The sequence below is a fragment of the Lissotriton vulgaris genome, chromosome 2_1, assembly GCF_964263255.1.
Source record: "Lissotriton vulgaris chromosome 2_1, aLisVul1.2, whole genome shotgun sequence".
Lineage (NCBI taxonomy): Eukaryota > Metazoa > Chordata > Amphibia > Caudata > Salamandridae > Lissotriton > Lissotriton vulgaris.
In genome coordinates, this window is record NC_141687.1 from 980,165,574 (window position 1) to 980,278,539 (window position 112,966).

Consider the following 112,966-nt stretch of genomic DNA (forward strand, 5'->3'; position numbering starts at 1 on the left):
TCTCAAGACCCATAAAGTAGTCCAGCCCAGCCTTCCACGCAGACAGGGGGGGGGGCCCTCACAGATTTCCAGGCCCGAGCCAAGTCACGCTTAGCAACCACCAGGCCCAGGAGCAACAGATGACGTTTATATATGTTGCCCCCAACCCCTTCCATGATGTGCAGCAGGCCTAGCCGGTGGGTTCGAGGAAGATCCCAGCCCAGGACCTCAGCCAGGCAATTCCATACGCCCCTCCAGAATCCAGCCAGGCGACCACACGACCACACCGTATGCAACAGGGAGCCAGGCACTTCCCCACAGCGCAGGCACTCCGATGACGCAATCAAACCAGCCTTCCACAGTCGTTCACGTGTGTAATAGGCACGATGCAGGTATTTGAATTGTATCAGGCGGAGCCGAACCGCGATAGCCGTGCCGCGCGGGGACTCCAGTGCCTCCCTCCAGTCGTCCTCATCCAAGGCGCCCACGTCTACCTCCCAGGCTTCCCGAAGGGAGCTGAGAGTGGATGAGCAGTGAGTAACAAGGGACTGATAGATCCTAGAGACCTTCTTGTCTCCCAAGTCTCCCATAAACACTTTCGCCTCAATTGGGCTGAACTCCGGCAGGGAGTCGAGGCCGGCAATACTTGGGGCGAGGGCATGTCTCAGCTGTAAGTAACGGAAGAACTGGGACTGAGGCATCTGGAACTCCACTCGGAGTTCCTCGAAGGACTTGAGGGTTGCGCCTGACATGACCTGGCCCAGTTGTGTAATTCCAATAGCCTCCCAACCCTCGAACCCGGCCAGGGCCGCCAGTTCTGGGAGCAAACCGTTGTGCCACAGCGGCGTTTCAGCCGTTAATTTGCCCCACCAACCCATGCGGCGCAAAGACTGCCGCCACACTGCAAAGACCACTTTTGTCACCGACGGCAACCCACGGCGTATACGGGCCGAGTAGAGAACGGTATGGAGCGTACGGTCACCCATGAGATGTCTTTCCAGGGCATAGGCCGGGTCACTCCTGTCCCCGTACCACCATTCATTGAGGACAAGAAGATGTGACGCCTGGTAATAGGAGAGGAGGTCGGATGTGGCCAAACCACCACAGTAGGTGGACAGAAAGCACGTCCTCAGGGCCACCCTGGCTGCTCCGCCATCCCACAGGAAGCGGCTCAGCACAGAGTTCACCTGACGGAACCACTCCATGCCAATAGGGTGCGGGAAATGTTGAAGTTGGTACAACAGTCTCGGCAGCGCCACCATCTTAAAGATGGCCGACCTCCCAAAGATTGTAAGTGGCATTCTGGACCACGTTTTAACATCAGCCTGGACCCGTTCCCACACCGGCAAGACACTGCGTGTCCAGGCCACGGCTCGCGAAGTCGAGAGGAAAACACCCAAATATTTCAGGCCGTCCGTCGCCACGCGCAGGTCGGCGGCCCAAGGGTCGGCAACCACTCCGCCACGTAAAACCCACAGGGTCGACTTAGACAAGTTAAGGCGGAGCCCTGAGACTTCGCCAAACCCCCGCATGATCTCCAAAACTCGAGGGCCCGAGCGCCGCAGGTCGGTAAGGAACAGGAGGACGTCGTCTGCGTAAAGTGCAATTCTATCCGTAAGGGTATCGTTCCAGACAAAGCCACGCAGATGGGCATCTAGTCGTATCCGCGACGCCAGGGGCTCCATGGCCAGGGCAAACAGATAGGGGGACAGCGGGCAGCCCTGCCGAGTACCACGGCCGATTTGGAAGCGCCCTGAGACCGCACCGGCTACACGGACCGACGCTGTAACATTGGTATATAGGAGACGGACATAGGACAAGAAAACAGGCCCTAGATTGAGGCGGGCCAACAAGGTGAACAGATATGCCCAACTCACCGAGTCAAAGGCCCGGTCCATGTCCGCGAGGAGGAGTGCGGCCTGTTCATCCCTAGCACCCATGGCGTCAATCGCTGCCTGCGCCCGCCGGATATTATGTCGGGTGGCCCTGTGCGGCATGAACCCGGCCTGGTCAGGGTGGACCAGGTCGGCGATGTGGGGCAGAAGGCGGTTCGCCAGGGCTTTCGCCAAGATCTTGGCCTCGATATTGAGGAGGGAGATTGGCCTGTAAGAGTCGTGGCGGTCCGGCGCCCTGCCAGGCTTCAAAAAGACCACAATCTCAGCATGACGCCAGTCAGGTGGCAGCTCGCCTCTAGACCGCGCTGCCTCTAGGGCATTGCGAAAGTGGGGTCCCAGCTGGACATGAAACTTTTTATAAAATTCGGCAGGATAACCGCTAGGGCCGGGCGCCTTCCCAGTATTCAATTGGCCAAGGGCCTCCCCAAGTTCCTCGGACGTAAGCGGGGCCTCTAAGGCCGTCTTAGTCTCCTCCGGGACTGCCTGCGGGAGTAGGTCATCCAAGTATGAGGCAATCTCGCCCTCCACCAGTGGGTCACGAGGAGCGTACTGTGCCTCGTAGTAGCGGGCAAAGCTAGCCGCCAACCGATCCGGGTCGGTCATAACTGAGCCATCCTCCGCCGTAAGGCCGGGTAGCTCAAGGGGCTGGAAAGTCGCCTGGCAAAGCCTATGTAGCATGGTGCAGGACTTATCGCCCCACTGATACACCCTGCTGCGCGTGGCGAGCCACGCCTGCCGGGCCTCCTCGTACAGGACCGAAGAATAAGCCTGCTGGGCCTGCAGGAGCTATCGCACGACGCCCTCGTCACCCCCAAGTCGACCACGCTGCTCCAGCTCCTCCACGCGGGCCGCGGCAGTCACAATGGCCTCCCGACGCTCCCGCCGAGCGGCCGCACACCAAGCTATGTCAATGCCCCGGATCGTGGGCTTCAGCGCCTCCCACACAACAATGGCATCGACACCCCCCACCAAGTTCTCGCGCCAGAAGTGATCGATTTCTTCGCGTAGGTGCGCCACATACTCCGGCCGCTGCAACTGCCAGGCGGACATACGCCAGCGAAAGGGTTGTCGTTTAGAGGGGAGGGTCAAGGTGGCTAGGACAGGGGAGTGATCTGAGAGGCCCCTAGGGAGTATCGTGGCGTCCCTGACACGGTTCAATCAGGCACCCGGTACAAACAAATAATCGAGCCTCGAGAATGACCCATGCACCGCCGATACATACGTGAAGGCCTGCACTGCGGGATGACAATGCCGCCACACATCGATCCAGCCCAGACTGCGCACCGTCGCACACAACCAGGTGGGGGCAGCCGCGGGGGGGGGTCAGACACCACACGCGCTCGCCGCTGGCGGTCCAGGCCCACATCCATGACTTCATTCCAATCACCCCCCACCACAGTCAGGACCTCGGGGATTTCGTCCCACAACGCAAACAGCCGCTCAGACAGTGCCCATTGCAGGGGGGGAGGGGCGTAAACACTTCCAAAGACCACCGGCTCGGAACCTAGTAGGCCCTTAACAAAGACAAACCTGCCCTGAGGGTCGATCCATTGCTTCTCATGAACATAGGCCACCCTACGATGTATCAATATGGCCACCCCCCGTGATCCCCTCGTAAAGCCAGCATGATAGACCTGGTGATAACCGAACCTCTGGAGGCTAAGGGCCTTGGAGCCCAGCATGTGCGTTTCCTGAAGCAGGAGGACATCCACCATCTCCCTCTTCCCCCATCGCAGCACAGCCCCACGCTTGATCTTATCCAGGATACCCCGCACATTCCATGTCACCACCCGCAGGGTCTTCGAAGGAGACACAATCGCAGCATCAGCCATTGTCAATATACAGTCCGACATCTGGCCCACCCTCCCACCCAGGTGCAACCCGCAAATCGACAAGAATCACAGCCCCCGACATGTGTGGACCCACCCCCCCAGCCCGCAAACTCAGCGCCCCCTTCCCAACCCAGAACCCCCCCAACAAGTGCAACACCAAAACGCCCCCCCACACCCCACACCCACCACCCCAATACCTCAGAAAACATTGAAGTATCTGTCGCGGCATGGAGAGACCCGGGCCCAAAACAGAGGACCCAGGGCCCGCCATACCAATGGATCCCCACAACTCCACCATGACACACACTCACCACCCCCCCAACAACACTCACATCCGTGAGGGTCTGAGGCCCACATATGGTACCCTCCGAGCCACACTGCGTCCCCATGGCAATAACTGAAGTCTTCACATGGGAACCGGCTGGCACATCAAGGACAAAATGAAACAGTCTCACCAGCCAAAGCAGAGCAAGTCAGTATGCAGCATACAAAGTGCGTGTAGGTCCAACCATGTTCAGCTGCCCGCATCGGAGTGTTCAGAGTCCCTGGCACCACCCGATTGCGATGCACAGGCGGAAGCCGATCTTTTCTTGGAGCGAGACCTCCGATGGCGGCCCTTCTTGGTCTGGCGATCCGTCCGCTCCGGCGACGATCCCTGAGACCTGCCCGGGTCCAGCCCCGGCTGGGCATGGGGCCGGAGTCGCACCGCCTCATCGGTCCAGCGGAACACCTCCTCAGGCGAGTCGAAGAAATGGGTCCGAGACTGATATATTACTCGCAGGCGAGCCGGATACAGGAGCGAGTATTGGAGCTTGAGGCCCCGAAGCTTAGCCTTAGCGTCCGTGAAGGATTGCCTCTGCTGTTGCACCATCTTCGTGTAGTCCGGGAAAATCATGATGGTATGATTCTCGAAGGCGAGGGAGCCCTTGTTCCTCGCCTCCCGCAGGATAACATCCCGGTCATGATAGTTCAGCAGGCGAGCGATAACTGGCCGCGGCGCTCACCCTCCGGTGGCCGCTGGGTCAGAGCCCTGTGGGCCCTCTCAATCACGAAGCACGTAGACAGTGCCCCTTCGGGGAGCCAGCTCTCCAGCCACCCGGTCAGGAACCGCTCCATGTTGTCCTTCTCGCACCGCTCTGGAAATCCAATGAAGCGGAGGTTGTTGCGCCGCGCGCACCCTTCTGCATCCTCCACGCGGGCCGCCAGTGTCTTTTGGACGCTCTCCACCTCCGCTAGGCGCCTCTTCAGGCCACTAATGTCCGCCTCAGTCTCCGTGATACGGGTCTCGGCCCCAGCGATCCGCTCCACCGCGTTGCGAAGGTCCTGGCGCAGGAGCGTGACATCCGCCCCAACCGCTCCAATCTTGGCATCGAGCATGTCTCGGGATTGGGTGATGGCCACTAGGATAGCTGCATTGTCCGGTCCGGGGCCGCCGCTGCCACCGGCCGCCCCGGCGCCACCACTCGGCCCGGTGAATTTATCGATGGGGCCATGTTTAGGCGGGCCACCTCCTCTGTCCCTGGTCATGGCAAGCGCTGGGCAGGGCGGACACCACCTTCGGACCTTCGGGCACTGTCACAAATCCTGAGCGGGGCGGCCCAGATGAGGCCCCAGGGAGGGATGCGGGCCGGCCGCCGCGATCGGATGTCGCGAAAATCGAGGTCCCGGCGTCACCCCGGCAGAACAGGCCGCACCCACACTCGTCCCCACAAGCAGCCGTCCAGGGTATAACAGGAAGAATCTGCGGGTCCGCAGTCTGTGGGCAGCCGTATCCAGCGGGTCGAGCCAGGGGAGGCGGATCGGATGTCCCTACCGGCCACTAGTCCATCCCCGGCCGCCTCCGGGCACAAGGAACCCCGTCTCCAGACTGTCGCAGGGCCACGCCTCACCGCCAACGCTCGTTGGTCGTTCAGGGGGTGAGCCGATGGGTAGGAGCTGTTGGCACCGTCCCGACTTCCAGGCGATCGCGGTCGAAGAGATGAGCCAAGGGCGGCGTAGCGGATGCCACCCGCACCCGCCAGGTCACAGCTGCCACCAGGCGTCGCGAAACTCGAGGACCCCGGTCTCCGGCCGGCCACCAGGCCGCGCTCCGCCGCCGCCTCCCTTCGATCACAGGAAGGGAGGAATTGCAGGATCAGCACACCAGAGTAGACAGGAGACTTCACCAGATCGAAAGCAATCACTGGGCACCAACAGTGGGCTCGGGGGTCAGGATAAATGATCGAATTAAGTCCGGGCCGGCGGGAGCTCTACAAGGCTGCGACCGCCATCTTCGCCCGCCAAGCCACGCCCCCTGTCCCCTGCCATTTTAACATCTCGGCTTAGGGAGGCAGGTGTCACTGGCCCGGCCCTGAATCTCCTCAACTCCTTTCTCCTTGATAGGGAACAGAGAGTGATGCTCGGCAACCACCTCTCCCCAGCAAAGTCTTTGCAATGTGGGGTGCCACAGGGGTCGGCATTAAGTCCGACCCTGTTCAACATCTACGTGGCCCCCCTTGCTAGGCTAATAAGATCGCAGGGGATGGAGGTGGTATCATACGCCGATGACACCCAGATCATGGTCTCACTCACTCAGTCCTCTGTCATAACATCTGCCTTTAGCTTCAGGTCCTGTATGCAACACGTTGCAGATTGGATGGTTACCAACTCCCTGAAGCTAAATGGCGACAAGACTGAGGTCTTGATCTTTGGGAAGGACCAAGATATCTGGTCGAGTGAGTGGTGGCCCACCTCTCTTGGCACTTGCCCCACTCCCTCTCAATCTGCCAGAAACCTGGGTGTAATGTTCGATACTTCACTCTCGATGTCCTTACAGGTGAATCGGACTGTCTCGACCTGCTGGGGCGTGATCAGGACGCTCAATAGAATTCGCAGCTATCTGTCTCTTCAAGCACGCAAGCAGATTGCAGTCGCCCTTGTTGGTTCCAGGTTGGACTATTGCAACTCTCTCTACATGGAATCCAACAAGGGCCTCATACATCGACTGCAAATCGTGCAGAACGCTGCTGCACGCTTTGTCCTGGATCTTCCCAGGTCCTCTTCTGCTACTGCTGCGAGGAGAGACCTCCATTGGCTGCCTATTCAGCACAGAATTTATTTCAAAATTCTGTGTCTGACCTATAGAGCACTCGAGGATGGATCTAAAGGCGCTATCAGCTCCCTGCTTACCCGCTACCACCCCACAAGGTGTTTGCGCTCTTCGGGACTATTCCAACTTGTTGTCCCGCGTTTTAAGCTCACCAGATGGGGAGCCAGGGCTTTTTCAGTCGTTGCTCCACAACTCTGGAACACCCTGCCGATGGAGATGAAGACCTTACCCTCTCTAGCGCTGTTTAAAAAGGCCCTAAAAACGTGGTGCTTTTCTAGAGCCTACACAGATTGAGCTGCAGGGGCTTTGTTATGAGCTGGATTTGAATTAGGCGCCTTGACGCCCATTGGGCTATGTTTGCGCATGATAAGACCCCTTTTATTATTATTATTATTATGTGAGAGGTTCTCTATGGAGCAGGATGCAGGAAACGAACACAATGCAGGGTTTAATTGTAACGTTATTAATTAATTTATGTAAATGTAACACCTACTGTATCAAACTCGTCGGAGGTGAAGTGCACATTTTAACTTATTTAATGGTTACTTCTATTTGCGAGATGTCCTCGCCTAGTTCAGCACCCACATTTCACCCCTGTATCGTCTATATATGCACTCTCGGTGGTTCACTCCCGCCTACAATTTATAACCTGAACCCTGGAACATTTTTGGCGAACAAAAATGTGCTTTGCTTACTTCTATTGTAGAGTACTGGCGCATAAGTTTTCGAGGGACAGGAATCTATTCGCAGACAGATCCCTTGTGCTTGTTTTTTACCCATATGTGGAAATTGTCCCTTTAAAAAAGAAGTTGGCTTTTGAGAATATTTCCATCCCCTTTAGTGTCCTTACTTTTGCACCTCAGTAAGTGAAAGAATACTGGGGCATATTTCCAAGGGGGTTTATCTCCACTTTTTTGGCTTTAAAAGCCAAGAAAGCAGAGATAAAATTATCTCCCTATTACCTAGTGTCGCTAACACCAGTTAGCGACAGCTAGTAGGAGATAGCGACTATCTTGGGCCCCGCTTTGCATGTCAGTGAAATTTATCACTAATGACATGCAAAGTGGGCGTGCCAAGATGTTAACGACTGGAAACAGTCGCTAACATCGCTATCTCCTATTACCAAGTTTTGGAGATATTCGCGCTAAGCGCGAATATCTCCAAAAGGTAACACCTGCCCCTGAGCAGTTCTTAGCCATGTTATCCAATGCTAGTTGGATAACATGGCTAAGAGCATTAGCTCGGTAATGCATGAATATCGCTGACTTTTCAGCGATATTCATGCATTTTGGCCGATTTTTATCGCTTAGGAGATAAACCTTGATAATAGCAAGGTTCCTAAACGATAAAAATCGCCACAGCTTAGCGTTAAAAACATTGCCGCTAAGCCAACATAGCGATAATTATCGCTAGTTGTTGGTAATATGCCTCACTGCCTTTAAATTATTTGTACTTAAAATAAAAGGATTGTGCATTAACATATTTCAAAATATAGATTTGATAGACATACACGCAGTCTGATATACAGCTGCCGCTATGTATACCTTAGAAATAGCTGCATTCAGTTGTTATTCAATGATAAGATAACCATGTTTTAAAATAAACAATTTGCCTTGTGAAACTTACCCTGCAACATAGATTTTACAGAAAAGCTGGGTTAAAATCCACATACGGTAGGAGGCTAAAATCGTGCTCCCACACTCATAAACAATAGCTTGTCTAGTTCGTGAACCAAAGTATATACAAGGCTAGAACAAGTAACAGGTAGACAAGGCGGTTGGCTACACCGGCGTTGAAGAGTTAGCAGTGCTCAATTTGAGGCGGTGTTTGCTGGTGGGGACCACCGGCGCTCATTTGTGTGGACCTGCACTTATTTCTCCTCATCAGACTTTTCCCAAAAGCAAATGATGGGAAAACACACAAAGCGAAAGGAAGGAATAAGAGAAAGAGGGAAACCTGTCACAAAGGGAGAAAGCAGGAATGAACGAGAGTTAAATAAAGGGGCAGGGAGAAAGCAGGAATGAACAAGAGTTAAGGGGGCAGGGAGTGTCTGGTGGTGGATTAGAGAAACATGAGTTGGATTAAGGACTACGCAGCCTTGGTATTCGACAAGCCCACGTCCAATACCACAGGCCGAGGGCTTCTGAGCAGAGCTTTTGGGCACGGGTACTCTTTATTTTACAAACCAAGCACTGAAAGGAGGTAATGGTGTGTGTTTTGCCTGTAGTGCCGGCTTCAAAATCTGAGAGTTCATAGGCATGGATAGAGCTGTTATTAATGCAAAAGGTACAGAGGCCTATTGGACTCCTGCTATTGCTCTCTTTTACTACCCAATCTATGCAGGGGTGTAGCAATAGCCCACACAGCCCTCGTGGTGCGGGAGGGCCCTGATCTCCAGTGGGCCCCCTCCAGCACTGTGCTCTGGGGGAGGGCCCGAGGCCTAGAAGCCCCTGCCGGGGTCCGGAGCGTGGGGTGGCCTCCCATGTACTTTGCAGGGGGGCCCCCTCAAGTTCAGTTACACCACTGAATCTATGTGTGGGGGGCGGCTCCATTTCCCTTACTTGCATGAGGGCCAATGGTACCCTTGCTTCACCATTGTAGCCCCAAGGAAGGAAGGTGGGCTGTTACAGCTGATCCACAAACACTGTCCCCCTTGGTTCAACCATCCAGAGTCTGCTCTAAGGCTGAGATTCCCAAGACTACATAGGACTCAAATGTAAGGAAGAGCTTCAGGGAAGGATGTGAGAGGAAGGAGGAGGGCTGAAGGGAGGCGTGGTGGGAATTTATGGTGCACCTGGAGAAGTGAAGCAGCAGCTGCAGGAGGAAAGGGGGAGGGAAAGGGGGGCGAGAGTTACAAGTGAAGGGACACCCGCTTCAGGAGTGAGGAGGAGAGGGAGACAGTTATGCTGTGAGAGGTGAAGAGAGAGGAGGGAGCAGCAGGCGGGGTCGGACTGGCATGTAGAGCAAACTGGTATGGACAGAAGGCAATGGAGTGCACACATGGGGCCACTGATATATATGTGTTACATGCAGGCTCAATATTGCTTCATATTCAGGGCCGGACTGGGAACCAAAACCGGCCCTGGCAAAGTGTTCTGCCGGCCACTCACACCCCCGGGGGGTTGGGGGTGCGATCGCGCTCTTTGCCAGGGCCGGTTTTCGGCTGATTTTGTTACAGGGCCGCGGCCCCCAGAGGCCCAAAACCGGCCCACACCCTTGCGGCGCTCCAGGGGATTGCCCGGTGCCCGCAATGGCCAGTCCGGGCCTGTTCATATTGCTTCAAACAGTCGCTGCTTTACTGCAAAAAGAAATTGGACAAATCAACGTGTGGCAAAGTGCAGTGTCTATTCTTTGCCCTAATCCCCTTCCCACAGCACATTAATCAGCTGTCAGTGGGGCTCACAGAGGCCTAAACTGACAGGACAGCGTGTGGGCTGTTTTTTTGGCCGTTAGTTGGAATGGTTTTTGGTCTGATGGGCCGGGGTTTATGGTCTGGCTTGACGGGAACGGCTGTTGCCAGATAATTATGTGAGCACTACTAGAGGGGGACTTTGGTAACATGTTGGAAGCCAGGAGAACATATCTTGAGTGGGCAGAAGTGGAGAGTTTATATAAAAAAAGTGCCTACTCTCCATGCAGCTGTGAACAGTTTATCTATCCAGCTGCATAATCTTGGACTTTCAGGAGCACACACGTGTCATTGTAATGCCAGTAAAGTGTCTTAGATAACTAGATCATTTTTGTTATTTTTCACGGGCAGCAGCACAGATGAGGGGGCGGGGACAGTCATTTTCCCAAAAGGATTTTTAGGTCAGGCTTATCAGTACAACTGTCACCAACATTAGTGTACAGTTCTTTGCTTCCACACAAATATATATCCATTCCCATGCTATTTACTTGTAATGCTTCACATTGCTATACAACATCCCTTTAAAGCCAGACCAATTGGCATTGCAATGCTTGTTACTGTTGAATTCCCTGATAGGAACACAAACATTGCACGTGGGAAGCACAAATGCATGCAGTCTCAAATACCTTTTAAAATCCTATATTGCATGGCTCTGCTCGATTTGTGGGTCACTTTTCAGCCATCTGATCTGCTTATGGGGGCTGCTTATTGTGGAGCCAGAGAATATTTTCTGTCTCAGTCTGACCCTGGCTGTATGTGGGGAGAGGAATGGAGAGCATCATGGGGAGATATGACATGGGAGAAATTAAAGTAAAGGTGGAGAGTTGAAAGGAGAGCAACAAGGGAATGAATAAAAAAGGTGGCCATGAGCTGCATTCGGAACAAAAGAGGGGGAGCATTTGGGGGAGATGAGAAGAGAGTTAAATACTGGATGTGGAGGGGTGAAGATAAACTATATGGAAGACGAGAACCTACTGTAGTTGGATTGGAGCAGGGACATCCACAGTGGCATAAAAAAACTTGAGGGCCCCCCTAGCAAAATACATGGAGAGGGCCCCGCCCCAGACCATGTCTCAAGCCAGGGGCCCGTCGTCCATCCACAGTGCCAGATAGGGCCCCCTTAAACTCGCTGCCCCCCCTCCCCCCCCCCCCCCCCCACACACACACACACACGCTGCAGGAGCTGCGGTGACTATTGTTACACCACTGGACATCAACAGAGGAGAAAGAACAAGGAGAAACAGGTTTGCATTTAGACAGGTGAAGAAGAACTGTAGAGATGATGGGAAAGAGGCACAGAGCAGCAGGTGGGAGAGAGCAGGAAGAAAGAAGTTGCAGGTGGAGAGATGAGAGGGAGAGCATTGGGTGGGAGCAAGGACCACACTTTCATAATGCAATGGCTTTAGGGTCACTCCTAAAGATGGGTCAAACTACCATTAAAGACACAAAATGGAGTTGAATACATTTTCTAGGAAGCACTCCAGATGCTAAAATTGTATGTTTTATGGGGTACAGACAATCCTGCGCTCTTCTGGGGAACAGTTATTATCATTTTATGTTTCTAAAGTTGGCACTGCAGTGAAGCAGTGCGGCGACGCTCCTCCCCCAAAGTGGAGGAGCCGCCAATGAGATAGAGAGTTGGGAGAGAGGGAGTTAAGTTGGGGGTGTCGAGTTTAGGGTATGTTGAAAGCTACAGGAAGAGAAGTGGGGATAGCTGCAGGGGAAGGGACAGGTGAAGAGGTGCATGGGGAGAAGAGGCTAGGGTGAACCATGGAGAAGAAAGGCACTGTGGGAAGGGAGACCTAGAGATGGTGAGTAGAGAAGCAGAGTTGCAGGAAAAGAAGTCACTTGGAGAAGGAACCGCTACAGGAGAATAGGTGAGGGGGAATGCAGAGGGAGTGACAGAAAGAAGGATGTGGTGCATAAGTAGAGGTGAAGGGAGAGCTGGAGGAGGAGAGGTGACCAAAACAGGCTGTAAAAGAGAGGAATTATGTGGAGCTGTGGAGAGTTGACCGGGAGAAGGGATGTTGAGCAGAACTGGTCAGGGATAGGACGGTGATCAGGAGAAGTGAGAGGAAGGACAACCTGTTGTAGGAGAAGAGGTCTAATAAAGAAAGGGGAGCTTCGAGCAAAGATTTAAGAGGAAGAGGTGCAGGACTGAGGCAAGTAGGGGCATGGAAAGTTACAGCTGATTTGATGGATTAAGGAAACGCTACCTGGTGATTCAGGGAGGGATGAGCCATGGTGGGTGACAGAGAAGGGAGAGATGCAGGAAGAGAGATGCATAAGAGATGTCAGTGCCGCAGGAACCAGGGTGAAGAGAAGCCTTCATGTGGCAGAAAAGGAGCAGAGATAAAGAGGAAAAGTTGCAAATGGTGAGTTCAGAGTAAAGAGAGATAGACACTTGGCAGCGATTAGGTGTTGTAAGTTTTGACAACCGTATGAGGTGACCCTACTGGTGAGACGAGTAAAATTGGAGGCCTAAAGAGTGCTACAGAGTAGCATGGCATGTGTTTCACTAACATGTGTTTGGAGGTGTTTCTATCTGGGGTATGGTGCAAAGTCCTCGAGGACATTGTTGGAGGAGACATTAATATGAGCTATATTAGAAGGGCCTACTATGAGAGGTATTGGTTTTGCCACCATAGGACCTTTCAGGAGGTGCAGGCAAATTCTAAGTTGAGTAAGGGCTGGTGACATCAGATTATCCTCTCAGGCAAGCAAACGTTATCACCACACCCTTCCTATCCAAGAGGGAAGGCACTGGAATCTCACTCTAACTATGTCAGAAGGATGGGCAGATGTCACAAGGGAGAGACTGAAGAGAAGGAAGCCTCTTAGGGGACTGGTACTTTTAAACTATGTGATACATCTCCAGAATTAACTCTGCCTGGTAAAAATCCCCTAGTCCATCTGGAAGTTTGCCTAAAAGTGGGAAGGCATCTGGGGTCAGCCCCTAGCGCCCGCAACCATGACTTGACTGGCAGTTGCTATTTTTTTTTTGGGCCATCCACCACAACACACACAGATAGGATCAGGACTAGGAGTTTGTTAAGGTCGCTCCTCTATACATTCAGTGAGGAATGAAAGATTCATCCCCTTCCAGTGGACTCAGGTCTCGCTCTGGCCACCCACAATAATGGCAATCTATTCCTTAGACCCAAGAAGTCATCCAACCTCCTGGAGGCACAGGATATATGGTAGTCTAGGAAGTCTGGCTTGGTCAATAGCAGGCATCCTTCTCATCCTGTCACTCTACTCCCTTGTGGATGGAGGGAGGCATTAGCAAATTTGTCCATTCAATGGCCTCTACCACACACTTTTGCAACAAACAAGTCACACTCTTGTAAACAGCTGATGTCCGCAATCGCAAAAGCTGACACCATTCGACACTCTCCATAGGACACGTTTGTTTGTTTTTATTTTCATATTTATAAAACCATAATTTACAAAATACAGAGATTTACAAAACTGGGGACTGGCGGCGGCAGTGGTGGAACAGGACCCTTCTTCAGGCTGCTGGTGTCTATTTAAAACTACAAAAAACTTGCATTTATTGTAGACAACAAACGTGAAAAACGTAAAAACAATGAAGATTATTTAGCTGATGCATTTTATTATTAGAATTATTAATAACTAGTTTTTTTTACAAGTGGTGAGGAAGTGAGACACGGTTATGAGGTATTGAGCAAACAACAACTCCTCCACAATGTATGTCTTGTCTTAGATGGTGGGAAAGTGTGGCAAGTCTTGACCATACAATGTGTTACGGCATGTGGAATCCTGGAGTGGCCACCTCTACAAGCACATTCTTCCTTCACTCTCCTTGAGCTTCAGAGACCTGGGCGTTCATTTGGGGCTCTATCTTGGTGCCACTGCTCCAGCAGAAGAACAATCGGAGGCATGTATACAATACAAAACAGGCGAGAAAAATCGTTCCACACTCATCGGTTTCCCAGATTCCTCAAAGTTTATTTTGTGGGGGGAGGGGATCACTTCTTCCCCTACATTTTGTTTCAGAAATGTGTAAAAATTGCACTTTGTATGTTTATTAAATAGGCCCCCTGCTGGTGAGAGGGTGAGGTCAGTCTGCTCATCCTTTGATAGCTCCAGCTTCTGTGAGGGATGCAGGAGCATATGCTGAGGCGCCGAGGCAAGCGGCTGCTTCGCAGAATCCAGGCAGGCCTGCGGGTCCTGGGGACCCTGCACGTCCGTTCTCGCCGGGCGCACCCGGTGGGCCGCGCTCTCCATCCTTGCCATCTGTGCTGTAGCCAGGGACGCCTGGAAGACCTGGCGAGGAAGCAAGAGTGGGAGATGTTAAAATTGATGTTTTTAGTCACTCTCACTGTTCTAGAGATTGGCATAACGCTTGAGTCACGTGTACAATCCCTCTCCAGCCTATTATGGCTGGCCTGGTGTTCTTTCACCCAGATTTACTGGGTATGGGAACACAGGGGCAGATTTACAAGCCCCTTGCGACACATTTACGCCACTGTTGCGTCATTTCTGTGACGCAGCGGTGGCGTAAATCATGCGCCATGTTGCGCCATATTCACAACGTGATGCATCTAGGGAGATGCATCATATTGTAAAGTCCTACGCCACATGAAACCTGTGTCAGGTTTCATGTGGGCGTTCCGACGCAGGGTGGGCATTTCCTCGCAGGTACGCCTCTTAAAAGTGGCGCAGTGAAATCTACAAGATTTCACTGAGTCACTTTTACAGCCATGCTGCATCAAAACCCTGCGCCTGCTTGAAGCATGCGTAAGGAGTGACGCAGCATGTTAGGTATAGGGCGCCTCCGAGCCTTGCTGGAACCGCGTTGTGCCTGTGACGCGACTCCAGCAATGCACCGCCTTTACGCCGGGGGATGTGACATTCATCTGCCCGTCCCTGCACCACAGCACGCCGCTTTGTAAATGTGGCGCATCAGTGGTGGCGCACGGGTGGTTTTGCGTGTTGCAAGTGTTCTGGCGCATCCCTGCTGATTTGCAGAGATGTGCCAGACCTTGTAAATCTGCCCCATTGAGTCTAACTTTCCCTGCCAGAAAAATCAGCCAGTAAAATCACTTGATAATTTGGCTGTAACAGAAACCAAGCCTCTGTCTCCATACTCCCCTAACCTTTTTGTAGAGCAAAGGGGAGCATGTAATCCTTCCCATGAGGGGGCTTATTTCCTGTTCCCTCCCCTACCCTCTCTACACTGCTGACTCTACTCGTGAGGGGCATTTGTGTCCAAGCTCACATTACTCTGCGTGAAAAGGATGTTCTATGGATGTGGCTGAGGGTGTTCCCACACAACATTCATGGAACCTAACACATTCCCAGATTCAGAACTTTTCGTTAAGCTGGAAGTGGTCAAAACCCTTCATCTCCCCAGGGGAGGCATAGGAGTGGCACAACGAGGAAAAATAATTTTATTTCACCTAATTTTCTTCTTTCTATGCATGCTGCAATCTGCAGCAAACTTTGAAAGAGGAAAATGTCATCAATTATTGTTTTTGTGCAGGAAGTAGTTCCTTTCTGCACAAATACAATCACCCCCCGAGCACAGGCACTCTTGCAATATGATGCAAGGGTGCCTGCACTGACTCATGGCTGCCAATATTGCGCCAGCACAGGGGAAAGCAAAAGATGCGTTGTATTGTTGTTAATATGACATAACCTTGTGCTTTTAAAATGACGCAGCTTGGCACAGGAAAATGGCTTGCAGCGCCAAGCTATGTCATTTGTTTATAAATGAGGCCCACTGTGTGGAATGCCACCTCTTACAATCAGGTTCACACAGTTATGCCCCTCTTTTAGGGATTACCTCAGAATTGAACAGTACTGGTTGGATGTTACCACACTGTGATGTTAAGCTTACGTTAGGAGTTTGCGCCTCACAAGTACCTTGCAACTCATAAAAAGGGCTTCAATATATTCCACATCTGTTTCTCTTTAATGACTCAGGCAATCTCTACTGTTAAATACACTTTTGTTACACTTAAGCACCTTATGATTACATTTAAAGCATTCAATTTTAAATGTGTCATATCCCCCTAACATTTTCGAACAAGCATTATAATTATTGCATGGTGAGGCTGAAGGAAATGGGCCTGGTTTTCAGTTTAATGTACCAGAGTAATAGGAATCTTAACTGTGTGTCATATGCCAGGTCTCTGCCACCATAAACATCCATCCACGCAACAGGTATCATCGCTCCCTACATCCCATTAACCAGAGACCAGCCTGCCTAGTGCACACATTGAAACATGGAAACGCCACTGTTATGCACTGAAGTTGCATTTTCCTTCAGGTGCACAGCACTCCCCCTGCATATGTGGTTAGCACAGCTACCAGACAAGAAAACATTCTGAGGATGAATAATGATTTTATCAATGAGTTTCATTTCTAATTATTGTATGTAAATGCACCTGATTTGGATATTCTGAAAATCTTCCAAGGACCTGGGCCTACATGGGCTGTCTCTGCTTTAAAATGCCAGTTTCACCGTCATGGACAGTGTATATATGGAATGGTATCCTGCGTTTCTTGGCTGTGGGCAGGCTTGTTGGAAGGTGTATAGAAACGTCACGGTGGATAAGGAGCGCCCTTGTCCTCTTGTTTACCCATTCCTCTGCCTACTACAACGCCACAGACTACTTCGTCTTCCAATCTGTCATATCTCTTACACTATAAACGTTGTGACTTTTGTTGGAAACCACAGTCTTCTTTACAATTATATAATGCTTCCTGCCGAAACCATAAGTGCACAAAAGATCCTATTAGTTTAGCGGCCTATTTATGGGGAAGTCACACAGTGCAGCGCAGCAGGTCACCTTGCTGCGCTGCGTAACAGGGAAAGGCCAGAAATGTGCCGTATTTAACGCAATACGATGATTTCCTGTCCTTTCCCTTATGCTGGCATCCTTTTTGCTGCCTGGTGCCAACTCAGGGACCCTTGCACCATGGTGCAAGGGTGACTGCACTTCATGCAGGATTTTGTTTTTTGCAGGAAAGGGTACCTTCCTGCACAAAAACAATCTTGGGAGTCATTTTCCTCTTTCCATGTGCACTGAAGAATTCAGCACACATAGAAAGAGGAAGAAACGATGAGAAATAGATATTTCTTCCCAATATGCCATACCTTGGACAGTTTAAGATTTTTGGCACATTCTTAGGTTTGCAAGTTCTTGTAAATCTGGGAATGCGTTAAAACCCTAGAGAGTTGCGTGCGAACACCCACGCAATGCTCATGGAATGTCTTCCCAGGGCAGAGTAACGTAACGCAGAAATTTGCCCTGCGTTATGTTACTCCAGATTTGTGGCAAAACTTTGCGTAGCTTCAAAAATCTGTTTTAAGGTTTGCGGCGCTCTTGCACCACGATGCATGGAGCAAAAGCAATGCAAATGGAAATGACCTTTTTTTTCAATAGGCACAAACACTCACAACCTACAACAATATAGTTTCTTTGCAAACTCCATTAAGCAGTCATAATCATACAAAAACAAACCACAATACATATACTACACCCAATGAGGTATCAGCTAAGAAATCACACGACCATGCCTAGGCCTGGCAATCAAGCAGTGAGCAGTGAGCAGAAAAGAGTATGTGTATTTGCACTTTAGGTAGGTATTGTGTGTGACTTTTAAACACAAGGTATGCCCTTGCACAAAAAAAGGCACGCAAAAAAAATCAGCAAATCATGTTTCACTCTAATAGAGTAATATCTAGAACTTTTCATAACTTTTTTCAAAATGTTGCCAACAAAACTTCGCAGTTTAAAATACCCAAACCGCTCTAGACCCACAAAGAGAATTTCACTTTGATCAATTTAATCTGGGAAAACTAGAGAAAAATATTGCTCGTATATCAGCATGTTATAGGGTTCAAATCTCAAATCATAGGTGCTTCCATTGCTTATGGGTAAGTTCCCTAAAACGTCAAGTCTTTAAACCATGTACCGTACCATTGGATCAAACAAGCAGCTGGCTTACTGAACCCTTGGACGTCAAAGAATGAGCTCTACACATAGGGCCTAATTAGGATGTTGGTTGGAGGCATTCCACCCAACATGTAGGTTTAAAGTCCAACTGCCGTATTAGGATGACGGCGGTCGGAGTTAAAACCTGCGGGGGGATTCTGACGTGGTTCCGCTAGGCTCAAGGAGCCCATGGGTTCATTGGAAAGTCTGCATAATCCCTTAATGATGGTGGCTTTGCCATTGGGATTATGATGTTGGTTACGAACAACCATTCCTTGTCGGCCTTTCCAACATGGAAAGGCTGTCGTAAAGCGACATTGGGCCCCCTTGCCCCCTGGCCCTCCACATTTGGGCCTGCCACATGGTGCAGGGATGTTCCAAAACATACATTTTTCAATAGAAGCTTGTGCTGCTGGGCTTTTCCGCCCACCGAAGAAGCTTCCATTGTGAAATGGATGTTTGAAACCATCCTATGGGCTGTCGCATCACAATAGTGTGGTCGGAATCACCGACCTAAGGTCGGGCGGTTGCTTTCCGCAATGGTGTCAACATAGTAGTAAGGCAGTTGATCTAAAGTAGCACCTTCAACTGAGAACAAAGCAAATAATTATTTCCTAGAGTTATAGGTGAATCTCCACGAAATAATAAAACTCAGCTCAAAACTAAACCTCCTAAAAGTAGTCTTAAAACTTTCAAAAGTCATAACCAAGAAGTATACCCTCCAACTAAAGAAGAAGCTCACTTAAGAAAGTACGAGGAGCAGATGTGGCAGGGAGTTCTCAATCTGAAAAACATAAGCTCTTAAATTAAGGAGCAGTGCCTGTAGAGAGACTGCATGCTCTAAACAAGAACTCTTTCTTGTACATAAGGAGCAGCTCCCATTCAGGTCTCCAAAGCTCAAAATAATGACCTCTAAATGTGTGGTGAAGGGGAGACTCCCAATGCTTAATTTGAGCCAGTGATTGCAGGTGGGGCCCACCAACACTCATTTTTGGGTACCGGGGACACATTTTTCATCTTCTGACTTCAACAAGAACAGAAGAGAGATAACGAGGAAACTAAATAAGAGCGAGGCAGGTGAATGCACTGGAAAAATTAGGGTTAGCTCAGGCATAAGACAAGGCTGTGTGCTGGCCCCCTTGCTTTTTTCCCTTTTTATAAATTCTATGGAGTCTGAACTGAAGAGGGTACAGGCTGACTCCCAGCAGGTTGGTGGCTTCCCTGTGCCAGTCCTGCTTTATGCCGACAACACGGTTTTACTTTCGCGCACCCCTAATGGGCTCCAAAAATTAATGAATTATTTTTATGACTTCATCAAGGGGAGAAAACTGAAAATTAACAACTCCAAGACTTACATTATGGCCTGTGGTAAACGGATGAAACTTTCCAAGCCGTTTCATTTTAATGATCATAAAATCGAGGTGGTGGACAGATTTTGTTACCTTGGTGTAACATTTAATAACAGAGGGACTTGGGCATCTGAGATTTCAAACGTGAACGCTAGGATGGGCAAAAGCTCCTCCGGAGTCTTTCGCTTTGCATCTAAGCTTGGTAGTCACCGTATACCAGACATGTTAAACATCTATAGGCATAGATGTGTATCTATTGCTCTATATGGTTCTGGCATTGTTAGCACAGGGATCTACATGTCACTGAGAATTGGTTCCTTAAAAGACTCCTTTGTTTACCCTCCTCGGCATCCGATGAACTGTGCCATAGCGAGGTGGGTATGAACCATCTTACAGACCTAATGGGAATGAGACCTTTAATGGTCTGGAGGTCAATATGGGTTAAAGACGAGACTGATTTCACCAGGCGGATTATTCTAGATTGTCTCAATTTGGATAACGCTCACAAGATTCCCTGGTTAAATTACGTTTCATCTTCCTTTAGTGAAATCTTTAACCTGGACATTGTTAATGACCCCCTTAGTGCTGTTATCATACCAAAAAAAGAACTCAAAAATGTTTATATTGGGACTAAATCTAATCTACTCAGGGGTAAATGCAGCCTCATGTCAACTCATGTATTTTATTATTCTAATATGCTGGAAGACAGGGGCATGCCTATGTACCTTAAAACTATTACCAAGCAATCGCACCAGTTTGTTCTCACGAGGTTGAGACTTGGTATTGTACATAATCTAGTGGCTTTTCCAGTGATGAAAATTCGTAGCCAATCTCCCTGCCCCTGTGATGGCCTATCTAGGCAAAGCACTTTGCACTTTATGCTTATTTGCCCTCTCTATATGCACCTTCGTCGTTATTATCTCAGACCCATTTTTAAGAAATATTGTGTGTATACTACAGCCCAAGCACTGAAACTGTTATTTGCACTTGACACCATAGATATCTGTTTTTTTACTGCTACCTTTTTACTTAAAGCTGTTTCACATAGGAAAACCCTGATGTTTTAATCTTTTTAAATTCTATCTTGATGAGCTGTTTTCCCCACTGAAATGTTGTAGCCTGTGTTTTGTATATTGTATTCTTTTGTGATTGTTTTTAATAATCGAATAAAGCTTTGAAATTTAATTTAATTTAATTTAATTAAATAAGAGAAAGGCAGAATAACAGTCACAAAGACACAAAGCAGGGATGAAAACCACGTGTAAGAGTGAGGTAAAGAGCAAGGAATGTATATTAGTGGATAGAGTCCTGACGTGATTTAATACTAGACAGCCTTAGTTTTCGGCAACCCCTACATTCTGCAGCACCGGTGGTGGGTTTCTGAGAAAAACATTGGTGTCCCCATACTTGTTCATTTACAAATTAAGCAATGGATGCTCCAATTGAAAACTCTCGATCTGTAAATTGAAAAGGTATCCTTGAACTAGAGGAGCAGCTGCTCTAATGGACTCACAAGCATAAAAAGGAACTACCTTTCAGCTAACATGGCAGCTGCATAGAAAGCTCTCAATGTCAAAAACAAACAACAAACCTCAGCTCAGAGAGAACTCTCAAGCTATGAACTTGGGGGCATAATATGTACAAGGGGATTGCACCACCGGAACATCACTCTTACTGACGATTCGGTAGCACAATGTCCTGCTCGACATTTACAAAGTGGCGTTAAGCCACTTTTTGTGGCTTAATGCTGCTTTGTAAATATGGTATCATTTCACGTAGGTATGTGCGCGAAAGGGGCATGCAATGGGTGTTGATGTGAAAGTTCCAGAACAACACCCATTGCTTTTTGGCGGTGCCCCAGATTTACAAGGATCTGCAAATCTGTGGCAGTGCCAAAAACTGCAAAAGCAGGTGTAGATTGGCGTAGTGAGAAATACATTTATTTGACCTAAGTTTTGCTTTTTGTATGTTTGCTGCACACATAGAATGAGCAATACACCATTCATATTTGCTTTTGTGCATTAAGTTGTCCCTTCTTGCACAAAAACAATCATTAACCCCTTCGCTGCGGCGGGAATTCCACTGCAGCGCTAAGGGGGCGGGGGGTCGAGCGGCGCTCGCATGCTCGTGACGGAGCGGCTCCGTCACGACCGCCGCGGTTGAGCTGTGCTCGTGACGGAGCGGTTCCGTCACGAACACGCCCACTCAATGGAACGCTCAGCTCAGGTGCGAAATTCGCGCCACGCAGGCGAGCCGAGCGGGCCATGACGGAACCGCTCCATCAGGAGCACAGCTCAACCGAGGCTCATGACGGAGCGGCTCCGTCATGAGCATAGAACGGGTTAAACAATGGCGATTTGCTACTTCTACATGTGCTGCAGCAGCACACATAGAAGTAGCAAATCACCATTTTTTGATTGGGACACCTTCCTGCACATAAACAATCATCCCTGCAATTCAGGCACCCTTGTACTATAGCGCATAGGTGTCTGTGTTGCCACTAGGTAGATATTGTATTCTTGAAAATACGGTGCATCCCTGCATTTTGGAAATGGCACAGTGGGGTGCTGCAAAATGTTCTACAGCATCGTGCTGCGCTATTTCCTTCTGGCTCAGAATCATGAAATCTGCCCTAGTCTAAATCAGGAACTCCAACTGAGAACTTCCAGACTCAAAGAAAGAAGCTATGGCCTTGAACCGAGGCACAGCACACTCTAGCAATTCTTCCATCCAAGAATCTACCTTTTACCTCAAGAAACTATTCCCACAAACATCTCTCGGATGTACAACCAAGGACTTACCATTAACACACAGTATTTAGTCTGTCAGGAACTTCTGACTCTTCTGTCTCTTTAGGCAGATGTAGCACTTTAATTATGTTTAGCTGATCAATTATGGTGCTATGATCACCAAGTGGGGTCTGGCAATGGCTATACAAGAGGTCTCAAAGCCAGTTAACAAAATCTGGAATGGATGATCAATTTCTTGTAACAAAATTAACGTTCAGTTTTCACATTTTGCCAGTGATGGACATTATTTGGCATGTGCACACAAATGTAAAATGGACACACACATGCAGAATCACTAATTACAACCATAGTATACAAGCATCGATCTTAAAAAATGGGAAAAGTTTACAAATATTTAAAAATTTGTCTAAATCTCCATTGAACAAAAATATCATGCTTCGAACTTGGACTTGATGTCTGCATATGCCATTCAAGGAGTGTTTTACGAGCCTAGGAAGAGCAGATGTATGTTTAACCAGGAATCAACCAGTATGAAGGACTTGGGTTGGGTAAAGGAGGTCTTTTTTACACAGCGGACACTAGAAGCGAAAAACCTGGAGCTAAGGAAGTCTAGTGTAAGTAGATTTATCATCTTGAAAGCTATGCAATCCAGAGAACCATATCTTTTAGGGCTATCAAGCTCTTGCGATCGCTTTGTACTGACTAGGTTCCGTTTTGACCTCTTTCACCTTTTTCTCACCCACCCAAGTGGACGGGTCAGAGCGTGTCACTGTGTGGCTGCAACAGTATGTCTCTGTTAGACCTGGCATCATTGGTGTGAATCTCCCTTCCATTTTTATGGAATGCCTCCTCTGTTTTGATGTGTTTTTGCTGGTTTTATGCTTTAGCAGTGTGCCACTGCTAATCAGTGCCACAGTGCAAGTGCTCCGTATGCTAAGTTGATGTACTAATTGGTTATTCCATGATTGGGTTATTTGATTTATCTGTCAGCCCCTAGTACAGTGCACCATGTGTGCCAAGGGCTTGTAAATCAACTGCTGCTGGAGGGCTTGCAGCACTGGTTGTGCCACCCACAGAAGCGGCTTGTAATCTGTGTCTCAGGCCTGCCATTGCAAGGCCTGTGTGCAGTCTGGTACTGCCATGTCGACTTGGCATGTGCACCCACTTGCCAGTCCCTAAACCTTCCCTCTGGTAGGCCCAAGGGCAGGGTGCAGTGTAAGTATAATGTAGGACATGCTCTGATGTGCGTAGCATGTCCTAATAGTGAATTACAGCCATTTTCGTTTTTCACTATTGAAGGCTACCTGTTCTCATAGGCCAGAATGAACAGTTAGATTATTACATTCTTATAATCCTAACTGACCCAGGGAACATGGTAGAAATTTGAATTTAGTATGCTTGAACTCAGAATAATAAAATACAGCTTTTAGTAAAGTTGGTTTTAATATTCTGTGTTTGAAAATACCACTTTTAAAAAGTAGGTATTTTCTTGCCTAACTATCCAGGCCTGCCTCTGCTGGGCTGTGTATTCCTTTTCTGGGTTTGTGAGTGACAGGGCTGGGGGATTCCCGGAGACAGGCTGGGGCAGCCCCGTGGAGAATAGAGAAATCTGCATCTAGATGGGAGGGAGGAGTTGCACCTCGGACCTGAATAGGGTTGGGCCTTCCCTCTACAATGATGGCTCCAACTCCTGTGGCTTGTCTGATGTCTTTGCCATGCACTGTGAAAGGAGAGGAGGAATCATGTCAGCAGAGTGCTCCAGAGCTGTATCTTCCCTCACCTGTGCTGGCTCCACCTCCTGTGGGGTGGCTGATGTCTCTGCCCTGCACAGTGAAAGGAAGAAGAGAGTCATGTAAACAAAGTGCTCAGGAAATGGTTTGGACTAGGCAGAGGCCTCTCTGCCTGCAGAGAACAAAGGATTTTGGGGTATAAATATTGGGGCCCTGATCCCAAGAAATTATATCACTTCTGGACAAGAAACCTTTCTGCCTAGGAGAAGAACCAAGGAAGCTGCAGGAGTTGTACTGCCCCTCTGCCAGTGTGCTGTTTGCTGGGTTGGCCTGCAGTGGTTGCTTTATTACCAAGGGAAAGGAGAAGGAACTTTGTAAGGACTTTCATCTAACGAATATTCTCCAAGGGCTTGAACTGTGCTTGCCTCCTGCTGAAGTCTCAGAGACAAAAGACTTCACCTCCAGCTCCCTCCTGAATTTCCTTGCTGGGAATTCTGACTCCATACACTTGCGTGTGTTCATCGAAGTTGCCTGCTGTCGCATCACCGGAGAAGCGTGACGCCATCGTGAGAGTCACCATCACATCACCTGAGAAGCATGTTGAAGGGCCTGTCACGGCTCCAAAGTACAGAGTCGTCGCAAGGCTGCCAGGGCGTCATCGCCATCGCATCGCTGCATCAACGACGCCATCTTTTTTTGCATCTCAACCGGATCATCGCATCGCATCAAGGTGCCATCTTGCGCACCGCAACGGGCCCGCAGGCCGAGAATATATGCATCACCTCCTCACCGGTAAGGATCACGACGCATCCCAAACTCTGCGCAAGCATTGAGGCACGATGCATTATCTCCCCCGGATCACGGAAGTAACGCATCTCCCCATTTGCGAACCTGTTGTTTACTTTGTGTTACGCATCCAGGTACTCTGTTGAGAACTTTGCCGCATTTACCATCAACTTGAACTAAGCAACTTTAATCATCTTTTAAGTAATCTTAAGTGTAGTACTGAAGATTGTTGTCATTTGTGGTCTTGTGTTTAAGTCTATATAAAGAATACTTATTTTTATAAAACTGTGTTGTGTCCATCTGTAGTGTTTTCACTGTATTGCTGTGAATATTCACAAATGCTTAACACACTGCCTCTGGGCTAATCCTGTCTGCTCGTGCCAAGCTACCAAGGGGTGAGCAGAGGTTATCAAGGAGCGTAATCGCCTTATCCTGACTTAGAAGTAAGGGTTCCTATTTGGACAAGAGTGAACACCTTTGCCAACTAGAGACCCCCAGAGCTAACAGTCTCCACAGAACATGCTCCACTTTTTAATGTTTTGCACTTATTATGAGCTGCGGAGAAAGACTTATATCATCCCTGTCTTAAAAAAGGCATACTTTAGGCCAGTGCCTTCACCTTTTTATTAATGCTCTCAGGTAATACTGTATTTTATGTTCTTAGCATTTTAAAGTCCGCTGTTAAGCTTTGATCTAGCTGTGAGCTAGAGTTGCGGACCTGCAGGCCCTACTTTAGGCCATGGGTTAATTCCCTTTCTATTTCCAGAGTCTCTGCCTGGATTTCGCACTATGGTGTATGTTAGCATATTCAAACATTCAGAGATACTTTTAGAATCTACACATGCTGCTATCGACATATGGAACTCACTGAAAGCTGATTCTTGAAAGTTCGACATTAAAGATCTACCTTCATATTACAGGGATACAGATTGATTGCAGTTTACCAATTGGACCCCTCTCTTTTCACTGGATTCTTTTTCTTTGAGATTGGAACCCTGACTACATTTTGAACCTCTCTTGAACCAAGATTGATTATAGTTTTCCGATTGGACCACCTCACTGAACTATTTTCCTTAGAGATGGGGACCCTGACGACAGTTTGATTCACTATTGGATCAAGAATACATTAGATCCTTGAGTTCCGGTTCACATCAACTGTTTATGCGAATTTGGTTACAACGCATCCAATTTTACATGTGTTTGTTCTATTAGAGGGGTGATTACCTTGAGAAGCCCTGACAAAGTTTTCAATGAGAACGAAACGCGTTGGTTGAATCTTTGTTTTTAAACTTTTCTACAATACCTGATAATAAAATGACTTTTTTCAAAATTCTACATTGACTTGTTGGACTCTCTTTAATCCTGCGCACCCCGTTTAATTATTAGCTGTGATTAACAGTTTAGGGCTTATTATGGCTGGATGTGATCTTGGTATTCCTTTTTATTCTGGATTCAGTTTTATGCATCTTTTTAATCCTTATTAAATATTAAGTAAATAAGCATTTTTTATTATTCATGTAAGTAGTATTAGATGTGGCAGACGTTTTATTGACATGATTTCTTGTATATATATTGCTTACTTGGCTTTTATGGTTTTTTGCAATAGCCAAATAAAGTTGCTTTTGTTGTTGCCTTAAGATGCCATAATGCACGTTCTCACATAGTTTGACTTGCACGATGAAGAACTGTTTCAAATGCCTTTGAGAACAACAGTTTGGAGAATTTGTCCCTGTTCCATATTTCTCCTCTTCTGCTTGCCTGAGTTTTTTTTTAAAGTGCAGCCTCGGCTGCTTGACCTTCAGTAAGTCCTCTTATCCAGGTTACAGCAGTTGGCATTGCCACCAAGGATCCCATCCAATATTAGTTGTGCTGGGCTGGCAATATGGCCCTCTTCCTATTAGCCTCGGACTTTCTCACTTTCTTGCTGATTTAACCTTCAAATAATCTTTTTAGCAGTGTGCAGAGATCAGGAAAAATGCATTTCTGTATGATCAGTGCTACGGTAGGGGTGTCATTGTCTTGTGACCGAAATATTGACCTAAAAAATTTGGAGTCTTGGTATCTACTACCACTATATTGCCAAGGCAAGTAGATGTGGAGTTAAGAACGGTAAATCTGCACTTCCACGTATATGGTTACCTTTACAATACAGACAGTGGTAGTCAATATTATAAATGGAATCTTTTTGTAGGTCATTTCGATCACAATATTTTTACATACAATATCTTTTTTAACTAGTGATTTCATCTGCTATTGCCAATGCTCTGGTCAGTGTTTTCAGTCGAATAGAACTGGAAACTCAGGGGCATATTAGCAAGGATCTCCTTAAATTTATTGCCATTTTAGGGCCAGGAAACTGCCGCTAAAACGGCGATAATGGGCTTGCTAATACGCATTATAGAATTCCAATAGAAGTCCAGGTTAGATGTGCAGGACATCTAACCTGGGCTCTTACTGAAATTCTATAACGCATATTAGCAAGCCCATTATCGCTGTTTTAGCGGCAGTTTCATGTCGCTAAAACGGCGATAATTTTAACAAGGTTCTTGCTAATATACCCCTCAATTCCCTAACGTCGATATACTTTCTGATGCATCTGTTAAATATTTATGTTTAGTGTCTTTGCTTTATATAGTGAAATGTAATTCTGCACTTCCATGGCTGTTTCGGCAAGTCTAATAAAGTGCCAACTCAACACATATATGTTTTGTTAATCGTGAGCTATTGTGTTAAACTTTCCAGTTGCTCTGAAATATTTCTAGAACATGTCATAGAGATCTGAGTAGAAACCACATCTGTGGAAGTCTGTCTGTATGACTTAATTAATTCCCATATAATTAACATTTAAAAAATATATGCCTGAGTTACTGTTTGTAACGATGTAAGCAGAAGCCCTTACACTACATAGTGCCTGTGGCTAAGCACTCGTCAGGGCATTTGCTGGAAGGATAAGCAATCATATCTGAATATTTAATGTTATTGATCCTATCCATCTGTCCAATGAGTCATATCCATTATAGGATCATAGCCGAACCCCGTGCTCCGCCCACCGATCCCATACAGTCCCTTCCATCTTTGAAATTTGCCCTTCTTGGGCATTGTACATCCGAGTTTATTGCTTATCTTACCCTGGATTCCAGGTGGTCCTGGCATACCCTGGTGCCCATGACCAGGATTCCCTCTGTCGCCTTTCTCGCCTCTTTTGCCTGCAAATAAAAAGAAAACATGAAATTAAACTGCATTAAATGAAAGATGGTTGCACCCTGAACGCTCGAGAAATATCCCAGATACTTTGGTACAATGACAGAAGCTCTTTCTCCCTTTGGCATCCTGCGTATTTCCCAAATTACAGTCCCCATTAGAGATGAACAGACCACCCAACTCCTCCATTAATGACTGTTTTATTGGCCTGACAGGCCTCCAAAGAATCCCTCAAATGTGTGATAGGTCAGGTGCAAGCATTACCTATATATTTTAAATCATATAAGTTAATAAATCCATTATAGTGCTTTTAAATCAAAACACTTTGGGTCCGATTCACAACGAAAAACTTAGACCAAACGTCTAAGTTTATGACTTTGGTAATTCCCAAAGAGCATTTACGAGTATTATCTTTATGTCCACAATCGAGGTGGATCTCTGCCCCAGTACAGACATAAAGACAGCACTTAGTAAATGCCCTTTGTGAATTCCCAAAGTCATTAACCTAGACGTTTGGTCTAAGTTTACCTTTGTGAATTGGGCCCTATTAGTGCAAATCTATTCAGTGACCATTTGCTGGTCCATTAACATCAACAAAAGTCCACCATTCTCCAAATTCTCCACAAGCCCCAGTCATTGCACTATAAACGTTTCAGGCACTTCTGGACCCCTGCAGGTAACACTGGACCTTCCTTCATTCCAATGATAATTAACCATTTGAATGTAGCTGGAAACTCTGACTCCTGCACTGGTTTGAAGGTTGGTGGGTTTCTAACCTTCACTGCATCACCAGCCTCACAGAGCTCAAGACGTACTTCCCATAACTCACATACCTCGCGGAAAAGGTTGGTTCACTTGAATCCTAGCTACACAGAATTGAGATATACAGGACACTTACCCTTCGGGCCTGTGTTGCCAATCTGGCCACCAGAACCAAAGATGCCAGGAACGCCACGTGCACCAGGATGTCCATGAGGTCCTTGTCCTCCCGGTGATCCAGGGGGTCCAGGTGGACCTGGGGGTCCCATAATGCCCGCTCCACCGAGGGCTGCTCTCTGCGCACTCACTGCCACCTCAGCCAACTTTTCTGCAATGTGAGAAGTAAATATTGACACATAGAGTTCTCGACACAGCAGGACCGCCTCTAGACACTACATTAGACATAAAGGTTGTGAGAGAGAACGTTGGGGGTTTAGAGAGGGCTAGGTAGGGCTGTGCAGCATATCACAAACATAACCCTATTGAAGAAATGGTCAAATAGAATACCATATAAATGCCCTGTGGTGACGTCAGACGTGTATGTTCTTGAAAGATGAGTAAGTGAATTTCTGAGTTCTGAGTTATAGTTTGACGGGCGAGTTACTTCAGCACAACTGTTACGGATATCCTGTCCGCCTTCTTACAAGTGCATTATAACTCATGGCACTTGTAAGAAGGCAGGTGTGATATGCGTCATGTTGGTCATGGAGTAACCCGCCCGCCAAGCTCTAAATCAGTCCCTAAGTGCCTTTATGACACTTGTAAGTCACAGGATCTAGGGCTGGATGTAGGTAACTTGGAAATACCGATTCCTAAATACCGAATTTTAATGATTCGGTGTTTAGGAATCGGTATTTCAGATGTAGGTAAGAATTCGGTAAACAATACAGAATTCTTAATATTCGTTATTACAGAATAGGTAATTGAGATTCGGTAATAACGAATACCTACCCGAATACCTACCCATTAATTCCTATGGGCCTGGAGATATTCTGTATTACCGATTCGTATTACCAAATCGGTAATACCGGGTGGTATTTCAAGGGTGCCAGGGTGTCCAAAGGACACCCTGTTGCACCCCTGAAATGTGCATGTGTGCACATGTGGCACATATGCATGCCCAAAGGGCATGGATGTGTGCCACATGGCACATTTCAAAAAGCAAAAAAGTGATTTTTGAAAGGAAATTGCTATTTACCACGACTTGGAGTTGGTGGTAAATAGCGATTCCTTAAGGCTGAAGTGCACTGTTTTATGTGCTATCTACATTGCATTTAAGGAATCGGTATTACCGGTTCCTTAAATGCAAGGCCATAAGCAATCCTAAATACCGGTCGGTAACGGTGAAATTTAACGAATTTCACTGTAAGCGACCGGTATTGGGCCACCTACATATAATTTACACATGTGCACAAAGACCTGTCCCATCCGAGCTTGATCAAATGTAAAACTTTTCAGTTGATGCAGTATTAACATTTACAGCGTTTTGAAGTACAAGCCTGTGGAAGTAAGCGCTTTACATATACTATGTTTTTGTTATCACCATTTAATTTTTGCAATTACTTTGTGTCCTGGGGAACCATGTAGTCTGCACCCTTCCTGTCTATGGTCGCTGTCAGCCCACAAATGCAGGTAGCTATCATAACATTGCACAAGGCCCCACAGGACTGATGGATGAGGAAGAGAAGAGAAATCTGTCCTGCTGAGGTGGCAGCTTTAGAGACAACATATTATTTTTCAATGATTTATTTGCATAACGTTTCTAAGCTTATGCCCAATATGGCGGACGCACCTTGAAAGTGCTCCACACTCCGGCCCCTTAATCCAAGAACATCCTAATGCCTGCATTGTCATCATACACCCCAGCCACGGTCGAAATGGGCTGCCTGGAGCTGCTCGGAGCCATGCTGACCAGTGGCCCCGGACAGCGGCAATCTGAGCTTTAGATCACTTTCTCTATGCCTGGCGGTCTCGTGGCGGTCCCTACGGCCGGGCGTTTCAGTCGGGCATGGGGGCCTTTTGGGGCCTAGGCCCAAGCACACGCAGGTCGCCCTGAGCCCACCTGATCCGCATCGTGGGACCTGGAGGGTCTGTATTTGTCAATTAAAGGGAGAATGATCAATGGATCAACGGACACTAACTATCACTTAAGCAAGTGAAAGGTCCAGTCGCAGCGTGTGCCCGTATAAGGTACTAGTAGCTCAAAGAAGGGGGTTGCTGCACTGTTCCTCAAAAGGGGGAAAGATTAGGAGAAGCTGACGTGACCTAAGGTGTGGGTAGTACACCTTTGGGCATCCATTTAGTTGGATGTATTTTCCTCACACACCCAAAAGGGTGTCATGCTTCATCATTGGCGGTTGCTACTCGTCGGGGGGGCGGTGCAATCCCCAACGGGCTCACCTCTAGGAGGGGCTCTTTAGCGGAGATCTTTTGTATCCAACAGCCCTATGGTGAAGTGAGGGTATGTGGGCAGAGTATCAGATGGACTCGGTGTAGTGATTAAAATGCAGTAGGGGATGCCGGAAACAACTTTATTCTGGGGGTCCCCCTACTACAATTAAAACCAGTGGAGAAAGGCAAATTGCTAGGGGTAACCAAGTTAGGTAAAGTAATCCTAGAGAGGCCTTAGAAAACAATGGGTCAACATGTTTCTCGCATTCGGTTAATCACCTGCGATTCATCAGGACCTTTAAAAGTGAAGTGCAAAAGAACTCTTAACATGCGAGTGTCATGTATGTGGTGTAGGTGTATTTTACCTTGGTGGAAAGTCCTATGCCTAAATAATGAGACAAAACAGAACATTATAAATAATATTTTTCTCATCAAAAGCATGAACTGGGTCAGCGTCAGCATGTAAAGAACAGTGAGGCATGCTCCATGTGGTGTTGGGGGGGGGAGTACCCAACCTAAACATGCCAGGTGGAAACAGCGTGCAGTGCAAGGATCACACACTCACACTGTGTTGGTGAATGAAAAGCATTCATATAAAAACCAGTGTTTAAAAGCAGCAGTATTATCTAAAAACACCATCCATTTTATGCAGTGTCAATATATGTCAAAAATATATGTATAACATCATATTATCATCCAGGAGGTAAAACAAGCATATGCAGACTGGTGGCTCACCTAAGGGTCAAGGTCTAAGAGCCACATGAATGCTCGGCGGGTCAGTTCTACGAGGGCAAGCCTTCAGGTGTGGCTGTAATATACAAGGGATGTTAAATAAGGGACCCCAAAATAACGAGGTCAAGTACTGGCTAACAAGGACTGGGTGGACCCTGGTAATCTTATGTAGATCCGCCTTACCTTACTCGTCCCATGACCGCGTGGGTGCACCTACCCATCTCCGCCGAGTTCGGATAGATGGGTAGGTATGGCGGTGTTTGTTATTAAAGGGAACCGGCGGGGAGGAGCCTCGTCACTGGCGCCCTTCCGTGTAGGTCACATGACCGAGGTCGTTTCTATAGCGGCCATGACAGAAAAGTAAAATTAATATAGCGGTATAAGTGGATCTTTGTTAAGTGCAACAGCTAGATAGCGGGCAGGTGTTTAACGAGCGGATGCCCATTTTATTCGAATCGCGCACGGTGTGCGGCTTCGCGGAGTGTCTGGCCATGCATATGATTTTGAAATGGCTCGATCACTGGAGTGAGCCGATTTAAATTTAGCCACTAACCGTTCCGTAATGTTGGAGATTGACAAGCCTATCCCAGGATTGTAAAATATTGTATTTTATGTGCAAAAACAATACGATCCTTGGGAAAGGTCGCGTGATGAATTATATGTACGGGTCGGCCATGTTGGGTAGGGAAGAGGCTCTGGATGAAACACAGCCGATGAGGGGCTTTCACGTAAAGACCACGGGTATGTGAGTTGTATCACTGCTGGGGCATGTGTCAATATTAATAGTTTACATTTATTGTCATCCATTTGTTCACAGTGTGCCTGGTCATATACTATTTTAAACATATGAACAACAAAAGAATCAACACCCAACTAGGCATAATTGGGTCATCATCCGTCACCTGTAGAACAGTTACCACTCATACGCCCCACAACAACCCACGAGGAGTTCTTTGAATGGGTGAATACACTGAACCCCTTCTTACACTTTACGATGTCCTCTTCACCTAAGGAAATTGCCTTCCTTGATCTTACTATCAAATTGGATGATGGTTCTCTCAGTACATCCCTGTATAGAAAACCCACAGATCGTAACAGTTTACTTCACTACACAAGTCACCATCCGAAGGCACTGCGCTCAAACTTACCATTCGGACAATTTCTCCGGATAAGGCGCAATTGCAGCGATGTGACTGATTACAAGAAGGAATCCTCAATACTGTCTAGGAACCTCATGGACAGAGGCTATCCTAAAAGCGATGTTTACAAAGCCAGAAAACGGGCTCGGAATAACAACCGAGAAGCTCTACTAGAGAGACGGGAGAGCGCACCGATAGAGGACCAACCAATGACCTGTGTTACCACCTTTACCCCACAGTCCAATAAAATCAAACAGACCATTAAACGTCATTGGGGTATCCTCAATACAGGTGACCTGGATATGGAGCAGCCTAGGTTTGCTTTCAGGAGATCACAGAACCTGAAGGATATTCTGATTAGTACCAGGCCAAAGAAAGTCAGAAAAGAGACACAACAGACCCTTTGGCAGCTACCTCCTGTCAGGGGCCACTACCCTTGTGGTTCCTGCGGTGTCTGTAAATACACCTCAATAGTGAAAACCATCAAACTTTCAGAGACCTTCAATTGGGAACTCAGGCAACACACTAATTGCAATACTTCACATTGCGTTTACCTACTGACTTGCCCATGCAACTTGCAATACATTGGGATGACCACCCGCCCCATTAAAACCCACATCATTGAGCACCGCAGCAATTTTCGCTGTAAGAAAACAAATACAAAAATGTGCAAACACTATGTGGAATGCAACCATAATGAAGAGTCCCTCAATTGGGTTATCTTGGAATCCAGCCCAAACTCCCCAAAGAATGCACTTTTTAGGAAGGAGCAGAGATGGGTCCATCGCTTATCTTCTGACAGCCATGGCTTGAATAAAGATATCCCCTGGCATTCGCTATAAGTCATTCTTTATCAATGGTCCCATACTGATATTGCCTTACCTTTAAATTAATTTAGTTAGGCTCGGAGTACACACATCAGGGACACTCTCTGTGCACTTGACCTGATACATTCACTTGATCTTTGATGGCATCTGGTTGTATACATTATACAACCAGCATGAGTGGTAACTGTTCTACAGGTGACGGATGATGACCCAATTATGCCTAGTTGGGTGTTGATTCTTTTGTTGTTCATATGTTTAAAATAGTATATGACCAGGCACACTGTGAACAAATGGATGACAATAAATGTAAACTATTAATATTGACACATGCCCCGGCAGTGATACAACTCACATACCCGTGGTCTTTACGTGAAAGCCCCTCATCGGCTGTGTTTCATCCAGAGCCTCTTCCCTACCCAACATGGCCGACCCGTACATATAATTCATCACGCGACCTTTCCCAAGGATCGTATTGTTTTTGCACATAAAATACAATATTTTACAATCCTGGGATAGGCTTGTCAATCTCCAACATTACGGAACGGTTAGTGGCTAAATTTAAATCGGCTCACTCCAGTGATCGAGCCATTTCAAAATCATATGCATGGCCAGACACTCCGCGAAGCCGCACACCGTGCGCGATTCGAATAAAATGGGCATCCGCTCGTTAAACACCTGCCCGCTATCTAGCTGTTGCACTTAACAAAGATCCACTTATACCGCTATATTAATTTTACCTTTCTGTCATGGCCGCTATAGAAACGACCTCGGTCATGTGACCTACACGGAAGGGCGCCAGTGACGAGGCTCCTCCCCGCCGGTTCCCTTTAATAACAAACACCGCCATACCTACCCATCTATCCGAACTCGGCGGAGATGGGTAGGTGCACCCACGCGGTCACGGGACGAGTAAGGTAAGGCGGATCTACATAAGATTACCAGGGTCCACCCAGTCCTTGTTAGCCAGTACTTGACCTCGTTATTTTGGGGTCCCTTATTTAACATCCCTTGTATATTACAGCCACACCTGAAGGCTTGCCCTCGTAGAACTGACCCGCCGAGCATTCATGTGGCTCTTAGACCTTGACCCTTAGGTGAGCCACCAGTCTGCATATGCTTGTTTTACCTCCTGGATGATAATATGATGTTATACATATATTTTTGACATATATTGACACTGCATAAAATGGATGGTGTTTTTAGATAATACTGCTGCTTTTAAACACTGGTTTTTATAAAAATGCTTTTCATTCACCAACACAGTGTGAGTGTGTGATCCTTGCACTGCACGCTGTTTCCACCTGGCATGTTTAGGTTGGGTACTCCCCCCCCCAACACCACATGGAGCATGCCTCACTGTTCTTTACATGCTGACGCTGACCCAGTTCATGCTTTTGATGAGAAAAATATTATTTATAATGTTCTGTTTTGTCTCATTATTTAGGCATAGGACTTTCCACCAAGGTAAAATACACCTACACCACATACATGACACTCGCATGTTAAGAGTTCTTTTGCACTTCACTTTTAAAGGTCCTGATGAATCGCAGATGATTAACCGAATGCGAGAAACATGTTGACCCATTGTTTTCTAAGGCCTCTCTAGGATTACTTTACCTAACTTGGTTACCCCTAGCAATTTGCCTTTCTCCACTGGTTTTAATTGTAGTAGGGGGACCCCCAGAATAAAGTTGTTTCCGGCATCCCCTACTGCATTTTAATCACTACACCGAGTCCATCTGATACTCTGCCCACATACCCTCACTTCACCATAGGGCTGTTGGATACAAAAGATCTCCGCTAAAGAGCCCCTCCTAGAGGTGAGCCCGTTGGGGATTGCACCGCCCCCCCGACGAGGAGCAACCGCCAATGATGAAGCATGACACCCTTTTGGGTGTGTGAGGCAAATACATCCAACTAAATGGATGCCCAAAGGTGTACTACCCACACCTTAGGTCACGTCAGCTTCTCCTAATCTTTCTCCCTTTTGAGGAACAGTGCAGCAACCCCCTTCTTTGAGCTACCTGGAGGGTCTGCCCAATCACCTTCGCTGGCCTGCGCCGCAAACGCTGCCCTGCCGCTTGCACCGAACCTTGGGCCTATCCTCTGGCCTGCTGGGAGAATTGCGGGAGGGGACGTGAGAGGGGGTGCCGTCGGGCTCAGTGGCCATGTCGGCCCAGGCCTGCGCCTGTTGCCGCGCTCAACTGCGGACACTACTTGGGGGGCTGCTGAGGAGACCGGAGGAGAAGACACCCTCAGGCTTGGGGGCTGTGTCGGGTCCAGGCCCACCTTGGCTGCAGTACCTACCTGCCAATTCCCTAATATTGGGTATCCTGCATGGGACTTCAGGGACGTTGGTGAACTACTGGGCCTGGACTTGTCAGCAAACTTGGCCCCACCCTTGCGCCTAGTGGGAACATCATCGGGCTCTTGCCTGCATGCTGCGTTGGAGCTCTGTGTTCTGCCATAGATCTCATTTCCCTCACACAATCACTTCCTCCCCAACACCCCCCCTCTGCTTGCATCACACCTCAGGCCCTTCCTAACACATCTGAAAGGCGACATAGCTGGGAGCTGTACTGCTGGGCCTGGGAATCGAATCGGGCCCAGGCTTGTCTTCCTAATGAGCTATGGACTTGGTGTGCTGGTTGCACTTGGTCGCTGCCACGCTGCTTGGGTAGACCTGAATGACCAGGGATGTATGGCTGCAGGCTCCACCTTCCATTGAACCCCTGCCGTTTGCCTTGCTTCCCCATCTCTCACCTGGTGCGCCACTGGGTGTAGGCCCACAGCCTATATGCAAGCCCCAGCGAACCCAGGAGACCACTGTAGACTGGGATACCTCCACACAGAGCCACCTGTGAAAGAATCCGCTCCTGCGCAGAGGTATCATCTTAACCTACATGCCCGCCGCTGCTACAAAAGAGAGGGTCTTGCTTGGGCCCTGACTCCTCCCGACTACTGGCCGTTCTCTATTTTTTGCAAACAGCGTTTTGGAACACTCCTAAGAGATGGGTTGACAGTGTGGAACCTCTGCCTCAACTTCCTCGCAGCCAGACAGCCTGACCACACATCTGAAGCAGGGAAAACATGCACCAGACGCACAGTTCTCATTGGTGTTGGACACCAAGTTATATTCTGTGTTAAATGCTGTGGAGAGACTGGACACCTCTTTAGACCAGACCAGAACATCGCTCGAAAACCGTATTGACAAAATTACAGTGGACTTCACTCTGCTGCACGATGACTACCACAAGCTTGCAGACAAAGTGTGGGATATGGAACTCACTCTTGCAGAAGACCACCCTACTGTCACAGACACAGCTGTCATGGTACACGACCTGAGCGAACAGGTCAACCTTCTAGAACGTCACGCTGAGGACGTGGAAGAGGGATCCCGCAAGAATAATGTCCGCGTCATTGGTCTGGCTGAGGGCGTGGAGGGATGCGACACAGTGGAATGCACCGAGAAGAGGCTGCGTGCCCTGCTCACGCCAGGCTCTCTTTCTCGATTTTTTACAGTTGAGACGTGCACCATGTCCCTGAAAGGCGTCCTCCGCCTGACTTGAGGCCCTGGCCTTTACTTTTTTGCCTCCTTAACTACAAGGATCCTGACGCAGTCCTACTTGAGGTTCGCAGGCTTGGAGGAGTGCGGGTTGACAATGCTGCTGTTCTCTTTTTCTCCAACTTCGCAATGGTATTACAGAAGAAGCAGGCGCCTTTCTTAAAGTAATAAGATGCCAGCATGAGCTGGATATCCTGTACTCTCTTCACTTTACGGCCCACCTTAGAGTCACCGCTGATGGAGCTACACACTTTTTTGACAGGGCGGAGGAGGCCTGGTCCTGGCTGGAGTCCGTCACTCGACCCAGGGCATCCCTGAGGCACGGGGAAGGTGCACTGCCTACACATCCTCACTCAGATACCCGTGGGAGAAGACGTCAACGCGCCTGACCCCACTCGGCCTGCTCAGTCTCGTGCAGTACCGAACTTGGAGCAGGTGATCCAGGAACGTAGCGAGGCCTTTCAGGCTGCTTCCACGCTGAGTATCCAAGAGTCGGATCGGGACTTGGAAGCCACTCCTGACCTCCCACTCATGCAATGACAGCTCCACTGTGGCTTTGCACCTCAGAGAGGAGTCTGGACCACCCCCAGATGTCATGCCTCGAATGGCAGATGAACTGTTCTAAATACATTGACTCTATCATATACTGTGCATGGCAATGTTACACTCTATATGCCTCCGACACCCTAGAATAACTCAATAGCCGGCCTTAGCTGACCATTCACTATAGCGCTCCATAGGGCTACATGGCATCCTGGCACAATTCTCCTGCTATATCTATGTACCTGGCACATCATCTCATGAGTGCATTACTACATCACGTAGGGGCCGGCAGTGCAGGAGAAATCCAACATCTCCAGTGCTCCCAACGTTTCACACTGCCACTCTACCTGATCAAATCAGTCGATCTGTTGTAGTGGGTCATTTTTCCCACAGTTTGGGTGGATACATGTTGTCCCTCTGCCCAACCGTTATCACATGTTTTGCCTCCCCCTTCCTTCTCCATTCACGATTACACTCTTCTCTCTCCTCCTCCACAGTCTCCGACTATAGCTCATTGCTGCCCATGCCAAAGCGATACTCATATCAGCAGGTGCGACCTCCTGCCTGCTTCTCCTGTTCACCATAGCCCCCCCAGGTGCGGGCCATGCATGGATCCATGTACACCCCCTTAGAGAATGTTGTCCATTAACATCGTCTCTGAGAACCTGAGGGAGATGCACATTCCTTCTCGTCGGTATGATACGTAGGCCTATCTCAAGCAAAAGTCAATATACATAGCTTTACTGCAGGAAATGCACCTCATTTTGTCGGAGACACATAGTCTCCACCATAGGTGGCATGGGCAGGTACCTGCCACAGATTATTCAGCACATGCCAAAGAGGTGCTAATTTGGGTGAGGCCAGGCACCCCATTACAGGTTGACGAATCTCTGACAGACAATGATGAGTGATACGTCATTGCATGTGGCAACCAGGACGGATGCCCCTGATTGCGATCAGGCCTCATACTGCCAGTCCCTATCAGCTATTTTAGCATGCTGGAGCTCCCTACCTTGGATTATAAGTGGAGATTTTAATGTGGTGCTTGACACATCTATAGACAGTTCCTTCCTTCTCCCTCCCATACAACTGCAATGTCCAATGCTCAATCAGTAAGGGACTGCCTCTTTCACTGACACCTAACAGATATCTGGCGTGCACAACATCCGGCGACCAAGCTTTATTCATTTTCCTCCCACCTGCACAACCTACACATCTGCATTGACCGCTTTGTGGAATCCGCTGGCTGCTTCCTGGTTGTTACCATGCTGACTATGGGGATGCACACAACCAGACCACAACCCTCATCTAATCCAATTTAGGTGGCCAGGTGCTGACCAAACCATGTGCTTGTGGCGCTTTCAGCAAGCAGCCATGGAGGTCTCAGTCTACCATGCAATCATTGGTGAAGCCATAAGCACATACTTTGACGTTAACAAGGGCATGGGCTCCGAATGGGATTCGGGCCCTTGCATGGGCCTGACTTGGGGCATTCGCAAGCAGCTGGACAAGGAAGTGTCACAAATTGAACGCTCGCTCCTCCAGTTGGAGACCGCTGCTGTGGCTGACTCCTTTGGAAACCAGTCCTTGGCAGAGGCAAGGCACAAACATGCTGAACTCCTGGAAATGTTACGCTGCCTGATCTACGCTGCCCGCTCTGCCCGCACTCATTCTTCTGCGGACTGAGCTGGTCGCCTACTGGAGTAGCTAATTAGGCAGGAGCGAGCACAACAGCCAGTCCTCATGCTGCGCTCGAGTACTGGACACCAACTCTACACCCAGTCAGACATACATGCTGAGTTTATTGGACACTACAAAACACTATACAGTTTGCGCAAAGTGCCAGACTTGCGCAATTTGGAAGAGTTTCTCTCTCCCCTTCCCTTACCTGCTATCACTCCATAACAACGGGATGAACTAGACAAACCGGTCACCCTCCTTGAAGTACAAATGGCCGTTAAATTGTTGGCCACGGGGAAAGCTCACCGCCCAGATAGCCTGCCCGCCAAATAGTATAAGGCATGCACCGCGGGCCCGGCGGTGCATCTACTGGCCCTCAATGAGACCTTGCAAGAGATGTCTAAGCTACCGTCATCATTACACGAATCCCTCTTGGGTCTCCTTACCAAAACCAGACTGTGACCCAGAACAACTGGGCTCCTACCCTGGCACTTCTCAACATCGATTATAAAATATTAGCGAAAATATTAGCGGAGCGGCTGGCTCCTCTGGTCCCCACATTGGTGCCTGCTGACCAAAATAGGTTTCCCATCTCACACTACGTCGCTTAACCTGCGCTGCTTTTTTCGAGTGGCCAGATACGCTCTAAAGCAGAGGCCACACTCCGGGTACTTGCTCTTAGACTTGGAGAAAGCATTTGATACCCTGGAAAGGGACTATCTATTTGCTGTGCTGGCCAGGTGTGGTCTGGGCCCTCTCTATCTCTGCCTGGTTAAACTCCTATACACCCTACCCACAGCAAGAGTAAAAACAAGACCCTATATGTCCAGTCCAGTGCCCATCGGGCACGGTACCAGACATGGCTGCCCTCTGTCGCCGCTCCTGTTTTCATTGGCCATGGAACCATTAGCAGCGACTATCCGGCTTGAGGGAGCAGAATGGGAATACCTCTGGGGACGCAATTTCGCTTTACGCAGATGACCTTTTACTGTATGTCAAGGAAGTTGGGCCCCTCGAGATGCAATGAAAACAGGCTCACAGAATTTGCGTCGTTGTCTGATCTCAAGGTCCACTGGGCCAATCATGCTTGTATCCCTTCGATCCATCCACTGTAGACTCAGGGCTATCCGTCGCTGGTCAGCAAGTCTGCTGGCAACCAGCTAGTTTCAGCTATCTTGTTATCAGGATATGCCACCGAACTGATGACCTACTAGACTCCAACGTTACACGTGCAGCCTCTGCCCTACGATCGCTAAATTCATTTTGGTGCACCCTACCCTTGACAGTAATAGGTCATATTGCCTTGATGAAAATGGTGGTTCTGCCCAGGTTATTATATTCCTTTTCTAATTTACTGATCTATATCTGCCCCCCAGTGTTTTGCTCTTTTGAGAGCATGATGCACAAGTTCATATGTAACAGCTCTCACTGCTGGGTTGCACTATCCAAGTTGTACCTACCAGTAGACCAGGGAGGTCTTGCAGTGCCTCACATAGAACACTACTACTTAGCGGCACAGCTCCAGTGAGTCACCAGATGGATGCTCAGGCAGCACACACAAGACATGACCTTGCACCACCAGGCCTTGGCGGGCCCATCCATTCTCCGATTATTTCACCCAGGAAGCCGGGACAAGACCAAAAAGCAATTAATGCTGGTGCTTTAGGCACACTTTATTTCTTACTAAAGACTGTATCCCCTACTCTGCACACCTAGAGGCCAAAGCTACGTCACAAGGGCGGACCTCCCAGCCTGGGAAACAGCGGTATTACAAACATTTGATGGACCTTTACAGAGACAGACGGCTGATACCCTTCATGACCCTAGTGTCAGATGACAGACTGCCTCCCAGGCAGTTCCTGTTCCATGCCTCCCTACTTGCGGAGTTGAGGAAGCGTTGGGGCGATATTGCATAGGAACCGGCACTACATTACACTATTCAATACATTCAGACCAGGGCACAGGGAGGCGGCTTATTAAATGGTTCACTGACTCATTGTACACACACAGCACATCATCTACTTTCACTTAAAAATCACTGGGACATCACCCTGCAAAACTCCAGTACTGACGGAGAATGGGCGGCCATCCTGCAGTGACCATTTCACATACCCAGAAACGCATGGTTCCGCCTCAGACAAGTTCATATAATTCACAGGGCATACCTTACACCGGAGAACATTAATAGGTACTTTCGACGCACCGATGCTCAGTGCCCTTGTTGCCAACTGGTGAATGCAGACTTGATTCATGCTGTGGGGCTGCCCTGCTCTGGTCGCTTACTAGCGCACAGTCACCACCCATCTCACAGCTTGTACTAAGCGTACAGTGGCAAACACCTGGGAGACTTGCATCCTGGACCTGTACCGCAGATCAAAACAAATAAAGCATGGTCGCGCTTTATAGATCTGGGCCTGATCACTGCCAAACGTCTGATCACCAGGCATAGGAAAAACGCAATATCCCCTCCTTGGGGAGCATGGCACCACTCCTTCTTTAACTGGGCACAAACAGAGAGTGTGGCACTGCGACGGGAATAAGTTTTGGGCTTACGCCAAATCCCATTGGCGTCGGCCTGTGATGCCATGCTCATGGACTTACTAAAAACTCCGCCAGGAGCCCTGCTCCCCCGTTCCGGACATGCAGGCTGCGCCAGACCCAATCGAGGCTGACAACACTTAGATAGCAACTACTAACACTCATAACTGGTGTGATCACCAGCGCCCCTCACACTTACATTCCTATCACTCGATATTACACTCATTCCTCAATTGGGTGGGTTGCTAACCGCCACAATTCTAGAAGGAGGCACAAACTGAGATTGAATAGCTTGGGCATACAATTCAATACACTTGGAGAATCTACGTCCCCGGTTAACCCGCCCCAGCCCCACCCAAATGCGCAATTGAGTTACTTTGAGGCCACTAAGATACGTAGGCTTGCCCGGTCAATGCATGCATGGAATCCTTTAACCTCGATTGCTACACTATTGCTCCGCCGCTTTACTGCATAGTAGACTGGTAGTAATGTGTCTTATGCTTATGACCTGCTGTTGACACGACATTGTAATTCACACCTTGTTTGGATCATTATTGCATGTGTTCTACCCCCTGTTTATTCCATAAAATGTGAATAAAGAAGTTTAAACAAAAAAAAGTTTCTAAGGTTATTTTACTTGTTTGCAAAAATGATGCTAATTTTATGTTTATGTCGCACTCACATCACAGAAGTTATCCAACCGTAAGTAAGCCACAAACAATATCCTCAGAAGCCACTGTATTTAGTGGTTTATGTAGCATGTACTGATATTTGGAGGTTGCTAGAAGGTGGTTCTGACACTAGGGGCCGCCCAGATTTTTCACTTTTTGAGCACCTTATTGTTGAGCTTTTACTGTGGGGGAGCCTCATAATCTGGGACTCATCCACAGTGAACTCATAATAAAGGTGACTGCATGGAGATTTTACTGGTGTCCGCCTGTCTTGACTAGGCTGCTGCGCAGCAGCTGGAGTATGGGGCACCTCGCTAGTTACATGCAGGCACATGTGTACATGCGTGTGCACACGTGTAGGGACTGCGCAGGGGAGATTCCTAGCGTGCGCAGTCCAGGAGCAGCTGCAGAGTGAATGGTGTGGCAGGACTTAAGCAGAATTGGGTGGTGACATGGAATAGGCTTTATACAGTGAGAAGAAACATGCCAGGGAAAGTCAGTGTGTTTTACTGTGTTTTCACTTCATTATTTCCCTATGGGGATGTGGGGCCAATGGCTAAAATGACTTCCACAAAGCCTACAGATTCCAGACACGCACTAATGTCCAGTGTAGCGGATGTGAAAATGAGTATTCTGCAGAGTCCAAAGTCATATTTGTACTGCTTTTGGGTCGTCCATAAATGTCATATATCTCTGAGTCCCAGGCGGGGGTCTCGCCCTGGCAGGTTAGATTAATTACTTTTCTTCCCAGAGCGGAGATCTTCCCTCCAAGGAGAAAAGATAGGTGGAGCTACAAGCCAATCCATCAACTGCTGTCGCTGGGTGCCAGGCACCAAGCTTAACCACAGTGAGGGCAGTGAGGGGGGAAGGAGTTGGGTTTCAGAGGCTATGTGGCCAGAGACACTGGACAACGCCATTTTGAGCAAACCCAGGGACTGGACAAGAAGGAGGGAGCAGGGGCAGGGAAGGGATGTGTTGCTGCTTGATAGGACACACAGAGACTTCCTGCCAGCCCCCTACTCAACTTTTAAAAAGTACTTGCACAGGAAGAGAAGCTCTCTCTAGGGTGTGGTCTGCTGAGGCGAAAGGTGCTGGAGCCTGGTGCTATGGGTAGTTGGAAGGAGGACACCCCTGACTGCCCCCCAGATCCCTAACAGCGCCAGAAAGAGAGCCCAGGACCGGTGCGCAGAAGGAGAGGCTTCTGCGCAGGGAGAAGAGAGGCGCATGGAGCCAGTGAAGACCGCTCCCCGCAGAATGTACCCTCTTGGAGACCTGGAGGATGAAGGAGAGTGCTCCCAGTGGCTGGAGGACGCCACCAGGAGCAAGAAGACGCATAAATGGGTCAGATCGGACCCCCAGGGGCTGAGATATGGCCCCCAGAAGGTAGGCGACCTTTGACCCCTAAGACGACGAAGAGCGTGGGGCTCCGCCGCCGGTCTCAGCGATGCCCTCGGGGTGAGTCAGGTTCCGGGGCTGCCCCAGGAGGAAGCAAAGCCGAAAGTGAAGATGCCTGGAGGGGGCCAGGAGCCCACCCTGGCCCCGGTGATGAGAAGGAGGGGGCGAGGGAGCGCCGTCACGCCGCCCCTGTGAAAATTGCACCCAGGGGGTGACAGGAGCCCACCCTGGCCCCCGCCGATTCGGGCTGCGGGGAGCACCGTCGGGCCCCCCGAAGATGTCTAGGGGCCCGGGACCCCATCCCCGGGCCCTGAAGTCATGGAGGGTGCCCCGGACCCCATCTCCGGGCCCCAAAGTGGCAGAGGAGGGGGAGCACCAGGAACCCACCTCCCCCACCCCCCCTGAAGACATCCAGGGACCCGGGACCCCATTCCTGTGCCCCGGCGAAGAGGAGAAGGCTGGGGGAGTGCCGCCACACTCCCGCGAGGTCCCATCGGACCACCGAGTCCGCGTTTGCCCGCCGGAGCGGGCATACCTGAAGATCTCGGTCAGCTCCCACGGCAGCACATAAGAGTGCTGGACGAGCGGGGAGCCAGCAGGGGCAGCCGGGGGTGGGCTCCCTGCACTGCCCTCCATCGAGGAAGGCCTGAGCTTCTGGAGAAGCGCAGTCTCCCCACAGCACAAAGAGCAAAGTAACACCCCAAGTGTCTTAGGGATTTAAAGGAATCAACCCCTCCAAGGCTCAACCTGTATTTAACACCTTCTGGGCTCGAACTTTTGTTCTTCAGCTGAGGGCGTTTTGATAATTGCATCAAGGAGCAAAGGGTTGAGTTGGGGATGTCTGGAGAAAGGCATCCCATGGAGGTGTAGAGGGGTAATTGCACTGAAATGCATTTATTAATAGTTATTTCTTTTAGACGGACTGACTGCAGTGTGAAGTACTGGTGTAAGGTGATGTCATAAGCAAAGTGGATTTAAGTGGCTAGACACTCCTACTAGGGTGTCGGACTGTACTTACAACTTAATCCTGTGATCATCTGTGATGCCTTTAGGGGCTGTAATTGCAATACATTCTAATGATATCCAAATGTGCTAAGCACTGTCATTCTAAAGAGTGCGTAAACATGTATTCTTGCTGATGCGCTTAGGTGAAGAACCCAGCTTGTTAGCCCTTAAGTTGTAGGGGTGCATACTGTATAGGCAGTAGGAGATGCTCAGTGAGGGCCATGTGTCACCAAGGCAGGTGTACTCCTATTTAATGCTTGTTGAGGTAATGGGGGGGGGGTCGCCACTGGGATGGTCCCAGTGTGCAGGGCCCTCGCTCCAGGTTAAGTCCAATTCACTTCATTGGAGGCAAGATGAGGTGCATACATGGGAGTGGTGGTACTAGACCCCACCCCCACGGGAGGGGTGGAGAACAGCTTATGTATATTTGTAAATTGGTGCATAGTATTGAGTAGTGTGTGTGTTTAATAAATGTACTCTTACTTTTATAAAGCAAAGTATAGACTGGATAGGAACTTTCCTATATCTAAACTGTGAACCATACGGTTGATTGTACAACTTCCCATTGCACCAACCCAAAGTAAGACAGCCCTCAGAGAGCACATGTACGTACTCACCTTGTAGCATCTTCAGGACCACCTCCACAATATGCTGGTCACCAGCATCTCTTCCCTAGAAGCAAAGGAGAGTGAGCAGGTGAGGTCAGTGGTGCAATACTTACTGAGGGAACAGAGATACAGGTATTTGGGCGGGCTGGAGGAAATTAGAGACCCAGAAAGCAAGAGAGAGGGAATGAATGAGGGAAGTGAGTGAGTGGATAAGTGAATTAGTGTGTGAGTAGGAAGATAAGTAGATTAGTGAGTGGGAGATATGGGGAAGTGAGGGAATAAATGGTTAATTGGAGAAGTCAGTGGATATGTGTGAGGTTGAGTTTATGAGTGGGAAAGGGAGGGACAGAGATGGAAGGAAGAAGTAGATATGTTATCCACTTCCTTATATATACAAATTTGTTTTAGTTTGTTATTTTTCAAAAACTACTGAATGGATTTACACCAAATAACAAAGAAGGTTCTTTCTGGACTAAGAGCTACCTTTCTGTAAAATTTGGTGTAATTCCACTCAGAAGTTTAGGCTGTAGTCGCAACTAAAATCTCTATGAGAATTAACATTAGAAGCGCAGTTTTTGCCCCCTCCTTTTTTTCAGCCCCGCTTAACAATCATCCCAAAACTTTTCATGTGCAACAAGAATCACCAGGGCACTTTTTGGGGGAAATTTTGTGAAGATTTGTCAACTGGCCCCAAAATTAAGGCTAGTCAAAAACGCTTTTCCGATGGAAACATGGTCCTAACTATATCTACCTACTGGCAACCAGGAACGATGCTTTAAGGGGCATCCGGTGTAAAGCAAAGGAGCAGTTCTCTTTAGCCAGGCCTATATCTCTAACAATAGGTATTTCAGAATGTTCCTTTATTTGATGATGTCGACTACAGTGTCTTCTTTTTTGTTTCTTTTTTACATGGTACTTGGCTTCCCTTGATTTTATTAGTGCTGGAGTTTCTGCTTTGTAGGTTGGGGCACTTCCAATGTATTTGTGCCTATATAATTTTATCTATGACGAGGCAACACTGAGATGAATAGGGACGTTATAACGCATGGCGATGGGTTTGAGATTACACATAACCTTTTTATCTGCAGCTTGTTCGTTGTACCTACAGTACTCATAACATTTCAGCAGAGGGCGCTGCGTCCTCAGTTTTTGGAAATTGTTAATTGTTTTAAGGCTATGTTGAATAAGGATGGCGTAAAATCTTAATGATGCACAAACAACACACTGATGGCATAAAAAGAAAAGCGTGTTCCGGTTTACAAATCTCCCTTCTTAACATTTAAGTACACTTCTTCCTTCTTCCTGTAACAAAAGCCATTTTAGGGTCCAATGCCACAACTTTATTTCTATGTAAGATTTGTAAATGCAGTTCCATGGTCCAATTTAAGAAGTGGTTATTTTGTATGTATTTTTTAAGCGCCTGGTGCTCAAAGATCTGCTCAGAAGCGCTTGGGGCGCCGAATACCAAGGCTGGTAGCCTTAAAAATACCTTGTGCCTCTTTAATTCAGGAGCACACACTGCCTGCCCCTTTATCTCACTCTTGCAGGCTCCTGCTTTCTTCCTCTGTGGCAGTTTTGGCGTCTTTCTCTTCCTCCATTGTTCGACCTGTGTGCTTTACAGCTCTTCCACTCAGTAAATATCTGATGCAGAAAAATAAGTGTCGGTGCCCCACCGGCAACTACCGGCTCAAATTAAGCACTGGATTTGAGTCATCACTGCCTCAACAAAATGCAAACTGTTTGAAGTTGGTTGGTGGTGGTACTATTTTCTCTAGCACAGCAGCACAAATGCAATAAAATCTATTCTACACCAGGAACCTGCAAACTTTTTCTAATAAGAGCTACTTATGTCCAATGAAAATCATCACGATTTGCTAATATTGTTGGAGGCATAATTTGGACCACATTAAAAAAAATTACAATAATGGGCAGCAAATGCAAGATTACCAGCAGTGATCACCTCTGTTCATCAGGCATGGTTGCCAACAGTAAAGTAAAATAAAAAAGCTTGGTCAATGTGTAATGCATCTACGTGGGCATAACAACCACAGCTGCAAAACTCCTAGCTTCAAGGTAGTTGTGTTAGTGATAAGTCTCCCTGAAACATGATTTATCTCTGAAGTGTCCGTTTTAAATACATTTTTGAAATTCAAACATTTTTTTTAAAAAAATGTGTATATGAGACCTGAAAAATTGACACCCTTTGTCTCGATTACATGCTTTTCAATTTGTGTATGAATATAATACTTTCAGCAAAAGTTTCTAATGCAGTAGGCTAGCTGCCCACAGGAGAGCAACCTACAGGTAGCTGAAGAGGTACTTGGACAAGCCTGTTCTATACTGTGCAGTGGATTAAAATCCGCCAAAAAAAAGTATTGTAATAACAGACTGTAGTAACAAGCGCCTTAAATGCACAGAGCACAGTTCTGACCTTACACTGAAGTCCCGCTAATACCATGTTGGGATATGGCGCAGGTGAAAAACACCCCAACATAGATGTCTTAGCTTAATCGGAAGAGTGCCTCAAACTGACATGTGTAAGTCTGGCCTGAACAACCTCTCACACCCAAACTGCAAATATATTAGTTCAGTGACAAAGATTGTTCAAAAACAATTGGGTTGTCTTGCTGGGAAGAGAACTTCAAACCGAAGCAACATGACTTTCGGGTCCATGTGAGCCTCGTGGGGGACACCACATGGTTGTTTACAATTTTTACCAGCTGAAGACCTGCACTCTGAAGAAGTAGACATGTTTCACGCACCTTTTCTACCTGAGTGCAGAAAGGGAACTACATATGGGGCCTCACTTATGAGAAATGACGCATCGCTGCGTGAAAGCAGTGATGCGTCACTTCTCAGTGCGCACTCCTTGTGACATTCCTGATGCATCATATTTAATGTATGACGCATCATGCCGCAAGGAGTTACAGATATGTCAGTATTTCTGACGTATCTGTAAGCGCAAAAGTGACACATTGCTGGAGTGTGTCACAAAAGTGACGCAACTCCAGCAATGCGTCCTTTCACATGGGGCAAGCCCCATGTGAGAGGGCCTGCGTCAGTCTTATGCCTGCGTGAGGCAGGCGCAAGATTTTGACGCAACGGTGTCCTAAAAGTGATGCAGTGAAATCTCATAGATTACACTGCGTCACTTCTACGACCCTTCCTTGTGTCAATACGCCCCCCTTGCATACATTATACCTGGCGCAGGGGTTTAAAAAGTGACGTAAATGCGTCACTTTGTAAATATGGCGCAAAAGGCGCATTTTTTACGCCACTGGTGCGTCACAAAAAGTGACGCGCCGGCGGCGTAAAAGTGATGCAAGGGCTCATAAATGAGGCCCATGGTGTGTGACCTGGTACATCCATGTCTCGCACGTCATTCCCTATATATAGGCAGAAAAAAATCACTATAAAAGCGAGATGGCCTGTATTCTGAGACATTCCACGTTTTGATTTTTTTAATTCTTTTTATTGTGAATTTGTTATGGGTAAGCTGCGTTTTTGTAGGATGTCTTTTTCTTAAACACCCACCCCCTCCCCACCGCTACCCGAATTTGGAGTATCCTTCTACTTTTGTCTGAAAAATGACAATGCCCGGTAACTGTTGATGAGATACCGACAATAAATATATATATTAGTATATACCCTTCTAATTATGGGACATTTCTTAATGAGATTCAGATTTTTAGAGTGGCCCAAACAGCAACGTGCCTCTTTAGCCCCAAGCATGTCTTGTGCCCACAAAACAAATGTGTTCAGGGCAAAAGGCTGTCCTAAAACAAACGCGTTGTCATAGTGTCAAGAATGTCAACAGTTAAAATGCTGAGTGGAAACAGTATCTGTTAACCACAAGGCATAGCGCGTTCCTTCAGCGGGAAGGCCTCATCCTAAGCACGTGTTTGCGCAAAGTGAAAAGTGCCCCAGAAAAACCATAAATACATATGGGCGCCTTCATTGGAAACGTGCATCAAACACAACAGTTGTGAGGCTGAGCGGAGAGCGTGGCAGTTGTAATGCATGCCATTAGCTCGGTCTTTTAATACCCTGAATAACTTACGTCTTTGTCATAAACTTTATTGGAAGCCACTTACCGGATTCCCCTGGCGCCCAGGCATTCCCGGCACGCCCCTCTCTCCGTACATCCCTCGTGGGCCTGGGGGACCAGCGAGCCCCTGCACACCCGGCATCCCCGCGTCCCCAGTGGGGCCGGTGTAGCCCGTCTCTCCGCGTACTCCCAGCTGTGGAGGAAGCACGGGGGTAAAGTATTCGAAAGATGAAAACATAATGTTAAAGCAAAGCATGCGGGTTATATGAATGTAATACAATTTTGACCCACGCTTTCAAAAACGAAATATGCACCGTGGAAACATTCGGTGCAATAACAAACACTCTGTAGAAAAAACAGGATTCGGGTGGGAGTTTAAATGTGCTCACTCTCTATTTGGATTCAGTACAGAAATGTAAAATGACTTTAAACAGAGGGTTAGAAACCTCGACAGTTGTTCAGCCAATCAAAGTCCCAGCTTCCTTCTTGAGCTACATCACGAGACACTGAACAACACACGTGATCACAGATGGGCACAAGTAAATATGGGCACGGTTTATGAGAGGCGTTGCTACATACAAGTAAGTCTCAGGTAACCTATAAAAAGGTGTAACTTAAGCCTGGGTAAATGATACATGATTCTATCTATGAGTGAAGGCATAAACCTGTGATATACATGTCTGAAATGTACTCTCTCGAGGAAAAATGACATTAATGTAGGTTTCCTCCTAATCTACTCTTGTTGGTACACAAAGGGGTGTTTCAGGAGTGGTCCAGGAAATCCTATGTGGATGTGGCGAGCAGCCACTCAGTCTGAACTGACTGGGTATTCTCAAACATATTTTATGGAACTCCCCATACTTTCCAGCTACTCGTGAACAGCCAAGGAGTAAATGCTTCTGAAAGTGCTGGGAAGTGCACCATGTTCTACAGCTGTCAAACAAAGTGAGGATAATGTTGGAAGCAGAGAGATGAATAAACTTGAAAGATGTACGATTGCCATATTTTAAAAAGTCACACATTTCCTGACTTTGAACACGTGTATTTTACACACTATGCTTGTATTGAGCTAACCCAGACAGTTTAAGTAAGCATTTTGAAAAATACCAATGACTTGTGCTTGTTTGTTCTGACGTGCCTAGCTTTTGCCTGCCTTAGCCACATCGTTTTATGAGTAAGGCAAGCATGTGCAATTTATACCCATGTGATTGTTGAACTTACATATGTTGCAAATTAAAGTTACAGCTCTGTTCATTAATCTGGCCCATGGCGTAAGCCAGAGGAAAATCAAATATTGTAATGAACTCATTTTTCGCTGACTCCCTCTAGTGACAAAGAAGCAGTGAAACACAGTGCACCTACAAGCAATGTGAACAAAGCCATGCTGTTCACCCACCACTCATCCCTTCAGATCCCATCCATTCCATTAGGGCACGCGCTCTGTTGGGCCATTGTACATCCCCTGCCTCCCTTCTCTTCTCGTGAGATCACCACATATCGCAGTGGTCACTTGGCCACCACTGTGAGGGAGGATAATGGGCAGTGAATTCTGCTTACCTGCCCTTTAGGACCGGGTTCCCCAGATTCGCCCTGAAAGAGAGGAAAACTAGATGAACAAAACTCAGTTTTCTTAGTCTTTGTCTTCAAATTCATCATTTCACACTAGACTGAAACTCTGGCTCCCCATCTTCTCCAAGTACTTTTGTAAAAATATATCTATATTCATTTTCATGACAACAACATGAATCAACATCATCCGCTCCCCTCAACCAATACCTTCCAGAGGAGCGCCCACCCCTGACTTAATATGTCATAAGTAACATTTGCGATTTAATTCTTAGCACATGCGTCACTGCTGTATCTGGTACCTAAGTTCGACAACTACATGTCAAATACAGCTCTACATATGTCATCTCGGCACATCCAATGGCTCCCTATCTCCAACCTCCTCGGTTTCTTCATTGATCTCCTCCAAGTTCTGTCCATTTTTTGCCAGCCCATTACTGAAATTTACTGGCCATACCAAATAAAGATGATTGAACTTTAGCAATGTTTTCGCCTGTTTTAAATGTTTACTTTGCCTTAGTTCATGAGAGAGTAAATTGTTCAGATTCTGATGGATACATATTTTTTAGCGTATAAAGGTTTATGAAAGACAATAGATATAGGTTGTGATTTCTAGTGCATACATCATGATGCATTTCAAATATAATTATTTACACTGATATATTTGTTAATGTGTGCTCCTTTCTTGTCTCCCTAGTCACCTTTCGCTCTTTTCTTTCTGTTTATCTCTTCATTTCCCCTTCTTCCCATGTTTGTTCTATAATTTGTATGTCTTGTGACTTATATACTGAACAATTGCTTATTGCCTACAGTGTTTAGAGGTTACTTGAATATTTCTTTATCCTCTGGTGCGTATGTAAGGTCCAGGAATACCCATAAATAAGAAAATAATAAATCAAAGCACAAGCTTGGAAGCAGTAATGGGAAAGAGTGTCTGCTGTTATAGATTTTGCAGCATCCCTTCGTAATTGCCTTGAAAAACCATCAGAGTTGGAATAAAGAGCTTCACGATTGAGGCTAAGTGCCAGCAGGGTGGTCCTCAGGTTCCCGGTGCTGCATTGCGGCTCTGTTTTTGTCTATGAAAAATTTCCGTAGCATTTGGATGCCTTTCAGTATTCCCAATGCCCATGGATGGCGAACTTTCTGTGGCACGTGGCTATCATCAAGTGTCAGGAAACTTCAGCTAAAGTTAGCACTTTAGGGCTGTTAAATGTTAAATGTCGTATACTTGTAAAGCGCACAGCTGCCCCAGCAAATGGGCGTCCCGGCGCTGTATACCGCTGGGGAACCCATCCTGGCTTTACCTGTGAGATGGTCCCTCCTGGGCATCTCCAAGGTGAAGACAAGCATCCCCAGCGCTGATGGGGCCGTTAGTAGAGATTAAGCAAGCTATTGCCCAGAGTTGCTGAGTGTGACCCATGGTTGGAGTAGGCACCGAGGCGAGAATTATCGAGTCCGCTGACCATGGCCCAAGACCCTGCCGCGTCGGGAATTGAACCCTGGTCCCGGGCTGACCTCTGCTTCCGGGTCTGCTGCCTCTAACCAGTGAGCCACACCACTCCACTTGACCATGAAATTCATAATGTATCTCTTTAAGTAACCACAGATGATTGAGCAAGTTCCCTCCGTCAGAAATCAGAAGAATGTAATTTGAAAATGAAGCTAAAACCCACCGAACCTCTTGCCCTGCCCACCACTTGTCCTTGCAAGTCCTGCGTGGACAACACTCCTCACACCTATAAAACTCCTGAAGATACAGTCAAGCGCTGGAAGACGCATGGCTTTCAAGAGAAGCGTGGGAATTGCTTACCATCTCGCCTTTCTCACCACCAAGTCCTTCGACACCAGGGTCCCCCTGTAGACGAGAGAGGAAAGGGTCTTCATGGCCAGCTTAGAGTACAGAAAGGATGCCTGCCATTTTGACGCACGGAGGGTATTATATGATTCACTTAGACACACTAATCCACTTACATGCAAGTGCACATGAACTACAACGCCACTGCCTTCTCTTCTTACACCCAAAAAGTTCGAGCAATTATTACACTAGACAAACAAGCACATAGCAGCAGACTGGCATATCCAAGAGATGTGAGGGGACGACAGAGTCCGCATAGTGAAGAACATAATTAAATCTTCCTCTCTCACGGCTGGGATCACTACTCCCATTGGTTGATCCTCATTGAAAAAAAATCTTTACATAATTTCAGCCAAGCAAATATATTTCCTCACCACATCCATTATAAAAAAAGATGCCCACCACCAAATCTATCCCTGAAGTTGACATGGATGGTTTGCAGCTGTCCATGCCTCTAAACCAATGCGATGCCTGCTGTGGTGTTAGCCCAATCCAAACCCTACTTATGCTTTCATAGAAACAGGCATATATACAATACAAAGGCTCCAGTGGCGATAGGACTGAAAACTGCACAGGACAAAGGAAGATAGTGATGCGTTGTAACTAGTGGAAGAGAATATTTGTGTGGCATGGTCTGACTCAGCACTGAGGATTATACCTACTATCACACATTTTCAGAACATACCCAGTTTGGAGGCACCTGCTCTGAGAAGGATTTTTATATAGCAGTCTAACATGCAGACCCACACACTCACATCCATGAGTCTTTAAAAAGGCACCGATTCCTATGCATATATGCACAGGCGAGCACACCAATTCACAGAAACCACCTGTGTAGGAAGACTCCTCATGTCTCCACTTAGCCTCGCAAAGCCTCAAGGCCCGCTTGTAGAGTTAGGTAAGATTTGATTCTCTACAGCTCTACTCACATGCATGTCCTTCTTCAGCCCACAGTTAACTTAGCGCTTACTGTACATTGGGTTTTCAAGTGTCTGAAGAAATCTCTGTTGTTCCCTCTTCTGAGGAGGAGACCTCCCTCAGCTATGCAACCACAAACCTCACTGAAATGTGTCCTGATGAAGGTCATGAGAAGTGTGGTGTTGAATTCACTGAGAAAACTATCTCCTCCTCACCAATTGCAGGTCCAGCTTTAAGTTGCTTTCTTTTCTTTGCTACACTGCAGCTACGACTCCACAGAGCTGGACATGTTTTTAGAGGGTGGATTAACCCACTGCTACACAGGCTGTGAGATGGCCGCTGATTTGGAAATAAAGCAAAAGGCAAGAAGCTGGGGAGATTCCCCACTGTGACCAGTGACCATGTTCCCCTGCCTTCGACACACTCTTCCCTAAACTTCCTAAATCTCTTGGCCCAGGAGAGTGCCCGTGCTTTTAAAAGGCATCAACGGTAGCAATAGGTTGGACAGTAGGAATATGGTGATACTCAAGAGAGCTCTGTACCTCTGAAAGCCTAGTAGGATTGTCCCAACCAAACATGTGACTGTCGCAGACCACCTTTCGTAGGCATGGTGTCAGGCCTACAAGGTGTTACCCACATTTCTCTGTCATTTAGTCTACCAAGAAACAATTCAAACAACAAACGGGGCGTCTTTGGTGCAGTAGCAGGGAATGAGGTAGCCTTGAACCTCAGCGGATTCACAGAGTACCGGGTGGCTTAGCTGAAGGCATCTGACTGTGGATGCACACACTGGGATAGCAGTGAAACTTCTGCTTCTCAAGATTTATTAACTCCGTCCATGAAGACAAAAAGACAAAAGACTGGAAATACAAGATTCAAATCTCGAAATACTAGATTGAATTTATACTCACTTCACTAGCAAAAGAGGCTTGGTGCACTTACATTGCTGCATGGACTGGACCACTAAAATGGGCCCGCATAGTCACGCATCAGTTATGTTAATAGTTTTTTTAAAGCGCTCGATTACTCTGAGGTGTCTTGGCACTAGCAGCAGGAAACACCACTGAAGAACCCTCTTTGAAATTAATTATTAAAGATTCATGTTTTCACTTGCTTTCTAAACGCACGCATTGTGGGAGCAGCTTTGATATGGACTGGGAGCGAGCTCCAACATCTAGTAGCTCGAAGGGTGAAGCTGCTCCCACCCCACAGCCACATGGATTCACTCATTCAAACAGAACAGTGTGCATCATAGACACAAGGCCAAGCATGCTCCAAAGAATCACACTCAAATAGAAAGAAATAGATAAGACGTGCTACAAATCAGTGCCTGGTACTCACAATTCCTCCCTTTGGTCCAGCTTTGCCAGGAAATCCCTGATGAACAGAAATTAAAAAATAAAAAGTCAGTGAATATTTTGTGACTTCTCACAGCTTAGTTTAAGCTGGTATACATTAGATACTTTCAGACACTGATAGGACAGAGCGTCATTCACAATTAATTCAAGGCCCTGCAAGCATGGCAGCACTCAAAAATGTGTGCACTTATCTATGACTAATCATGCACTTCTCAGCTTCTACTCAAATCTGTCTAAACTTCAGTCAAACTATGAATCACTTTAAAAACGTTGTGAAGTTTGATGTGGCTCTGAAGACCTCTCAGCTCTTTATGAAGTGTAAAGTGTAATACAGCACAGTAGTACTCTCAGTTTTTGCGTTTTAATTGAGGATCTGCAACCCTTGCAAAGCTCTGCTCACTTTAATGAGCCCTCCAGTACTCTACCTTCTTCCTTTGCAGAACCCTAGGTTCGGAGTCGCTGTCGTGCTTTTTAACTCCATCGCTGCTAAGGGTTTTCCCTCCCGGTGCTGGGATCTCAGATTTACCATTATTCATGATGAGCTGGGCTCGGCATCAGCGTTCGAGGAGGCTACGCCATGACGAGCCCAGCTCGTCATGAGCCTGGAAGGGGTTAAAGGCTGTGAACCTCTCATTCACCTTTCTTCGCAGACTTTTGTGAGGGTCTGAGGCACCCTCATGTTTTTACAACATTCGATGAGACAACCATGCTTTTTAATCTTTGCAGACTTTGGGCCTCATTGATAAAGTGTTGCATCTCTGTGGGAAAGCGTGATGCAACACTTTTCAGTGTGCCATCCTTGCGGCACCATGAATGAGCTGTATTTATTATATGGAGCTCCATGTCGCAAGGATTTACAGATACGTTAGTGTTCCAGACGTATCTGTAGGAGCAAAATTGGCGCTCTGCAGGAGTGTGTCTGAACACAGACGCAACTACAACAATGTGTCTTTTCAAATGGGGCAAGCACTATGTGAAAAGCCCTGCGTCACTCCTTCAAGCAGGCGTAGGGATTTGACGTAGTGATGCCCTAGAAGTGTCATTGTGAATTTTCATAGATTTCACTGCATCACTTCTACGTGTCTTGCCTGCAATGGAACGCTCAAACTGCATACATTATACCTGATGAAGGTAGCGCAGGGGTTTACAAAGTGACACATCTGCCTAGATGCATTACTTTGTAAATATGGTGCAGTGTGGCGCATTTTTTACAAAAAGTGACACATCAACGGCATAAGGGCCTCATAAATAAGGTGTATGTGTAACTCGGCAGCACTCTGAAATCTTTGCAGACTTTGGTACAAATCTGCAACACTCCTATATCTTTGCAGACTTTGGTACAACTCTGAGACACTCTCAGCTCTTTGCAGGCTATTGTGGGGCTCTGAAGCACTCTCAAATCTTTACAAGCTTTGTAGGGGCTCAGGAGGACATTCACACTTTGTGATACCCAGATGAGTGTCTCAAACCTTTAGTTTTTGAATATGTGGATGCTAATCACTCTGCACTCTAATCTTTGCAGACTTTACAGAGGCCAGTCTGCTCACTAAAGCCATGTTAAAATGTAGAGACAGGTCTAGTGCTTTGTCAATGCAGTTTGGTGTAGCTCTCTGATGTACCCGTACCTACCCTGCATCCACGCTCCTCTCGTGAACCCACACCCTCACTCCACCTCTTCCCTTGTATTCCTCAACCACTCTCCCAGGCATTATTATACAACCTTCGTCACGTACCTGGTCTCCTTTCACACCCGGGATGCCTTGGGGACCGGGGATTCCGGGTGGGCCCTGTTCACCTTTAGCACCCTGCAATGCAAGAGAATAAATATTTGCAAATGGCACAAGTTACAGAACCTTGAAAATACAAATGAATGGAAACTGGAATCTTTTCTGAGAGAAAAGGAATATCACCTGTGGAAGTTCCTCTTGACCACTAGGCCCTAGTACTAGGCTTCAAATCTAGGCTGTCACTACAAGGGGTCCTAGCAGGCTACAAGAAAAAGCCTTAAACCCATGAGAACCTGCGTACATAACAATCTTTAGGCAACATTGGTTCACACTATTATCATTTACAAAAGCATTTCTTTCTATAAACAAACTAAATAGTCTTATGCATTCAATGACATATACAATATATACAAATTAGGACACACCATACCACCTATGAGGAGAAAAGAGAGAGCCATTTATCCATGTAGTTCAGGTAGAAAACCATAACAATCCGTTAAAACATCACAGTAACACGTTACCACACAGTGCAATGTGTCACCAGTGCCAAAGCCAAAATTTAAGGTAAACACGATCCTTAAGTGGGGATAGGCTCTTGTCCCAGTAAAAAACAACTTATAAAGTTAGCAAAACATTCTAGAATAAAATAGACACATTTCCTGTTTGTCCATCACTCAAGGTTCTCAACGACGTTTCAACCCTTAGTTAGGATATTAGGGTCTCATCAGGACTACGAACATGAGGAGACATCCTGTAAAGCTCTTAGGCACCCGAGTCATCGGAATACATTGCATAGTATGCTAAATGGTAGACATGCACACCTTAGTGAAAGGATAAATTGATAATAACTTTCTCAAGGATAATACCCCTGAAAAAGAGGGCCCACGTAATCCAGGCCACTGGTTCCACTTCAGAATAAGATGCGCAAAAGTGAAATGGTCTTGCTTTGAATTGGTAAGCCACAATTGTCAACGTGGCTAACTAGGGAGTGGTGGTTGGCTGTGCTGGCCGTTGCGTTGTTAGAGGATTCTCGCCTCAGCGCACATCCTCTAACATGCTGGCTGCCGACAGTGGCTTACTATTTCAGTGCACAGGTAAGAATGGGGCTACCTGGCTCCACCTAAAAAAAAAAAAGCTTTCAGAACCTTGTATCAGTACAGAATCCAGCTCACCGTTTTGCCTTGTAATCCAATAGGTCCCACAGCTCCCCGTTCACCGCGATCCCCCTAAAATAAGAAATATAACGTGGGTTAAAGAATGACAAAGGGATTGAGTTAAACATTGCCACACATATGTGAAGTAGGAGGAGAAAGGTAGGAAGATGAGAGAAGAAATTAATGATGTAATCAACGGGGATCATTTTCAGAAACTGCTGGAGGCTTTTGAAGGAAAGGCTTTTATTTAGATATTATGGGCCTCATTTACAATATTTTGATGCACCGCAGTGCAGGAAGCCTTCCTGCTGCGCTGCTATGATTCAAAATAAAGGGGAAGGAATGCTCCATATCTACAAGAAATAGAGCATTCCTGTCCTACTCCCCTGCGCCGGCGCACAAACAGCAGCCGTATGCCAACACCGACACCCTTGGTTATTTTGCAAGGGTGCTGCCTGCGCTGAGGGGATGATTGTTTTGTGCAGGAAAGTACACCTTTCTGCACAAAAACAATAATTAAAGGCATTTTCCTCTTTCTATGCATGCTGCATTCTGCAGCATGCATAGAAAGAGGAAAAAACAAGGACAAATGAAAGTATTTATCTTTGTTACACCACCTTACGCCTCCCCTGGGGAGGCGTAGGATTCTGATGCATTCCCGGGTTTACAAAATGTTGTAAATCTGACAATGTGTCAAGTTCCATGGATGTTGTGCGGGAACACCTATAGCACCACCCATGGAATGCCCCTTTCACGCAGAGTAATGCGCAGGGAGTCATTGAGAGTTACGTATCTCAATGGCAGCTTTGTGAGCCACAATAACACATCAGTAGGGAGAGGGGAACATCCTTTACAACGCAACTTTTACCACGCAGTGCCTTTACGACGCAACTATTACAACGCAAACCATTACAACGCATTGCGCTGGGGGCGCTCTAGGATAGGGAATAGATTTAATTTACTATCCAACACCTTCCCTAGTGTCCACAAGGACTGGAGTTGGAATAGTAAATTAAACTATTCACTATCCAGCACCCCAAAGCGCTATGCGTTGTAAAGGTTTTCGTTGTAATACTTGCCTTGTAACAGCATGCGTGGTAAAAGCATGCATTGTAACGTCATACATCCGTAGGGAGAAAGTGAGATTCACCGATGCGGGTCTCTTGTTCGTTGCGCCACAGGATCCAAACTATACCTCACTGACAAGGCATAACATGACCGAAACTGGTCTGAGGTTGCTTAGGTTCCTTTCTGGAGGGGTCCCTGCTTGGCAGTTTGGGATGAACTGTTTCCATGAGAAACATGCTTGGTACTGATTTTAATAAATCTGTTGTCTGCCTAGAGTGGCACAGTGGGCAAAAAACAATAGGTTGCAATACTACCCAGAGCGATTGCCAGTAGTTTCGACTATCTGCAAGCATTCATCTCATCGCCTTTTTTGCATTAAAAAATAGAATTATAGTCAAAGGACTTGCCTCATTCACAAATAACAGTTCTAGGGCCCAGGTTTCCAAATCCTTCTGATCTGCCTAACACTGGGCTCATGGTTCAAAGATATGAGTCGCACTCTAGTAGGTGTGATTTTTATGGGGTGTGTCTATACGTTGATGTTCACCTCTTCTACCTTTGTCTGACACCTATGCACTCTAAATTCAGGGTCCTTTTGAAAAAGTTTTTCGTCACATTATCTTTTGGCCCTTTAGCCGGTAATCGAGTTCAGGTAATCTGTGCCTAGAGAAGGCCAGCCACAGAGGCTCTTTGTAGGAGCACAAACTCGCCCAAACCAGAGAAAGGAACAATGAAGTGACAGCCATTGGAAGATTATGGAGAAAGTGATGTGTCAGGAAACAATGAGTATGACAATGAAGGGACAGTCAGGCGGCAGAGAGGTACCAATGGCACAGAGAGATGACAGAGCCTCTGAACATCATTGGTCAAGAGGGTTAAATAGACAAAGAGGCACCAGTTGTAGAAGACACAATATGATGTCATGGGAGTTTGACACGTCATTAAGTTTTAGTTCTCATTGCTCACCTTGAGTCCACCGATACCTCGAGGTCCCACTTCTCCACGAGGCCCTGGCTCACCCTGAAATATATTACAGAGAGAAACATCATTTAAAACATGACAGCTCCATCCACGTTGCAGCACAGGGAATTTTTGACAATGTCCCTGTGCATGCAGTACACAAAAGTCTAAGACAGGAGAGTTAGAGAAAGAACTGTGGAACCGTCCTCCCTTCTGCAGTGCATGAGTATGGACAGACAGACAGTGTGGAGTACACCTCAGAAGAGCCAAGAACCAGGAACTGAGTGGTAGGAATAGTAGAGAAAGTTCAGGACGGGCAGGGGCTAGCAATGAGAAGGCATCATGAGTCAATAATGTCCATGAAACTACCCCATACCGAATGTGAGCTAGCCTTGTGGAAGGAAGTTGACAATTGAATCAACAGAGAAATTGAGAAAAGGAGCAGGTAGGATAGAGAAAATAAGACAGAAAAGCATAGGCCCAGGAAAATATGTAAAAAAGAAGTGAAGATAAGGAAGAAAGGGGGACAGGGATGCAGGAGAATGGAAAAAGGGAGAGAGGAGAGGAGGAAAAAACCCTAATAATGCAGGGAGTAGGGAAGGCAGGGATGCAAGGAAGAAAGGAGAAATAGTGAAGAGAGGACAGGGTAAAGGATGGGACAAATGAAGTAAAAAATGCAATGGAGGGAAGAGTTAGAGATGGGAAAAAGGAGTTAAGGAAGACTCAAAAAAGCGGTAACATGAAAGCCGTACCGGAAAGGGTGGAGGAGGGAAAACTGGTAAAAAGGCAAAGATTTTTTTAAAGTTATGCTAGAAAGCTAGTACAATGAAAGGAATATCAGTGGCCTGAACACGACAACATGACTTACAATCTTGCCAGGGGCTCCAGTGAATCCTGGCTCCCCGCGGCTTCCAGGCTCACCCTGTAAAAGTGACAGACAGAAGTAAGCATAGACATGGCATCTCTCAGACTTGAGACATCACAATGAATAAGTACTGGACTCTATGTATGCCCTGCATTCAGTTTATGACATTCCCTGCTTCCAAGTTTAGACTGTGTTAACTCGGATACCCAGCACTGGAAGAGCTGCATGCTGCACAAGTTCACCTCCATTCACATCTTCAGTGCCACTGCACACTGAACTAAGTGCACACTGAACTAAGTGCACACTGAAGTAAGTGCACACTGAACACTAGACCGAGGGCCACACCACTGCCTCTGCTACATTCTTAGAAGGCAGCCATCGGGTACAGCAGTGACTGTGGTGCATTATTAGCCATTTGCCCATTGCTCAGAGGGGACTGGTGTAATGAAACAAGCCCTGCATGTGTGTTTTTAAGGCATCTGGAAACCTGTGTAGGATTTTTACTCCAGGAATGAACTCAAATGTCTTCTTTCGATGCCTATTTCTCTGCCCTCTAGGCATGCCATGGGATAGCGCTGTAGCAGAGAAATTGGTCTTAGAAATACAAAGGAATTGTGCAGCTTGTAGGGCTCACTGTCCTCTTATTAGACCTTTCATAATTTAATTACATTTAACATTTATGGAAAACTATATAAAATATTGTAAACGTAAAATTGTTCTATAAAGCAGTATATAAATCTCATGACACACGTTGTACTAAAAGTCTTGAAAACCGTGCCAAATAAATTACAGAAAATGCTATCACTTACAGTTTTCACATTTAATGGCTCTTTCGCCTGCTTGGCTTTGCAGGTTAATGATTTATTTAAGAATGGAAAGCTATACTTAGCCTGCAGTTCTCTGTAGCACTGCAGACGTACAAGAGGCGAGGATTTCATTGAGCTATTGTACCACTGGCATCATCTCTCATCCTTTCATAGCCTTGTTCACAAAGAGGGAAGGGCTGGGAATGTATGCCCCTATATGCCACCCTGTCATCTTTCAGCCGAATGAATATAAGGCACTTCATTTGCAGAGGCCACACAGTCATGCTCATGAGCTGCCATTGTTGTCATATATGATCATTTTCCATGTTTAAGAGCTTCCTTAAGAGCATCTAAACTATATCCTTCATAACAGCAACACTCCTAAGTACTTCCTATCGTTTGAACTGAACAAACCATGCCATACTCTGGTAACAAACACCCTTGCTGCTTTTATGCCAGTCAACATTATTTCTGCAACAAAGTGCCATCTTTAGAATGTTGAAAGGTGTAAATGCACATTGGCATGTCAGTCAAACAGGCAGACCAGGCTGATCGTATGCCACATTCGAGGAAAATCACACCCATGGGGTTGCTTGGGTAAGTCGTGGAGCACCTCACTATAGGGGCCTTCTATGCATAGGGATTAGCATTAGATTCATAGAACCAGGCTGATGCTCCATAACTAGTTCCTGCTTTTTAAATGTTTATTGAAGATGCTGAGGAACAGCCAATATAAACGAGGGCAGAGTTCCTCAGGGCCCTCACGAGCACAGCCACGGGGCTCACTCTGCCGCCCACTGAGGGTTCCCCGGTAAGAGTGCCATCATTAAGGATAATCCTGCCTCTTCTAACCAAGTGACTGATATACCGGTCCCTGTGTATGAACTATGGGCTATGGTCATTACTTTCTATGTTTCCATATTAACACACAGGTGGTCAAGAACTATAAAACAAGCAGAAACCGCCACAGCTCACTGGAGCCCAGCAGGCAGCGACGGCTCGTGGAGGGAGTTACGGTGGGGCAGGAGGGTGGGGAGGGGGAGGGGCAGGGTGGAGGTTGCTAAAAACCGGCATATGGATAATTGCAGGTAAGTAAACAATTTAATTAATAAAACGAATTTCGTAGCTCGCACTGCATTGCATTTTGCGATGCAAGGCGCACTACGAAATTCGTTTTATTAATTAAATTGTTTACTTACCTGCAATTATCCATATGCCGGTTTTTAGCAACCTCCACCCTGCCCCTCCCCCTCCCCACCCTCCTGCCCCACCGTAACTCCCTCCACGAGCCGTCGCTGCCAGCAGGCGTCATTCAATCATCTGCATAACACAAGGCGCCCCTTCCCTTCCAGGGCCAGTCTACTGAGGAAATTGTTGAGTAACAGGCGCTTGCATTCCCCGCTGCTTCACGCCTCCATTACTTGAGATTCTTGTGAGTGACAACTTCCCGCGTCCAAATCTCCCTCTACCCTAGTTATCCCTATCCAACTCACTAGTGAGTTCTACTAGTTGATGAGGGGCACCCCAATTATTCAGCATGCGCATGGGGTCACAAGGCAAACTCAGTCAAATGTCTTGGTGAAATCCACTTATGCTCAACGCAGTGGCACAGCTCCTACCTTACTAGGGCAGTTAGTGTCAGTGGCCTGTGCATAGTGGACCTTCCATTCCAAAACCCCTTGTGCGTTAGTGTCTGCTCTTACAGGAGTTCTCGCAGGATCTTAATGAACATTTTAGTTGATGGACTCAGCATCTTGAGCCTTTCGCACGGACCATTACCAGCTCAGTCCCTTTCCATCCGTTTCTTACCTGCTCCAACTTGATGATTGCGAAGACATGTACATATCATGCTAACGCCCACCCTTGGAGACAGCCTTAAGGTCAGTTCTAGGCCGCCCCTCTGGTCCGGTCCTCTTTGACTGTCTGGCCTCATTAACATGTTTAACAGTTTTATTGGTACGAGTTACATAGACAGCCTCACAATGCTCTCCCCCAATATCTACTGATCTTTCTGTGGTGTGTTTCGCATATAGAGGCTTGATATACACCTCCCAAGCACCCTTGCGCATCTGTATACTGTATCAAATAGGTCCTCATCAGTACTACATACATCCGAAATGTTTCAGGCTTTTTTAATTTCACAGCCTTCTGCAGATACTTCAGTTTTTTCCAAGACTTCCTTTTTATTACGCCTCTGCAGAGTGCCAAATAAATGTTTCTATGTGGAAAGGGGATGCTGGGACAAATGTGTCAATGGGCACATACCTTGGAACCGACACCTCCTTTGGGTCCTGGTTGTCCGGGCAGACCCTAAGAATAGAAAGAACGAAACATGAGTATAGTCCATGTATTAAAGACAGCCAAGTGTGGGCCTCTCCCCACCATCTCACAGCCCCCTGACTGACACACAGCTACCTCTGTCCACTGGGGGGGGGTCAGCCAGGTGAGGACAAAAGACACAGAAAGGTGGGACGGTACCATCAATGGAAAGCGCAGCTCTGATAAGGAGAAATAGAAATGTTGCTACCAATTACCAAATGACGTATGTATAGTGGGCCAAACTCTCAGTATATGGGTAGAAATACTGCCCCACTGTGAAAAAACACAGCTTTATGAAAGGAAAACTACACTACTGCGAAAAAATATACATCTATATATAAAAATTGCACAATGAGAGGAAAACCACACAAGAGTATTGCACGTCTCTGAATAAAGAGGAAACATTATCCTAATAATATTGTAGGGTCTAAACAAATAAACACAGCTTTACAATGGGAATACTGCACCACTGTGAATAAAATACCTGAGAACACTGTCATTCTTTAAAAATAAAAAAATCTTTACGAGAGTAATATAGAATTAGGGACATCCATAGGAAGTTGTATTTCTGCATCGCTATAGAAATACTGCACTAAAGTCTGTAAAATTCAAAACAATACAGCTGGCAGCACAGTATGCCAAACCCAAAAAACTGCCCACAGAATACTGCACTGCAGAGGGCAGAATGTTAAAATGACCCTACGACTACTGCACTATATTGTGCCACGTCAACAGCATTACAGTGTTTCGATCATACATAGTTACAGTTTTCCAAATCTATCCAATTATGAAAGGAATAGTGCATCACAACGAGGCAAATCCATTGAACCTCACTATGGGATCACCAATCCACAAACTAAAGAAATACTGCACTAATATTCCAAGTCTTTGGAATCACCTGAGATATATGGCACATTACTTTTCAAAATCCATACCATTATAATGGAGATATGGGATTACATACGTAATGTACCAAATGTAAAGCCTTTTCATAGGGGTAATGTACTTTGGTTTTCCACAACGGCATAATTATCATATAAATACTGCACAATAGTGTGCCAGAATCACAGAATTAGCACTACTACACTAATATTACATAAATGTGCAAATCCACAGGAAGCCTGTGGGGAAATAGGGCCAGATGCATCAAGCCTTTTTGCGTTTGCAAATGGGCAGATTCGTAGAATCAGCATGCTTTGCGAATGCAAAGTCTGCTTTTCCAATGCAGCAAACCTAATTTTGCGATTTAGTAACCTATAACCAAATCGCAAAATGGGTTTGGGGTTCAGTATTAGGAAGTTGCGTGTTTAGGGCGTCGCTTTCTAATACCAAATCGCATTGGTATATATGAATGTTTTGTGACCGCAATTGCGGTAGCTAAACATTCGCATTTTACCACCTACTACAAGTAAGTGGTAACCCATTTGCAAAAGGGAAAGGGTTCCGAATGGACCCCTTACCTTTTGTGAATGTTTGTAAAACCCTTTGTAAGAGCAGGAAGTGGTACTACGGACCCACTGCCTGCTCTTAAAAAATGAAAAGTAAACTTTTTTTTTAATCTGTAAAGCATCTTGTTTTCCTTTAAGGAAAACGGCTGCTTTATAAAAAAAGATTGCTTTATTGATAAGCAATCACGGACATGGTGGTCTGCTGATCTCAGCAGGCCACCGTCCCTGTGATTGTTGCGATTCCTAGGGGTCGCAAATTGCGACCTACCTCATTAATATTCATGAGATAGGTAATTTGTGACCACCTAGGAATCGCAAAAGGTGTACTATACACCTTCATACATTGCATTTTGCGATTTCCTAATTGTGAATCCTTGTGATTCACAATTAGGGAATCGCAAAATGCTATCTACATACATCCTTGTGGAACTCACTGCCCTTACAACTGCGCTCCGAAGCCAGTCTCTTCAGGTTTCGTAAACTTTTAAAAACTTTTTTGTTCTCTGTTTAATCCTTGCATTCTTGTAGCTGTGTTATTTTCTGATAAGCGCGGGGATGCCTATTGGTAACCAGGCGCTATACAAAACTCGGAATAATAATAATAATAATAATAATAATTTGCCATATAGTGTGCAAATGCATAACACAAAATAGAAATAATACTCCATAGACAACTCTTCCTTAGAAATACTTCACTCGAGTATACAAAATATCCAGCATCCATCTCTGCAAATGAACACCTGGATATATCATGTCCACAACATTGGCACTGAAATGTATGAGAGCAGAAATCGTTTTGTTTGCTTTCCCTGTTCTCTCTAAGTTGAGGTTAGCCGTTCCGTGAGGCTTTTGGACCACTCCCCAGGAGGGACAGACGCCAGCCCCTCTGCAGGGAAATGAGTGAATGTAATTGGCAGACAAGGCATGCTACAGGTTATCACAATACGGTACTTACTGCCAGTCCTTGGTGGCCAGGTACTCCAGGGAATCCAAACTGTCCGGGACCACCCTAGGAAGAAAAAGAGAAACTGAATCGCAAGCACTTGTGGGTGTTTCCTGCTTGGACAATAATAGTGTGCACGTGTTTGCTTCTTTAGTTGTGTTTAGTGTAGTCTACAAGCTCTTAGTGCCCTACAAGGACCCCGGCGCTATCAAAAGCAAAAAAACTAAGCACAGAGAATCGTCCGGCACCGATTGGGGGCAGAGGGTGTTTAAAAAAAAAAACATACCTGATTGCCGCGTCTCTCCTCCGTTGTCCCTCCTTCGCATCTCCCTGGCCAGAACAGGAAGCACCAGACTCCCCATGGCCATTCACAACGCTGAAATGCAGCGTTGTGATTGGTCTGAGTATCGTGATTCGGCACTCAGACAGGCAGTGGGAGCCTGGGCCTGATCTCCACCCAGGCAGTGGGTCAAACATTCATGCGCACTTGGGAGTGGGCAAACCACTTGTTGTTCCTTTGTGAGCAGCCCAGCCCCGCCCGCCCACAAAGCTGCTGCAGCAGGAAAACATAAAATGATAATAACATTGAGTTATTATCATTTTATTTTTCCTTTATTTCCCTGCTGCAAAGCAGTGGGGCAACACTCCTCCGCCTTAGCAGAGGAGCCGCCACAATGAGAGGCTTTGATGACTAGACTAGATGACCCACTAACAAACAGCCACATCTTTAAAGGTTTACAAAATTGTGGGAAGCTTCTGGTCTGATGGAGGGTAGACGAAGATTCCAAACCTTAGGTGTCCAAACTCAGAAAGCCTTTTTGTCCGGTTCTTGTCTTCCTGGACATAGGAACTTTCAGAAAATAAGCACAGGATGATGTCTGGATTCTTACATGCATATCTCATGAATTGAAACTGCATGAAAATGGGTCCTTGACGATATACTGCGTTATGGAAAAGGCATAAACATCTAAATGAAGCCCATTTTGTCATGAATCCCATGGAGGTTTATACTTAATGATTTGATATAGGATGACTTTTTCAGTTGGGCACGGTTAACCATGGAGGAAGTAAGCACTATGTTGCACAACAGCTATCCATGGAGTGTGAGAGAACATTGCAGAGATTTTTGCTTGTTGCAGAACAGCTATCCATGGAGAATGGGAGAACTTTGCAGAGATGTTTGCTTGTTGCACAACAGCTTTCCATGGAGTATGGGAGAACATTGCAGAGATGTTTGCTTGTTGCACAACGGCTATCCATGGAGAATGGGAGGACTTTGCAGAGATGTTTGCTTGTTGCACAAGGGCTATCCATGGAGTGTGAGAGAACATTGCAGAGATGTTTGCTTGTTGCAGAACAGCTATCCATGGAGAATGGGAGAACTTTGCAGAGATGTTTGCTTGTTGCACAACAACTATCCATGGAGTATGGGAGAACATTGCAGAGATGTTTGCTTGTTGTACAGCAGCTATCCATGGAGTATGGGAGAACATTGCAGAGATGTTTGCTTGTTGCAGAACAGCTATCCATGGAGTATGGGAGAACTTTGCAGAGATGTTTGCTTGTTGCACAACAACTATCCATGGAGTATGGGAGAACTTTGCAGAGATGTTTGCTTAATGCACAACAGCTATCCATGGAGTATGGGAGAACTTTGCAGAGATGTTTGCTTGTTGCACAACAGCTATCCATGGAGTATGGGAGAACATTGCAGAGATGTTTGCTTGTTGCACAACAGCTATTCATGGAGTATGGGAGAACATTGCAGAGATGTTTGCTTGTTGCACAATGGCTATCCATGGAGAATGGGAGAACTTTGCAGAGATGTTTGCTTGTTGCACAAGGGCTATCCATGAAGTATGGGAGAACATTGCAGAGATGTTTGCTTGTTGCACAACGGTTATCCATCGAGAATGGGAGAACTTTGCAGAGATGTTTGCTTAATGCACAACGGCTATCCATGGAGAATGGGAGAACTTTGCAGAGATGTTTGCTTGTTGCACAAGGGCTATCCATGGAGTATGGGAGAACATTGCAGAGATGTTTGCTTGTTACACAACAGCTATCCATGGAGTATGGGAGAACTTTGCAGAGATGTTTGCTTGTTGCACAACGGCTATCCATGGAGTATGGGAGAACATTGCAGAGATGTTTGCTTGTTGCACAACAGCTATCCATGGAGTATGGGAGAACTTTGCAGAGATGTTTGCTTGTTGCACAACGGCTGTCCATTGAGTAAGTGAGAACTTTGCAGGGATGTCTGTGGGCTGAACGAGAGCTGCCCATGAAGAGGTAAGCACATGGCAAGGATGTTTGCTGATTGCACAACAGATGTCCAAGGAGTAGATGATCACTTTGCAGGGATGTCTGCTATGTCTGCTTGTGTATGTAAGCACTTGGCAATGATGTTTACTGGTTGGACAAGAGGTGCCCTTGGAGAACATGAGCACTTAGCAGGGATGTTTGCTTGTTGTATAAAAGCCTGCCATGCAGGAAGTGAGCACTTTGCAGGGATGTTTGCTTGTTGAAAAAGAGCTGCCCGTGGTCTAGGTGAGAAGGTTGGAGGGTTGTTTTCTGGTTGGACAAGGGCTGCCCTTGGAGGAAGTGAGCACTTTGAATGGATGTTTGCTTGTTGAACTGGAGCTTGCCTGGGGCAGGTGAGACCTTTGTAGGCATGTTTGCTGGTTGTATGAGAGTCGACCATGCAGGAGGTGAGCACTTTGCAGGGCTGCTGCCTGGTTGGACAAGAGGTACCTATGGAGGAGGTGGTACTATGCAGGGGTGTTTATTGACTGTACTGAAATTGCCTATGGAGGTGAGCACTTTGCAGGGATGTTTGCTGGATGGAAAAAAGGTATTCATGGAGGAGGGTGCACTTTTCAGAGATGTTTGCTCGATGGAAAAGAGCTGCCTATGAAGGAGGTGAGCACTTTGCAGGGATGGTTGGTGATTGGATAAAAGCTGAACATGTAGGAGATGAGCACTTTGCAGGAATATTGGCTGGTTGGATAAGAGTTGTCGATGGAGGGGGTACGAACATTGCAGGGATGTTTATTGGATGGACACGAGCTGCTCGTGGAGTAGCTGAATGCTTTTCAGAGAGGTTTCCTGGTTGGGCAAGAACTGCCTATGTTGGAAGAGATGAGCAATGCACAATGGTGGTTTTTCCTTGATGAATGTTATTCATGGCGGATGCGGATGGTTTGCAGGGTGAACCCAAGATTGGATCAGCGTTGTACAGGAAAGAATTAAGATCTTAGCAGGAGCATCAAACGGTTAGAGGAACACTACAATGATACATTTAGAGACACACACCCTGGCTGTATCCGTGAGGCTGATGCAGGAAGAGGGAACTTTGAAGGGATGATTCTTGGATAATATAGTCTTCACATGGCGACGAGACAGCTTTAGGAAGAGGCTCTCTGGCTGTAACACGGCTGCACAGGGAGTTCTAGGGACATTTGCAGAGAGAATTCTTAGCTGCACCAATGATGCACATGGAGTAAGCTGGCCCTTTAAGTGATTCCCGCCTGTAATACTGCTGCACCTGCAGGGTGTGGACATGAGGTAAAGGTTCTTCTTGTGGATACTGTTTTCCATGGTGGGAGATGGCACTTTGAGGTTGTGTGTATGTTTACCAGTGCTGAACATGGAAGGGGAGAGCGCAGTGATAGAATGTACCTTGTTGGTCTGTAGCTGCACAGTGAGGTTGTGTGCGGTGTGCAGTGATGGTGTCTGGATCGAGCACTGTTGCTCACGAAGGAGATGAGCACAATGTAGAGTTGCATCGCAGTTAAACTGATGAAACGTGCACAGGGTAAACATTTAGCATACAAGCTTCTGAGTTGATATTACACTTGAAAACAATGGATACTTTACATAACAAACACCTGTGAACACTGAAGACGTGGGGACATTGTCACTGCCTTAGTGATACATATCAAACTGGGCTGAGCACCTGTCCTATGTTTCCTGAATGGAGCAGTTTACCCCACAAAAAGTGGATACTAGCTACCCCTGTAAGAGAGGGGCACTTAATTCCACATTCTCCAACAAGGCTCTCAGAGCACTTACCTTGATGCCGGGGACCCCTGGAGTGCCGTCCTTGCCGTCGATGCCGGGGAGGCCCTGCAGAAGCAACGGAGGGGTCCATCAAAAACCTGTTATACCCTCTGTAGTGCCATGCATGCGTCTTCTTGTATGTCCCACTGACTCCCTCTCCTGGCATATTCCATCATATGAGCCTCACTTGCGTGGTCTGACTCCTGTCTTACAAGCACACTTTTACACGCTGATCTCACACAATTGTAGGCATGTATTCACTCACACACTCCGAACTCTCTCATTTGCTCTAGCACGTGCTCTTTCACTCATTGTCTCTCACTCCAGGAACCTGACTCACCTTTACCTAGTCACTCACTCACACTCTCAGTGATACTCTCTCACTCTACAATCGCTCTCCAGGACTCGATCGCATATTCATCCCCAGACATGTGCTTGCGCTTAAAGTATCCCACAATCTCACACACACTCGACTTCACTCTCACAAACTTACAAAAACGTTGGCAGTCTCGCTCACTCTCTGACACTGGCACTCTGTCGCTCGTGTGTATTCCATTCTTTCATTAGGACAACCTCTGTCACTCTACCATCCTCGCAATCTTTTTCCAGTGAAGGCTAAACACATATCCCCTTTCCGTCGCCCTGGATTCCTCGTTACATTCTTGGCAGTGTCAGATATGGCCTCCCTGACTCATCCCCGCGAGGAGCGTGGCAGGCACCCTTCCCCAATAATGGACGCTTCAGTACTCACGTTGTTCCCCTTGAGACCCATCGCTCCTTGTAGGCCTTGGCCGCCTCTCGACCCCTGAAAAAGAGAAATAACGATAATGGTTATATATTGCAATGCCAACCTTAAAAGGAAGGTGGCTACTTATCTTCAAATGTAATTTTTCAGCTAAAGCGGTTGAGGGCGAGCACACTGTGGTTAGCCTGCCATCTAGTGGTTAAATCAAAAAAGTTCATGTGGATTTCTCAAAGGTTTCTGTGGGCATTGATTTTGTATTCTGTCCAATGGTTTGGCGCTGTGAATCAATCATATGTGCATATTTTGCTGTACAAGCTGCAAAGCTGTACAGCATTGAAAACTTGTATTTACAGCATTAAGCTATTATAGGTGCGCATGCAGAGCACCGATCAGCAGGTAACATTCTCACTCAGGTGGTGAGCCCGAGACTTGAGCCAGGGTAAAAAAAAACTCATGCGACCCTGCGACCCTGCGTTAATACAGCAATGTCTTGTGATTATACGAGGGAAATCACAAGCGGCTGCTCGGCAAATATCATGACAAGTTACCTTCCCCACGAAAGATGTGAAAGATATACAAGTGTAGCGTACCTCAGATGCAAATGGAACTTATTCTGTGCATGTTCACAACGGATTTCCATACTTTTTACTATACAGCTCCCGAATCTCGTCCTTATAATGATCATTCCCTTATTACAAATTGTAAACAAATAGCTGTTTCCCTTTTCTGTAGTTTTTAGTTCAATCAATGTAATATATGAATACTCTTTTTACTTCTAAGGTATGTACACCTTCCTGTATTTGCTGTGGATAGCTGTAAAAGACTTGCGAGGACCATTTACGGCTTTGCAGATGGAGGGTGCACCAGCCAGAAAGTGGTAGATTCCCCGTCTGCCAAAGTTATGATTCATCAGGCCCATTTAAGAGTAGTTGAAATGCCAGGTTTCTGGCGGCAGAACCTTAACTTGTTGCAGCATCTGAAAACTTTGAATTACACATCCCATCATCTACAGGACCATCGGTAAAAGTACTTCAGAAGATTTGCCCTATTTAGGATGGTTCTAAAGACGTGTATTTTCCAGTAAAGAACTGCCAGAAACCACTGGTGGTTCTTAATAGGACAATAATAAAAATGACCATCATGCATCTGGAGTGCCCTCTGGGTATATAAGGGCCATCGGTCTTTTGTTTCCAGAAACAAACTTCTGAAAAAAAGGTTGTTTCTAGAAAACAGAAAACTCAGCTGAGCGTCTACAATAAACATGGCACCCGCCCTGCAAAGCTCACAGTTTTTAACGCAACCGACGCAACCGTGGCTGCAGTAAAAGCTATAGAGATACCTGCCATGACATCTTCTTTATTGCAGAGTTTATTTTTAATTATTTCCCCAAAGTTATGAAAGATATGTATAGTCTAGTTCATCACATGAGGAACAGAGGTTGAATAACTTTTCGAAAGTGGGTCGGATTTAAGCTTTCACTGTAAAATCGGTCTCGTTCTCATCCTCTTCCGTGTAATCCTGGAATTTCTAAACTACCCTCTTTGTTGAGGAGTTATTCGTGAACTGGTTATAGAATGACGCTCTTTTTCGCTCTGGGAACAAAACCTGTATTCTTCTTAAACTCTTTTCATCGTATTATACGTTTGTTTTTCATCTTCACAGAAATGTGACATGCCTTTCTAATCATGGTCTCTAGTTTGTATTCCACGTAATAATATTGGGAATGATGTGGATATCTGCTCCAGGCCTAGGCAAAGGACAGTCTTCTTCAGATTTTGAGTACTGCTAAGACAGCTTTTGTGTATTGGAAAGAGTGTCTAGTGTTCTGTGATTTGCACCAGCATTAAATTATTTATTTGGGCTCCATCATGGTTTTATTGGCATAGGTACATTCAGGCTCACCGTCGATATAGAAATTGAAGTGTCTTTCAACTTCTTAGGAGTCGATAAAATTGGAATCTTGCCTTTTTAGAAGATATTTCTAGTATAAATTGAGAAGTCGGATGCCTCCAGAGGTTATGAGTTTTTTTATGGTGGGAGTTTTTAGTGTTGATTCTTGGGTGGAAGAAAGCCTCCCACTCTTTGTCCAGCTGTTTTCTAAAATCTTATGCACAGTTTTGCTTTGACTGCAAGTGCACAGCTGCTCTCTCATTGGCCATATTTGGCTGAATTTCGATTATCTACACGTGGCTGCCCTCAGACTGCCTGCAAACCGCCATTTTCTAATTGCCTACCCGCAGTTGTTCACTGACAGAATGTGTACAGCTGGACCCCTAAATACAGCACTCCAATATTCTAAGTACTCCCGTCAGATGATAACCTATGTATGTTCTATGATTTCCAACATCTGTTCTTTTACCAGTGTGTAGTTATGCTTTAGCTACGTGCAACTTCTCTCTCTGCCCGTGTGCAACTGCCCTCTAGTTATATAGCTGCAGCAGTTATTTAGTTGGTTGTGACCACCTGCTATGTGACTACTTATTTAAAGCTGTTTTCTTTATGACCCAGGGATATCTGATGCTTAATCACTTGTGTGCAGCTACTCTCCAAATAAGTATATATATATATATATATATATATATATATATATATATATATATATATATATATATATATATACATATATGCAAACGAAGACTCCACACGCAACTTCCAATCGTCCAGATCGGCAAAGCAAAAGGAGAAACGGACCACAGGATCTGACTTCAAGAGATTTTAATGTGCAGGTGAGGCAACAACAGCACAACGTGTTTCGGGCCCGTGGGCCCTTGGTCACATGTATTTTCTTTTACAACAACAGCACGACGCGCTTCGGGCCCGTGGGCCCTTGGTCGCATGTAAAGTTGTTACAATTTTTTTCTTTTTTTAAATTCTTGTTCAAAACACCACACCCACTCAGTGCATTGGTTACAGCAATCACCTGATCATAACCATAGAAGATATACTATGATATATATATATATTTAAAGTTTCCTGCTACGATAAGCAAAAACACGCTCTCAGAAAGGTGCAGCTAGTGGGAGTTTATTCACAAGGTAACGCTACGCGTTTCAGCACAAAAGTGCCTTGATCACACGTTAACGTGTGATCAAGGCACTTTTGTGCTGAAACGCGTAGCGTTACCTTGTGAATAAACTCCCACTAGCTGCACCTTTCTGAGAGCGTGTTTTTGCTTATCGTAGCAGGAAACTTTAAAATTGACTGAACTCGGCAGTGGGTTTGGCCGAGTACAACACGCCACCTGACAATGGGATATGGATCCCGGAATCGAATCCTCCTACAAAGCAACTGAATATATATATATATATATATATATATATATATATATATATATATATATATATATATATATATATATATATATATATATATGTTTACTAATCTCCGAGTAGCAAATTTCAGCCTCAAAAGAAAATATATTTTTTAAAATCGGTATCTTTCTCAAATGGGACAAGGCACTTCCCCCTCTGATCCCTGGCCGTATCTTTTCTCATCCTTATCTTAGTGTCTTCAAATTCTGGACTGTGCCAGGGTGTCTTTAGATTTCAGACATCTCAGGCAGCATGCTCACTTTTAGAATTTGTGAGTCACAGGATTCTAGATTACACTTGGTTTAAGCCACGCCCATAGTTACATATACTGCACCCCTTGTAAAGGACTACTGGTCACGCCTCTATGGCCATGCTTCATTTAGATGGAGATCATGTTATTTGGAAAAGCCAACGAGATATGGTCGACAGACTGGTGGCCCCAGAACTTAGTCCCACCCCCCCCTGCACCCGAGCTGATGGTGAAATATCTTGGAGTGAAAATAGACCAATCACCGTCCATGAAAGATCAAGTCAACGCCACAAGTGGCACCTGTTTGTCCCAATGAGACTCCTAAAAAAGCATTCCCCTGGCTCCAGGACACCACCAGACAAAACCCTAGTTCAAGCTCTCATAACTGGTCGCCTGGACTGTGGGAACACTTTACTGGTAGCTGTAAATTACACTTTGTTGGCCAAGATGCAAGTAGTATAGAACACAACCGGACGGCTGATCTGCAATCTTCCGACACGGTCATCTTCGATTCCTATCTTAAGAAAACTTCATTGGTTGCCTGTTAGAAAGCAGGCAATTTTTTTTATTAATAAACTGCATGATTACTTAAAATCTTTACAGTATAAAAGTGAAAAAAAGAATAAAAAGCTTTATGAACGTCCCGACTCCCCCACTCTCAAGTCCCATCCAAACATAAAAGTGAGAGTCACTTTAAGTTAAAATACTAACATATTAGTCCTGATTAGCTGTCCTAAACATGGTTCTTTTAAAAGGAGTGATGAATAGATTGTACAAGTGTTTCCCAGCTGATAAAAGGGGGCACATGAAAGTTCGGTAGAGTCAATTCATGTACCAAGGGCTGTTGACGAAAGATGGATTCTTCGTGGATCTTTAAACCAGCCCAAGTTAGGTAACTGCGGCAGGAGGCTTCCAGTTACTTTGCAGACAATGCCGTTAAGTGGGAGTCGAGTGCCATTTTTACCTGGTGTATAAATTTCCCAACTCTGGCTATCAAACAGGTCGTGGAGACTGAGAGGCACCAGTCCGAGGCCTCTCTACAAGTTCTATAGGCCGTGTTACGTAAAATCGGAAGCAGCAAGCGATGGCGGTCATTGGCCAGCTTTGTGCAGCAGCACAGCAAGTGTAGCCAGGATTCTCTACGGTAATTGCATAGACGACAGGCCAAGTTGCCATCCGTACGGGCCCATTTGGGGTTGAAGTCCATGATCCTGAGGGCCAAAAGTCGAAAGTACAAAATTTTCTTTCTCGCGTAAGTGGATACTGGATCTTGCAGGTAAGGTTGGGGTTTACCTGGAATATATGATTTGTCCAGGGCCTGGGTTAGTGGATTTTGCCGAAGAGATGCAAGGTCAAGTCCAAAGGAGATGATCCGGACTTGGCGCTTAACAGCTTGGGCCCAGGCTGAGAAAGGAATTTCGTGCAGGGGCAAACTCCTTCTTTCGATTTTCAATGCTGCAATAGCTTGTCCTACCTTTGAGTACCAGGGGGAGCCCACCTCATCAAAGATTGATTTTAGGGAGTGCTTTAGCGAATGTTCTGGTGCTTTCAATACTCTAATATAGAGTTTTAAAAGGTCCCCCAATAATACCAGCTCCGGTCGCTTAAGGCCTATTTCTAGCCTTAATCTAGTGTTCCTTGCATATCTAGGGGCCTGTAGCACCAACTTGTAGGCTTTCGCCTGGGCTGCGTTGACCACTTTGTCAAATGCACCAGGGTAGGCTATGTGCCCATATGCAATGGCAGGGATCAGTTTTGCCCTGAGCACTGTCAACATTGGTTCTGCTGAGGGACTGTCCAAGCGGTGGCATAAGCGTCTTAGCGACAGAATGGTTTTGTCAATTTTAGGTTTAAGCTCCTTCAGATGTTTGGCTGCAGAGGCACTCTCAGAGACCCAGGTGCCCAGATAGTTGTAGGATGGGGCAGTGACGATACGGTGCTCCCCCAGGGACCATGAAGCTTCTTTTTTGTGGGGGTATTTGCCAAAAATGACAATTTTGGTCTTGCCCACATTGATCCGTAAGTCATTTGACTTATTGTATAATGCCAAACTGCTTAAGGCTCTTTGGAGCCCCACCCTAGTGTGGTCCATGATCACCGTGTCGTCTGCATACTGGAGTGTTCCCAAGACGAGCCTCCCCAGTTTTGGAGGTGCTAAGTTGGCATCTTTCAGAGCTGTCCCCATGACCGCAGTATACAAGTTGAAAAGCATGGGGGCCAAGACGCACCCCTGCTTGAGGCCCGAGTTGGTTTCAATTCTTGCAGTTGTTATTGTAGGGCTTAGCTTCACCTTGACCCAGGTGCCCTCATAGAGCGCTTTTATAGCTTTTAGTAGAGCCTGTGGTAGCCCCCACGAGTCGAGTTTTGCCCAGAGCCGGCCCCTGTTCACTCGATCAAAGGCTGTGGAGTAGTCTATGAAACAGCAGAACAGGGGTGGTTTGTTCCTCATATTGGCCTTCTTCGCAAGGTAGGAAAGGGCTAAGATGTTGTCGAGGGTGGAGCTGTAAGCCCTAAAGCCGGTCTGTGTGGGCGGAAGAATGCCGTTCTTGTCCACCCAGTCCTCCAGATCCCTGAGAAGAAGGCGGGCGTATATCTTTGCTTCTACGTCGAGGAGAGCTATAAGCCTATAATTGGCCGGGTTCGTGTGGTCCCCCTTTTTATGGATGGGGAATAGAATAGAACCTTTCCAAGAGGATGGCAACATTGCCGTGGCAAAAGAATGGTTAAATAAAGGGGTGAGTCTGGATGCAAAAAAGGCTGAGGCAGTTTTCAGAACCTGGGCCGGAATCCCATTTGGGCCTGGAGCGCCATCAGTTCTAATGGCCTTGATGCACTTTAGTACCTCCATTTCTGTGAACAATCCGGTGCAGGTCGGATTTACGCCTTCTGACGTAACTCTTTCGAGTTCGATAATTTCCGCCACCACCTTGGACCACGCACGGCTTCCTGCAGTGGCTTGATTTGACTCGCAGGTATACAGCCCCTTGGCATACTGTTCCCACACTTTCCCTGCAACACTATTTTCCTTTTGCTCTCCTCTGGGGGTCAGACTGTTGATGAAACGCCAAAGCTTGCTATTGTCATTTCCTTTAATTAAGGAAAACACAGTCAACCAATTCTGTTCAGTCTGCCGTTTTTTGTGGGCCCAGACTTTCTTTTTATAGTCAGTTCGCAGAGCAGCAATGGAGTATCTCCCTGACAGATGAGTGCCTTTCTTTTGTGCCCTGATTGCCTTATTTAGATCACGCTTACACTGTGACAGGCACCACGATGTTGCACGGCGAGGACCAGAGTGGAATTGGCGACTTCTTGGGTGACGGTTATTGCCCAGACGTTCCAATAAATCGGAGGTCAGGGTTTCCCAGAGGTGAATGACGTTCTTAGTTTGAACTGGGTTAGGTTCTTCCTCCCTTCTAGCTACATAGTCTAGCAGGCTATGACTGAGATTGATTGACCATTTTATTCTTTTAAGCACTTTGTGATGTTCCTCCCCCGTGGTAGTTCCAATAACTACTTGTAATTCTGCTTGTACCCGCGCCAGATTGAATGTGGCGCGGAGGGGCCTATGATCACTTTCCTCTCTGTCGTCCACTGTGAAGTTGCAAAGATTGTGGACAAGCCCTTCGTTGATAAAGATGTAGTCTATTGTAGAGACATTTCTAAAGGTCGGGATGGTGGGCCATTCAGGTTGGGTCTGTTTTGTATTCTATGGGTGGAGTGCAGCTTAAAATTTGCGAGAAATTCAGTCAGTAGGGCTGACTTCTTGCTTGATGGAGCCTCCGAAATTAAACCCAAGCCTCTGTGATTAAAGTCGCCCGCGATTATTACGTCTTGGTCCTTCCAATTTATTAAAAGATCTTCCAAAATTGAAATAAGTGATTCCATGGCCTGGGAGGATTGATACTTGTTTGGATTGAAATAACAATTAATTAGTAGAAGGGGGCGAGATTTTTGACCCGATGACAACCCACTGATTATGATGGCTTGAAGATCAGGAGACCCCAACTTTAATTCAGTTGTGTTAATTTTGCACGCATGACTTACGTAGATAGAAAGACCCCCTGACGGGCGTCCAAAGATTGTCCTTTTGGTTGCTGGTTTAAAATGTTCGTAAAAGCCACCAATGGCGGTCGTTGCCCTTGCCCAGGTTTCCTGAATACACAGTATGTCCCCCTGTGCGAGGTATTCAGATGTAGTTATGTCCCTAAAGATGTTGCTCACCCCCGCAATGTTCCATGAAATAATGGATAACTCGCGGACTAGGCCCCTGAGTGGGTTTGAACAGGCGTTATTTGCATAGCTGTTTATTAGGTTAGGGACGCTGTCTCCATGTGGCCTCCAGGTGATCCGATGTCTGGAGATGCCGCTGCACGCTCCGTTGCCCGTCATTTTGCTGGATTTTGATTTTTAGCGGGGTTTTTGCCCGCCCTGATTTCGCCCCTATTTCTGGGCGGGTGTACCTTATGCCTTTAAGAATGGATGACGGTTCGTGTGTGTCCTGTTGCGGCAACAGGACGAGTGGATATTTCAATGTTCTTGGCGCGACGACTTCAATGCCCCATTCAGCGAACAGTGTTGCTTCCTTAAGGACAGCCTGTTGGACTTGCTGACTCGCAAGTCCGATTATGGTGGAATCGTCATGAGTGTCTGTCTCCAGTCTCTTGAATATCACCCACTCAATATTTTCTGAGGTGATTTGGGCCAGCGAGGCAATATGGCCAAAGAGGCGGACAATATTGGATCTGTTCAAGATGTCAAATGAGCCTTTTGCTGTATACCTTGGGGTTAACTGCAGCTCATAGGTGGATTGTTTGTTTTTTTGTGTGATGGAGCACAAACTCACCCCTTCTCCCTGGAGCTTTAGCCTCGGGTTATTGAAATTTAAAGGGTTTATGAGCGTGGATTCAGGCTGCTGCCCGTTGGGCCCCACACTTGATTGGCCTTCCACACTCGGACATCCTTGCCACTCCCCCTGGTCTGATGTTAAATTTAGGTAATTTTTGAGTACGACTCCTGGTTGCTGATTCCCTTGCCCCTCAGTTGGTAGACCTACCAATCTTGACAGTACTGGTTGTGCGCCCTGTTGTAGTTTGGGATTTGTTACAGACTCATGTTTCAGAACCCAACCAGAAGGGCTGGGGGCACTTAAAGGTGCTGAGAAGGCCACCTGTGAAGGCCTTTGTTGAAGAGCCTCATTAGTTTGACCCTCCATGAGAGGGATTTGTTGTCTTTGGGCCTCACCGCGAACAAGAGGTGCGTCACATGGCTTGCCCATTTTAGACACCTGCTTGGGTATGAAAATGGGGAAGAGTGGTTTGGTGATACGTTTAGTTTCAGTGTCGCCCAGGGTTAATACCACCGAGGATGTGTTTCTGCTTCTAGCTTTGGACTTCTTAAGTTGTTTTTTAAGTCTTTTTTTGGCTCTCCTTGATAACGGAGCTTTGGCACTTGCTAATGCTCCTTCGGCCCTCTCCACTTGAGGGGTAGTAACAGACAGGTCATCACTAACGGTCTCGAGATCCGAGGCCTCGGGGTCACCATTCCCTTTATTAGCCGAAGTAAAGTTAATGCGGGGACCTACTAGGGGAACCTTTGTGGCTCTATTGCCCGTTGTGCTAAGGGTTGCTGTTTCGGCATGCTCTGTCGTCTGTGGTGGTAGCTTTTGTGCGGCTTGATCTTGCGTGGTTATCTCGCCATGACCCCTGGCTAATGCAAGCATCTCTTTTAAGACTTCGGGAAGACTTGCCCATTTATCAATTAAGACGTCACAGGAATTGGTGCTGGCGACATGAGCTTGTTGGGCGTTAAGTTGAACTTCCAGCTTTGCCAGCTTGTCATCTTGGCACACCAAATGTTGGGCTATCGACTGCAAAAGGTCGATTTGGAGTTCCATCTTTGCGGACTGCCATAGCAGTGCCCTAGCCATTGTGTCCTGGACTTCTCTTATTGCAGACAAGTTAAGGTCTTTGAAAGTGGGCTCATCAATTGGGTCGGTTAAGTCTTGGTGATGAGTTAAACTCAGCGGACTCCAACCCTCCGTTTGTGCAGTTCTCGGGGCCTTTGCTCTTCCTAAATTAATGGGAGTAGTTTCAAGTGTTCGTTCAATGGTCTGTTCCAATTTTAGTAAGAACGAAGTTGTTGGAACCTCCGTACCCTGAGGGATTGGCCTCTGTATTTCCCTAGGTGTCACAATTGCATTCAGACCCTTGCCTGTGCCTGTGCTCTTTGGGGAGGAGGATGCGACAGCCTCGCTTGCCCTCCCAGTATCTGAATCCTCGTTCGCCCCCAGAGTTGGCCTGTCATGAATGTCGGCAGTGACCCTAATCGGGCTCTTTGTCCTGGCCTCAGGCTGAAAACAAGCTTCAAGGCTCCCAGGTGACTCGAAGTTAGCAGGCTCGCAGGAGTGAGAGTCCCCTGGGGCCAGGTGGATCTTAGGGAACCCAGGTATGGCATTAGTCGCGGGATCTTGTGACATTTCATCCAAAGGCGACGGGCTGTTTGAGGCCTGAAAGAATTGAGTGATAAGGCCTTGGGGGAGGGAATTGCCAGTGACCAGGTCCTGGGATTTTTGGGTACTTATGCTTCTGGTTACCCTTCTTTGTGCTCGACTCTCAGGGTTCATTTCCCCCTCATCCTCCGTGCAGGATTTAGTCTTCCTCAGCGTCATCTCTTATTGCGCCGTTTGCTGGGGCTAGGGCTAGGGCTAGGCTTGTTTGTGCCTGATTGTGCTGGAGGGGAGGGAATACCAGTACTAGTGCTGATGTGGGCCCCTGTGTTGAGCTGTGTTTTTTTCTTTTGAGGGCACGGAGGAGTTAGCAAGCGGTGCACGCGAGGGGGGCTGCAAGCTGGAGACCTAGTCTGCCAGCCCCTCAGACCTCTCCCTCTGGCTCTTACTTAGCGGCGACCTCTAACGGCTGCCGCGCTTGCCTCACACCTCTTACCTCTTGTCTCCCGCGTCGAAAGGTGCACAGATGCACAGGCCGGTCTCAGTGGCTCCTGCGACTCCCGCCAACTCAGGGGTAGCCCTGGCTGCTGCTGATATCTGGGCTGCTGAATGTTCCCGCGGCTTCTGGAATGCTCCTGCCGCTGTAGGGGACCTTGCTGCAATCCTCCTCCGCTTTCCAGACTGGCCCCTATGCTGACCAAGAGCTCTCGTGACCCCCAGCCGGCTCCCGCCGCTACCGGGCCACTCCCGATTTTTGCCCGCGGCCGCTGCTGCAAAGGCTGCGAGACCTGCGGTCGTGCTCCCACGCTCTGCTCTGCTCTGCACAGCAGAGGGGGGGCAGGGAACAGCCAAGCCACCACCCTGTGAGCCGCTCGCGCCGGGGGAAAGGCGAAGAGGCCAGAGAGAATGGGCTAGGTCAAAAATCCTTGCCTGTCCGACACACAGTCCTCCAAGCAAACAGGTGGGTCCCAAATTGCAGGTTGCAGAGGGGGAGACTCGATGTTCCGCCAGAGGGTTCCCAACCCCGGTGGCAGGTGGCTGGCAGTGGTGCACTCGGGGAGAATTTATCTAGAGCAAAAGTTCTGTAAAGCTACGAGGCTGTGAGGTTAAAGATGCCACAGGATGCTGAGGCGCCGATAGTGCTGTGCTCTGCTGCGCTGTTTGTGCTGGTTAATTGCCTTGTTTACCTTATGATGGTTGAGACGGCAGATGGAGACGAGTGACGGATGTGAGGCCGAGGGCCGGCCGCCCGACCGGTAGCTTGCTTTCCTTTACTTTCTCACTACAGAGGTTTTTCCGCTTCCCTCTGTAGCAGCAGCACTGCACTCGCCTCGAGGCAATGGCGTTCTGGCGTTCTCACAATTCTGCTCTCTGGCTCCCTCTAGCGACAAAACACCTCAAAGACGAGCCTCAGGGGAGCAAGCATGGTCAATGTAACTACACAAGTACTGAATTAGAAAGCAGGCCATTTTTAAACTCTGCTGTCTGACACATGAGGCACTTCACAAGGCCCGCCCAGTCTATCTGGTCTCACGTCTCAATCACTATCTGCCTCCCAGACCGCTAAGGTCCTCAAATAAAGGGCTTCTGCTGACCCTCCACATCCGTACTTCAAGATTCTGGGGCAGATCCTTTTCTTACACGGCCCCATACTACTGGAATAAACTCCCTCTTCATCTTTGTACCTGGCCAGATTCTGAAAACTTTAAGAAGATACTAAAAAGCTGGCTGGTTTAGAATGTCGTTGCTTTTCACGATCAGCACATCGCTGAGATACTGCTCTGGGAGTGAGTCGTGCACTAGATACAGAAATAATAATATTAATAATAAATAAATAAATGAAATTAGAGAACCCCCACTTTTTTTATCCCACTTAAAGGACCTGCAGAGAAACACCAAGGCTTACGCTTAGTTTCCTCTCACTGAAAGGTGAAACTCAGGGCCAGTCTTTGGCATAAACATGAAAATGGTCCTAGACCTATAATTAATATTCAAAAATTATAGGTCTAGGACCATTTTCATGTTTATCATTTGATACCCAGGTCCTTTGACTATCTTGGGTGATACCCCATTTTCTTAATGCAGCCTTTGGCATAGGCATCTGGGCCCAGGCTCAGGGTACCAATATTCCAAGGGCCACAGCAGGGAGCTGCCCGGCTTAATTTTATGCAAACAGTAGCTCCTCCATCCCACTTTGTCTCAATCGGCTCCTGTTAAAAACCTTGTAATCAGCCTTTCATGTACCTCAGCATAATTGTTGGTACCCCATTAAACCCCTGCCCTCCTCCCATCTTCCTCACACCTCCGGCCATCACACCTCAGTGACCCCCGCCTCATAACAAACACCACATTTTCATTCCCCCCAGTACGCTGTCCCGGTCAATCCGATTTAGGGCCGGCTCTGACAACGCATGTTATTCCCCTACTGTGCCACATACACATTTTTACTTAAAATCTTCAGTCTTTCGGAAGGGACAAGTGAAATGTCCTATTTTCATATTTCACCCGCAAGCCAGTGGCAGGCTTAGAGGCTGGGACTCCAATTGCACTAATGACGGGGGTCAAAGGTTCTGGATTATACATTGCCCAAAAAGGCAAATTACTTGAATGTAGCAGCTACATCAAAAGACAGGCATCCAATTAGAGATAAAAAGGCAACACCTCAGCGGGTCGCAGTGGCCGAGGCCAGCATGGCTGGAGTCCTGATGTGCACAGGCTGACTTGCATCACTGGAAATATGACTGCTGTGAAATGCCAAGGTGCAAATGAGGCATGTGTGATGAAGGCGAAGAGGAAAAGCATTCCACTGGGAAATAATTGCATTTCTTAAAGTGGCAATACTACCTGAAGGTCACACCAGAAAATCTCTCTTTGCACTTGTCTCTATTTCCAATGATGATTGGGTGAGTGGCCAGGTCCATGTCCGTTTTCACAAATCATGGTTGTGCATTAACACGGAGGACTCATTAACTGGCTATGTGAATGTGTTTCTCTTGAAATCATGCTCTAGTTCCCACCATTCTCGGTGTCTCGCTATCAAATGTTGGCCCCAGAATTTGCTTTGGCGATTGCCTTACGATAGCTCTATTGCTGCTTCAACAGAATGTGTGTTTTAATGTGTTCTCTAGCTGCCTGTGTGTATGCATGTTTCTTCGATAGGGTGCCTGCAAAACGCCAACGAAAGGTACTTTTTTCAGGCTTCATGAACAGTTGACAACATATGTAAATCATATCTCAGTTGGATCTGAAGTGTGATCTCCTCGTCTCTATTGGATTGATACCTGTCTTGCTGCTAGGTCTTTTTTCTCCTTCATTTATCACAGCTTGTGTTTGATGTCTATTCTTTTATACCAGTCTGTTTTCTCATATCTCCGTTATATGAAGTACTCTGTGCTAATATCATTCTGATTGCTCTTTATTGAGGTTTTAGGAATAGCTTGTCAGTATCAACGGAATCACACCAGATTAGCTTCTTCGACCTCAAGGCAAAATTAAGCACTGAAGAAGAGTCTCAAAATATATAGAAATGACGGATTCACAGAAATCGTCTGCTGGGGCGAGGGGCATCACTAGAGACAGCCCATTTCTGGACCTTGTTGTTTAAAACTTTTATTAACTCATGCAACTGCTTCTTGGCTCGGTAAAAATACTTTAAACAGGTTTATTTTCATACAGAAGTTCATTCCTTGCAAGATTACTCCTAAAACAAAGGTCAATGCTGTGGGGTTTCGGATTAGAGTCACCATTGAAGTCAGAGCTACATGAGGAATGGGCAAACTATCTGCACAGAAGAGATTTTAAAGAGCTTGGACAGAAGCAGACGTTTGACCAATGAAAGTAATTTGAATTCCTAAAATTATTAAACTATCCTGACATTTGTAACATGTCTCTTTATTCCACTACTTCTCATTTAAACACTCATTCTTTGCGCTTCTCATGATTAATGGCCATTTCCAGTGGGGAATCCTCCACTAAGGCGGAGCAGCGTCGCCCAACTGCTCGTTGAGTGATGCAAAATAAAAATTATAATAACAAGAAGTTATTATCATTTTATTTTTCTTAGCGGGGATCCGACTCCAGCCAGGTCGGGCGGGATGGGGCTGGGCTCCCCCATGTCAGAGGGAGCAGGAGTGCTGTACACCTCCTCCCTAAGTGTACACAATGACATAGTCGGCCCTCTGGGGCCCTCCAAACATTCATGCGCACTTGGCATGTTCTCCTGTAGAGTCATGATTGGCTTCCGGTGCTCTGCGAGGACTAGGGGAGAGACATCGAGTGCTGGCAAAGAAAGTAAGTTAATTTTTTATTTTTGTATCATGCCTCCCTCCTCCCCAACCCTGTACATAGGCAGTTGCCGCTGGCCATTTAAAATAAATATTTGGCGATTTAACAGTAAGGCTTGTAAAAAGGTTATTAGTGTGGTATAGTGTCTCTGGGTTAATATATGACCACCTCAGGAGTACGATTTTCAGACTTGAAAAAGCCAAACACCTGGGCAGAAATCACATGCATTTCGTAGGAAACTAATCTTCACACAACTTGAATTTTCAAAAAAGTCCTACACTACACTGAATTTTAAAGGCTTTTGTAATACAGATCTCCAAACTTTGCAAATTTGAAAAGAGGGACATACAGGCAAAGAGAGGGGGATCCCATAGAGGAATTTGTGGTGGGGAAGATCTTATCATAGTTACAATGGTTTGCATAACTCTAGGTTTGAGATGGCACAGTCTAAATGTCATAGGCTTACATATGTTATACCCATGGTTGTTCACACAATGAAATCAGGTCATTGATGCCACAAGGAGCTTTCAGTTTTCTGCTAAACGTGCTGGAAATGTGGGCAATTTAATCCATTCTGAGTGGGCTCGGTAACCCTCGAAACAGTTTTTAGGATACCATTTGGTGGTATAACCAAGGATGTTCTTGCTGTGTCTTTTTTCTCATAATAGAAGAGGGACAGAAGGCTTAGATTTCCTGCCTTAACACTGGGACCGCCTGGAGTACACCAAGGGCGGTATCACTAAGAATGAGGGGAATACTTCACAGTCCATGTGAAAGTGGGCGCAGACATTTCTAACAGTGATCTTGGCAGAGGGCAATCAGGGGAGGCAGAAGGGGAGGACCTAGTTTGAAAGAATGTTTAGAATGAATTTCTGAACCAGGTGGATTCTGGGACTGATGTGATGCCTCAGTAAAGGAGAGAGAATTGGGGGTAGGAGGTGAAATAGATTTAGACTGTAAAGGCTAATGTGTAGGTTCATTCACCCTTCATTGTCTTCTAAACAAGCTCTTTCGTGTCCATTGTGTTGATTGATGGTTGGTGGTTTGAGCAATGGGCCTCTCTGGTCATTCCACTATGGTAAAAGAATACACAGAGCGGTACTATTCATACGCAGTGGATTGACTATGGGTTATTTCGTGGTTGGGCCGATTACTAATGTCCTGTCTTGACCAAGGGAAATTGAGTTATTTTGCTTATTGTGAAATTACATGCACTCTTCTTTTTGTTATGTTCTTTTCATTACAGCAAGAAAAATTAACACAGAAATATTTGATTCATTATTGATATGAAACACTATTGCCATTGTATTGTTTTATTTATCTTTATAATATCAGGCACCACATTTACATATATAATTTAATTATTCTATTATGTATGTATGTATGTATGTGTATGTATGCATGTACATGGTATTTCTTTAGTGCAAACCTAGACAAAAGGCAGCTGAGACCTATACATGGTCAACAACACACACAGAATCAATGAGTAAAAGTACAGAAAGTTTGGTTATGGTCAGTTTATGCACTGTGATGTACTGCTCTATCAGGAGGTGACTCTATTTCCTAAGTTAGTGCAGTGCTGGGGCAGTCTGATGGACACAGGATGGTGTTCCAGATCCAGGGTGACTAGCTTATGTGTGTTATATATACTGCAATAAGTGGGAGTTTGTAAAATCCCTATAAATGAGTGAACGTTATTTACTTATTACATTTCAAAGTGCTCCTGTACTAAGAAAATGACTACACAATTCCCTTCTAATAGCTTATTGTGAGTAGTGATATCACTTCTCTTGCCACTCTGCCACTGCCTTTTCAAGGACCACCTTTCTTCCCTATTTGTGTCCTCGCCATCAGGAGGAGTGATCCCAGTACAATCTTCAGGGAATGGGTAGGCCATCAAAAGCATGGTTGGTTTTGAGCTACTTCTCTCACAACGGAAAGGTAGGAGTGCCTCCTGCAGGTCTGCCTGCCACAGTCCTTCTCGGATCCAAAAACATGTGCTCATGATGGGTTGGCACATTCAGCCTACGGTAGCCTCATCTCAGAGATGGAAGACAGACCTGCACGACACGACTTGAACTGTTTGACTATCACAATCCACGGCATACTATTACATTGGATAATGTACCTCCACTGAGCATACACAAGTATATTGGAAATTATCTCAAAGATTTTTGCCCTAATAACGACACACAGGGGCAGATTTCCTAATATGTGGCGCAACACAACACAGCAAGACAACTTGCTGCACTACATCAAATGGAGAGGGCAGGAATGCGCGGGTGCCCTTGTGTCTGATAAGTGCCAACGCATGCACACTTGCACCATGATTCAAGGGTGTCTGTGTTACAGCCAGCATTGTTTTTGCACAGGAATATCAACCTTCTAGTGCAAAAACCATTCCTCTAAAGCTTTTTCCTCTTTCTAGTGTTCTGCAGAGAAAGAGGAAAAAACAAGGATAAATACGCATATTTCTCCTCGTTACGCCTCCCATGGGAAGGTGTACCATTTTGACGCATCTTCAGGCTTATTGGTGTTATTAAAAATCTAGGAATGCTCCAAAAACCATAGGTGGATGCAAGGGACACCCACACTCACTGAACACCTTCCTAGGACAGAGTGACACAAGGCAATGGCTTGTGCTGCCTTGCATAATGCTATGGCTCTGTGCGACATAGTAAATCTCACTTAAAAGCTTGTGTCACCTTGAATGAGGCAAGGGCAAAGCAAGCCCTTGATATATCGGGCCCTCGGTCTTCTGCCTCATGACTCTATATGTCATGGAGCTCCTTGGAGACTTGTAATGTCCTTATAATCTGCAGTGAAGGTCTAAATCTGTTAAATGTAGGTGCACCACAAGCTCTAAAATAGGTGTATAGAGGTGATTAAAAATAAAGAGCGTCTGGCTTCAGAAAATATAAGACAACAGGTTACTTACGGTGTCTCCTTTCTCACCAGCATCACCTGGAGGTCCCTGAGGTCCTTCTTTACCCTGAATGGAAAACAGGACAGAATTTAGGGAGTGGGTTTTGCCCAAGGACTTCGGCAAACAATGCTAACCCCCCCAATATTCACACATTGGAACAGGAACTGGGGAATCAGGCAAGATAGGAATAAGTTCCATAAATGTCAAACTATTAGATCTAAACAAGTGGTGTGACAGAGAGGCATGAGGTAAAGTGAAATTGGGGGAGAACATGATGCCTGCCTCACAGGCGACGTTTACAGAGATGGGTGTGACCATGGGAGAAACAGTGTGGTGTAGGAAATCATTGTGGTTACAGGATGAATGTACCAGAAGAGAGAGGGAAGGAATATTGGAGTGATGGGTGTAGGACGCATGTGAGAAATATGTACATTGAGAGTCAAGGAAAGAACAGATGGGTATAAGAGACAGGTGATGGGGTGAAGGGGACAGATGAGAGATAAAGGGAGCTGGAATGGCTGTTGATGACAGGTGGTTGTAGAAGACAGCTGTGGACCTGGATACTAATGAGCAGTGTGGTAGAGAGGTGAGACCACAGATGAGGTGAGATGAGAGGCGTTGATGTAGACACCGCAAGGATATATAAGGTATATGAGAGGGAAGTGCTTCAGTACACGGATGAGTGCTATTATTCTTTGGTGAATATATAGGAAATAGGTTCTTGTAAATTGCTAAGGAAAGGATGGATGAGATATAGAAGTTACAAAAGAATAATGACATATGGTGAACTTACAGGTTTTCCGGCTGCTCCAATTGATCCGATCATTCCTTTATATCCAGTGGGACCCTAGGCAGGAACAAACCAAGCAGTGTAAGAGGAAGACAAGCAACGCTATTGACTTTTGACACTAGGTTTCACAAACTGCACTACCCCACATTAAACCTCCTTATACCGCTCTTGCACGCGGACGAATTACTGTGAGAACAGGTACCTCATAGGTTGTAAAGGCCCTGAAGCAAGTAAGGAAAGGCGGACCAGTGGTTGTGGATTCCAAGAAAGTATCACTTCAAGTCTGGGGCCCAGCCACCCTGCACCCTTGACCTAATGAGAGCCACACCTTTGCATAGGAAGACAAACACAGTCAAATCCCATGCCAGAAGCCTAAATGACGGCAAGTCAGACTCCAGAGTCTAGAGCGAGCCACCGCTCCACAAAGGGAACAGGGGAGAGGAGAAGGCAAATGACTAAAGGACCACCTCAAACAAAGGGAATACAACTATGACTTACTTGGTCCTTGGGAGCTGCATAGAGAAAATGACTTTATTGATCAGCAGAAGATCTTCTGTAAAATCAATCTCTATTACAGAGATATGTTTAGAAAGGGCTGCTGGAAAGAGTGGTCAAGCTCAGTACATTAATGTTATATTGTCAAGAAAAATGCAAAGTTTTAGGTGAAATGCTTTTAGAGTATGCTAGTCTCTTTGGGCCACCCACAGTATGGGGAGATTCTGTATGGCACCCTCTTTTGACGAGACCCGTTATTTAGTGCAATACCTTAACATGCAGTAAATGCAGATACCTCAGGGTGCTGTATTTATCAGGTGTGATATTAAGTCCCCATTCCTTTTTCTATATCTGTGAGAGGAGATAATGCATTCTACAATGTGATTTTCCCCATTCTGAGCTGCAAAACGCTCTCTCTATTTTTTTACCAGCAGCAATTCTACCAGGTTGTACCTTATGAAACGTGTGTGCAGAACAATTGTGGTATTTTCTCACTACTACAAATCCTGGTTCAGAGGCAAACTCCAACTTGCAACCAAATCAGGATTACCAGCTGTGTGATAATGAGCCCAAGGTCAGTGGCATTGTGTCAAAGTACATTTAGAGCAAAATAAAAACAAAAAAGGAGAGGTGGGTGGAGCATTGGAGGGTTTTATTCTCCTTCAGTAGAAAGAGACAAGAGAGACAACGAAAATGCATCTATTTATTTTGTAAAAAATTACCTGTTATGTGGCATTTTAAAATACACCAGAGAGTATTTGCTTGCTCTTAGCTTTATTCAAATGTAGGTTGAGTTGGACGCAGGGGCAGATTCTTTTAAGGAACTAGCTAACGGGGAGCATGGGATGAGTCCTCCACAAAGGGCAGGGGGATAACATTTTATTTATTCCTTCCTGTTGCCAAAAACACTGAAACTAAGCCTGTCTATTTTTCCAACAAGTAACGAGACTCCTTTGTGAGGGGATAGTGAACAAAATGGATGCCTGCTGTGACGGTGTCCCAACCTGCCAGAAGGGCATAGAGAGCGAAAAGTTAAATAGGTCCTCCTCCAAGCTGAAATCAAAAAATGCCGGATTTAATCCAGAATCGAAGCCAGCTAAGTAAATTGGTGCCGCGACTACTTCTGCAGCCTGGGTAGAATGACAGTGCAGGGCCAGGACTCCAGGGGGCAGAGCCCCTTGCGCCACTTTTGCGCCACTTTTTCAATGTTAAAAGTGGCGCAAGGGGCTTGTAAATCTGCCCCTAGATGTTTAAAATCAGCGCCACAGTGTGCTGCAATTAAAGTACCTTGCTCCAGGGTAGACAACGAGATTAAAGGAGACATGTTCGTGCTGAGAGATTACCTGATACTGTTGGTGCACTTACCGTCTCCCCCTTGGGTCCAGATGGCCCAGGATAACCTCGGACGCCCTGTGGACCCTAACAAACAAAAACATGTCTGGGTAAATTTCAAATATTAGGACACACCTAGCCTTTACATTTTATAAATATTATATGAAGCATCATCATGTACAGAAAAATGACCATACCTAGGTATTTATATCCTTCAATTTCAATCCATCACTGCTTAAAATAAAAACACTGCATGGCATCCCTGAGTATTTTCAGTACTAGCTCATTGCAGCACTGCACGGACTACCAACATACCAAAGCAGGCCTATCCTTCCATCTCACTGCATAGAATAAAGAACACCCCTCGGCTTTATATCACTTCCACTGCATCACTGCATCGAAAAAAGAACATCCTCGGCTAATTCTATCCTTCTAGATCTGTACAACTGCATGGAGGAAATACAAGCATTAGTAAAGCCATTTGGTATGGCGCAAATTTGTTTTGCGTGGGTTTTTGTAAACATATGATAAATAAAATGAATAAACTGGCAAAAGGATAAAACCATGTGAATAAAGAAGTGAACCAGTGGCCCATGCACAGCAGCCCTGGCACTGACATGATCTCCTTTTCATGCAGATTATCTGGCAAAATGCCATCAATTGTGGTGCAAGACATCCAATGGATGAAATGAGCGGACTCACTGCCCCGTGCTATAGGCTGTGATGTGCAGGAGTAATCTATGAGTGACACTTGAAGAGGCCAATCAATCAAGAGGGTTGACAAAAAGCCTGTGTATGTATTTGTGTATTCATTTTTGTATGTAGGTACTTTTGCTAAGATTTTTGGGGGGAAACCTTAAACAGCTGGCTAAAGTTGTCTCTAGGCCATATCTTGAAACATCCACAGACATTAATGTCCCTTTCACTGCATCACTGCATGGAATTAAGAACATGTTAAAGCATGCCTATCCTTGGATCGTACCATAACCCTGCAGGAGCTGAACAGCATCACCTGAAATTCCAGGGCACCTATCTCACTATACAACAGCAGAATGCACAGCGCGCACACCAATGTTCGAATTTTTGGTTAGTAAAACACATAATAAATGTTATATATTAAATGTAAGTAAATACGTTACTCGAGGGCCTGGGATGCCTTGCTCGCCAGATATTCCAACATCTCCTTTCGGACCCTGAGCAGAAAACAGAAAGCACATATATTCATCAAATGGACTGCAGCCACTTGCAGCAGCCTCAAACAGTGAAGGAGAAGGGGCAGATTAATATGGACTACAAAGGCCAGAAAACTACAAGATTCCCAGACAACACTCCAACAAGCAGAGGTGCGTATGTACTAGACCAGGCCGGCAACTTGAGACATTCAAGAGTATTAGAGAAAGAATAGATACTTATTCCCCAGCCTAATGTATATAACTCCAACACAAAATCACAGATGGAAGAGATTACTTTACTTGGTCAGAATCAGTAACATTGAGACATAGTTTTGCAACATATTAATCTCCCAGAACAATAGTAACAACCTGCACTAACAAACTTTCTCATTAATCTAACCAATCCCTTGTCTAAACCCTAATTCAAATATGTGACAGCTCCCTTCTTGGAGTTAAAATCTGTAATCTGTATCTGATTTATTTTCAAAAATGGAATCTGCAACTGATCACTTCGCAGATTTGGCATCTTGAGCAGATTCTTACTTTCGGTGATAACCAGCACATGATTTCCTTCTTTAAACCAGAATCTGTCATGAGCGGCTTATTCCATCTCTGGCCTGAAGTCTGTAATCCGTATCTGACTTCTTCTCTGACCCGGGTTCAGTTGATTCCTTCTCAAATTCGGAATCAATAACCAGCAACTTTTCCCACCTGCAGCTTGTAATCTGTTGGCAATGAATTATCTGAGCTATGACATGTGATCTGCATTTAATTCCTTTTTCCGAGAAAAGGGATCTGGCACAACACATTTCTCGTTCCTGAAGTCCTAGATGCGTGTTTGGTGACTGTCACTGAACTAGTAGTGATAATACATCACTATTTATATAACAGAGATATTCGTGACTCATGGGTTGATCGAGGAATCAAGACTCTTTAAACACTCTTTATTTACTACTGAAGTGTATTGAGACTGTCTCTCACACATAGGCTCTTCCTATTGGCCTGCCAGCCACAGACATCAATGGCAGATGTATGGAGTCAGGATTGTCATTGGCGCATCTTTGTTGAGAACTATGTCTTTCCAAAGGCTCAATCCTCTTGATATACTCACCGTTGTTCCAATCTTTCCTGGCTCTCCAAGTATACCTGGATGTCCTTTATGACCCTGAGGGTAGAAAAAAATGTGAGTCATTTGAGTATTCCTCATTTTTACCTCATACATTTCATGCCATTATGAGCAGTCTGTTCTAGTAGAACAGGTGCAATATGTCCGCTTTGCTGTACAGGAAGTTGCAGTTCACCTCTTAGTACATTCAAATAGCTACCCCTGTAGCAAACCAATGAGATCACAGTCTTAAAGTAACTTCCTTTTTTGATAGTTCCCATAACTATTTCACGATTCACTCCAGTTCAGCATTCCTCTAATTGTAAATGAGTTTTGTCCCACTCCAGTGTGATATTAAACTAATAAAGTTTAATATTATCTTCCATCTGTTTAGACCTTCTATTGGTATTCAAATTTACTCCTTCGTACAATTCCATTTTAGATAATTTAATATTAATGTAATAATACACCATTTAAATATTCCATTTTGACAGTTTAATATTGCAATAATTCGAGCATGGCATTCCTCTTGCTGCAGTCTGATATTGCACTACACCAGACTAACATTTCTCTCTTAGAGTTCAATATTGTCTTACTACCATTTTACATTTACATTTATCCAGTTAAATGTCATATTGTCTTACTCCTGTCTAACATTCCTCTTTCACACAGTTCAAAATTATCCTATTACAACTTAACATTATAATTTCTCCTACAACAGTTTACTATTGCCTTTCTCTGGCATAAGTTTCTTCCTTTACAATTTAATATTGCTCTACTCTAGTTTAACATTCCTCGATCACAGTTCAATATTGAGAGGTTTGGGGCAACACATACATTACATATACACTGTTGACAACCTTACATATTCAGCCACAGTAGTTGGACAAATATTTAAATATCAACAATAATGTAACATGAATGCACAGACTCCTTCCTCTTCATTAATTCCTTAATTGACAGTTCCTTACAAACATCTTGCCGCCATTAGCCAATGCGTTTCGCCCTTACAGACTTCTTCAGGGCTTTGGTAAGTCTTTCTATTTCCAACTGCAAGAAAGTTCATCTATGAAAACACATATCACATATTTCTGTGTCCAAGCTCCCAGTTTCCATATTACGATGAGGAGCACTTCTGATTGTTTTTGTCCTTTATTAGGGATTACTGCCATCTAGGTCTTCAACTGTGAAGCATCGTAATGGCCTCCACATCCAATGGTTTTCCTTGTTTTATTAAGGTCTGTATATTTCTGATGGTTTCAGTGTTATATCGGGCAGAGTCTTTCCAATTTATTGAGAATGGTACCTCCCATCAAAACTCCAGCACCTCAGAGTTCAACCAAGCTTGGTGATACATTGAAAGGACTCCGCCCAATATAACACAGAGTGGGCAATGCGGCGAGCACAAGGTAAGTGGTTTTATTAATTTTTTTATTTAATTTTACCTACCCCGTTGTCTGACGAATCCCCCTCCCTGCTCCACCCCCACACCTTCCCATCGCTCTTACCTGTGCCACCCATGGTTAGTCCAGTATAACACTTTCCACTCTCATGTAACATTATTCTGCATCAATGAAGTCTTTTCCGACTCCGGTGTACCATTTATATGAATCTATTTGGCATTCTCAAACGTGTGCCTCTTTAAGTTTCCTACACAATTTGCCTTAGGCAGCTTTTCCCTCCATGTACTCCAGTGCTTTGTCATAGCTCACCTACTCCCACTTCTGTGCAAACACATTGCTAGCCCATGCTCTGCCTCGAAACTTTAGAAAAATCTTCATTCCCAAAAAGGCATCAATAACCTCCTCCTTGACTTGCAGTGTATAGTTCCACAATGGATACCTAAGACCTTTACATTGAGAGCACTGTGGAATGCTGGGAGAATACAACGAATCCCCAATCCTATATCTGCCAAGTCAGTATACTTTTGAAATTTTACTTCCAGATGTAAAGTCTTCAGCAGTGCATTTGAACTTGCTAACTGTCAATCTATTAAATATCTCTTTGAGTCCCTACAGTCAGACCTTGTGCTCAGATTAGAGCACTCAAAAATCCAAGTGCCGTCACTTCCTCATGTACTGTTCTCAGAAAGAAGGCAGGATGATTCCTCCTATCATCTTAGATTTTCATTTCATTTATTGTGGAGGTCAATTTTAAAAAAAAAATGCAAAACGGAAATTGTAGATGTCCATAAACCTGAATTGGCTTCCAAATTTTCAGTCAGATTATTTCATAACTGTGTCTTTCAGAACTCAGAAATAAATGAACTTCGGGTATTGGTTCAATTATTTGACATCGATGGAGTCTACAGAGTGGAGTTCTGATGCCGACATTTCAACTTAACCGAATTGTGCTTCCGGGAAAATCACTCTATCTAGACTAACCTTGCTACCATGTGAATGTGTATATACATTCATTTTTACACTTGTGATACAAAGTATTTTCTCATGAATGCAGTGCCTGTGTGCTCATATTCAAGACACCTGTGTCTCAGGAAGTTAAAGCATGGGATCCCATTAAAGAAACTTGTGTATGAAGTTTTTTTTACCTTGAGTCCCTGCAAGCCTTGTGGCCCTTTTTGTCCAGCTGGGCAGTTGGTTGGACACTGCAAGAGAGACACAAGAAAGAAGCTCAGATTGTAAAGGTCTCAAGACCAACCAAAGGGGCACTGAATTAGGACGAAAGAAGCATGATTTGTAAATTGTAAGCAATCACAATTACCAAGAAGTCGGCACTGCCTTCAATTCCCTGGATGGTTCCTGGAGGACCCTACAACAAAAAACATAAAGGAGGCAAATACGTAGTTTAGATCTTAGAAAATACAGAATATAAAGAAAATGTCCAGCTTAGCATTTCTCTCTGGTCTCTTAGCAATTCTCATCTTTACCTCTGATAATTGTTTCTGGTTTCTGCAAAAGTTTCCCCGATCCCGATTAAGGGGCATGAGAAAGAGATCTTTTTATATGTTAACTTTCATTACAGAGAACATGAATTTATATTAACATTTAGGGTCTAATTACAAGTCTGGTGGTCTGAAGTTGGGCGATCGGACTGCCATTGCACAACCACAGATGCCAGGGAAACCGCCATTCCCAGGTGGTGGTACGCTGGTCAGGGCCTCAGTAATATGCTGGTGGTGCTGCTGAAACACAGCCATGCATTTTAAGAGTTTGAGGACCGCCAGGGGTGTCATGGAGGTCTTTCCTCCATTAAAAGGCTGGTGGTTCTGAAACAAAGGGGGTCCAACTGGGAGGGCTCCCTGTTGCCCACATGCATGGGGATGCATGCAGGGGGGCTCAACATGTGCCCCCCCTATGTGCATGCACCCCAGTTCCTGCATGGCATTGGCTTTACAGCCCATGCTGTGCAGGAACTTTTTTGGGTGTTCCCATTGCGGTGCCAATTTTCAGGGGCACCGCCATGGGACCGTCAAAAAAAGACCGCCATACACAAGGTTACTCATAATCTGGCAGGAGGTGGGCACATGGGTTTGGCGGTGCAGGGTCGGGCCACAACCGTGGCGGTCCGATACCTCAAAGCAAAACTCGTAATCAGGCCCTCAATGTATAGCGTATGGAATGTGAAGAGTGTGGAAAGAAAAATGTAATTGCTTGAAAAATACCCTTTTCTCTTCTGAAAGATGGTTAAGAAGATAAAAATGGATTTTTCATTCTCTAGAAAAGAATGAGAAAAGAGGATGCACTCTTTCAACTGCACAGCGGATTGTTGTATAGGGGAATTGGAAGATTTCCAAACAGATGAGTTCTTCTGATAGGCCCGAAGCGAGGAGCAGAGTCAATCACATATCAGACTTTCAATTAGTATGTGAACAACCCTGACACTACCTAAGCAGTCTAACAGAACCAGCAGTCTCTTGGGAAATCTGACAGCTAACTCTTCTCTTGCCTACCCGGAAGAAATCCCCACGGGTCTCATGGGTCATTACACCCCTGGAGAATACGAATAGCCCAAAGAGTCTCCCTCTTCAAGCACAGTACAAGTCATCAGATGTTACGAATTGTGGATGAGAGATAAAAGAGAAACTTTCTTTAAGACACTGTGGCTTAGGGCACCATCTTTTAACTGTAAAACGTCTCAGAGGCTAGAATAAAACCACTCACTGGCTTTCCGGGGAGACCAGGTGGTCCTGCAGCACCAAGGGGCCCCCTAATGCCCTGAAAGAAAAAGAGAATATCATAATTAATAAATACCCTTGTCTCCCAAAATGTGAAAAGCAACCAGATGTTCTTTTTAAAAAAACACGATTTTGTATTGAAAAGGATTGTGGTTCACAAGAATAAGATAATACTGCCCATTTACAGAGCAGAGCCCAAACCAGTTCATTGCCTGACACTTAAATTACAAGTGTTGTTAACATCCATCAGGTGCTCATTTTAACATCCTAAGAAAGATGAAAGTCTAAGTCAGCCCCAACAGGATGTGAAGACCTGACCAACAAGTTACACATCTAAAGAGTAGTTGAGCAGGCACTAAACGTACGGTGGTATCTCACTGGTTTAGTTTCAACGGCAGACACTATAGTGATTAACAGGTTAAGAAACATTTTCCCCTCAACTAATACTTTTAAATTTACTCCACTTCCACCTGTCTGTGCCCATCAATAACAGACGCCATTTGGCTACAACTTTCTTGCCTTTTGGAACCCTGGGGACTGCCCTTGTTAGCCCTTGTCCCATGGGTCATGACGGGAGTGGAAGGAATAAAAAGTGAACATGCCTCCTGGGTCCCTAGGCCCCTCAACACCTAATAGGAGGGTGTTGGGGATATGAGGGTTTGATTAAAGAGCCCCATGTGACTAGGGTTCAAAGGTGTTAGATTATATTTCTGCTATCCCTGGTGTTTTGGCGACTGTTTGGTGACTGGTGTTTGGTTCATTGCTCCTGCATTTGAACTTAAAAGCGCAAATAGATCATTCCTATGAAAAAAATATATCCCAGTCAAACCTATACACATCATCAGATGGGACGCTTGTTCTTCATCCGACAAGGTTATGGAGGGTATAGCAAGGAATTCTTCATATTGTCTCCGAGTCACCTGTGAGTGAAAAAGCCACGTACCTTGGGACCGGTCACTCCAATTTCGCCAGGAACTCCTACTGGACCTGGAGGACCCTATTGGAAAAACAGAATAGGTTAATTTAAGGTGTGTGCTATATAAGGGTCAGGAATGCTGAACCAACATGTTGCCCTCATGTTACGGGTTCGTTCTGCAGCAACAGATGCCCTATCCTATGCCCTATCCTATGCCCTATCCTATGTGCCCATGCCTCATTCTCCCATCTCTCACACAAACAACACTCTTGATCTTTTTCTGAATTCTCCCATCTCTCACACAAACAACACTCTTGATCTTTTTCTGAATATTTGCATCCAGCCCAGAAGCACAAGGACCCATAACATCGATATCCTCCATATCGAAGATACCCATCCAATTTGCACATGCTCATTCCCACAGTATGCACACCTATTTTTGTCAGACTTTGTACTACGTTGCATTTTCCAAACAAAAGCTGTTCCCTAAGCATACATGGCACTTCCCTTGGCACGCCCACCCACAGTCCAAATGTGTTCTCATATTCCCTAATGAAATATGGGTATTCTCCTAGTTCGTGCACGTGCACCCATGCTCAAATAGCCATACTCTTAACATAATGTCAGTCCTATAAAACAAGAACCCGTTCTCCATTATGGTCTAACACCCTGCCTGATCCAAACCCGAAGAGAAATGTATACACTCATATATTATCACATGTTTGCCTGTGCACACCCTTGTGCACCAAGCTAGAGAAACATTATTGGCATCTTATTAAACCAAGCACACCATATACTTGGTCTTACAAATGTGTTCCCTTCCTACAAAACCTCTCTCTATAACTGAGAACCCTGATGACAATGTATACAGCCTTTTTCTCTGCAAGAATACCTTCTGTGAATGAAATTGTTGCAAAAGCCAAACATGTTAAGCTAATTGTGAGGAAAGCATACAGCTTATAAAGGGGGTTTTAATTATAGACACAATGTTTAATTCCTTGATACCTGTTCCAGATTTTAAGTAATACTGATGCATTTTTTAAATGTCCAAATAGCTTGTATAGATTTAATTAGCAATAATAACTTTTCGAAATGACAAATGGATTGTATAGTTTTAAAACAACAAATCTCATATATCATGGATTTCAACCTAATATCTAGAACAGTGTATAAACCACTCACAACTATTGTTGAACTCGAAAATAAAAAGTCACGTTTTTTAAGACTACAAACATCAAGTTTTTAATAAACACCAGAATGTTTAAAATAGCAAAATGTATGTAATAACTATTTGATTATTGTACAATCATAATTTTTCTATACATTTTATTGCAATCATAACATAACTTAAAATCATATCATTTATCTATTAATTATCCAATTTTGAAAATTCAAAAACACGTTTACAGCTTTTAAATGTGTAGTGCGATTATCACAATTTCAAATTTGAAGTTAATGTCAACAGTTCTAAATACCTAAACACATTTGAAACAATGTGATATGTGCAGATATTTTACGTGGCAATCTCAGCTTTCTTAATTGTAATCTGAATAGACTACACTTACTTTATTCACTGATGAATACTGGAAAGCATGTCCTATGAACTACAGCATTCCTACACATTCACTGCTTTTCAAAACAAAAGCAATCTCTAATAATTATCTCTTCAGTCACTCCTCGCTTTTAAATATTGGCATGGCATTCTTCACTCATATTTCTCGTTCAATGCTTGTTGTATTAGTTATAAAGTTGACTTTAACCCTGCCTATTTAAGAGTGGTACATTAAGGTTTTCAGGAAAAAAAATTCCGCCAAAAAATACTCACCGCCAGTCCAGGCAGCCCAGGTCCCTAGACAAAAAGACTTGAAATTAGAGATGTAAACTTAAGTATCCTTTCTTATAATGTTGTGATCTGTTTAAATCAATTATACTCACTCTGGGACCAGGAAGGCCAGGAGGACCGGGATGACCCTGCATAAAAAAAACAAGAGTTGATATATTTAACTAAAATGTTCAAATACGTGCAAGCAGACCTTTTTTGCTAGGTCTCATCCTACATTACAAAAGCAAGAAACCCTATTTGAAAGATAAATTAACATATTCAGAGTGTCATCGGTTTGTATGGAAGAAGGACCATGTAAGGACGTTAAGATGGATGAGTACAGCAGAGCATAAGTGTGCACTTATGGATAACAGAAAAACAAATCATTTCTTTAAAGAAAGGGGCTAAAATAGTATTTAGACTGCTTACCATCTGAGGCTTTTCAGTATTTCTCTATTACTTCAGAGGTCTGTGTGATATGGAATTTAGACCCATGGAAAACTCATATTTTATTTGGTTAGGTAAACTTTTCAAAGATCAAAGGTAAAGATCAAAGAAGGAATACAAGCCAATAATACAGCTAAACCTTTTCCTTCAAGTCTTTAGAATGATATTTCGCTGCCTATAATCAGCGACCTTTGCGGTTCCCAGGTACAAACGGGCTAGAATGGGCGGGAGATCGTTTTCATATCTGGGTCCAACCCTGTGGAACACATTGCCCATCCAAATACGCAAAGAGGAAAACTACAGGAACTTTAGAAAAAGTGTAAAGAACTGGTTGTTTGAGAAATAAGTACCCTCGGATTTTCTCTTTCTCTAGCTGTGCTCGTGACCCGCTTTTTCGGCGCCGGGAAACCCTTTGTGGGTAGCTGTGCGCCCTATAAATGCTATAAAATAAAAATAAAATATAATACCTCATCTAAGGCATTTTGGGTTTACTAAATAGGTGTGCTGCATTACTTTTGCATAGGATCAAACTCACAGTGATTGTGGATGTGTTTCAAATATAGGACTCTTAATACATATGCATATATATTTAGAACTTTGAAGTGACATTTTCCAGTGCAATGAATTAGTAACAGTGAGCAATACCAACAAGAAACCTGCCTCTTTGAATGTACATGTGCAAAACATTGAAAAACTATTTGTAAAAATGTCTTAAGACTAATACTTTAAAGTGAGTTTTGCTTTACTTATAATTTGTGGCTGTTTGGTTGCAAACATATAATATGAAATTATTTTTATAATTATAATTTGTGATTTTGCCGGATATGTACTGTGAATCTGAAGAGACCATTCCCATTGGGAAGCACGGTGGTTAAGGACAGCCAAGTAGGACTTAAGAGGACAGGATGGATCTGGCTCTAGTGCAGCTAAAAATTGATAAAAAGCAGATTTTTTTCCCTTGAAATCTGTACAAGAAAAGTTCTGTTCACTAGGTATAATCTGGAGTTTATGATGTTCTTCTTCAAAGTAGAAGTGTGCGAAGTAGCAACATTTTCCTCTAGTGGCTTTCCTTGCAATTCTCGTGAATACTACAAAACCTGTGGTTTACAAAGGTTTCCACGTGTGGATTTTCACACAAAAATCAGAGTTTCAAGCTTTCTTAAAGGTGTTGCTTGAAAAAGATCATCAAATGCAACCAATATGAAAGATGTGAGGAAAAGGATTTTAAACTCCCTTACGGAAAATGGCACGTCCACTCTCAGTACCAGCTAGCGCTCATGGGGAAATATTGCCACTTTGGGAATGGTGTACAACACTAGTGCCCAAACATATTACAGGTAGGAAAATCAGCAAATTTATCTGTTTAATTCTCACACACATTTTACAAACATTTTGCAAACTGTGAACCATATACTGTTTTGTTAAAATTAAAAAACTTTCTTTTACCAAAATAATGTTTGACCACGAGATCTTTTCTACAGTCATTCTAGCATACAGACACTTACAAAAATAATTAATATACTTCAAAAAAATGTAGAAATTCACTGGAAAAAATCAAGGTTAAAGTAACGTTATATTTGGGTGTGATAAAATGCTCCGTGTTCACTTAAACAAAAATCCTTTGAAATTAAGTGAAAAAAAGCAAAGATTAAAGTAATGGTATAGTTAGGTTTGATAAAAACATTTATTATCGTCTAAAAAAACGAAATATCTTCAGAAATTCACTGAAAAATCAAAGGTTCAATTAATCATATAGTTTGGTTAATTCCTCAGTGACAACATTAATGTTTTGAATTAAAGAAAACCTAGAAATTCAGCAGTTATTATTGGCAGCACTGACTATAACTTTCGCCCCCTCCATGCACTGCATAGGACCTCACATGACATAATTCATGACATGTTCTAGGACATCATTTATGACATTACTGATGACATTAACCCCTAGATTCATCAAAGTCCCATTTTGCGAGTCCTTAATAGCGATTATTAAGGAATCGCTATTAAGGACTTGCAAAACGGGATTCATGTAGGAATCGCTAAATAAATTGTGATTCCTACACATTCCTTATTTGCGATTAGCAATTTGCTAATCGCAAATAAGGATGCGATTTCAAGGGTGATAGGGGTGTCCAAAGGACACCCTGTAGCACCCCTGAAATGTCATCTACATTGGTGTTGTGCACACACATGTCCTAAGGACATGTGTGTGTGCAACATGCAACTTAGAAAAATGCATTTAAAAGTATTTTTCTAAGTTTTCGCTATTTACCACGAGGTTTGACCTCGCGCTAAATAGCGGTCCGAAATTGCGATTTCGCAATTTAAAAATGGTTAATGAATTACATTTAAGGAATCTCAAATAGAGAGTCCTTAAATGTAATTCCTCGCAATTTATCAAATTCGCAATTACCGATTTTTGCATTTGGGATGATGAACCCCAAATGCAAAAATTGCGCTCGCAAAGGGCCAGATTCTCAGAATCTGGCCCTTTGCGAGCCGATTTTTCAATGATGAATCTAATTGTAAGTCACTGGGTAGTGTTTGGCCCACAACTGATGTGAGAGTTTGATTAACTCTCAGACTCCTCAAAATTTCCAGCTCTTTTGATGTTTTTAACCTGCCAAAATGCTTGAAATATAATTGGGCGGCCACCGGACCACTTCACCACAGCAGACATAGCCCTTGAATCAATATTAATCTAGCTGCCAATAAACTGTCCATGATAGCAATGCACAAAAGTATAATAGATTGCAATGCCAAAGTCAAGTCCATGCGTACAGACATTACTTCTTTTAAGAGGCTAAATGCAGCTGAGAGGAGACTCTCCATTGCGGAATGTCACCTACAATAGACTGGCAACATACCAGACCGGGGGCATGAGCGGTGGTGCCTATGTAAGGAAAGAGTGGAGTTGGAGGACAGACGTTTTCAAGATAAAATCAGAATTTGGGGTATCCCTATATGCACTGCGAATGGAGACATGCTCTCCTAAGGTCTTTCATAAGGTCTCCCCTCTACATTTTCAGAGAGGTGCACTGAGTCTGCTTGGCACACACACCAAGTTCTCAACCTCATTGGCATATACAGGTGTGCCTTCTTCAGCACCAACAGTGCAGACAAATCCTGACTGCAAAAGAAGGGACCTCCCTTTCCCCTAGGATCAAAGACAACAGGGTTTACATATCTGTCTACTTCTTATATGAAACAAATGTGAAAATAAATACATTCCTAGCAGTCCATCCTCAGCTGCTGAAGTGGGACATCTGGCATAGCCTACTGGAACCAGCCACCATGCTCATATGGTTGCCTGAAAGAACAGAGAAATGCATATCCACAGGGAAATGGAAAGGTACTTCGAGCATATGGATTCCAGGCCCATGGACACATGGCAGATTTCAGAAGGGGAAGCATTTGCCACTCTGGATTCCTTTGACATTGAAAACATGAAAAACATCTTGGGAGCCTCTGATTTTTAATTTGTTTCTTGTTTTTATATATTTTTTTGTCCTTTGTATTCTTTTATAGTATATTTTAATTAGCATATTTTAGACAGCTTCTGCTTGCTTACATTTTGAACGTACCCATTTTTATATGGTTTGTTTTTTGGTATGGTTTTATATAGAAGCTTTGTCTTTTCATGGTCATGGGGAGGGTATTGTGAGTCCTTCTTGGTTTCTCTTTGATTCTCCCGTTTACACGTTTTAAACTGGCATCGCTTTAGTAATGTAACTTTACAGGTTTATGCTTGCACCATATTATTCTGAGAACATGCTGTGCATGTGTCTGTGTCTTGTATTCAGAAATCCTTTATCGCTATGTTATCTGTACACTGCGTTCAAGGCTAGGAACACAGGTCAAGCTACCCTAGTGCTTGCAATGCCTGTAGTAGTGCTATTGCCTCTTTTCTGGGTTCTGCTCCCCATACCTACACCCTATAGCTTCTTTATTACCACTGACAAACATTCACACTTTCCCAGTGGATCTAACTTCACAGACAGGCTTTGCCTTCGCGTGAGTAGCCTCTCGAATGTTCTGTATTACCTACATTGCTCTACCATTCTTTGTCCATCTGCATCCCTGCCCACTGGGATGACTAAGGACTTCCAGGTGTTCTGTAAATGACCAGCCCTCTCTTGGAGCACCTTATATCTTATTCTTTGGGTCTACCTCTGTGCCACCACTTGCCAAACATAAATTACTACATGATTAGGATCTGATTTAGAGTTTGTAGCACTCTCTCTGGCAAACCTTCAGTCTGCCTGATTTACAGGCAGGCTGACCTTAAGTGTTTCAGCAAGTATTTGATGGACGGATGCACTGATCAGCTGTGGAAAAGTGCCCAGAGTCATAAAACCAACAAAAACAGGTCAGAAACAGAAGGCCAAAAAGCCAAATGTCTAGGGATAAACCCGCTGGACAAGCCAGGTCTAACACCACCCTACAGAACCTAGCAATGCAACCTACGGTAGAGCATGCAGTCTGCCTTCAACTAAAATGCCTCCGGTTTACCACATTTGTCGATCTATACACTGACTGTAACTTTGTCTAACGGCAATCCTGTTAGGCGCTACATGGCTCCTTTCTGAGGACTCCTGCCCCGCTTTCCACACTGGACATGTTACTCAGCTCCCTGCCCGCCAAGGGGCTCACTACCTATCTATACACCACTATGCAAACTGAGGTCCCCTATATGTACCCCACAAGCTCAGCTGGAATAGCAGAGAGATCTTGTCCCCACCCAATGGAAAAGAAGTGAAATACTGCTGCTCCCAAACCGATGACCTCTTACCCAATTATAGATCGTGCTTAATTCAAATAAAATTCTTGCACAGATTTTATTGTACTCTGGCGGGGCTTCCCAGACGGGGTCTGGCTGCAGATGCCTGCTAGTGATATGCCGGATGCCGGATTTCTGCATTTTGCCAAAGAGTGCCCACGAATTCTTACCCACTGGTCAGATATATTTGACACAATTCAATGCATTACAGACTTTCAGGTTCCTAGGTCTCCCTTAATTGCGCTGCTGGACTGGGTCCAACTCTAGCCGATTCACAGCAATGTTGCTTCTCCTCACCATGCACAGAGTTGCAGTGCATTGGGATCGGAACTGGGTCTATAAACTACTGGATTAGTTAACTGATGTGGCATATTCCCATGAGCAATTGAAGCGATCCTGGGACCTCATGCCCAGCGAGTCCCACCCTGTGGATGTCTGGGGGAAAGTTGTTGCTTATTTACCCTTTATGGGAGACTGAGAATGCCTACAGAAGACCTGGCATGGTAACAGAGTGCACTATGGGTATCAACTGAATTGCTAACAGTGCTACCATCCCCGCCATCCCACAATAGGTGTTCTTTTTGCTCAGACATGTGCTAGAGGTGTGGTGCAGTGGCCAGAGCGACTAACACCAGAGCACGAGGCTCGCAGTTTGATCCCCAGTGCCAGTGGCAGCTCAGCATCATGTGACTCTGGGCAATAGCTCACTTAATCTCCCCGACCCCCTCCATCGCCTTGAAACCCTTAATGCGTAATATGTTCCCGCTTTACAAATAGGAATTATAATAATTATAGATCCCCACAGCTCATAGAAGGCTGCCTATTACATCAATCAAACATTTGTAGAGCTCCCTACTCACCCTTGAGGGTCTCAAGGCGCTAGAAGATAGGGGGCAGAGGAAGCAGCTACTGATCGAACAGCCAGGTCTTGAGAAGTCTCCTGAAGGTCAGCAGGTCCTGGGTCTGTTGGAGGTGGGTGGGGAGGGTGTTACATGTCTTGGCGGCGAGGTGGAAGAATGATCTGCTGCTGGTGGTCGTTTGGCAGATGTGTGGGACGGGGACGAGCGCGATTTCAGCAGAGCGAAGCTGGCGGTTCGGGTGTAGAAGGTGAGTCATTCGTTGAGGTATGCTGGTCCGATTTTGTGGAGTGCTTTGTGCGTGTGGGTGAGGAGCTTGAAGGTGAACCTCTTCTTGACTGGAAGCCAGTGCAGGTTTCTCAGGTGGGCGGTGATGTGGTTGTGGCGGGGGATTCCGATGATGAGGCGTGCGGAGGCGTTTTGCATTCGTTGAAGTATTTTCTAGAGTTTGGCCGTGGTTCCTGCATAGAGGATGTTGCCATAGTCCAGCCTACTGCTGACAAGGGCTTGGGTGACCTTCTTTCTGGTTTTGGTGGGGATCCATCTGTAGATCTTGTGGAGCATGCGGAGGGTGTTGGAGCAGGAGGAGGAGACGTCGTTGACTTGCTGGGTCATTGAAAGCGATGAGTCCAGGCATCGCTAACATTTATGTGCTGTGAACTGCATAGTAATTATTGTATGACATTGTTGGTGGGCTGAAATGCTCATAATTAGGATTCTGTTTTTGAATAAAGCTCATAAATAATGTTTTTTTTAAAACAGCAAAGACCTTCGGCCTGTGCCACTAAGGCATGTATTACCTCTTAATGCTGATCTCAACAGCCTTGCAAATTTGTAAACGTCCTTTACAAATGGCTCAGATCATTAAGTCTGGCTTCTATTCACCTGTACAAGTACATGCATCAGGTAGGTATTCAGGGGTTAATTTTAGGATGCTGCTACATCTGCTGTGGAAAAGGATGACCATGATGAGAAGGTGGCCCTATCCCTGGATGCTGAAAAGACTCTTGAGGACGTGGAATGAGGTCTGCTTTTTCAAGAGGGTCAAGAGAGTTTAATTAGGTGATGATTTGATTGGATAGGTTAAACCCCCACAGCCCAGATTCCGGTAACAGTTACCTTTCTGATTCATTTGAGGCTTTAGCCCGACACACGACAAAGACCAAGCTGCCATTGTCTCGCTCACTATTTATTCTCTCTCTGGAACACTTGGCCAATGCAATCTGCCGATAAGTCACTATGAAATACATCACAACACCTGCAGGCCCCAGAAAATCTTAACTTATGCATGGGGTTGTCTAGACATCTTCATTAACAGTGGTCTTAACCATTTGGTCCATCACAACCTGCACCCTCTATTACTTAGGACAAATGAAGAGTTTCAGCAGTTTTTTAACTGTACAGATTTTACTATGGTCAAGGGTTCAAATCATGAAAATCATAGTTGCATCATGCTTTAATTATGTTTTCCAATAGTCGATTTGTGTATATCTCTCTCTGTATACTATCCAAAATTGAGTCTATGATCAAAACCTTCATCGGGTAGGTTGTCTATAAACGTCTTGAAGTTGACTTGTGCATATACTTAGGTTACCCACTATGTGGTAACATGAGCCTCGTGCCAGTCAACAGGAAGATTTTCTGCAATAAATGGGCGCAGTCGGGCATTCATACAATTGATGACTTATTTGATGGTGAGTGCTGGAAATCCTTAAAAAGGTGAGTGAGTCCTTTGGATGACACCCCTCAGAGTTGTGGTAATACCCCTTCTCGCTTACTGCATATGCTCTGAGATAGAAACTCTTCCATACTGCCTCACCGCATCGCCCATATAAAATTATTTTAGAGTATGGGGCCCATTGAAGTGGGTGGTTCTGGTTTACATGGAACTATAGTAGATATTGTACCTTCTGCCAATAGCTGATGCACTCAGGGTCAAATGTCAGACTAAGGTCATGTTCTGCGCTAACAGAATCAGGAATGGACTCATATATAAAGTTATTCCATGACAAAGGGCCCAGGGAAGCTAGGCTCAAATTGCCGATTTTAAAATACTACACAAATGGCATTTGTCTCAGCCGACCTGAGCCTGTCTGAGACCTGTTAGAGGTTTAGACTAGCACAGCTCTACTGCTCTCATTTAGAAACTTCTTTGGACTTTTCTTTTGGGTACAGCCTCCATCTCTCATTTCTGCTGGTCATGTTAAATTTATGGCTGATATAGAGGGCATAACTGCATGCTGGTGGAGATGGTAGCTACAGCAGCTGTGGTTGTTAACGTCTTCATACTTAGACTTTGGAGACGTCTGATGCACTTTAACTTGGTGAAAGTGATTATGGTCATGGCAGGACATAAATGCATACACACTAACCTCAGCAGATGCCAAGGGTGGGAACCAGAGGCTCGGGGCTAAATGGCAAGCCAGCCTCCACTCTACTATGAATCCACAAAAGAAGACTGCCCTTAGATTGTGTTCCTAAAGGTATCTACAGAGTTAGGGGGAGATGCGTTGCCAATGGGGGCATCTCATAAAAAGTTACGGACTGGCCTCACACACCGCGCGGTGTCATGCTTCATCATCGGCTGTCCTCACCCTCTAAAAACTTGGTTCGATAGAAGGCGGGCATACACCCGGAGACAGGGATGCACTTCTAAATCTAAGTGATGGTCGTGGGTGGAGTGAAAAAGTGTATTAAAAACCATTACCCTTGTCCATATCCTAAGTTTATTCAGGGATCAAAGGTATGGTAGTTAAAAGAAGTGGTCGGTGATATGGGACATTAATCTCCCTTCACCGTGTTATAAAGGGTCAACATGTTTCTGATAAAGTGTCCCCGAAGGGTACGCAGCATTCTTCAGGACCAAAACGGGAGGTTATTACCTAGAGGTCCACTTCCCAGCACCTATTGTCAGAAAAATGGACCTACTACTAATGTGTGAAGGGGCTGTGAATTACAAGTACCCCTCTTGGTGTAGTAACCTAATGAGTGACTCCTATAATCTAGGCTACTTGCTCCATAAGAGGCCAGAGGTGGAAGGACCTACTGAGACTTTTGTCTATCTTCAGTGCTTCCAGCAGCGTTCCCTTAGGAGTCCTCTCGGACAAATTTTATGATCAACTGGCAGCATCTGAAATGAAATGGTGACACTTTGTGAGTCCTATCAGGACAGGGATTTCCAATTTGTGATGCCATGGTACCCCCTGAAGATGAGACACTCCTCCCATACGCCTATTCCTCATGTGATACTCCATCTTTACCACCTACACTACATACATTGAATTGGCCCCTACAATCACTCATTATAACCAAATATATATTATGCAACGATTTTCCTAATGTAACTCTGAAATTACATATATGTTACTGCACCATGTGTAACTTTATTAATAATATTAATGCTGTATTACTAACTACTCTCTAGGTGTCCTAGCTAAGTAAACTAGGCATATTATATAACTGCATTATAAGCATATAAAGCAACTATGCAATTATGTAACAGTGCTAACTGTAAATATACTAAACTATAATACATTTTCTTTGTAACAACATTACCACCATGTGAATCTATAAGAGATGCACTTATATGGATAGTTTTGTAGCATTTGCACGAAATATATATGTAGCTTACAGTGTTGATGTATCACTAATAAAACAATCTATGCCAATACTATGATTGTTATTAGAAAATTGCATCGGTATAACTTCTCTTTCACAGTTCAACATGTTATATTTTCTTAAAGATGTAGATAATTGTGAAATAGTTGTGAATGACTAAAAAAAGAATAGCTGAATAATAATGTTGACACTATTAAAACTACTTTACAATGTTGCTGGAAAAATTGAGATCAGTCACTATCTATTTGTAATCATATTTTTATTATGAAGAATGCATGTAACCATTGTAAATGTCAATATGGAACTAAAAAGCTTTATAAGTATGCAACTCTGCTAACACTGTAACAGCAATTATTTTACGATGTTAACTATATAATTGTAGATGTGTAAATGTAACTAACTTTGTGGGTGTTCCTGTGTGTTTGCATTGTCAGCTACTCTTCCCTCTGATCTCTGAGTCACCCCCTATCATTCCTTTTGCTCAATCCCTGACCCTGACTTACTCATATAGAACAGTTCTCCAAGTAGATGTCACATTTGAAAATGTGGATTACTGTGAGGAAACCCAGAATCCCTCAACTTGAATTTCTCTTTGTGTAAAATAAATCCATTTTGCCTCGTAGATGACATCTGTGGCATCAAAATATAGGAAAAGCAACTATGTACATATATTATATACCTATACTTACTGTGACGTTATGCTGTGTACATGTAAAACCTACAAGCACTTAGTAATTACACTATGTCCATTGATTGCCGCTTTCATGAGCACAAAGTTTGAAGAATGCAGGTCTGCCCCATTCACTTGTATATGATGCTAGCCCTTGACACCTGAGTTACAATCATGGAGTATTAAACTTTCACTCTATGTATGTAGTGGTATGTTTAGAGTGCAAACTGAGCTTGTGTGCAAAGGAGTGGTGAACAAGTGACATATCCTTAGAAAGCTACAATTATGGGGGTATGTTTAAGGGTGGATTACTGAGTCAGGAGTAGTGTTCTTTGAAGAGGAGTCTTGTGACCCTTTATATGATTTGTAGGAGAGTTGGAACTCATCTGTTGTAAACAGGGATGTCGTTCCAGATATCTGTAACATAAAAGAAGAAGGCCTGCCTTCTGCTTTTTCACTTCTTGCAAAGTTTTTTTCTCCAAGTCTAGTAGTATCCAGGCTCCAGGTCTGGTGTTGTCCCCCAAGCAAAGGTGAACTATTGTCTTGTTGTTGAGGGTTTTATAAGTGATGCAGCTGGTCTGGCAGAGCAAGTGTAGGTCATTTAGCATGAGGATGATATGGTTGACTTGCTTTAAGCTTTTGATGTGCAGTGCCACTGCGTACAGCATACCTTTCAGTGCATCTGAAGTGGTAGCGGAGAGAGTATTGAGCTGGGCATTGCCTCCATCCAGAGGAGAGAGGACTAAACTTTATAAAATCATCTTCTGGGAGAAGCTGCTTCACTTTTTTCAAGACGAAGAATTGGAATCAAGCTATCTTGACCTTACTGGTGATGTGTTGCTTGCACAAGAGCTCTGTGTCAAGGGTGAATCCAAGATATGTTACATTGTCTGTTTGGTACTGCTGACAAGCCGGATACATTCAGTCTCTGTAGGCTTTAGCTTCAAGAAGTTAGCTGACATGCATGGCTGGGTGGGTTTGAGGCAGGATTTGAGTCTCTCTATGTTGTTGATTGAACACATTTTTATGTAGCGTTGGGTATCATCTGTTTATTGTTGCATATTTATGCTGTTGTCTGCAAGAATGTATGAAGCGTTCCAAGTAGAGGGTAAAGATGAGGGAAGAGAGGATGGAGCCGAGGGTCCTTCGCAGGAGATGGGAAGTGTCTGTGAGTTTGTTTCACAGCTGGTGCCAGTTAATGAGGAAGAATGTGCACCATTAAAAAAGTAGGAAAGTAAGGAAGACATTCCTGAGCAATACCTCCAGCGTTTCATTGCTTTGGAAGGGGCTGAGGACTGTGTCAGATTATATCTCCAGGACCCTCGACTCTAGGGGGGAGAAGCAGTATGGCATAATGGCAATCTGCGACTTAGATTTCCGAACAAGGCAAAAGCTTCACATGATCCAGCCTTAACAGAAGTCAAGGAAGCAGTCCGTCAGGAAATCGCCCAGAGGTCAAATAACCCAACAGACTGTGCCATGTTAGCATTAATAGAAAATCAAAGATATTGGTGGCACTTAAGTTGACCACAATATTTTTGGAGTTAAAATCCCTCAATTGCATACAGATAGTGCTTGGTGAGCTATTTACTGCATGTGCTATTTTCCCTCTTCCCAAGTTCCACACCTCAGAATGGATGATAAATAAATTTAGTAATACTAGAAGTTTTCTTCCATTCTGAACTGTGAAACCTCGACTGTATTTGTCCCACAAATTGTGCCAGCTTATACCTGGGGAAATCTATGCAAAGAAAAAGTGGGGTATTACTGCCCTAGCTGTAACCTTGATTCGGGCACAAACAAAATTACTAGTGGATGTGCAATGAGCCTGTAACAAACAACCTAAATGGTGCAATGCATAACTGTGACCCATTGACAGAACCAAAGACCCTGCAGCCCATGAGCTTAGCAGGAAATCAATACCTTAGTA

At 45.5% G+C, this 112,966-nt stretch overlaps 1 protein-coding gene across 1 annotated transcript; it reads right to left on the reverse strand.

The window, feature by feature from the left end:
* Positions 1-13,598: 13,598 nt before the first annotated feature.
* LOC147731505 (uncharacterized) lies at positions 13,599-100,837 on the reverse strand. The gene is made up of 27 exons (XM_086956549.1): positions 100,781-100,837; positions 100,671-100,694; positions 98,873-98,926; positions 97,916-97,969; positions 96,516-96,563; positions 96,343-96,399; positions 93,801-93,854; positions 92,657-92,710; positions 91,551-91,604; positions 89,694-89,747; positions 88,913-88,966; positions 71,691-71,744; positions 70,952-71,005; positions 66,890-66,943; positions 64,433-64,477; positions 61,365-61,418; positions 60,503-60,556; positions 58,487-58,540; positions 57,321-57,392; positions 55,571-55,606; positions 53,267-53,311; positions 51,448-51,480; positions 49,937-50,083; positions 45,852-45,906; positions 28,888-29,076; positions 27,917-27,994; positions 13,599-14,493 (listed from the first exon to the last, which is right to left on the reverse strand). Exons 1-27 carry the CDS (start codon positions 100,820-100,822, stop codon positions 14,297-14,299), a joined length of 1,770 nt encoding a protein of 589 aa, XP_086812675.1. The 5' UTR covers positions 100,823-100,837; the 3' UTR covers positions 13,599-14,296.
* Positions 100,838-112,966: the final 12,129 nt, after the last annotated feature.

Bases quoted from the DNA above. Each gene is read 5' to 3' on its own strand.
- LOC147731505 (XM_086956549.1), bottom strand. From the start codon at position 100,822: ATGCAGGGTCATCCCGGTCCTCCTGGCCTTCCTGGTCCCAGA. The intron at 98,927-100,670 runs GTGAGTATTTTT...TTTTTCCAATAG, and splicing joins CTGGGCTGCCTGGACTGGCG to GGTCCTCCAGGTCCAGTAGG. The intron at 66,944-70,951 runs GTAAGTGCTCTG...TTTTCTTCCTAG, and splicing joins CAGGGGTCCCCGGCATCAAG to GGTGGTCCCGGACAGTTTGG.